The sequence below is a fragment of the Sprattus sprattus genome (genome assembly GCF_963457725.1).
Source record: "Sprattus sprattus genome assembly, chromosome: 2".
In the NCBI taxonomy this organism is placed as follows: domain Eukaryota; kingdom Metazoa; phylum Chordata; class Actinopteri; order Clupeiformes; family Clupeidae; genus Sprattus; species Sprattus sprattus.
Genome location: NC_137921.1, coordinates 45,849,279 through 45,989,743, shown reverse-complemented (window position 1 = coordinate 45,989,743; position 140,465 = coordinate 45,849,279). Strand labels below are relative to the sequence as shown.

General features: G+C 43.7%; 6 protein-coding genes across 10 annotated transcripts; 3 read left to right on the top strand and 3 right to left on the bottom strand.

Annotated features, from left to right (window-relative positions):
- The first annotated feature begins 2,408 nt into the window (after positions 1-2,408).
- btbd8 (BTB domain containing 8) lies at positions 2,409-45,995 on the top strand. Its single transcript, XM_080833160.1, has 19 exons — positions 2,409-2,634; positions 3,719-3,895; positions 5,694-5,870; positions 8,875-8,996; positions 10,696-10,813; positions 17,593-17,682; positions 18,629-18,709; positions 18,997-19,093; positions 21,621-21,709; positions 24,076-24,178; positions 25,752-25,934; positions 30,786-30,992; positions 33,308-33,437; positions 35,391-35,452; positions 36,723-37,368; positions 40,091-40,178; positions 40,562-40,704; positions 41,112-43,004; positions 45,350-45,995. The coding sequence occupies exons 2-19, from the start codon at positions 3,780-3,782 to the stop codon at positions 45,922-45,924; spliced, it is 4,920 nt and encodes a 1,639-aa protein (XP_080689286.1). The 5' UTR covers positions 2,409-2,634; positions 3,719-3,779; the 3' UTR covers positions 45,925-45,995.
- On the top strand, positions 6,431-7,885 carry polr2c (RNA polymerase II subunit C; the record flags this gene model as incomplete). Its single annotated transcript, XM_080832921.1, has 2 exons — positions 6,431-6,461; positions 7,119-7,885. 2 exons carry the CDS (start codon positions 6,431-6,433, stop codon positions 7,883-7,885), a joined length of 798 nt encoding a protein of 265 aa, XP_080689047.1.
- Positions 45,996-47,688: 1,693 nt separating the features above from the next.
- Positions 47,689-49,782, top strand: cUnh1orf146 (chromosome Un C1orf146 homolog; the record flags this gene model as incomplete). Its single annotated transcript, XM_080833588.1, has 5 exons — positions 47,689-47,763; positions 48,142-48,235; positions 48,739-48,910; positions 49,043-49,121; positions 49,630-49,782. 5 exons carry the CDS (start codon positions 47,689-47,691, stop codon positions 49,780-49,782), a joined length of 573 nt encoding a protein of 190 aa, XP_080689714.1.
- Positions 49,783-50,562: 780 nt separating this feature from the next.
- Positions 50,563-58,141, bottom strand: glmnb (glomulin, FKBP associated protein b; the record flags this gene model as incomplete). Its single annotated transcript, XM_080860244.1, has 18 exons — positions 50,563-50,649; positions 50,843-50,937; positions 51,112-51,247; positions 51,498-51,561; positions 52,511-52,620; positions 52,888-52,969; positions 53,259-53,332; positions 53,479-53,520; positions 53,747-53,836; positions 53,986-54,016; positions 54,129-54,182; positions 54,809-54,984; positions 55,424-55,511; positions 55,716-55,980; positions 56,207-56,315; positions 56,408-56,518; positions 57,645-57,770; positions 58,109-58,141. 18 exons carry the CDS (start codon positions 58,139-58,141, stop codon positions 50,563-50,565), a joined length of 1,773 nt encoding a protein of 590 aa, XP_080716370.1.
- A 15,146-nt stretch (positions 58,142-73,287) lies between these two features.
- On the bottom strand, positions 73,288-76,278 carry gfi1ab (growth factor independent 1A transcription repressor b; the record flags this gene model as incomplete). The annotated part of the gene is made up of 6 exons (XM_080832797.1): positions 76,152-76,278; positions 75,330-75,533; positions 74,624-75,018; positions 74,230-74,367; positions 73,954-74,119; positions 73,288-73,466 (listed from the first exon to the last, which is right to left on the bottom strand). The coding sequence occupies exons 1-6, from the start codon at positions 76,261-76,263 to the stop codon at positions 73,288-73,290; spliced, it is 1,194 nt and encodes a 397-aa protein (XP_080688923.1). The 5' UTR covers positions 76,264-76,278.
- A 3,450-nt stretch (positions 76,279-79,728) lies between these two features.
- evi5b (ecotropic viral integration site 5b) lies at positions 79,729-137,246 on the bottom strand. 5 transcript variants are annotated; one of them, XM_080832790.1, is made up of 20 exons: positions 137,053-137,246; positions 120,972-121,228; positions 112,395-112,584; positions 107,282-107,506; positions 105,284-105,358; positions 103,274-103,399; positions 102,653-102,796; positions 102,070-102,159; positions 101,694-101,791; positions 101,245-101,305; positions 100,795-100,848; positions 99,030-99,062; positions 98,224-98,370; positions 96,767-96,898; positions 96,258-96,398; positions 95,747-95,905; positions 95,192-95,338; positions 94,138-94,233; positions 88,572-88,667; positions 79,729-82,156 (listed from the first exon to the last, which is right to left on the bottom strand). In XM_080832790.1, the coding sequence occupies exons 2-20, from the start codon at positions 121,145-121,147 to the stop codon at positions 81,872-81,874; spliced, it is 2,475 nt and encodes an 824-aa protein (XP_080688916.1). In that variant the 5' UTR covers positions 121,148-121,228; positions 137,053-137,246; the 3' UTR covers positions 79,729-81,871. The 5 variants fall into 5 exon arrangements, with proteins under 5 accessions (XP_080688916.1, XP_080688917.1, XP_080688918.1 ...); XM_080832791.1 differs by lacking the exon at positions 137,053-137,246 and adding an exon at positions 136,061-136,068; XM_080832792.1 differs by lacking the exon at positions 137,053-137,246 and adding an exon at positions 123,783-124,465.
- Positions 137,247-140,465: the final 3,219 nt, after the last annotated feature.

Here is a 140,465-nt window from a genome sequence, read left to right as displayed (position 1 = left end):
AAAGCACATTTTTATCACAGTTTTACAGACGTTTTTGCACATAACATTCGCCTTAAGAGTTTGTTGGTGACGACATTTTACAGAGAAAAAATAACCCAAGTGTGTGGCAAAATCTCCTCATGAGTTGTATTGTGTGGTGCCTTTTGACTTGAAATTGTACCATTTCTTGCGGTGTAAAGTTGTGCCATGTCTTTTTGAGGTGGAGCTGTGGCGTTGTCTGCTATCCTGTAAGTGTCACCAGATCGCTACTCTCTTCTGACACATGTCCCTCTGGGATCTCACTGTTCCTCCCCCTCTCTCTATCAGGTAGTGTTGTCTTAAAGAACAAAAAAAATCTATTATTTTGTAATTTTCTGATGATTTTTGGCGCAGATATTTCAGAATGTTGTTATTTTGATCTTCCTGTACGATAGGAGCAACAATCAACTACTATAAACAGTGATGGTTAAATATTGTGCACTTTTTGTATCTCTTCCTACACACTTGCATTTATGAAATTCACTGAGCCAGTTCTGCACACCATTTTGATTTTATAAGCAAATAAATACTAGCTAGAAGACTTCTTGGAGCAATGTTTGTTTGTTCTCATCCATGTCTTGACAAACTGACAGACCAAAGCCCGCATTTTCAAAGGCCCTCTTAGTGTCTTGTCATAATCATGCACAGGCTGGCTCCTCTTTTCAGAATGTCACAGACATGGTAATTCATCCTCTTATCAAAGCAAGACCCGCATGCTAAGTGGCAGGCATACAGGCACTGGAGATTTACATAGAGCGGTATCGGAGATGGTGTCTTTGTCCTGCCCTTCTTAGCCAAACGTGACCCAGTTACAGAAACACATCATGGTCCAGACGTTTGGATTCATGGGAGGGCACAGAGGGCAGTCAGTGTTGTCCTTCAGGCTGGCACTGCTACATCCTCATGTGGTACCAAAGCAAGACGGCTAGAGTGAATAATGCCTACCCCCTTGGGCACATACCCCTCAATCAGTACCATCAATGCCCATTTTTAGCTCTATGAGGAATTTCAATTTTCTTCTTATACTACTTTTGACAATACCTCAGATTCAAGGTCAAAGCCATCATCATTAGTGTTACTGCTCCAGTAGCCCTCCATTTGTCAGAAGATTGAGGAGTGGTTTCACAGGCAGGGAGACCTAGTTCTAGATTTAAGAGGATTTTAGGGCACCAAAGTATGAAGGCCAAAAGGAGGTTTAGTCCTCCTTTAGTCCTGTAAGCTGTGAAGGTTTCCAGCTGAGCCTAGGTTCATTAAGGTGTGTTGCAAATGGTACACTAATGAAAGCCAATGTAAACTGTATTGTGAGGAATACAGTCCTGCACTTAAATCCACTGCAGCTTCATACATGGAAGGCAATGATACAAGCAAGGAAACCACTGGGGCTCTTAAAGGAGAACTCAGTTATTTTTAACCTAGGCCCTATTTTCACATAATTTTTGGTCCAAATGTTAACTAGGCATTAAAACGATAGAAATCAGTCCATTGTTTAGTTACAATGTTATAACCTGCAACCGCAAAACGCATCTGCGTCAAAGTAAACCGCTTGTTTTCGCCACTTACAAGCTCATAATGTTATTGTAAGTCTCTGACAACATGGAAAGGATCCCCAAAGAGATAGGCCTGTGTCTGTTTGTTTCCATAAATGTAAAGAAACTAGTAAATGAAGAAAAGAAAGATAAACTACTAATAATAACATTGTGATAACATTGCACTTTATAATAACATTAGGCCTATAGCCTGTCAGTGGCAAAACACTTGGACACGTATTATTTATTGCCACCATAAGATTACATTGTTTAGCTGTTTAGCAGTGTTCTTACTCAAAACTGGACCGATCAAAAGGATGGGGGAAATGGATTGAAAAATAGCTGGGGCCTACGAATGGGTAGGTGAAAATGGCCTATTGGCCTATCCCTTACCTTTAAGTTGCCGAGGCTACAAATGGGAACCATACGCTATTCGTGCTAGCGGGTAGATATATCAGTGTACGATTGAGAACTGGTTTTACTTGGTTTAAATGATTAAATCCCATGCCAAATGAAAGAGAACGTTTGAGTGAAGAGTAGCCTAATCGATGGCTGACAACAAAATGCTTACTATCCTAGCAATTGAGATTTAAATGGTTTGACGGTTCAAAATAATACACTAAGAATATACACTGATTTTATCATAAAGAAAATGCAAACCATATGCGCAACATTAACACAACACACTACGTCTGGGATACCTTTGGGGCGGGTGGTATCATAGACATATAGAATTATATATCTATGGGTGGTATATACTTCTTAATGACGTCATTGTTGTAGAACAGCGTGGTGCCCTGAAATGACAGGGAAGGACGCTGCCCGTTTGTTGTGGGTTCAGTGGCCACAAAGAAGTGACAGCGATGTACGAGTTTATTTAGAAACAGTAATCGTAAATGTGCCCATCTTTTGTGTTTAATTGCAATAGATGTATGTTGTGCACAGTGCAATGCTTCCTTTTATCACTTGAGTAACGCTGACGTTATCAAGTGTTGCAAACATTTGGCTGCCTAGCTATGTTAGCTAGCAACCTAGGATACACACCTACCATTGAATTGTCATTTTGAAGGAGGCGCATGGAACGAAATGTGTAAGTGTATCTTTTAACAGCTAATAGATTAGCCAACATTTCTTTCATTCACTTTTAATAACGGTACCAATATAACCTGGTTATTCACACTTCGGACACGAACCAGCACGTTAGTGTGATGCAAATACAGAACTTAATTCCTGCTGAAAGTAGCGGCTCTGGTTTGGGTAACCTAACATAGCTGACGGTGCTAGCTAACTAGCTAGCATAGGCGTTAGCTTGAGTTGCTACCTGCATATTCTAAAGACATGCACAGCTTTCCTGAGTCTTTAGAGTAGGTAACCAAGATGTCAAGATAATGTATCCCTCAAGGGCTCAACATGCATTATTTGGGAGACTTTTTTCTTTTTTCGAAATTATGTAATATCGATTGAAGGACTCCCCAGTGCCTATATATATAATTGTTAGCATACTAGAATATGCTGGTTGGAGAGTTTGTTAAAATGTTTGAGTCAGTGTGTGTACTTTGACCCTGTCGTTTGTCCTAAATAAGCGTTAGGCAACATACGTTGGGTTGTATTGTCATGTTCAGAGAATCTCCTATAAGCTATTAAATTACCTATTTCCAGGTTAGTTACATTTGTTTACTAAATCACAGTAATCATCCTGAAATGAACGACGGAAGTAATGGGCCAACTTTGGAACCCTATTGCATAATACCTGCATGAAACCTTGAACAAGGCTTTTATTCTTACTTTTGTTTGTTTCATGTAAACATAAATATAACTGTTAATGAACATGTGTGACCTGGCATCATCATTGCTCTGTCACTTCTATGAGCTCTAAACACTGGAGGGATTTAATCTATGTCTAAGTAAATATTTATTTGACCCTTTAACTTGGTTTTGTTTGAAAAAAAACTGACTTTGATAACTGTCTCCTGAACTGTCTTCTGATTGAATTTCTGGAAGTTTAAGCAATTGCCAAAGCAATAATATGCAGCACTTTTCCTACTTATCCATCTTCATAAGTTGTTTGCATAGGGCAACAACAAAAGAAGACACACCACTTTCATTTCTCTTCAAGGAAAGACTGACCAGTCAGGAGTCTAAGTTAGCATATCTCCCGTTATTCTGCTCACCAGGTTTACAGGCATGTTGTGACCACAACACTGCTGATTTGTGGAGCTCAACATATCCTTATCAATGGGGAACACCATGCACTCATCAGAGGCAATCCGGGAATTCCAAGCAAAAGAGAGAAAATCCAGAGCCAGTCTGAAGAAGTGCCTGTCTCGTGCCTTATCAGACGACTTCACAAGGTAAGAGAAAGGAGTTTAAAAGGGGAAAGAAAACACAGAAAACTGTTTGACCAGATCTTTCCAAAACAATTAAATGCTGGAATAATCATTCTTTTTAGAATGAGAAACTGTTTGATGAGTTATTAATGCAACAAAATATTAATTTCACCAAAAAGTAAGGAAATTACAAATTGCATAATTTGTGAGTTTTACAGGCGAAAGTTAATATCATACCCTACAACATTTTGAATTTATTTATTTATTTTCCTGCATTCCAACTAATTTCAATGTATGTTGTATGTCCCTGTTTCAACATTGTGCAGTAAAGTTTGAATGTAAACCCTTTGACTCTGATGGGAAAGAATGTCCAACCTAATCAAACATTTCCACCTTTAATTTATAGGCTATGTGAAGATACATAGTGGGACACGTATTTCACAATTCCATAACATCTGCATTAGTCAGGTCTTAGGCTACTTCACTTAGACTACCTAAATTGTTGGTTAGTGAAAAGAATATCTTTCTTTCCTGAAGTAGTGGTACAGAGGATCTCATTAGAGAATGATTAAGAATAGAGGATTAAAACAGAGGACAGAGCATACTCATATTGTAAAGCAGGTGAACTCTCTGTCCTGCTGAGCCCCTTAGCACTCAGTGAGTCATGGTGAAGGTCACACAGAGGGTAAGAAGAGAGGAATGGACCACTGGAGGGATGAAGCGGACGTGCCAAGTGTTTTCTCCCTGCACTTCGCAGCTCCCCTCATGACCCACTTGGCTAGCTGTTGCCGTGAGGTGAAGGGAGAAATAACCACGGCGGCCGCATCAGGCCGTGTGTGTGTGTTTGCGTGTGCTAATGTGCACGTGTGTGTGTGTGGAGGCCGTAGGGCTCAGTGATGTTTCTGGGTCACCCAGTTGAGTCACTTAGAAGTAAAAAGTAGTGTTTGTGATAATGATGGTGATGTTGAAGAGCAGAGAAGTGTTCACGTGTCATACCGTAAAAATGACACTGTTCCAGTCCAACTCTACAGTAGCAAAGCTTTTTCTTCCATGTAATTCAGTCAGACAGTTCCACAGCCCAATTTACAGAATCAAGATCTGTATTTAAAGACCTAGCTAAATCTACAGGAGTCATACTGTACATGATGTATGGTAGGTTGCGTCATATACTGTGGTCCACTTAAAAGCCATTGGTCAGCCATAGGCCAGTGAACTTTATTCTATATGAATATGAGCTTAATAGCTATTAGCTATTCATTTTACCTAATTATTTATCATATGTAAACCTGAGAAACATTTCAGCCCTTAAGAAGGCTCAGTGGAACCAGAAGTGTCTGTGCTGTGATCTCTTTTTTTATTGTTATTCCTGTGACCTTGAGCACATTGCCGTAGTAGGAAAGCAGACTGAATCCTTCATGTCCTCAGAGATCTGACACAGATCCCTCCCTTACTGGCCATAAAATTCCATTTATGTATTTCTTTGGTCTGTATGTATTTCTGCTTTATGCTGTGCATTTTATTCTATCTATCCATTGCTATATAATGTATTCTGTATCTCAAGGTACATGGTCAAAGGTATATGGCAGTTTCCAGAGTAGCCACTGGGGTCTGGCCACCGTGACAACTCTCTCTCTCTCTCTCTCTCTCTCTCTCTCTTTCTCTCTTTCTCTCTCTTTCTCTTGCTCTCTTTGACTTCCTCTCCCTCTCTTATCTCTTTTCCTCTCCCTCTCTATCCCTCTTCCTCTCCCTGCCTATCTCTCCTCCTTTCCCTCCCTTTCTCTCTTCCTCTCCCTCCCTATCTCTTTCTGACCATTCCGTTTAGGTTACTGTCAGAGGAGCAGGAAGCAGATGTCACTCTGTGTGTGGGCTCGGCCCGCCTCCCGGTGCACAGGGCGGTGTTGCTGGCCAGGGCTGCTCACCTGCTGAAGGGCGCGGCTCCCGGCCAATCAGAGGTCCTCCTGCAGGAGTGCGATGCTGCTGAACTCAGAGAGTTCATTCGGTATGTGTGTCTTCGTCAGCTTTTTATGTAATTAGGGTTCATGACGCATTAAGAAATTGCATAATTAAGTTACACACATTTACAGTTGGTATCTAACTGTGTAACAAGCATAGTACATAAATGCATACTCACATACGTACATTTGATAGTAAAGCGCCTTAGTATATTTTCTGCTGAAGCATGAATATACAATACCACTGGCATCACTGAGAGAGTGTGGTGTCACCAGATTCATGTGATTTGGACACGCACATAGATTCACCCACGCAAGCCAGTTCTTCTCTCGAAGTGTCTCTGTCAGGGCCTCAATCGATACTTAATTAGTCGGCTGTCTCTCAGTGTGACATTCTGTCTCTGGCCTCAGACATACGCCCGTTCCTCCACACCCATCCAATCTTCACACAGAGCTCTCACTGGCACACCCGTACGCTAGCTTTGCCCACTCACGGACACAGGGCACACACGCTGACTGAACTGGAACAGAAGGATGTAGAATAACAAATTTGTGGGCCGACACCATCTTGGAACAGCGTCTACACCCAGAAAATGTTCAGGACTGGATGGCCAAGTTTGATATAGTGTCAGGAAGTTGTTGGTATTATAATAACATTATTTTTGATTCTATTATATATATATTTTAGATGATGGACTCAGTGGTCGGTTAAAATTATAGGAAATGGATCTACTCTTATCTGCTTTGCAGACACTCCACATACATTTTGACCTCTGTATTATAATGGTGTAATTTATCACATAGTTGCTTTAGCTTTGCTACCACTGAGTTTATGCATGAATTCAGTGATCATCATATAACTCAAAATGGGTTGCATCTTGTGCTCAGATGCAGTACCACTCATTGTCTGACAGATGGCGCCATAGAGCGTTCACATAGAAAAACATCTCAGAGGAACAGCAGTGTTCTGAAGGCACTCAGGGCACTCAGCACTAAAATGGGTTATTACAGCAGTTTTAGTCCATCCACAACATACAAAAGCCTTTTGAAACAGGTTTTATGCACTGCAAACATCAAATGCTTTGATGTGGGTTGGCAAACTATTTGTTGTGTTCATCGTAGTGGTCCTTGAAGCATTTTGATGGTATGAGAAAATGTTGATGTTTAATGTCTGCAGTGATGTGAGTGTGAAAGTTTGGTGAGGCAGTTAAATACCAGAAAAGGGTTTTCTCAGTCCAGTACACTTCAAAAGTAATCATGTCGGAATTTTGCGCCGCTATTGCTCTGTTCCGAAGTGTATGAGCTAATTGTAGTGTTAACTGTGTACTGTCTTTTTACTACATATGTCATAAACCTGAGTGTTCATAAGGCCATATGCCATCAGCCAACTGTGAAAATCACAGAGCTTACTGATGAGAATGTAACATTTGTCATCGAGAATACCGATTTAGCGGTTACGAATTCTATCAGACGCTTTATGTCAGAGGTTCCAACCATAGCAATTGACTGGATCCAAATTGATGCCAACTCCTCTGTTCTCCACGACGAGTTCATAGCCCACAGAGTTGGTCTCATCCCCCTAACAAGTGACGACATCGTGGATAAGATGCAGTACTCCAGAGACTGTACATGTGATGACTTTTGCCCTGAATGCTCTGTTGAGTTGACCCTGGATGTTCACTGCACAGAGGAACAGACACGCCATGTAACCTCCAGAGACCTTTTATCCAACAACCCACGTGTGATTCCTGTGACCTCAAGGAATCGGGACAATGACTACGTAGAACAGGATGACATCTTAATTGTCAAACTTCGTAAGGGTCAAGAATTGCGTCTCAGAGCGTTTGCTAAGAAGGGTTTTGGAAAAGAGCATGCCAAGTGGAACCCCACAGCCGGGGTGGCATTTGAGTATGTCCCTGACAATGCACACTGTCACACTGTCTACCCCCGTCCAGAGGAATGGCCAAAGAGTGAATACTCAGAGATCGAGGAAGATGAAGTGCAAACTCCTTATGACTCAACCGGCAGACCAGATAGGTTCTACTATAATGTGGAGTCATAGGTTCTACTATAACAGTTAAGCCATGAGATCCAGAGTGATGTACTCACCATCATCAACTGAAGAAAATCCACATATTGAGACCACAGCAGTTCTGTATCATGAACGGGAGTTCAGACATTATGTCTTAGCATTCATTCTTTTCCCTCACATGAGGTATTTGCTAGTAGAATCACACATCCTTCATTAAATGTCCTGTCTGTACTTCATGTTCATTTGTTTTCTGTTTGTTTCCGGGAGTAAAAGCAATTAGTATATGACCATGTTTTTTGTACTGAATTCGACAGGTTTTTGTGTATAGTGTACAGGTTACTTGTAGCTAAACAATTGTATTTCACTGGTTAAAGGTATTGCTTTATTAAGTCTCCTGAACTGATGTATTTTCTTTAAAAAAATAAAATACCTTGCCTTTACATTGATTTTTTAGTGGCTTCGACATTAAAAAAAAAAAAAGTAATCATGTCTTTGTCTGTTGTTGTGTATGAGTACTGCCTTGCTTTGTGATTGCTTGTCTTTGTTATGAGAGGCAAGCCTTGCACATACACGTGTATGTGTTGTATAATATCCATTATTATTAGGAATTGGGTGCAATTGCAGTGAGATTTTGTAACCAAGATTTGGTTTAAATGTTGTGGCTGCATAACCAATCATGGCTATGAAATCGAATCCTAACTAAATAATCAGACTAGATAAAAAATTTTATAAGATTATTTTATGTTATGCATAGAAGACCTCCACCCCATTGGTTAGGAGAGAGGGGGAAGAGAGAAGGAACATTTTAATTAGGGCCCCATGCAAATCACTGATGCATGCAGTGAGTGAGTGCGTTGCTCAGTGTGTGTGTGTGTGTGTGTGTGTGTGTGTGTGTGTGTGTGTGTGTGTGTTTGTGTACGCGTGTGTACGCCTGCCTCTGCATTCTCAATGCTGCCTCCATTGACATGTTTCTTTTCCCTGTTGCTGCATTAAGACTGTGTGGAACTCTTAACTCACAGGAAAGTGTACTCAGCTGACCAGTGCCAAGGGAAAATCAAAGGGCTACCAGAGGAGGTGCACGTGAATGGGGTGCATGCCGTCGTGCCTGACTACCCTGACTCAGGCTCCTGCATAGACCCAGGTGAGCCAGAGAGGGGTGTCCTGGGAAGGGTCTCTAATGCCTGTCTTCCCTCCTTAAAAGTGCACTCTAATGAGGAAATCATTGAACTCTTCATCTGTTGTTTGGACACACCGGCCTGAATGTGTTTTCAGATACTCCTGTAAATATTATTACAGACATTTTCTCCCTTCTTTGAGTCTCAGCTTTTTTCATGTCTCATGGTAATGGTGTACGATTTAACGCACCTCATTCATAAGCTCTGCCTGTAACTCACTCTCTCACTGTAAGCTACAATCTCAGATACATGATCCCTTTCTCTTATTATTTTTGTTTACTTCAGACATTAAATATGCACAATACAGTGTGAATGAACTGTATGACAATTGCATAATTTACTTAATGATTGAATAATTGATTTACAAACTAATGAAGGGACAGTTGAGGCAACGTTTATTAACATCAGCTCAATTGCTAAATAACTGCCTCAAATAAGGGCACTGATTAGTATGACTAAAAATGCTGAGTTTGTAATACTCTACTACTATGTGGATATTATGCCAGCTGATTCTTTCCTGGTCTGTTTTTACTATTTCAAAATGGAATTCATAGGGCATTGGTCATTTCTGGATACTTTACATGTAATTCTTTTCAATGCAATGCAACATTTTACAGTCACACACAGGTTTCCAAACTCTATTATCTACAGGACAACGCATAACATACTTAGGTGACTGCCACAGAACAAAGCATCGCTAGTAGTGGAACACCTGCTCTGCTCTTCTCTATTTGTAATGCTTTAAATCGTTAGATCTTTTGTTATACAAGTGAATATTAATCAGAATACTCAGCACAGAACACATCACTGCCTGGAACACATATCTGTTAGCCTGGGATCTTACTGAGTCCAAGACTGCCACACACCCTGCTGAACTCCTCTGATCAGACCCACATTTGACAAAAAAGGTGCAATAAAATGTAAAACCAACTGATATCAGTGTACAACATACAAAACAACTAACCCACACAATGACCAACCAAATTATTGTATTTGATAACCAACTTCAGTTAAAGAAATTAGCGGATGATGAGCGGAAACCACACATGGTCACATGTGTTTATCTCATAGCCAGAGGTGGGGTTGTGTGAGGTTATGCAAACGTGAAGACCATCAGAGGAGCCATAAACACTTTCTCCTTAAGCCACTTAAGCGCTAATCACGTTTAGCCTCTCCTGTGCCACGCATTAGCGGACATCTCTGTGCTCGCTGATAGACTGCGCAGTGGCTTTATAGGGAAACAGCGTGCCAGCTAACTGTATTATTGTCCCACGCAATAGCAGGCCAGAACATTCAGTCGCACATACTCAGGTTAACAGTAATAAGCATTGTCATGCCATTTTTGCTCTTCCATTTCTGCCTTTTCTTGGTAGTGTTTTGGTTATGCAATTTAAATTAATAAATAGGAATAGAATATAATTGCATTCTGCATACTGCATTGCATACTTGAAGCTAAACATCTTTTCAGTTTTGTCGTGATTTCAAATGTTTGCAGTGGACACTACTGTTTAATATTCATCTGATGTCCAACAGTATAATACACTTGACCTTCAGCTGTCGCCTCATGGTTTCTGTATCTTTCTTCACTTATTTTTCACTTTCTCTTTTTCTATCCCACCCTTTTGTTCCCTCTAATATTCTTCCTCCTCCTCTTCCCTTCTGCAGACACAGTGGTCCTGGAGCCAGCCTCTGGGCTCGGGTCTGACCTGCTGGCTCTCTACCAGAGAGGGGAGGCATGTGACATCAGTATCCAGGTCGGGGAGAAGCTCTTTTCCGCCCACAGGTAGCAACACCCAGCAACAACCTAGCTCAAACCTGCATAGGTACCTCACAGACCATTCAAGACTCACACTGCTTAATACAGTCAGTAACGAGTAAGAGACCACCTCACCCCAGACAATTCCCAGTAAGAACCCAGCATTGCTCAGGCCACATCTAGTTAGAGTGCAGGCCTAGTGGTAACAGGAAGTTAGATGTTTTTCTTCAATGATGCAACAGATATTTTAATGGAGCTACTGGAAAGTCCTTGGTTCCAGGTTCCTGCCACATGTGGCAGTGCTTACTTAATTAGACTCAGATGTTCATCACTGGTATAATGGTATAAATAAAAACAGAAGCACAGAGTGCCTGGGTAAAAAGGCATACTTCAGATACCAAGAAAGATATATATGCATACAGCTGTACCATTGCCAAAACAGGGTTTCACTGATGTGTTTTCACCAGCAATTGACTTTTTCATTTGCCCAGTTAATAGGATATAATGTTTTATCAATTTCTGGAGTCCTCCAGCTCCCATACAACCATATACCGGTATCCCTACTCACATAGGGGTCACGGAGGTCATGCTTTACCTCAGTAATGATATTTCCCGAGAGGGAAATTCTCTTTAAGTCTCTGTAGCCTTCTGGGGCATTTGTCCTCCATAATTTCTGGCCTTAATCTACGGGCAGGCCTTTTCAGACTTCTGTCTCAGAAAATGCTAGGAACCACACCATACAAATATCCTGATTTTTTGTGTCCGTGTGAGATTCATGCCACCATGATTGCACAGCGCTCCTGCAGCAAAGGGCAGTTAGCACTCACAGTGGAAGGTTTGGCTGGCTTTGTAACCATGGCAACTGCACCAGGTCTTTAGGGGGCAGTTTTTTTTCTAGGATGGCGGTGAACCAAAGCAAGTGTTGGAATGCAGTCTTCCACTGCAGCTGGATCACAGAGGGTTACCCAGATTTTCCTTCTCCTTTCTCTCTCTCTCTCTCTCTCAATCCCCCCTCTCCCCCCCCCCCCTCCCTCTTTCATTGCCCCCTCCTCAGTGAGCGCTGCAGGAGTAAAGTGGGTTGGTTCTCATAAGGACACTCATCAGTATGGGAGCCCACTGGTGACTGCTGCAGCTCAGCGCTCAGCAGCGCCCACTACACCAGAGGCTGCTAATCTCTGTGATCTGTCATTCACTTTTTTCCCCCTCCTCTCTCTCTCTCTCTCCCTCATTCTATCTCATTCTGTCCCTCTTGCTTTTCTGCAGAATTCCTCCCAATTGCTCTCTCACTCTCTCTCTCTCTCTCTCTCTCTCTCTCAATCACACACACACACACACACACACACACACAGGCACGCACACGAGAGAGCACATGCACACACATGCGAGCAAGTAAGCAAACAAACAAACAAACACTCACACACACACACAAGAGAGCACATGCGCACACACGTGAGCAGGCGAGCAAAAAACAAACAAACAAAAACACACACACACACACACACACACACACACACACACACACACACACACACACACACACACACACAGACTCACACACACACTAACTCCCACTCCCACTCATTCTTGCCTCTTTTCATAATGTCTCCCTCTTCATCAATAGTACTTTGTCTGGATCTGGCTCTGTGATGAGTTATCAGCATCTCCATATCTGTCTGACTCTCTATCCCTCCTCTTCTCCCCTTTTGTGATGGGAATGTATCATATGCTGCAGAGCATATCGGCACACTTTGATGAATTACACATGAATGTGCTGAGCTTCCACCTGCGTTTATTCGCTGAAATATACATTGCTGTGCAGATAAACTACGCCGACAGCGCAGGCTGACCTAGCATAATCTTCACCCATTACTAGATCACCATCGCTAATCCTGCACCATTTCCCAGCCTTATGTTAATCTCTGGTGTCCTTGCTGAGCGCAGGAGTGTGTGGGTGGCTGTGGGATGACAGTGTGTGGGCCTTGATGACCTCTCCTAGGCTTTCCTAAAGCAGCTCTTGTGTGTGTGTGTGTGTGTGTGTGTGTGTGTGAGAGAGAGAGTGTGAGTGTGAGTGTGTGGCAGTTTTTAGGTAACCCATTCATAGAAGCAAAATGTTAACATTCTGCAGCTGAAAATACAGAACTATATGCCTTAAGTGGATCATATACCAGAACTTAATAGATTGTTGTAATTGCTGTTTGAAAACAAATTCAAACTCACCAAAACAATAGATCTCTGTGATACTGTACCATAGACTTTTCATTACAATTAGAGACATCTCTGTGCAAGCTCCTGGGAGTAATTACGTAAGTAATAACGGCCGACGAGCTGTCCAGTTCTACGAAGTTAATGGACGCTGCGGGGCAAAGAACACCACGACGCGGAGCGGAGTTAGAGAAAGTAGTGAGAAAGTAGTGTGTGGAACTGGACCTTTAGTTTCCCCGGGCGTTGCTGCAAAGTGACACTCATGAGCTCACCTCTGTAAAGTAAACGGACACACGGACACAGGTATTGTTCATAAGGTTTTACTATTTACAGTTGAACTCCACGTTTCCGTTGATGGTGAAGTTGGACAGAGCAACAGGGAGGTCAAGTTTAGTAATTTTGGTCGAAGGCTCACAATCGAGCCGGCTAGTTAGCCGTGTGAGCTACCATCTGTTTCAATGTTTTTTTTTTCTAAGCGCTAACAGCCGCCTACAAATAATATTCGAGACTTTCAGTTAAGAATTACAATACTCTGCAACATTTGTGTAGAACATAAACAACTAACCGAGTCAATTTAGACATATAAAAAGTCGTGTAGATAGCTTAATTGACATAAAACATTGCCCATTAACTTGTCCCAACACGCCGCCATCTTGGTTCAAATTATCCTAGCTGTCAAAAAATAAAAGTTACGTTGGTTGTCAATGGTAACCATTCAAGAGCATTGATATGGAACGGCGATTTAACGTTTCTACTGGGACTACGTCCAAGGTGTCCGGTTATACGAACTTAATGTACACCCCATTAGCCAATCAGAAAACAGTATTTCGTTCCAGAGGGAGATAAAGTGCATGAAATGCCCTGTATTGTTATTCCTAGGCTTCTTATTCTTCTTCTTCATCTTATTATTCTTTGTACCGACTTCTGCGATTAATTCAGCTCGAACCGCTTAACGTAGAAACTTCATTCAAACTTTGCTGCGTAGGTCTTGTAAAGGACACTTATGCTATGTATTTTTCACTTTTCATAACTTTATACTTTTTAAGTTATTAAAGAAAAACTAATATAGATTTTTTCCATTGACTTACATTGGGCCATTATGACATCATAATAGGGTCATTAAACTGACTTGCAATTCAATTCAATTCAATTCAATTCAAAAGGTGCTTTATTGGCATGACAAGGTCACTTACATTGCCAAAGCAGTTGTATACAATATACAAGCTTGCACCTGTGCTTCACTGCCACCAGCGCCAAATCCAAGGAACCTCTTCTCTCTGTCCCTCTCAATTTAACTGTAACTAGAAAATGCATTTCCTGAAGGAAATACCAGTGCATGAAATGCAAAAGTTAGGAAAGGAAGAAGAAAAGAAAGAAGAGTGAAAGAAGGAAAGAAGAAAGGAAAGAAGAGTGGAAGAAGGAAAGAAGAGTGAAGAAAGGAGAGAAGAGAGGAAGAAGGAAAGAAGAGTGAAAGAAGGAAAGAAGAAAAGAAAGAAGAGTGAGGAAAGGAAAGAAGAGTGGAAGAAGAAAAGAAAGAAGAGTGAAAGAAGGAAATCATAGTTGAAGAAGGAAAGAAGAAAGGAAAGAAGAGTGAAAGAAGGAAAGAAGAAAGGAGAGTGAAGAAAGGAAAGAAAAGTGAAAGAAGGAAAGAAGAGTGGAAGAAGGAAAGAAGAGTGAACAAGAGTGAAAGAGAAAAAGAGAGTGAAAATATTGAAAAAAGGAGATAAAAATGGAGTGAAGAAGAGAGATTGAGTGTGAGAGAAAGTAGACTGAGAGGGATAGAGAGAAAGATGGAGAGATGGAGAGAGAAAAAAGTAGAGAATGGAAGGTGTCTTAATGTTCCTAGTTACAGTTAAATTGAGAGGGACAGAGAAGAGGTTCCTTGGATTTGGCGCAGGTGTCAGTGAAGCACAGGTGCAAGCCAGTTTAAAGACCCTATTATGATGTCATAATGGCCCAATGTAAGTCAATGGGAACATTTAGATTAGTTTTTATTTAATATCTTAAAAAGTATAAAGTTAAGAAAAGTGAAAAATACATAGCATAAGTGTCCTTTACAAGACCTACGCGACAAAGTTTGAATGAAGTTTCTACGTTTAGCGGTTCGGGCTGAATTAATCGCAGAAAAAGGTAACAAGAATGAGAAGAAGAAGAAGAAGAAGAAGAAGCCTAGGAATAACAATACAGGGCATTTCATGCACTGTAACTAGGAACATTAAGACACCTTCCATTCTATACTTTTTTTCTCTCCATCTCTCCATCTTTCTCTTTATCCCTTTTAGTCTACTTTCTCTCACACTCAATCTCTCTTCTTCACTCCATTTTTATCTCCTTTTTTCAATATTTTCACTCTCTTTATCTCTTCATCCAGAGCCACTCTTGTTCACTCTTCTTTCCTTCTTCCACTCTTCTTTCCTTTCTTCTTTCCTTCTCCCATTTTTCTTTCCTTCTTCCACTCTTCTTGCCTTTCTTTTTTCCTTCATCCACTCTTCTTTCCTTCTTCCACTTTTCTTTCCTTTCTTCACTCTTCTTTCCTTTCTTCTTTCCTTCTTACACTCTTCTTTCCTTCTTTCACTCTTCTTTCCTTTCGTCTTTCAATCTTCTTTGTTTTCTTCTTTTCTTGTTCCACTCTTCTTTCCTTCCTTCACTCTTCTTTCCTTTCTTCTTTCATTATTTCACTCTTCTTTCTTTTCTTCCTTCCTTCTTCCACTCTTCTTTCCTTTTTTCACTCTTCTTTCTTTTCTTCTTTCTTTCTTTCACTCTTCTTTCCTTTTTTTTCTTTCCTTCTTCCACTCTTCTCTCCTTTCTTCACTCCTCTTCCCTTTCGTCTTTCCTTCTTCCACTGTTCTTTCCTTTCTTATTTCATTCTTTCACTCTTATTTCTTTTCTTCTTCCTTTCTTTACTTTTGTATTTCATGCACTGGTATTTCCTTCAGGAAATGCATTTTCTAGTTCATTTTGTTCACAGGCCTGGAAAAGCTATTGCCAAGTCCATGACCTGTGTCGCCTTCCTGCTTGATATCAATTAATTCCATGCCTATCAGATATTAAGATAATGTAACCTGTGTTTCTTCATGAGCATCCCACTGTCCTACACACAAACATGCATGCACAAACACTTACAGACTTACACAAACATGCAGACAAACACACCCACACTTATTAGTTCCTATGTATGCATCTCGGTTTGAGTGCAGTTATTTAGTGGAGGCAATACCAACGTCCTTCTGTTGGTTCTTCCTGTTAGTTTCATAAGATGTAATGGCACTCATAGAGATATACGTATAAGCCTCTTTCCACCAACTCAATCGTGCGCATAGCGAGTATTCATCAGTAGCCTGGTGCTTCGACTAGTTTGTCCTGGAATAACTCTAAACTGTGATCAGCATGATTTCCTTCCAATTGTTGGACAGCTTTGTTTAATGCAGCAGAATAAAAAATGAACACATCCTCCTCTACTATTTTAAACAGTCAGAATGGGAGGTAATAGCTCCAACAATATCTGCATTATTAATACTAACAGGGGACTCTGCTGATGTATTACTTGGTGTCAATGTGGTTTTTTTTAGCTACAGATGTTCTCAATTAAGCAACACAGATGGAATATATGAACAGTATCCATACCTAGAAGTCTGTATGGTTTGACCATGGTTGCCATTTGCCCCGATGGTGGAAAAGAACCCCATCCTTGCTTGCTAGAGGCTTAATCAGCAGCGCTGTGACCGACTCCGACTCCGACTTCCTGTCCCCCTCACTGTGGAGTGGCACCCACTCCTATGTAAGCCCTGCTGTCTCTCTCACCGCCCATCGCTGTGATGGATGCTGTGCTGTCTCCACCAGCTCTGCCGTTAATGATTACATACAGGGAGAGTCGTACCTCACTCCCTCTGCCTGACAGAAACCATGGACAGAGCCCAGAACAAAGAGGACTATTTTTAGTATCATCTTCAGTCTTGTGTGTGTGAGATTGACTGCGTGTGTGTGCATGTGTGTGTGTGCGTGTGTGTGCGTGTGCGTGTGCGTGTGTGTGTGTGTGTGTGTGTGTGTGTTTGTGTGTTTGTGTGTGTGTGTGCGCGCACACGTGTGCACTGGACTTTTGATATGAGACAATTACTGTAAGAGCACCTCTGTGTCTGTTTGTTTGTGCCTCTGAGGATGTGTCTGTGTGAGTATGTATATGTGTGCGAGAGGGTGTGAGATATGTGTGCACTAGTTTGTGAGAGTGGGCAGAAGTGGGAGGACAGCGCGGCTGGGCTTTAGTTTCTCTCCAGATGTTATCTTCTCTCTGATGCTAGTCCCTAGATACTCAAGGATATTCTAAGAAACAGATTAAAAAAACCATGAGGATTAATGCCCTTCTATATCGTATGGCCTGCCTCTCTCTATAGTGCCCAGAGGGCTGGGGGTTAGCAAGACTCCTCCAGGGTCAGAGGTCTGTTGTCCCGTCCCCAGTGCTCTGGCATCTGAGTGGCGACATTGGGCAGACAAACACTTGTCGTATGGGTCAGCGCTGAGGCACAAAAGGTCAGTTACATGGTAAAGACTGACATCTCTGTGTGTGTGTGTGTGTGTGTGTGTGTGTGTGTGTGTGTGTGTTTCTACAGGGCTGTTTTATGTGCACGCTCACAGTACTTCAGAGCCATGCTGTGCGGGAGCTGGATGGAGAGTTCAAGACAGAGCATCACACTCCAAGGGTAGGTTTCAGAGGGCCTGCCTTCAATCAGTAGTCTGTAGGACTTTCATGGACAGCGCACATCTCTTGGAGGTACAGGTGTTCTTCTTGAAACCCCTGTTGCCTATGAATCTCCAGGACCCCCATGTCATCACATCCCACAAATAGTTGCCTAGTAGGATATCTAGCTTCTAATAGCACAAATAACCTTTTTTGTTGTCAACTACTTTCCAATAGTTCCGTGAGAATTTCTGCATGCAATCTAAAAATGGCTGCTGCTAACATCAGCTAACGCAAGCAACAACCTCCTTTCCGGAACTTTCCCCAATTGCCTCGACAAAACGCCAGTGTTTTCCTGTTTGTAGTTTGCGGCGCTGTACAATTAATCTCCTCGGGCTCAGCGGATCCTCAGAGTGTACCTGCAGCTTGTGAATAATGCATGCTTTGTTCATCTGTGTCCGTAAATCACACACCCACACACACACACACACATCCACCCTCACACACACACACACACACACACACACACACACACACACACATACGGAGTGTGACACATATAAGGTTTCATAGAGCCAGTGCAGCCACAGGCCCTTCCCGGCCTGAAGCCCATTCACTCGCTTACCTCCCTGCTAAATGGGCTTTATCCACTGAATAATTGAATGGCTGTGCCCCCAATGCCATGTGGGAGAATAGAAGGGAAGAGAAGAGCAGCTGGCTGGCTGGCCCTCTGTTCTCTCATCGCAGTCTGAGTTTCAGAGCACTCGAGTGTGTACATTGAGAACGGGATGGGCTTCTGAGTGCTGATTCATGCAGCTGAGATTTTGAGTTTAACAGAGCATTACTTGTGGCCTTTGTTTAAATGTGTAGGTGTGTGTATGTGCCCAAAAATATCTTTTAACTGTTGATGTGGTTGGCATTAAACATTTTTGATTGTTTGTGAATGTGTTTGAATCCTCCTCCTTTAGCCTGGGTCCTGATGAAATGGAGGTCTTGCTTCACTTCATGTATGGAGCCATTCTGGACTTGCCGTCGGGTACCAACATCAGGTAGCTAGCTTGCGTATAGCACCCTAAGATGTACACCATTCCTACCAGAAAACACGTAAACAAACTGAAAACACCTTGTGTGATGCTGTTGAACACTACCCTCTGATTCGCAGGGCTTATTGTTCTGTGTAATATGTGTATGTTAGGAGGCTTTGATAATCTGCCTTCTGTGAGCTGGATGCATAGTGTTAGCCTTGACCTTTGGTGAGGGACTAGTTGTGATGGGGCTTGCCTCGACCTCTGACCCTGAGGCTGTTGGTCTGTCTGTGTGTGTATGTGCGTCTCAGTCAGGTGGTAATGGCAGCAGACATGCTGGGGCTGGAGGGGCTGAAGGACATGGCAGAAATGGTGCTGACGCGCAACTACTGCCGCTTCTTCCCCAAGGTGAGTGACCTTACATACTCTCACAATCTCTCTCTCTGTCTCTCTTTTCTGTTTCTCTCTCTCTATCTCTCTCTCTCTCTCTCTCTCTCTCTCTCTCTGTCTGTCTCTCTTTTCTATGTCTTACACACACACACACACACACACACACACACACACACACACACAAACCTTCACACAAACCTTCACTCATTCTTTTCCCCTTTCCAAAAACATCAGGGTCCAAAAGACACCACACTTTTGTAGTTTTTCAGATACTTTTTTCAGGTGGTGCCAATGGTGGTTATTTATCTGTAACTTCACAATGGGCTAGATCAAAGAGTGGCAGTATATAACAATATGTGTCATCAATTCAATTCAATTCAATTTTATTTGTATAGCGCCATAACAATACAATTGCCTCTAGGCGCTTAACAGAGCCAAGAGCCTAAACCCCCTTAGTGCATGCACAATGTCATCAGAATCTTACCATTATGTAAACTGCTGTCTGTTTATTCAGTTACTGCTGTAATGACAGCACATTTCTGTTTCAACATATGTGTCATTTTTGTGTTATATTTGCTGGCTGGTGAATGTGATGGCTGTTTGATAATGAGATACTGTTGTTGCCTCTAAAACTAACTTGAACATGAATATTTGACATCATAAGTAGTAACACAAAAATGCAGTCCATTCTTTGTCACTAACAGAGCTACGGTCATTGCAGAGTTTCTCAAAGGAATGCATCCTCTTTAGTCAGAAGGGTCCCTTTATGAGTCTGGTGTTATAGCTATTGACTGAGCCATATGGTATTTTTTATTTTTCAAAAGCATGGGTAGTAAATAAAAACAATTTTCCTCTTTATTGTCTTTTATCTCCAAGTGATATCGGCAAAAGATGCCCAACCAGGTTGTTGTTTAACTTGTTTGTTATTTGTGCTAAGAAAAAGGGAGGATCGTTTGGATATTTGCGTCAGCAGGGAGAAAAACACATCCCACTTTTTCCTTGTCTGAACATTTCACTTTCATCTCCCTCTCCCCCCCCCCCCTCTCTCTCTCTCGCTCTCTCTCGCTCTCTCTCTCCTCCCCCCCCCCCCCCCCCCTCTCTCTCTCTCTCTCCTTTTCCTTGCATTGCAGTGCCCAAGCCTGACAGATCTCCTCCTGCCCCTCCTGGTTTGACACAGGGAGTTTAGTATGTGCCAGAAAAGCACTGCCGCAATATATCAGTGGCAGAGAACATGAGGCGTGTGTTCAGGGGGCTTTGGTTGCCACCCTTGCTCAAGGCTGCCAGGCTCTCGGTCAATTTGCACAGGATCTGCCCTCTCTGCACTGGCATCACTGCTCTCATGGCTTTCAGTGTGTGTGTGTGTGTGTGTGTGTGTGTGTGTGTGTGTGTGTGTGTGTGTGGGTGTGTGCGTGTGTGCGTGCGTATGTGAGGGAGGGAAGGAGAGACAGAGAGAGTGTGTGGTTTGGAGGGTAGGAGGGCGAGAGCCTTATTCCATCAGCCTCAATTCAGAATTTCAGCACTGCAGAAAAGTCTCAGAGAAAGAGAGAGCTCATCTCATCGTCTGCTTCCTCTGTTGCTGTGGGCATTGGCATGGCAGTACAAAACGGGAAAGGAAATTTCCCCTGGATATGAAACTCAACTGAAAAGAGCATGACTGTAGAACACATGTCTACAACAAAGAAGTAGAGTCTTAACACACTCATTGTGTGTGTTTGAGAGAGAGAGAGAGAGAGAGAGAGAGAGAGAGAGAGAGAGAGAGAGAGAGAGAGAGAGAGAGAGAGAGAGAGAGAGAGAGAGAGAGAGAGAGAGAGAGAGAGAGAGAGAGAAACAAACAAAATGAGAGAGATATGTCAAAGAAACCAAGCACAGGTTCAGTGACTGCAGCCTAGGAATTGAGAGACTGATACAAAAACAAATCATGGATACCAAGAGAACAACGCATTTGTGGTCACAGTATGACTGGTGAGGTCCAGACAGAGCTGCACTTTCTCTTGTGAATAAATAAAGATTTCCATTCAGATGTCCAACATGGAGAAACTGACTATAATACTTGGAAAGTGGAAAACTCTGTTCTGGCTCCTCAGTTTGTCATAGCCTGCCAAGACCTGAGACACAGCGAGTACGGTACTTTCACCATTTATGGTTTAAACTTGCATATGTATAATCTGAATTCCCACTCATGCGTGTTTGTGTTTGTGTGGTCCTTCCCAGTTAGCTTCATCGTTGATTGTTGTTTATTGTTCTCTCTCGTCATTTTAATTTCTTTGTTGTTGTTTTGTTTTTAATACCGCACTATGCTTTGGAAACACTGTATATGAACAGTCATGAGAGCCAAAGAGCAAGAGCAAGCGAGCTTATGTGTTGTTGTTACTTTTGAAAACGCAGTATTGTATGGGTACACTACCATAGACATGTGTCTGTGGTCACTGGTCTCAAGCGCAGTTTTTGATATACTGTGAAGACACAATATTTATATGTGTCTAATTTATGGTTTGGAGTCTCTTGGTGGAAAATCTTGACACATTTCCTGTCTGTCTTCTTGTAGCCCATGGATGGAGTACAGAAGACTGTTCTGGAGTGTCTGTCCATCTGCCAGTCCATCGGTCTGCACAATCTCTACAACTCATGTCTGAAGTAAGTGCTGTGTGTGTGTGTGTGTGTGTGTGTGTGTGTGTGTGTGTGTGTGTGGTGTGTGTGTGTGTGTGTGTCTGCGCACAAACGTGTTTGTGTAATGTCATATTATTGTGTGACACACAGTGATAGTTATTATTTTTAGAAATCTAATCTAGAGCCATAATGCAGGAGGGTTTCCTGTGTACAAATATAATTTGGTCATGACACCATCTCAGTCATAATCCAATTAACCACTATTGGCAATGGGCTGGATGGGCTACGTCAGTCTTTCACTGTCACTGTTGCTTTTCTTGCTGAGTATATTACCCCTGCTGACATATTGGCCATCGCTCCTCTAAGAGGGCTGCCAAGGTGAACCATCCTGCCAGAGAAAGAGAGAGCAAGAGAGAAAGACGGAGAGAGAGATAGAGAGAGAGTGATGTGCTGAGCCCGCTGCTCTCAGCCAGAACAACACCAATAACAACACGAACAGAAGCACCCCCTGACAGCATTCCACCCACTCCACACTCATTAAGTTAACGCCTCACGCGTCCTCACCTCCTTACACAGCCAGACGCAGGCAGCGGCTGACCTGGTTTGGGCTGAAGAACATTCTGTGGTAAACAAGGAGGAGGGCTGCTTTATTTAGTCCAGGACCAAAAATATCACAATAGAGACTTCACATCAAAAAATAGCTAATGGAAAAAAGGGCGTGTGTGTGTGTGTGTGTGTGTGTGTGTGTTCCTCTCCTAAAATGGATGCCTAGGATGAGTGACTCAGGTGGAATGAAGGGGAGGAAACTGTCTGGCCCTGTCATAAACAAGAAAGAGATCAGGCAAAGAGAGGTCTAAGGAGAGGCTACACTAAGGGCTTTATGTGGATCCAACTTCAGTGCTACTTGACATAAAGCTGGCAGCATTGGAGCGTTGTCATGTTTGTCCCATCAGCTCACTACCTGACTGCTTTTCCCAACTTTACAAGAGATTCTGTGCTCCAGTGGTAACAGTGTCTATTTCAATCAGCTGCCTCAACTGCCTCGTATTGAGACTGAAAAATGGAACACAGCAAACTCACATAACTCTGAAGTGTTAAACTGCCCTCTAAAGTGCGTTCAGAATTTCACGTTATGAGTGCAACATCCCCAGACCTCCGGCCTCCATTCTGCACTTGTTTCTGGCTCTGTCCAAGTCTTGCCATGACTGGAGTTTTCCAGGCTTCCGCTCTGGCGGTCACGATTCTCTCCGTAACGTGCCGATGTAAACAATCAGACAGCAAAAGTGTAAAAATGTAGGTCGACGAATGAGGAGTTTGTGTATGTGTGTGTGTCTCCCTGCCAGCGTTTGTGTGCGGCCCATGCCGTGGGCGGTAGTGTGTGGTGAGGATGAATCGGACGCAGTGAGATGAGTTTTTTTCCAGGGTTACAGCTCTGTATACGTCATTCTCTCTTCATCCCTTAGCGCTGTCTACTGCAGTTAACATTTGGACATCAGCACATAGCTCTCCTCCCCTGCCTCTCCATTCTCCTGTTTATCTGTACCATTGGGAGATTGGTGTAGCGCTTCTTCCCTCTGGCTGTCCGTCACAAGTACGGGTCAGAAGGCAAAGATTTTTTACCAGAGACTTGTGAACATTAAAGATTCAAGGGAGATTTCAGGGCTATTTAGCCTCAGTATTTAGGATCTTGAAAGGCACACAGCTCCTCATTAAGGTCAAACATCAATTTTATATTATTTATCATATCTATTACCGTATGAGTTTGCTCGATTCTGGCTAGACACACAAGGAAATGAAAATAAAATGTGGATACAACTACTGGATGTCAAGGCAAATCGCTACGCAAGATAGTTGGTTTGAGATCATTTTCAGTTTTTGTGAATGTCTTTGAGAGTATCTATATGTGTATGCTTGTGTTTGTACCAGTGTGTGTTTGTGTGTATGTGCATTTGTGTTTGTGTGTCTGTATGCGTTTGTGTGTGTGTGTTTGTGTGTGTGTGTGTTTGTGTATATACACTAGCTGGCACGGCTGTATCCAGCGAGGGCGTGGAGTCTCATTCACAGGAGTAGCAGGGGCAGCGGTCCAGAGCTGCGTGGAGAGCAGAGCCAAGGCTGGCACAGTGATTATGAGCCTTTAATGTAGTCCACTGTCCGAACCCACACTGCAGGCGTCAGATAACAGCCACCTCTGCTCTGCTACACACACCCCACAGCTCACACCAACTCACATACATTTATCTGTGTGTGTGTGTGTGTGTGTGTGTGTGTGTGTGTGTGTGTGTGTGTGTGTGTGTGTGTGTGTGTGTGTGTGTGTGTGTGTGTGTGTGTGTGTGTGTGTGTGTGTGTGTGTGTGTGTGTGTGTGTGTGTGTGTGTGTTTGCGCACTCACTATAGGTGGCAGGCAGAGCATTTTGTCAAGTGCTGGTCCGAGAGGAGCTTTGCTTTGCTGCAGCCAGACCTCCAAAGAGACTGCCTCAATGCGGTGATACGATCCATGGTATGTAACGCACACAAACAACACACATACGTCCCTATTCTCTCTGAGTTAAACACGCTTTAGGTATATATGTCTTTGTGAGTACACACCTACCTACACACACACACTTGCAGTCTCCCATTATTTTACTGCATGTAAGCATTCAGATTTATGGATGACAAAGGCATATCCACACATGCATATTCACAACTGCACATCACATAACCTATGCGGTTGAACATCATGTACACATACCATCCTTCCCAGCCCTTTTCTCATGCGGCCTCACACCCAGTTTTCCATTGCCTGTCCCTGTTCCCCACCCACACTCAGAGGAAGTCTTGCATGATGACATGCAGTCTGCCCACGTCAACACATCCTCCAGGCACCAACACAGATGTGTGAGGGGAGCTGCAGCCCTGCTACACAAACACACACACACACATACACACACACACACACACACACACACACACACACACACACACACACACACACATACAGTGTACACACTCACATACGCACTTACATACACACACACTTACTCTCTCTCACAGGCACACACACACACACACACACACACACACACACACACAGAGCCCTAATAAGCTGCTGTAAGTGAGTGTGGGTGCTCTGCTCCTGCTGAAGAGGAAATGGGCTGAACTGCAGGCCAGATGCTGACCTCTGAATCACCCGTTGGCCCCCTCCTGCAAGTGTGTGCTGTATGTGTGTGTGCTTTAATATTTGTCCCCTCGTGAAACAAACAAAATTATCTAATACAAATAGGGAGTTATTCATATGGGAGTAACAACAGGGAATGTTAGTCAGAAAATAACACAGTCACACATATTTACTAGGGTTTCTCCAGGCAGAAATATTTTAAGCAAATAAATGGATGAAGAGCTGAACCGCAGGCAGATTAAGTATCAAGTGAAAAATGGTGTTGGTGTGTATCGCAGTTGTTATTGTCCAGTAGAAATGAGAGAACAAGCCAAAAGCTCTTGTTGTGCAGGGGATTTTGGTCCTTGGTTTGATTGCCAGCTATGATGTAAAACAGCAGTGCAGCCGAGAGGATTAGAAGTGGACATGTGTAAGAACAGCCTTTATCCCTGACACAGGATGTAAGAGCTGACATCATCCTCTGCTAACACAGTGGCGGCCAGTGGCTAATATTACTGCCCTAGTGAAACAACACAGTCATGGGCATAAAACAAACAGGGTCTTTATTCATGCTGTAGTGGCTCAACCACAGTGGCAAAATCTAAGCATGAATGTATTTATTTAGAGGTAGTTTTCATGCAGACTTATTTTAGATAACTATGATGTTGTGTGGAATGAATGTCTGATTAGCTTTCAAATCAAAAAGGGGGGGATAGATAGAAACTAAGTGATAGGGGTGAGAAGAGGATGGAGAGAAATGGGGGAAAACGGAGAAGGGAAAGTGTTTCGTTGTCTGAATGCATGAAACATTAAAAGGAAATGTGCAGTTTGATTAAATATGTTTTGTTTTTCAAGGTCGTCTTACAAACAATGTAGACTGCAGTAACAATGTGTTTGTGTGTGTGTATATGTGTGTGTATATGTGTGAATACAGACAGTGCAGACTGCAGTGACGGTGCTCTGCAAGAGCGAACAATTGATTGGCTGTTTGCCAGAGGTGAAGTGGGCGCGGCAAGTACTGAGCCTGGCCAATGAGCTTCAAGAGCAGAGCCTGTGTCTGACCGTCACATACCTGCCCCAGGTCATGCACACACAGGCCTTCCACAACTTCCGCAGGGTAAGGCACACATACAAACACACACACACACACACACACACACAAAAACACACACACACACACACACACACACATACAATACAGACACCTGTGCATGAACATACAGACTTTAACAGGCAAATGTAAATGTGTCACACTATAAAAGAACATGTCACACTATTACAGCATTTCTCAAGGTGTGGGGCGCGACCCACTGGTGGGGCGTAGAGACGTGACAGGTGGAGTGCGAACGAACGCGATGAACGGAAGATTTTCCCATTGCAGTGCCTTCCTTTATACACAATAACGATCATACACCCCCATCGCACTTAACAACCACACTCAAACAAAGAAATATTGTATCCATTAGCCTATTAAGTATTGTATTGTATTGTATTAATTAGCCTGTTGTTAACCTTTCCTGCTAGTCGTAGTCAGAGATTACAGGGGAGACTTTTGTTTACTGCTCCAGGGCCGAAGTGCTCTATATTCTAAACTCCGGGGTTATCTTCCTTTCCCTTCGGTCTGATCAAGTGAATGGCTTTGGCCCGTGGATATTCTCCACACTGGTTGCACAAATTTCAAAGTTATAGCAACATAACTTTGCTCCGGTAGCTACATCTATCCGTGTGCATCAACGTTCTCTCTCTCTCTCGCTCGCTTGCTCTCTCTCTCTCTCTCTCTCTCTTTCTCTAGCTCTACCACACCCACCCTGTAGCCTCCGTGTTGCTCCATTATACATTATACATAATAGGAGCCGCTCCATTATACAACACTGTTTTTACACTATATGGGGGACCAGGATGAAAATGTGACCTTGAACCATAGTGCGAAGATTTGTATTGACATTGGCGTATTAATTGCAGCACGACAATGAAAAAAAAACTTTCATGGAGCATGAAGGTGTAGTGGGCGATAGGCTCATATTGACGTTATGGATACATTGGTGACACAAAATACAAAGGTTGGCGATTCAGTACCAGTGGCGGAAAAAAAACAGCTGATCCACCAAAAACTCAACCTAAAAGAAAATTGAAAATTTCAATAAATTTGACAATTTTACATTTAGTCATTAAGCAGGCGCTTTTATCCAAAGCGACGTACAAGGGAGATTTTAAGCTTGGCCTACCATTGATAACACAATCACAAAGTAAGCTCCTTTTTCTTTATTTTTGATTGACACCATTGCACTTTTATTTTCTCTATTTCTGAACTGATGTTGTTTGTTATTGATTTTCTCTATCTTTTAACTGTTATTTATTAAAATTTAGAACTTATCGTTATTTCAATACATTTGACAATTTTAAGCTTGCCCTACCATTTTATAAGAGCGATGAGGGACAAGTGGGGCTTAAAAAGACCCCCTTGTCCAAAGTGGGGAATGACAGAAAAAGTTTGAGAACCACTGCACTGTTAGAACTATTATCACACCGTGTTGCTCTCCAGGGATACTGAAATGTATAATAGACAAGCTCACACTCTTCCTTGTTATCCCACACTGATACACACACATGCGCGCGCACACACAGAGTAGGTGAGCATATGTGTGGCAGCAGGCATCCATTCTTACTGGCAGACAGAATGCAGTGATCAGCTGAAAATATAGTGAATGATGGTGACTGTACCTCTACACATTTCTCTACACACACTCGAGCCCATGCAGTACTTGCAGTAACTCTAAAGAAGAAGACGACTTCACAGACAGAAACATTACACACACACACACATACACACACACACACACACACACACAACACTCATGCTTACATGCAAATATCCACATACAGTAATATCTGAGCATAGTTCATCTGTGTAAATGTCTACAGCATCTGCAGTGCCAGGAAATAGACATTACATGGATAGGACATGAGGAGGACAGCTAGGCTACATGCTGCAGACCCACACGTGCACTTATCATCTACATGACTGCTACCAGATAACAAGCCACACTCCTTGCCCAAAGCCATCACTGTCAGTCAGATAGTTTGAGCAGAGAACAGCTGAGTGGAGCGCTGCAGCCTCAGGCTTGCTTCGCCAGATGCTAGCTAGTTAGGCAATTTGCAAAGGCGGAAGCCACTGCATGCAAACGCACATACTCACACGCCACAATGCTGTCTAAAATTCACACCATTTTAAAGCTGATCATGTGGACCAGTATATGTGATGATTTCTATGATGGCGCTGTGAAATTTATTTTAATCATACAAGTTACTTCCAGTACAGTGACGAGGCATGTTTCCCAGCCATACTAATATTCATAATGATATCACAACCTCTAATTCAATATTGCTTACACAAGAACTTTAAAATGTTTATGTCCTCCCTTTGTTTAAAGTTGTGATATACTGAAGACATACAAAATAGTCATTTGTGGCTACTTTAAAAATAGCATTGGTCATCATCTGGTGCTATGTTGTTGACACGTAAGAAGCACAGACACATCAATCCATAGTCACTCAACACAGACACATGCACATGTAAGCAAGCATACACAAACACGTAAGCACACAGACATATGCATATATGCATGCCAGCAAGTTTTCAGAATTCCTCCACACGTTAAACAGGTAGCAATTGTATACATATGTTGAAGTGGTCTGTACTCTTGTACAGTATTTGGTCTCCCTGCTTCTCTCCCTCTGTGTGCTGCTGTCACTGGGACTGAGAATATGCACTGTCCTCTGGCACAGGCTCTGCTGACACTCCTCACGTCCGCACAACAAATAGGCTCTGACGCGCATGGGAGGATGTGTGTCCCTGAGAGACAGCGAGAGGTCTCGGGGTGTTTCATCACATCCAGCCTACAGTCCGTCACCCACAGCAGAGAGAGAAACCGAGGGAGAGAGAGAGGGAGGTAGGGAGGGAGGCAGAGAGAGAGAGAGAGAGAGACAGAGACAGACAGGGAGAGAGGGAGAGAGAAAGAGAGAGAGAGAGAGAGAGAGAGAGAGAGAGAAGCACTCATGTCCTAGTCAGTGGCCTTTAGCAAATGTTCAATCCTCACACAGTTATAGGTAAACACACAGTGAATAGACACCAGTAGATCAGTCTGTATTTGATTGGGGTGGAGTGGGGGATGTAGGCCATTTTTCTGTGTTCAAAAATGGAAATACTTCTGCAGGGGCTCTTAATGTCTTGTAGCAGTTGTGAGCTTTGATGTTAGCCAAGTGGAAGGCCATGCCATCCCACAAAATACTAACTTCTGCAAAAACATGACATTGAAAGAGTAGCTAGTACATTTTTTTTTCACTGTTATAGAAAAGACTGACAGAATACATGGTGCTTTCATTGTGGCATTGCCCCAAGGAAGGTGAGAACCTTTTCTAGTGATGACAAAGGGATGACAGGCTCTGCAGCATAGTCTTGCTTTGATGTCATATCCACTTGGAAAAACTCAGCGTTGTGTCTGCAGATGTGCATAGTTTTACTCCTTAAGTATATGAGAAAGATTGGTCCATATCAGTCACTCTGAGTTTGTTGTTCATTGTGGCTACGTAGCTTAATGTCTACATCTAGTCTTGTTTACAGAGAAAGCATAGTATGTACTGCAGAACCAGAGAAAGCATAGTGTGTACTGCAGAACCAGAGAAAGCATAGTGTGTACTGCAGAACCAGAGAAAGCATAGTGTGTATTGCAGAACCAGAGAAAGCATAGTGTGTATTGCAGAACCAGAGAAAGGATAGAATGTACTGCAGAACCAGAGAAAGCATAGAATGTACTGCAAAACCAGAGAAAGCATAGTATGTACTGCAGAACCAGAAGCAGTTGTCTCCATTTGGACCATCACAGAAACACTCAATCATTCATTTGGCATTCACATCGAGTGTGACGGCACAAGAATCCCATAAAAGGCTTCCGTTCTCTTAATGATGTTCATTCTTCCAGATTATGGGCCACGTGTATAAACGGTGGGAACGCACGGAAATTGTGCTGAGCTCCTTTCTACACATTTTTATGAAAAGGTACTTACCGGGTACATGCTCTGAAAGTGGCATACGCATGATATTAATGATGTAATTTGCAAACTGGCGACACTAAGAGGAACAAACGGTGATGCAAGTAGGCTTAAAGGTCTGTGTGTCACTACGGTCAGGAATTCTCACGCATATGTCGTTCATTTTGTAGGTTTTTCACTGTTATTACTGTACTCATTGAAATACAAGCACCAAAAGATGATGGATCAGTTGGATATTTGAAAAAAAGTTGAATTAGCATATCAATACTAATTTATAATAACACTAGGCAACAATTTGATACTTTTTGAGGTATGGTTTTATAGGCAACCAGTTATGGTACCATCCTCAAATTTATTTTGATAGCATATAGTCATATGAAGGACAGATAAACACCTGTGTCTTTCCCACTAGCCATCCAGGATATGCCCTATGAAGTTCTGTGTACCGGGCTGGAATACCCTGCAAAAATGGAACAAAAGCTTTCACAGCATGACATTGCCAGCTATACTGCCAAAAGACACATGATAAACTATGCTTATCCAATTCAATAATATAAGGATAGTTGTAGGAGGACGTTAAGCTTTAAGATTTATAAAGGGAGAAAATGCGACAAAAAACCTCCGTACACAAATCGTGGGATTGAACGTCTATGGCAAGATGTATGCAAAGATGCATTTGGTCTTATGACCTCACAGAATATATAAACGAATCCTCTAAATTGGTCATTACATACGCTTGTGTGTAGCAAAACAAATTAATGCAATCATTGCAACATTATCATCCTCTTGTGAATGTCTTTGTGTGCGTGTTTGTGTGAGTGTTTGTGTGCTTGTGTGTGTGCGTGTGTGTGTTTGTCTGTGTGTGTGTGTGTGTGTGTGTGCGTGTGTGTGTTTGTCTGTGTGTGTGCGTGTGTTGCAGAGAGAGACATTCACCCAGGACCCGGCGCTACTGAGGAAGCTGTGTGCGGCGGTGAGGGAAGCGGTTGCCGTGGAGAACTGCTGCGAGCTGTTTGTGGCGGTGCAGCAGCTGTGTGGTGACGGCCTCGAGGAGACGGTCACACTGCTGGACGCCTGCGGCTCTGGCTTCGGCCCCGATGACTCTCAGCAGCAGCAGGAAGAAGTGGAGGTGTGTGTGTGTGTGTGTGTGTGTACCCATATTTAAGGCTCATTGGAGAGAGATGACATGGCAAGAATGTGCCCAGGCCTCCAATGTTTATCCAAGCATTCCAAATCGCTTGCTTGCAAATTTACATTCACAGTCATGATCATGTTTGTAATCACATTTATTCTTCTGCATTCATTTCTGAGAATCTGTCATAATTGAATAAACACAGGCTAAATCATCTGGATTAGATTAGGATTTGTAGGTATTTTATATGTTTATTTTACAGAAATATGTTTTACCATGAGTGATTTCTATAGTCATGTTTAATGTTTACACACATACTGTATGTACAGGCAAACATAATTTGAAAACGTCCTAAAGGAACTGTAGGTGTTGCTGTAGGTCATGCTGTTTGTCCCTTTGAAAAGAGTCAGGACACTAGATAGACTCCTTCAGTATCTGAGGTGCTGACTTAGGTGATTTGAATGGCATAAAGAAAAGAGTGTGTATTTCAACCCCTTGAAAACAGCACTGCACCACGTCTGTGCGGTGCTGCTGAAACAAGAATACTGCAGTAAGGCTGTGAAGACAGTAAAGAGATGAAGGCACTAGGAGTACATAGACTCATAGACATAGGGTCATGGGAAATGGAGAGAGAGGAAGTGGAAGAGGTGACTGGGGTCAGCAACTGCAAAATGATTGTGTCACTGACCGTTGGTGAGAGTCAGGTCCTTTCTCAGCCTGAATCCATATGGCAGAGGCCTGTGTGGCTTTACTGGGTTAAAAATAGCACTCTCCTGGCTGGGTTCTGTTGTTCATCAGGGAGGATATCTGGAACTGTCTTTGCTGATTAACCATTACCTTTATTAATACTTGATATGTATCATAGGATCAAAACACTAAAATCCTCAGCGCAAATAAAATGTGATGAATGGAGTAAATGTGATTTAAATAAATTCAACTCTTAGTTTATATTACCATATTTTAAAGATAGTGTGGCAATAAACATGGCTTGATGAGCAAAGACACATGAGGATTATTCAGTGTTCTGAGTTTGATGAGGACATTTAATCCACGTTATCCACATTATCCATGTTCGTTTAGCTGACCTGGCCACATGCGGTTTGGTTCAGAGGGGAGTCTCGTGCAGTGGGGTTAGTGAGTGTAAATACGTGTGTGTGTGTGTGTGTGTGTGTGTGTGTGTGTGTGTGTGTGTGTGTGTGTGTGTGTGTGTGTGTGTGTGTGTGTGTGTGTGTGTGTGTGTGTGTGTGTGTGTGTGTGTGTGTGTGTGTGTGTGTGTGTGTGTGTGAAGAGAGAGAGACACGTGTTGCCGTAGTGACTAAGGACCTCCTCTGATCCCAGGATTTAAGCCCTCCTATAATGTCTGTGTCCTTTGGCATACTGGATTATAAGAGGGTGACACTGACTGTTGGGAACCACACAGCTCACACGGTGGATATTCTCTCTTTCCTCTCTGTCTCTATCAATCTCTATCAATCAATCTACCACACACATGCACACGTTATGATACAGATAAACATACATTGGTTGACATACATTAAATATGTAACAATACACAAGTATATATTCAGTCATCCTGCATCTCGTTAGGTCTTGATGTATGTCTTAACCTGTTTAGTTTAAGAAAGATCAGAATGCCCTCAATTAAAGTTACAAGCAATGCTACAACATTGAAAAAAAAAAAGCCAAAAATCATGTTAAGTAAAGGCAAAACGTGAACAACCCTGGTAGGGTGGAATGGCTCTCAGAGTTTACAGAGTGAAGGGCAGAGATTGGAGGCTAGTGCTGGGGAAAGAGAGGGACGGAGAGGCAGCCTGGATTAGAGGGAGGAGGAGGAGGACCACAAGGAGAGGGTGTGGCCTTCTTTAATCTGCCTTCAGTCCCAGAGAGGCTAGCTGGGCTTGACTTGGGTTTTAGTGTTGTTTATTACATGTGTTTGTTTGTTGATCTTAATTGAATTTTATATTCATTGAGGAGGTGGGAGATGGGTCTTGGCTGGTGACATCATCAGTTTAGCTCAATGGAACTCGAGTGGGATTCTGGCTTCTGCGTAAAGGGGTGGAGTGTTTGTGTGTTTGTATGAGAGACGGAGAGAAAAGAGGAGGAGGAGGAGGTGGGTTGCCATGACGACGGGGTCTCTTAAGCAGCTGCTGATTCGCTCCAGTGTCCCCCCCCCCTCTTCTTGCACCGCCTGATCCCTCCCCTCCTTACTCCCTTCCCTTCTCTCTCTCTCTCTCCCTGTCCCTCCTTCTCTCCATCTCTCGTTCTCTCCCTGCCTCTCTCTCTGTGACTCTGACTCTGTGTTACTCTGGCAGCCGTTCAGGCGAGAGGTGCGGGCTCTGCGCGCAAAGCTCTGGACCTTCCTGCTCCAGTCTTACTTTGCTGTGCGCCACACCAGGGGATGGGAGAGCCTGCCAGCACGCCACCGCGAGCGGATTCAAGCAGGTGAGTCCTTTCTCTTTCGCTTTCACACACACACACACACAAACACACTTGCTGCAGCTCCTTACACACAGCTCATAACTGCAGTGCGTGTGTACGCACGTGTGTGTGCGTGTGTGTGCGTGTGTGTGAGTGCGTGCGTGTGTGTGTGTGCGTTGGTGTGTGTGTGTGTGTGCATGCGCACGCGTGTGTGTGTGTGCGTGTGTGTGTGGTTAAATGGGAGCCAGAGCCCCGCCAAGCAGACGCTGGCTAACGACCTGGCGGGGGCAGCTGTAAAGCCTCTTCAGTGTCCGTCATGCTATTGTTAGAACAGATGGGTCTCTCTCTCCCTCTCTCAGCCTATCTTTTCCTTTTTACCTCTTTATCCCTCTATGTGCATATCATCTGCCTTTGTTTTTATTTTTACTTCCCTCTATCTCAGTTCTATCCCTCTATCTCTATCATCGCTTCCTCTCTGTTTCCCCCTTCTCTCCCTCTCCCTCTCCCACTCTCTCTCTCTCTATTTTTCATTCTCTCATTCAATATTTTTGTCTGCATGTGTCAACAGCCTCGTTACTGAAGCTTGTTGAGCGCTAGCGTGCTGATGGCGCTTGGCTCAGCACGTTTGTACATTCTTCAGGCAGGCGGGGGAGGTGGAGAGGGAAAGGGAGAGAGGAGAAGAGAGTAGAGGAGAGGGAGAGAAGGGCTAGCCGTAGTCCGGCAGCGTGGATCTGATCTGCTCATAATGAGAGCTGAATAAAGCCCTGCTCTGTTTCCCCCCTCTCTCTCTCTGCTCCTCTCTGTCAGTGCATGTGTGCAGACCGGGGCAGAAACAGCATGAATTATGCATCTGTCTGACGGTTTACATCCCTCTGACATTCCTGCTCTGAAGAATTCTCTCTCATTCAAGCCAGCACACACACGCACATATGCACGTGTGAACATATGTACACACACACACACGCTTGCACTTTCAAAGAGATATATGCCCACAAAGGTATGCAAATTAGTGTATTCACACGTCAACACCCCCCCCACACACACACTCACACACTCACACACTCACACACACACACACACACACACACACACACACACACACACACACACACACACACACACACACACACACACAGAGCAAACAATCATGAGAACAGCCGCAGCTCTGGTCCTGATACGGCTTGTGTCTCCGGGGAGTCAGATGTTCTTTGATAGCAGTCCCTTTCAGCCAGCTTTTAGTGACAGATTTAGGTAGCAGGAGGAAGAGATAATGGAAACGAGACACATTATGCTGATTCCTCTTTCTCTCCCTCTCTCTTTCTCTCTCTCTATCCCTCTCTCTCTCCCCTCTGTTTTCTCTCTTTCTCAGAGTGATAATGCTGTGCCTTTAGTGTGCTGAGTGTCTTCAGACTTGAGCAGTCTTACTCGGTTCAACTGAGCCACTCCGTGTAAACACAGACCAGCTCAGGCTTTGGCAAGAGATTTGATGTTTGGCAGAGAGCAGATACATACAGATACGTGATGAGAGCCCAACACGAATCTGAAAAGGTCTTGATAAAAGGCCACTGCAAAAGTAATGGGAGAGTGATTAAAGGATGATGAAAGAATGACAGCAGAGTGATATAGTTTTGGTATCTGTCTGATGTGGTGATGATGTAGCTCTGATGTAGTGGTTCCCAGAAATTATAGTAGTGATGGGTTGTTGATGGGAATCCTTGGCACTCAGAGCGATGTGATTGAGGGATTTATTGGACTTTGAATGGTGCTGAGTGAGACATAAACACCTTACTGAGCCATGGATTCTATGCTGTTCTGTTACTGTCATTGAGATGGTAATGCAGTCTATTTCAAGCAGGTGCAATGAAGGTAATTTGTCTTGATTTAACTGACAGCTTCTCTTCCCTCCCAATCTTTCTCTCTCTCTCTCTCTCTATCTCTCTCTCCTCACCCTTTCTTGCTTGCTTTTCTTTGCCACAGCTGCACTAGATAAGGGAGACGCCAAGAGGCTCTGCAAAAAACCTGTTCTCACCAGCTCTCAGGTATGTTTCAATGAATTAACAAATTCACATCATCCTACTTAATAAATATCGGAGCAACTGCTTCAGAGCAGCTACTGAGTGAGAATGCAAAACCATTGTTCCTTATTGTAACAAGCAGCAGTTCCGTGGTCTCTGTCCGTCAGCCTGTCACACACCTCACTGCACTCACCCCACCTGCTGGCAGCTCGATGGCAGGAATGCTCCGTGCTTGGACTTTAGCGTGGCATCGTCACGCTATATCGCTAAAGTAGCACTTGATTCCAGAGAGGAGAGAGAACACAGTGCCCTGTGTGGGCCTAAGAGAACCCAGAGTGTTAAGCTGTGAAGGGTTTGGTTTTTTGAAGTGTGGAAGTGTAGCAGAAACACTGGAGTAGAAGTGTGTGTGTGTTTTTAATGAGCAGGAGAGAGTAGCTGATGCTGCCATTAGCCTCTTATTGGCAATGGAAATCAACTTCATCGTCTCATTACCAAAACGAACGAAAAACAAGTGAAGCCGGCCAAAGGAGAAGATGGGTACCTGATGGCCGTTGACAGGAAGTCGTTTGATGTAAAGGGTGATGATCTACTGCCTTTCCCCTCCCCTCATTCTCTCCTGGGCTCTAGCTCCGCATGGCTAAGCAGGAAGCACGGCTGGCGTGCTGTAATTCCTCCCAATCGACACAGAAAACCCTCCTTCCTTTCCTCCTTCTCTCTCTCCCAGCGTTCACAGTGATAAAAACAAAGCCCTCTCCTGTCTCCGCCATTGATTAACTCTGCACGGGGAGGTCCCATCGAGATAGAGAGCGAGGGAGAGCAGTGATATGGAAGGGCTGTAATTATAGGTTGGTGGTTGAGCACATTATCCGTGCAGACAACAAGCGCTCCACTGTGGCTTTGCTCATAAAGGTCAACCACATCAGAGTTGTGCCGGACCGGCAGATGAGTCCACTCACAGGGTGACAATAACCTTTTACCAGACTGTTTGGCACTGCTCGTTGAGACGTTTCACTACATGGCCAGTGTTGTCTGAAGATGAAATTGTAAAGTAAGAGGTAATAATAAAAAAGGTCTTGTGCTCTCTGGACAATGTCTCGTAGCTAGGGTTTGATATGACACAGAGGCATGTTAGAACTCTTGTCTTGCAACAGTCATGCAACAGTTTGCTTTGATTACATGGCGACCAGATGGCATTGGCTAGATGTAGAATCCCTTCAGCCGTTTAAAGTCTTACTCTTGTCTCTCTCTCACGATCTCTCTCTTCCACGCTATTTCTCTTTCCCTGCTCCCGTAGCAGAGGCGTGTGAAATGCGCCTCAGGTCCTGCGTCACCGTCTGAAAGCCCCCCCACACATCGGCCCCTCCGGGCCTCCAAACCCCCCCAGCGCCCTTCCTCCTCCTCCTCCTCGTCCTCCTCACCAGCTGCCTGTAGCAACAACATGAAGTCTGACGGCTTGGGCACCCCTGCCCACACCTCCCCTGCAGGGAGGGGCACAGCCGGAAAGCCCAGCAATGGAGACTCCGTGCGGGCCAAGAGTGACAAAGCCCGGGTCCCTGTTGACAGGAGCACCACTGCCAAAGCCAAAGTGGCGTCCACTGCTGCTGCCCCCACCAAGCCAGTTGTCAACGGCACGGCGGCTACCGCGGCGCGAAGGGCAGAAGCCAGCTCCACTGCCAACGGCCCCAAGGGGTCGCCCACGGGGAAAGCAGGGGCCACAAAGGACTCTCAGGACAAGAAGATCACCACCATGGGTGCCAGGTCCAAAGCTGCTCCATCCCCAGGGGGTGCCACGGCGAGTCAGAACAGGACGGCTAAGCCCTCAAAGCCGAGCAAGGACTCGCCCTCGGGCCTCAAGCCCCAACCAACACCCTCCACGTCGGGCAGCGCCTCTCCAGACAACAGCTCCGGGAGCCTCCGCACCAACGGCCAGTCAGCCACAGGTCAGAGCGCACAAAACAACCTCACCCACACAGCACAAAACACCCCGCTTTCCAGCCACACTTTGTGTCTGTCTGCATAACACACACACACACACCCACACACACCCACAAACACACACACTGTTGTATATCCAAAACCACACACAATCTTATAGACCCAGACCACTTCTACCTTCAGCTTTCAAGAACTGTGAAACTGTGAAATGTTTTTTGGAGCTCAGCGTCATCAACAACAAAACACAAAATTAGATTAAACTATACTGAATTAGTGTACCATCACCCCCCCCACACACACACACACACACACGCACACAGTATCACAAGGTAGGAGGCAGGCAGCAGGCAGGCAGACAGACATCATCAGCAAATAAAAGTGTCCGATCCTGTCTGCCTCAGCGCCACACCTCAGTCCAGCAGCTCCATCCTCCTCATCCCTGTGGCTGCTGTCCTGTTCTGTTCTGTTTCTGTTGCTCTGGCAGAGGAGAACAGCTGCTAAAAATAGCTATCACTCACAGACCGACTTGCTGGTTGTTGTGGAGCTACTTGAGTGAGCGTTTAGCAGATTAGCTGGTTCGGTGGACCTCAGGTGGCAGGAAGGGAGGGAGTGCAGGTTCAGTGGACCTCAGGAGGGAGGGAGTGTGCAGGTTCAATGCAGACAGTTTTTGTGTTTCTTTGCTTGTGTGTTGTGAGTGTGGGTGTTTGTTGGTGGTGGGCTTGATTGGATAGTACTCTTTTTTAATATTTTGTAAAGTTTTGAGTCATCATGGTTTGGTCTGTATGTCCATTAGCTACAAAAGGTGTGTGTGTGTGTGTGCGTGCGTGCGTGCGTGCGTGCGTGCGTGCGTGCGTATTTATGTTGTTGCCCACAGATTTTGTGAGCTGTGTGTTTGAGAGTCAGTGAGTGTTTGGGAAGTAGTAGTATCAAGATGAAGTAGTAGTATCAAGGTCTGTCTGTCAGTATATGTTTGTTTGTGGATGTTTCAGTGTCGTTTCTGTGCCTTTTGAGGTCACTGAATGTGTTTTGTTTCAGTAGAACTTGAAGCCATCTTTGACGTCTGTGTGTGTGTGTGACTGTATGTTTTGGTGTGTGACTGTATGTGTGTGTGTTTGTGTGTGACTGTATGTGTTTGTGTGTGACTGTATGTGTGTGTATGTGACTATATGTATCTGTGTGACTGTATGTGTGTGTTTATAGGTGTTTCAGTTGCTCTCCGTCACAGATCTATGAGGTGGGAGGGAATGAGACTCAGTTCACTAGAGTGATCCGCTTCATTGCTTCACAGGAACATGAAGCATTTTTTTTCTCTCTGCTCTGTTTGCCTCTTTCAGTTAATTTTCTCCTCCTCTTCTCTCTCCCTCTCTACTCTTTATCTCTCCGTCTTTGTCTCTGCTCAGCCCTCTCTCTGTTCCCCATTTGAAGCCCTTCCCTGTGCTCGGTCATCTGCCCATCTCTCTCTAATCTCGCTATCTGATTTTCCCTGTGAGGAAGTGACTGACTCTGCCATGACAGAATAGGGGCGACACACAAACACACAGACACACATGTATCACCCACAGCCACAGGCGCTGAAGGTCAACACTCAGCTTTCCCTCTGGAGCGCACACACAAACACACACACACACACACACACACACACACACACACACACACACAAACACTATGACTAACCACTTATCTTGTCTGCAGTGTGTGTGCGCATGTGTATGTGTGTGTTATGTTTGTCAATTTCTCAAATGAATTGTAAGTTCAGGAGTGGGTAATAGTTTAGAATGATAACAGGATCCTCTGGTTATAACAGGGTTTCTGTCACAGCTCTGCCTTAGCCAACAGACAGATACTGAAGATAGATACATAGAGAGAGAGAGTACCATTCATTCCATCCTCCCTTCCCTTCTCTTCCCTTCCCTCTCCTATCTTCTCTGACATTCAGGACAACCTGTACTCCTGCTTAATGCCTGCCTGCCACATTCATTAGGATGAGGAACTGATAGATCTTGCTTGGATTATAATTGGCATTTCTTGTGCTCATAACCTTTCAGTACACAAAGGGCAAGGCAATATGTTGGGATGTGTCTCTCTTACTCGGGCATGCATCAACAACTAGCCTTGTGTGTTTGTGTGTGTGGGATATTGCCAACCAAAAGCTATGTAAATACGTATATAGCATACATACATGCATTTTGTAATTGCATTTAATTTGAGAGTCTTAATATGAATTAGTAAAACCGAGTATTTCCCCTGTGTGTGTGTGTGTGTGTGTGTGTGTGTGTGTGTTTGTGTTTGTTTGTTTGTTTGTTTGTTTGTTTGTTTCCTTCCTTCCTTCCTTCCTTGCTTCCCTCATCCATTCTAGTTACTATGTTCGATATGCAGATCACAGACCATGCATCACCAACTTTGCAAGGTCTACACCCACCTGAGGTTATCCCCCACACTCACAGAATTATGAAGTTGCTGGAGGTTGTCTTTTGAAAGCCTGTCAGTAAACAGTCTTTAACCTAAAAACATTTTTTCCCACATTTTTAATCAAATCCACACACGTACATATCCTCCTGGCTAGAGTGAATCATGACTAATTAGAAGAACTGATGAGTGTCCTCTGTGCTTTGTCCTCAGTCTAATTAATTAACGTCTAGCAGAGATGTAGCTTATACCCAGGGATCTTGCGTCGGCTGGCAAAGGCTGGTCCAGCTTGTAATTCTCTTATCTGCTTTTTCATTCCAGGTCTCAGGCCCAAAACACAAGCCAAGGTCATAGCCAAAACCACACTGAGCAAATCCAGCCCGAAAGCCGAGGCAGACAAGACAAGCAGGTAAGAGAGCAGCTTATGAGCTCAGCCTGAGCAGTGGTGCAAAAATGCATCAGGAACCATACCTCCACCTGCTGGTGGCAGTTGCAATTGCACTTAATAACATCACAGTATACCGTTACATACAGTAACAGTTTGTTTTTTTCACATTATTTTTAATCAGTGCTGATGTCATCCACGTAACTGTATGCTGTATGCATGACTTATCTTAAAATAAATGTATAATAACGTATATAAAAAAAATGTAATAATAACATATCCAAAAATGTTGAATCCTTTTTTAAAATGATACACTCATGGTTGACATTTAGTTATGGGGAGATTCCATTATGAAAGTTCTGAAAGGTTCCCCCATCCCAACGGGTTGCTGTGTTTGTGTGACTCAGCCCTAGTAACAGCTCCACTGTGAGGGAGACCAGCAGAGTCAAGAGCGGAGCAGCCAGCAGGCCAACCACAGCCACCTCTGCACCCAGGACAGAGAGCAAGGGCCGGGCCATCCCAGCCGCCTCTGGCCCTTCTGACAACCCCGGTTAGTCCAGCATGTGCGCCTCCTCACACTCACCTATTTCATGTCATTTAGGTCTTTTATTATTCCGTTGTGTCTATTTGACTCAACCACTGCTGCTATCTGTTTGACTTGCTGGTTTTACTCAAGCATGTTTTTCACCTTTGCTATGAGTCATCACTTGTGAGGTTTTCGCTTCTTTCTTTGTTGTGGACAATTAGAACCCAGTTAACGTCCACGGTTTATGGCTCAATGTACGCCTTTGAGGTTTTTTTTTGTGTGTCTTTGATTTTTTGACACCCACAGTTCTTGCCATACTAACTAACACCATCAGTAATAACACACATTTAGTAATGCATTTAAAATATTTTCTGTGTATCAAACTGTACTGTCATTTTAGTGATTTTTTTGTGTCCCTCTCTTCTCTGTAGGCTCGAGACCAAGCTCAGCCTCCAGCACCAGGAAGCTGGCATCCCCCAAGAAAGAGGAGGAGAAGGATGGCAGCAAGCGACGCGTGGCCAAGCCTGCCCCGGCCACGGCTGCCAGCAGAGCAGCCAAAGCCCCCGCTGCCTCCTCCAAGCCCTCCCCTGTCTCCAGCAGCAAAGCCACACCAAAGCCTAAGGGTTCTGCTGAGGCACCCAAAGCAGCCGGTCAGGCCAAAGGCCCCGCCGCAGCCAAGAAAACAGCCAAGGAGGCTGCCAGCACCAAGAACACAGAGACCAAACCTCAGCCCAGCAACAAAGAGGCCGCAACAGGCCACGGCAAGCCAGGTGCGGCACCCTCTCATGTCGAACAGAGAAACATTTCTGGAAAACATCCATTGTCGTCAGAGCCACAGAGTTCACAAATCAGCACATATGCAGCAGGGTCTCTCAGCACAACAGGAGAAGTGAGTCCAGAGCTCCAGGATGCTGGCAATCAACAAACACTCAGTTCTGTTATCACCCCCAACATTCCTGCCCAGCCAGCCAGCACAGCTGACCAATCCCTGTCTGGTATCCAAACAGCACAGAGCAAACAGTCGTCTCGAGAATCTGCCCCTGTTGGCTCCACCCGACCTTCTGAGGGGAGAACCGCGCCTCAGCAGCGCCTTGTAGACCAGACCAACAACCCTTCCTCCAGAGACTCGGAAGTTCCCCCTCTTGTCCCCGCGGACACCCCCAGCAGTCTGGCCAGCCTGGGCAGCACCCCGCAAGAGGACTCATGGAGTGGCGCCCCCCCGCGGAGACCCCAGCTCCAGGCCAGCCCCGAGTCAGAGTCGGCCAGCGCGGCCAGCACCTCATCAGACGACATGAAGCCTCGTTCGGAGGACTACGATGCCGGCGGCTCACAGGATGATGACTGCTCGCAGGGCCGCGGTGAAGGGGCCTGGCACTGCGGCACCATGCGCTGCCCAGAATTCCTGGGTCGCAGCAGTAGCGACACCAGCACACCTGAGGAGCTGAAGACCTGCGAGGGACCGGCGGGACCGGGAGGGGCACTGCGCGTGGAGGTACGGCTGAGGGGCCGTGAGCCCGACACCACCAGCGAGGAGGAGGTGGCAGCAGCTGCAAGGAGGAGAGCAGGAGGGGGAGCCGCTGGCAGGCCTCGCTCATGGTTGGCCGGTTGTGACGACACCCCCACACAGCAAGAGGCACCAGCGATTGATCTTGCGGAGATAAAAAGCGTGCCTGACCATCAGCTCTTCTCTTCAGAGGAAGAAGAAGAGGAGGAGGAGGAGGAAGAGGAAGAGGAGTCTGAGGAGGAGATGTCTGAGGTGGAGGTGCTGAGAGGGCGGGGAGGAGGAGCGGAAGGAGTGGAGCCCGCTCAGGCTGAACCCTCGCCCCAGTTCCACGGCATCATCAACCTGGCCTTCGAAGACGCCACCGAGCAGGATAACCAGTTCCAACCGCCCCCTTCAACCACCACCACAAACGCATGCTTCCGCCGCTCTGTGCTACTGTCTGTGGATGAGTGTGAGGAGCTGGGCTCGGAGGAGGGAGGCGTAGGGGACGTCTTTGAGACCGTGGCCCCCCCAAACAATGACCGCTGCCCCCAAAAACACTCCACCAACACATCCCAAGACAACCAGGACACTGAGGTCAAGGGGGTGGTGTTCCTGACCGAGGTCCAGGAGCCTACGCTGGGGGAGGCCCGAAACGGGCAGGACCCGCCTCCACAGGAGAGGCCCTGCCACCTGGACCTCAGGCACACTGAGCAGTACTGCAGCAGCGTTCCCAGCTCCAAGCCCCCTGACAGCACGCAGGCTGAGCTCCGGCTGGACTTACACGAGCCGCCACAGCAGGCAGCCAGCTCCCCCTCCCAGGCATCCCACTCCCCAGCAGGTAATGTATAATGTTAGGACCCCGCCCCCCATCCCCAAGTCTGTAGCCTATTCCCAAGCCCCTCCCACAAACGCACTAACTACTCCCCCCACCTTACCACACTCCAGCCCCAGATCCCCACACTTAGTACATTGCAGTGTAGTGACGCCTTGCAAGATACAATCTCCTCAAAGTCAAATGCTGTTGGCACTTGTCCTTTCTTTGAGGATGTTAATCATCTGTCTAAGAGTATTTCTATTCACCGTAGAGTCAACACATTCATAATACTCTATAGATATCCCCATATCTCAAAGCTCATTGAAAATAATCTTCTTGTTAAACTTGAGTCTGTAACATCAGGGTGTCTATCGAAAGATGGCCCATTACAACCTTTTAAGACACTTAAAAGTAGTTTTAAGCAAACAACACTATTCAGTCAACGTTTAAAAAACTTAACCTACCTTGACCCAGAGCCACTGTGCCCTTGACACGTCAGTTTACAGCAGAGCAGGGCAAAGAGCAGTTCCATCAGGACTCCTCATTCTAAAACATTTGGAACCTGCTCAGACACACTTTTGGAGAAGGTGTTGCTTTGTGGCAAGGCCAATCAGCGTTAGTTATATCAATGCACTTTGATGTACATACAGAATTGAAGAAGATGCAAACATTACAACTTCTGTGTTAGTCATACCCAGGTATTATTATTTCAGTTTTGTTTATTTATTATTTTTATTTTATTTTCTTCTGTTTACATAGAAGACATGCAGCCCCTTTTGCGGCTATTTAAATTCACTATATGCACAAGTGGCACAGTTGCTCCTCCTAGTGGATGGATTATTTAAAAGGGAAACAAAAAGAGACATTTAAGATGACTTTGTGACAGCCATTGAGGCAACACACTGTTCCATGAGAAAAATGAGTGCCTCACGTGTATATGAGATGTATACAAGTGAGACCGCCTTTCTCCTGTACCAGCTGTTGCCAGCTGTTCCTCTTGATCCTCACATAAACTCTCTGAGTTTAGACAACCCAACAAGCACTTTCAGCATAAAGACATCTTAGAAAGTCATATTTTAATTTGTTGTCCATTTATTTTTCAATCCCATAAATGTCTGTGAGTGTTATTATTTTAGTTTTTGTGTGTGAGTGTGTTTGTGTGTATTACTGTTGTCTTGTGTCATTGATGTTTTTTTTATTATTATTAATTCATGTGTCATCTCCTGTTTGGATCGCTTCTCCACTAGACCATGGTGTCTGTAGTCTGTAGGTACCCATCTCCTTAATTGTAGATTTCTTATGTTATTTATTATTTTGTTTTTTATGCTGTAGTTTTTTTGGTTTATTTGTATGTAATTTTGTAGTGCCAGTAGAAGTTTCTGTATATGCTATGTTTTTAGAAAACCCCTTCCCGGTTCAACTATGTCTCTTTCTTCACTGGTATAGTACCACCCCCTGCACCTTTCCATAGCTCTCTTCCAATGGAGAAAACCACTCTAGCATTTAACCCTGAAAAGCAATACGTGGTGAAGTATCGTTTAATTGCATGATCCTCATTTGTTTGCAACCAGTGGATTTTCTTTAATGTTAAAAAAGAGCAACAAACTGCAAGCAAACATGTAACAACTGTGTTATGAGAGACCTCATGGTAGAACATATGCACTCTAGTCCATGCAAGTGAAAGCACTATGCTTAGTGGTAGTTCTACAACATTTGTCTTTTATAATAACAGAAGAAAAACTCAGATCTTTACAATACTTTATGCACAGGACTCAGTGATAGTTAACAGCAACAACAGAACAAACATATCTCGTGCCTGCCTAAAACCTGAGTTGCCGTAGTAACTGAGTTTATTTTGGCATTGGCAGAAAGGCTTGTCTCCTGGTAAAGAGACGCAGTGAAGAGAAGCATCCCTTTTCCTCTGTGCATCACCTGTAGGGCAGCTGTTCATCCTCTCTCTTTCCTCCCACACATCCCAAAGTCCAGCCGCATCTCTCTGGAGACTTTGGTGTTTCTCTTAGCTGCTTCTTCAGATCAGCTTATTTGTCAGTGGACCACCATTGCTCATTCCCCAACATTTGCATCCAAGTGAATGACAATGGTGAATTCCAATTCCAGTTCAGCTGTTATGATTTTGACATTTACATTTGTAACCATTTTTAAAGAGGACACAGTTGCATTAGGGGTGAAACTAATATCAACCAATGCTGGAATAGATAATATCACAAAGCTTCTTAAATTAAATGTGTATGTATATGTTTTATATATTTTTGTGTGTTCAGTGTACAAAGTACAAAGAAAGTACAAAAACACAAAATCCAAACGCTGAATCACTTTGGTCATTGTGCAGTATTGTCAATTGCTTTTAGGGGACTTTGATGCTTGTGACAGAGTGGATCAAAGCTGCACTCATAGTCGCCGTCCATCCAAAGCCCTCTCTCCCATCTACGAGATGGACGTGGTTGAGGCCTTTGAGCAGAACTTGGACGCGGAGAGGAATGCTGACGGGGACTCGAGCGTCACAGGACAGCAGGGTACGGAGCGAGAACCAGAAGGGGAGCATGGGGAACAAGAGAACGAGGACGAAAACCAGGAAGTCGAGATGGAAAAGGAGGGTGGGAACAGCAAATTTGCCCAGCGGGACTGGCACCTGCTGCGGCAGCTGCTGACCGAGCAGGACTCCAGTCTGGGTGTGATCAACTCGGTGCCTGAGGACTTGAACCTGGCGCAGTACCTTATCAAGCAGACGCTGTCGCTGTCGCAAGACTGTCTGGCCAATCACGCCTTCCTGCCTCACGAGAAGGAGAGCTTCAAGCGCTGGGCTGAGCTCATCTCTCCACTGGATGAGTCCACGGCCAGCATCACCGTCACTAGCTATTCCCCAGAAGATGCTGCTTCCCCGCAGGGAGAGTGGACCATCCTGGAGCTGGAGACTCATCACTGACCACCCACGCCAGAACTAACAGTAATCCAGGCAGAGACACAGCTCACTCTTGTAGTCTCCTCAAAAGACCTGCCCCATCAATCAAACTTCCTTTTAAGAAACGTTCTCCGAGATCTTTCTCTGGACTGGTACTGACTCTTTCGGCCTGTGGACTCTGGGTTGCTATCCTGGGATGAGAGCTAGGCCTAGTCTTTCTCTGAACTCATGTGTGTTGAGATAGTCCATTAACTTCAGGGTTTAGATCAGGACTAGGCTCAAGTTCTTTGGCCATGACAGTAGCCGATATATCAGTTAAAGTTCATATTTCTTTGTTTGAATGGCTACTCCTTTTTTGGATGAGTGTTCTCTGTTTTTTATTTATTTATGTTAGTTTGTTTCTATGGACTACCAAGCTGCATCTCATGCCACTTTGCCCGGAACCCACCGTGCTTCTCCTCTTGAAAGGTACTCATTTTAAAAAAAATGGACAGATTGTCGCCAAGGCAACTTGTTTTGCATGCAGACATTTTTGTAATTCAAAATTGTTTACTTGGTGTTCGCTTCAGTCTTTGTTAGAAAACCAAAAGAAAAAAACAAAGAGATGTATTTTGTTTCTCATGCATCTCTCATGGAATTGGTTAGATGGCATTTGCTAGAAAATAAAGAACATGTAGATGGCCTGTTGGTTTACATTTCACTGTTGTGATAAAGCCAATAAAAAATGTGGTTCCAACTGTGTCATGTGTCATACAGTTTATAGCACTATTTAATCTGCTGTAAAACATGTAACTATACTAGTTACAGGGTTTGTATTAAATTAAATTATGATTATAATTTAACAAGTCTGGTTAAAAGGTAAAAGAGGATAAAAGACTGGTAAGCTATGTTGTCAAAGACTGATTCTATACACATCTGTTTGGAAAACATCTGTGCCAATCCCATGTTAGGAAAATGTATATCATTGACCAGTGTATAGAGCATCGTCATCTAAGAGAAAGTACGGTTGTGGAAACATCAATGCAATGCGGAAGTAGCATATGGGTAATACAATTATGTCGTTCTACATTCATTTAAAACCAGAGTTTGCCAAACAATGCCGACCATCACAGAGCCTTGATTTACTATATCACCCATTCATCAAGTAAAACAGCGAATAGTGAGATAAGGATACAAAGTAAAGTTTAAGTCAGAAAGACTTTCATTTTGTCCAATACAAGACATCAAATACAATTGAATCATTACATGCTACCTCATACTTGTCAAATCTCACGATTTTGAATATTTCTCACGTACGTGACAATGAATCCAGCGGGTCTCACGGGATATTCACTCTAAATAGCGTAATTGCATTGGAGTGCTGTGCAGTGCGAGGCTGCCGGCTCACTATATGTATGGTAGTTTTAGGCTACTAGTCCACAAAATTTCAATATTCAGCATCACTGAATGCCTCGTAAATGTAACAGTATGCTTGCACGTTTTGTGTGGGCGTTGGGGATGGCTCACCGATTTATTTTCACGGATTTCATGTCATGTATGATACCTGTGGTTGAAATGATAATATGCATTGTATACATTTGTTTTGTGACGTCCGATACCGTAAACCCTAGGGGGACATGCAGCATTATTTTGAAAAGGTAAATGATACGTATTACCAGTTTGAGCTTCTTCATGAAGACGCATATTTCTTTATGCTCCATGCACCAAATACACCGCAGTCTATGTCATGACCTTCCTACCATAGATGAGAGTAACAGGTGACAGTGCCATCTAGAGGTGCATTAGTAAATGACCATGGCAGACCAGCAAAAGGGTATAAGTAATTCATGGCAGACTACAGTTATAGTTAGCACATCACTTCAGGTAACAACTATTGTTAATTTTCTAATAGGCCTACACATGACAGCCTAGTTGGGTGTTATGTGAGGCCAGAGACACGAGTTTTGTCTAAGCTAAGTGACAGTATGGTTAGGTAACGTTAATGAAGAAACATTAGCAGCTTAGCTTGACATTTTTTTTTTTTTTTTTCTGTAAATCTTTAGATAAGGTTATGTTTCACATTATCTAAAAAGAAAATTAGCTAGCAAGATTTTCCCTCTTTTCATTACTTTTTCACTCTTGTAAACACATGGTTTCCTTCCTTGAATAATAGTTTTCCAACTAACTTAACACTAAACTTTTCCAGTGGCTAGTCAGATCCATCTTCTGAGCTAGAATACTAGATGGGTGTTTTCTTTGCAGAATCACGAGTCGGCAAGGCTGTTAAGCGCTCAACAGCACCGGGTTCGGTTTTCAGACGGTGTTGCATCTGGAGCCTTCGTTTTCCCCCTTTCAGGTAACATTACATTTACTGAAGTTGGTAGGTTGCTCGTTCGCTTCTCAAACTCAGACCGTTCCTGCTCGCTTGTCTAGCTACCATAGTTGTGGTTAAATGCTGGCATCTGAGACGATTTTCATGAAGGAATCAAAGACGTTATATCATATTGCCATTAGCATCTCTGCAGCCTACCACCTGCTCTGAGAGGAGACATTACACCGCCACCCCTTAAACAGGCATCAGGTATCTCTATCCTTCCATTATTGCTGCTGAGTGAGGGGTGGCGACTGGCGAAGGTGCTCCCATGGGGCCCGGTCAGTTTTTTGTAGATTAAGCAACTGCCCTTGGCTTAACCCCTCCAAACGTAAACACAAATGTGGTTTCAGTAGTTTTTTTTGTAAAATGGTAAATGACCGCATAGGCCTCCCCTAAAACTATATAACGAATGTATCGTGATTTGGGGGTCCCTAATGGTACTTGGAGCTATGGCAGATGTATGTGACCCCTGGCTTCTATGACAGGTTCAGCCTTCATGTTAGTCGTCTCTCAGGAGATTCCAGAGCCATTGGAGAACGCTGACCTGTATGAGAAGATCCAGAAGTTTGTGCAGGTGCACAGAAACTGCTTCCTCTTGCTCCAGGCTCCAATGTTCGGGAAGAAAGAGTGGGATGTCATGGCAGCTGTACAGACCAGGTGACTGGATAGATTAAGATAATTTTTGTACTACTTTATTAAGAGTATTAGGGAACCCATATCAATGAGCAAGTATGTAATCATAATACTGATGTATTTTTTTTTTAATATATAGCTTCTTGTTTGTGTCAGATTTTTTGGCAGTAACCTTCGTATTCTTCCAGTCCACTGTAATGCAAACATGGTCAAGGGGATGCTGACTCTTGCGAAGGTGAGGTTAAATTAGGGGGAAGGGCATGTTCAGAGGCATACAACAAAGCTTTTTCATTCATAAAGTGAGTCATCCAACCAAAAATAAACCATACATCTTAGACTGCTTTTGTGCCTAGGTCACAGCCATCAAATTAAGGACTAAGGACAATTATCTAATGTTCACTACACCTAATAACACGTATCAAGTTATTGCAAGAGTAAAGCACAGCCTCAGAGACTGTATGGGCTGTCTTGTGAAAAAGCTGCTCCGCAGATTAAGCTAGATTGAAAACAGAATAAGTACACTGTGCCTTAACCTCCCTACCAAGATTTAATTAAGACTTGAAATTCCTCTACTCCTTTTCAGATTTGCAGATTAATACAAATTAATATATTTTGATTTATTTTACCATCACATTGCTTATGCTTCATGCTGAAAGTTTGCGTCTGTGTGTGAATTAGTGCTCACACTAAAATAATTGAATCATTAAGCCACCTATTTTCTATGCATGTGTTTATCTGTTCAGGCCACCAGCAAGCCCCATGTTGACACGGTGAGAGACCGCATGTCCCTGGTCCGTGCTCACCTCATTGAGCGCAGTCCTGTATGGGAGCTGCTGAGGGACATTCAGACTCAGATGCTGGCAGTCCCCACTGGCAGCTGGACTCCTGGAGTCTGATGCTGCTTATTTCAGTGCAACAAGACCAGGTGGATCGATGACTTGGATCGTTCCCGATTATCCGAACACAACTTTTTTTGCGATCAGTTGGCAGCTGGTGTCTGTGCAGCTATTTAATATAGTCGGTAGTTATGTAAACTGTGCTGGAGCTGTATGCACATTTATAAGAATTTTTAGTCAGTAAAGCAGTTATTCAGTTATTGATGACATTTTATTGTCTTTTAAATATTTAATAGTTCTTGGTTAACTCAATAAAGATCAAATTAATTTAACAACACACTTGTTCTATTTTATTCCTGTAAAACTGAGCTGTATAAAACAAAAATGTCCTCACATGGCAAGTAGGCTTTTGTGTGATTAAGCAGGATGAGCACTAGATGGCAGCAAAGGAAACCTATATGGTTAAACTACATTTATATGAAATCAAAACTAAGATTGTATGGACAAAGCATTCATAGAATCCTCATACATATACACATACATCGCCCTAAAGTAATTTGAAAGGCTTATTAAATCTCCTAAACTCATAATCCAAACTTGCACAAGTTAAAGTTAGGAATTTACAGATAACAGTCATGTCATATAACAGTTTTGTCAAATGTACACTTACAATGACACCTTGCTCATTTAGTCTAACTTGTGTTTCAAGGAAATCCCGATTGTTGGACTTGTGTTCTGTTAACTTGCTTTTCAGTAAAAAAAAAAAAAAATGTTTTGACCTGGACATATTGGTGTCTATGAAAAAGCTGTTTCTGGTACAGAAAGCAGAGGTCAGTGTTCTCACGTAGCTCTGTCCTCCGTCAACTCTTCTATTCTCACCACCAGACTGTCCATGAGGTCAAAGGTCACCATTGCACACTGAAGAACCTGCAAATGAACCACAAGGAAAACCTCAACAACTGTCATGGTGATCTCCAGTTCAACTTGTGTGGGTGTAGTCTTTTACACACAGGTAGCACATGGCACCTCCTTTCCATCTGTCCCCAGTATCTGTCAGCCTTTGGGTTTGTATGTCAGGGGTGGTTAAGTGAGATTGAACTGCATCTGTGTTTGACATTACCTGATGTTGTTCCACTGCAGACATATTGGACAACTTTTCGTCTCTCACATTGATTTCACGTACTGGTTTCTTCAATTTCAGAGCTTCTCTTATCTCTGGAAAACGTTTCACACATTACGTATATTATGGTTATTGATCATGAGTGTACATTCTGTGTTTTCTTGACGGTTCTAGGACATAGGCAGATACGATCAACTTTATTCATCCAATCCAAGCAAAATTAAATTATATGATGTATATATGTGTAAGATAAAGCTGGTTCTTCCTACCCTTTGCTTTGTTCTTCTGATTCTCTCTGAGAGTCTTGAGCTCAGAGCTATAGTAGGTCCTGGACATGCTGAGGCAGACACGCAGGACCTTCCGGTAGCTGTCAGACAGCTTACACAACTCTGCCCACATGCTCTTCTGGGGAAGGCACAATCGTCATGTTGTTTCCAGTTAGATTGCAAAGTGGTTTTCGCGTAATAATCTGGTTATGGTAATGTGGTGGTGTGCTTTTGTGTTGCTGATACTGTTCATCTTGATTCTCTTAAAATGTTTTTATAAGCATATTAAACTTCACACCGACCTTCAGTTACTAGAAAGGACGGTGTGTGTTTGTACATTTTTTTCCAGCACCAGTTTATTACTTCAGTAAATCATGACAACTACTTACTGAAGAACTCTGTTCCTTCTCCTTGATGAGCAAAAAACGTAGCAAGTTCAGGGATTCCATTACTCTGTTGAAAAGATGTAAATGACAATTACACTTTGGCAATCAACTCTGGCCTCAAAACATATGCTCCGACGGGAAACCATGGGAAAACAGCCACCACACAGACACACAAAGCCAGAGCCAGTTCTCATGCAAAGAGCCAAGATTAGCCACGCATCTTCCCATTTGGCACTGTGAATGATGGGGATGCTCATATCATTAACGTGAGAGAGCCTCATCAGCTGAGATGGGACTAACGTCCAGGGGCATTTATTGTGTGATATAAGCATGCAAGTGGTCCTGCACATGACACCGGAGTCCCTGGACCTCGAGGCTATGTGTGTGTGTGTGTGTGTGTGTGTGTGTGTGTGTATGTGAGTGTCTCTGTCTGCCATCTGCCTGGTGCTGGATCACTGGCACAGCTCTCCAGGATCTCTCTGTAGCATCACATCCATTAATGATGAAGCAGGACAGGACTGCCTTACATGCCCGCCAAGCCTCTGTTACCACTGAGCTGCGACTAGAGTCTCTATGTGTTACTGGCAGACTGAATACACTGAATGGATGGAGAAAGGGTGTCTATAATCAGTGGTTATCAAGACAGAGTACCTGTGAGGGTTGAGTAACTTGAGAGAGGTAGTCATATACAGAGTAAGATGGTGGTTACGAATAAATATGTTCTGATGAAGAAAAAATAAATATCTTCATATGTTTTTTTGGGAGATCTACCCAACAGTAGTTGGGAATTAACTGTCCATAGTTTATTACTAATTTAGAATGGGCTCACATTTAAACAAGAAAGCAATTCAATAAAAATTACAGATGTGAGTAAACACACAGAGACTTGGTGGTTTGGAACCTTTGAGTATTAGAGGAGTGATGATGATGATGATAGTTCTGTGTTTAACATGGGTAGATAAGGCCAACATCCGTCACTATTGGAAAGTGTTGCCTGCAGAGCGGTCATATCTTACCTGTCCATTCCCTGTAGCAGGTCTGTCTGTGGCCCCTGTGGGAGGCTCAGGATCAGCTGTAGCATGGACAGCAGGTGCTCCCCTGAGAACCAGCAGCTCACCTTCCCACACTGGACACCCACAGGATACAAAAAGCAACGTATTACATTTACAACACATACTGTATACAGATGTGATTTTGTGTACTTTGCACAACATGTGTCTTTTTAAAGCCCTTGTATGATCTGAAGTTTTTATGCATGTTTTTCTTACGGATTGAAAACCTTTAGCATGTTTTCCGGAGCCGGACTCAATGGACTCTACCCTGCGTGGCTAAGTTTGGACACCCCATAATTTATTAGGGGTTTACAGCTACATCATTTAAAGTGGTGCAGTACCTTAGCAGGGTCCACCTGGTTCTTGGTGTTCTTAATGACGATCCCCTCCACCCCAGCATGATGACTGGTTTTCAGCATGCACCTTCAGTTGGACACACCATTTGTTGTTGTTGTTTATTACATAGTATGGTCTTACACATTATGTTAAAGCCTTCATAGTACAACCAAGGAGACAAGAGGCAAATATATTCTAATCCTGAATATAATATTTCATTAATAAACATTACACTGACACACATTTATAATAGATGAGTACAATCTCTTTAATTAATTACAGACGGTCAAAGTTTATTTTGTGAGTAGATATTGCACTAATGTTTAAAAAACATCAGCCTACGGAGCTACATAAACGTACAGTTTTGTTTTCTTACCGGAAGAATCTGTGTTTAGCTTCTCCATTCAGTTTATCTATGAAGAGCTGGAATACATGCAGCCCCCTGGTTTTCTGTGAAGAGATGACATGACCAAGGTTAACTGTTATCTGAGGGCCAAATAACTAACACTTTAGACTGTTTGTAATAAAATATTATATGTTATAAAATATTAGATGTACACAGTTTTGACCGTTTCATTGCAAAACCAAGTGCTCACCAAGTGCTTCATCGGACACACTGTCATGATTTCCACCAAGTTCTGTGAAGAAACCAATCCTTTTTGATTACCTCAAGATGTTATTCTTTTCAGCTTTTTAAAGTAATTTAGTAATGCAGTTTACATCTGAAGGAATAACACTGGATATTTTGTGTAAGGATACCATACTGTACATGTTTGTGTGATTTGTTTTGAGCTGGTATCTGATCTGTGGTTTTCTTTTTACATATTATTTGTCTAGTTGCTTCCTCATTGCTCCTGCATTCACCTGGGGCACCGTGTAGAAGGCCCTGAGCTCCAGAATCTCCACAGGCAGGCTGCTGTCTTCTACTCTCTCCAAACTCTTCTCACACAGATCCTGACAGCACAGCACAAAGGGGGTTACAGAGGTTACAACCACACTCTTTGAGCTACTGGCACAACAACCAGTCTAGTGGCTTTAGTAAAACAAAATCAAACTGCTCCTTATCTAACCGAGATACTGTTTGTGCACTGCAGCATTCTTACCAGGCCTTTTGTAAGCCAGGATTCATCTTTCCTATTAGAGAAAAATTGTTTAAAAAGTTTCAGTTTTATTAAATGCTCCATTTGTTTTGGTGAGTAATTATTGAATGTTAACATAATTTAACTCTCTGTATTTGGCAGCATACCTAGTAAACAAAAGCTTGACGTAATCCATGTTGCACTGCAGAACAAAAACAGGGCTAAGCGGAGAGAGTACAAGTTATATGTTAGTTATTTGATGTGACATTTTCAAGCAAGATTGCAGGTTTAAAATGTAGCCCAGTACACTGACTGAGCCAAATGAATCCTTTCTGCACAGAGATCTGTAAGTGGTTTCAACATTCTCCACACAGTAGGCCACAAGGGAAATGACATGTCAGTTTCACATGAATGTATGTGCGAGATATAATAATGTGGTTGAAAGACAACAGCGAGCTGCAAGTTCTGAGACGTTCCACTGCTATTGCTGTTGCAGGTTAGAGCACAGCCGAGGAAGAACTGTCAGATCAGGGTTAAAAATAACTACGACAAATGTTTTTTTGTCTGTTTTTGCGTCTTCCTTCTAGACAAGAAAGAAAGGCTCAGACAGTTACATGTTCTTGCAGCACCCAAAATGTAGTAGAAAGGAGCTGAATTTTAATTCCTAGGTGCACTGTGACTTCAGCTGTCGTTCAGCTGTGTTCAACTACTATGTGATTTCTTGCCCTTTACTGGTTGATGCAAAAGATTTGAGACCAGCTCTGTGGCTGTGTGTTCTTTTTGTGTATTTTAAACGAGTATACTAAAAAGCTAAGACTCTCCTCCAAATATCTACAACCGCCCCTACCAAAAGATTGCAGGAAATGTCTCCATGGCGATGAGCTGGACAAAAAGGAGGTAGGCGAGACAGGCACGGGACTCTACAGAGTAGCTTGCAGCCTTAGAGATGGGCTCCTCTCCCTTCCCCATGGGCTGGTAGAACAGGAGGACAGGCAGGGGTTTCTCGATGGCTGGCAATATGGCCTGGAATAATTTTAAATGATTTACTAGTAGCTAGTGCTTAGCCACATCATTTGTTATCTCAGTCTTCAAAACACTCAATTAATATAATGTCCACTCATCATATTTATCTATATTCTGGATTTTCTTACCACTGTTTGTACAACCAGTAATTGTTTGTCATACAATCATGGCATTGTTCAGAAGAACCGAAACACAGATTTGCAGAGGCAGACAACATCCTTCCTTGAAAGCTTTAGTGTGTGTGCACCCTTTTTTGGTGTTAGCCTTCCACTGGGTTGTAACTGAAGTCTGACCACACAAGATGACGTAACCCTCAGGTCAACAACTCCTTAAATTAATTCACTTGAGTTCAGGGTTGTAACAGGACCCCGTTCAGACTGAAACTCTCCTGGAACAGTGAGGTCCACCCCAGCAGTATCACATCCAAGCACTGTCTTACCATGATGCCGGTGGCAAAGGTCCAGAAGGAGCTGTTCCGGCCCTGCAGTACTGCCTGCAGCAAAGGCTCTCGCAGGCCCATCATGCAACTGAGGGCAGAGAATGGAAACGTTAGCAAAGAGGCCTTACTCACACTTTCACACACTTTCACTCAAATCAGAATTTGTTGCACACCAACACTCTCTTTGGAGATCAGAATTCTGAAAGGGTTATGTGTACTTCTTTTGAATATGACATACACATGCATTCTATTCATTCTAATGGCAAAGCACTGAGACACGGAGAACACTCACAATTGAACAATATCAGCTCTCAGCTCGTCATTCGCTGGACCCTTTGCAGCCGACGGCCCTCCTTTCTTAGAGTCACCCTTCTTCACCTCCTCCACAAAGGGCTGAATGAAGTCCAGCAGGGCTGTGCAGCAGCGGCTCAGGCCGTGCGCGTCCACCTTCTCCTGCTGCCTGGTGTAGGGCACGGGCAGCCGGGACACTTGCTTCTGCGCAGCCTCCAGCACAGCACCCACACTCTGGCCCTTGCCACCACCCAGCCTCAGCAGCACTGCCGAAAAGAGGCCCGGACTGGTTAACTGCAGTTATGGTTCATCACCAGCAGGGGGACACAGAGGTAATATTTCAGGGGTACAATGACGCGTAGTCTACAGAGACTTCGGTCATTTGTTTACTCTAACTTCAAAGTAAAGGCGTATTTTCGAATGGTACATCTATCCACGCAAGTTATGATTGTGACAAAAGTTAGGGTGGGTAGGGTGTAGACGGTGAATCACCTGTCTTGAGAAGCGGGAGGAGACATATAACTGTTTCACCGATGGCGCCAGGATCACAGTCCTCCAGTTGTCCAAGCAAGTTGTCAAATAGCTCCTTTGGTTTAAGAGTCTGCACAGAGCATTTTGATTCACATTCATATTAGGAGTATGTTACAGATGTATGGGATGTGTTCCATAATGTACACTAGCAAGCGCTCTTACCTGCACTAGGTGAGAGACAGCAGCCTCACAGTGGACAGGGTTTCTCCGCCTTCTCACGATCTCACGGACCAGTGGCTGTAGTAGCCCAAGGCCAAGGGCCTTGACTATACCCTACAGCAAAGAGACAAAAGTAAAGGGAACAACAAGCTAGAGAATTAAAGTAACATATATTTAAAAGCTACACCATAGATATGGGCGTATAGTGCTTAGATGCCTTTGGGCAGAATGAAATGGTGAAAATTAGTGCCACAGCAAGGAGTTAAAAGCAGGAGTTGTAATACAATTCTAGCCACAGTGTGTAGTTAAATCCAAAAACAGTCCTGTCTTTATTCATGTTGCCGCACTCTGGACTGAACGTCCCTGCCACTGAGTGGCCGCCAACAGAGTTGAGAAATCTGACAGACCCTCAAAAACACCAAGGGTTCAGAGGTCAGTGCCTTGGGCATGGGGACGAGGAGAGGTAAAGTGCAGGCAGGGCATCAGTGAAACGGCTCCTGCTCTGTTCCCAGTGGACCAGCACTTTGTCCACTCACTGCTAAAAAGCTGCAATATTTCTCAGAGAAACCAGAGGTGAGGCCCTGCAATATTAACCTTTGAAAAGCCAAGTCCAGCCATTGATTTCTCTCATTTACGCTTAATGCTTAATCATTCCATCTATCGATTCAGCATGCTTTGGGAAGCAAGCTCAGTCATCAAGAGTAATGTTTTAAATATAATTTTTGTGCACATCCTTTTAACATTGTTTAAAAAGTATTTGAGTTCATGATGGTCTTTAGTAAAAGCATACTACCTATACATCTACAGATGTTCAGATTATAAACAAACCATCTGTTGAAACTCTGTTCACTACAATAAATATTTAAGGTTAGGGATTGGGTTTGGTTTAGGTGAACAATTAGAAAGACGGAACTTGAAATTCTCTGTCTCGGTAGGCAAACTACCCAAATAAAGTGTTACCCTGTTCAAGTCATTAACTCATTGTATCAGACATTAAGACATTCCGACATTTTACACGTAAAATCCTCCCTCCATTTTATACTATTTATTTGGCCTCATTTTGCCAATGGAGTTAAAATTCTTAGGGCACTGTTTGCATACTACTGTGAACTTTCTGTCATTTCTGAGCCAGGTTGCCATGGATGCCAAATTTTCTACAGTCACATCCCATCTCACATCAGATTCACAGGTCCCAAAATACTGCAAGGACATAGAAAGGCCTATTTACTGATATACATACCTGGTTCTGCTCCTCTTTGATGAAGTCCAGGACCTTGGCAGTCTCTCCTTGATCAATGCAGGCAGAGCCAATTTGGATACAGAGTTCACGGTCCTTTTGCCTGAATTTGTGTGCTGGCGTATTCCGCTGTGGTCATCACAAAAAAAGAACCACAATTTTAGCCATAACAAACCAAATAGTACTGAATTCAAGCATACCAGTTGTATTACATTACTTGATACTAGTGTTGAGTGATTGAGTCCATTTTACATTTATCTAAAAATTTAATGATTGACATTACATTCACTGATATAAGGGAAACTGGCCGAGCATTGCTTCTGCCACAGGCCATGACGTTGCTTCACAATCAATTAATTTTCTGTTACACTTCACTGTTACAAAAAACTACCAAGACTGTCTGACTGTCAATGGGGTTTTGTCCATCTGATGATTCAGCTTACTGGCTTCACAGATGGTTCACTCACCCATTTCTGCACGACGTCTTGAAATTTTGGCATTGCCTGGGTCTACACCTTGCAGATCCTCTTGTGATGTTGTCTACTTTATTTAGCTACACTCGCAGTTCTGATGTGTAGCACTGCGGAGCAAACAAGGCGATGTTCTATATAAAATGAATCGTCGCCTGTTGCTACCCTCAAGACTAGCTGAAGTAGCCTATACTAAGCCGCCGACACTGGGAGTAATGGTAGGCGCTGCTCTGTAAAGCTCTTATCAAAGCAGTGTGGCTGAGTGCTAATAGGATTAAGACTGAGCGATGTAACATGGACAGAGGGCGGACAGAAATCTCTCGAATGGACTAGCCGAGACGATTCGAATCTATCCTTTCACAGTTCGGCAAGGCGTCCTACTCCTGACTAGAGGGCCTGTGTGGTTCAGCACCTAGAAAGCTCAGGAGCTGGCCTATAGTGTCCCAATTATTAGCCTGCCGCCAAAAGCACAAATATACATATAAAACATATAGCATATAAAACATATCCCATATTCATCATACACCTCCTTTAGCGGGTCTCTTGCCGCTTGTAATACAAACCATGCCACAAGCATATTAAAATCAGGTCTAGGCTCAGAGCTAAAAGAGAAGAAAACCTTCAGCCCTCCATAGTCCCGTTAATGATACCTCTTGACGGATGAACAATTGGTTGTTCAAACAAGTGGCATTGTGTGTAGAATGAATACAGGTCATCATATCCTGGTCTGGGCTCCTCTTCTCTCTCATTTCAATGTAGAGGCTATAGGCCTCGTTCAATGATGTTTCGCTAGACACGCGCGTGTGTAAGGTGATACACCGAGCATCTTTCAAATTTCCTGTAACGGGTCCGATGGGTGTGTGCAGAGGCCCTGGCCAAGGTACTGATTTCATCAAAGTGAAGCCACCGTGTTTGAGCACCAGGATTTCTGTCCACAGCTGCTAGTTTGGTTTGCTCTGTCTATTGCGCTTCGCTGAAAGGCGGATAACAAAAGGGGGGTAAGGTAAATATGGAGGCGGATGGTTAATTGCAAACTGGTGATTTGTTGTTCTCACAGTTGTTGACACTTTTTCAGTTGTAGGTACACAGAGAAAAATAGATTACGAAGAGACGGGGTTTCACATTGTCAGATGTTGACCTTCGGCTTTCGAGTTGATCATATTTCACTGGATGAAAGGCAAACGAGGAAGCGTTGCTCAAGGACAGCAGTGCAGCACCGGGATTTTGAAGTTCAACAGCCGCCCCCTCGGGGGTCGGGGCTGATGTCTCTTTCTTTGAACTTTAGGCCCAACTGTTCTTTGCATCTGTTATTCTAAGGCAAACACAACCACATGCAAACTAGATCCGGTCAGATGTTCAGTAACACCTGTGTAGGAGATCACCTTTTACTATGACGTTAGTTGGCTTTATACAAATCAACAAATTGCGTTGGTTTAGCTAACGTTTGATTTTCTTATTGAGTATTTCAGGAATAGTGCGTTTAATACATTTTGTGCGCAGGTGTGTGAATGTGGCCGGTTAGGGCCACTTGTTTAGGAGCGTGTTGACATTTGTGTTCTCTGAAAGGGATCAACTTAAACTCTTATGAATATTTTACACCCAGGAATTCGTAATGCACACTTGCAGTAATATTTGTTAACCCTGGAGGGCAGTGATTTCTCAGTGTGTTGTGCGTCATGCCTTTAAACTAGTTGTCGGACATGGAGGAAATGACCGTGACCCCATTGATTCCTTCCCTGATCAATTATCATCTTCAAAACAGGGTGATCAGAACTCTATGTAGGGTAGGCTACTCAATTCTGCTCAGCTTCAAATTTCCAATGCAAAGTAAATTGAATAGTTCATCAAAAAGCATCAAGTTATTGCATTGGGTTTTGTTCATTAAATGGCTGTACTCTAATATTCCTAAAATATCTTTCAAACCCTGATCTGTTTTTGTACCTCATCTGATCTGGGATCATTGTTGTGGAGTCAGTGGGCTGAAGGCATTTAGGTAACAGCAGGCCACTGAGAGGCAAGGCTTAGGTCATTGCTATCGCATAGCTATCTACTGTATATTTAATAGGCACCAGCAACCAGAAAACAATTCTGTAACCCGACTACCTGATAGACTCATCGCTGTTCGGGACTGGACGTCTGAAAACTAGGTTGTGAAAAGAGAGAGAGGAGGAGATGTTTTCTTCTTAACAATGGCAAGTTCCAGGAAAACGTTTAGTAAACATGTACAAGTATCTCACTGCAGTGTTTTTGTGACACACTTTCATAGTTTATGCCAACTGAACTGAGTGTACGACGTTTCAACAGAATACCACAAATTATTTTGTTTGTTTCAACCCACAACACACTGTTTAATGTCAGGTTTCGAGCACTGTAACCACCCCCCCCCCCCCCCCCCCATACCTTCCCTTTCAGCCAGTGTCTGTGTAAAAGTACTTATAGTTACCTTTTTTTTTTTTAGCTCAGGCTGTTTCTTAGCCACCTTTGAGTGGAGTGGGCCTCAGAGACCCCTGAGAGACTGTGGCTAGAGCTGCCTAACTGCCCTCCACCTCCCTAGGCCCCAGTCTGCTTGTCAAGAAAAACTGCCGTGTTCAGAGCCACTCCCCTGGGCCTCCCCATTAGTCCAGCAGCCTGCTTTGGCTCCTAGCCATGGATTTCTTCTGATTTCAGAAAGAGAAAATATCCATTCAGCCCAGATTTGAACCACTTTGACAAGCAAGTGTGCTGAGTAGAGTGGAGAGGCCGAGGTATGGAGATTGTGAGGTTAGTGGTAGACTGAAAGCGCCGCCACCATATTTTATTTACCCATGAATCTGTTTTTCCCTCTTTTGAAGATGGGTGCTCAAAGCACACATTGAGATTTCAGTGCCATATAATAGGCATGAATGTATAATTCAGAGTGGGAATTTCCATCGTTTTAATAATCCCAAACACCCCCCACCCCCACCCTCTTTTTTGTTTGATATACATTTATTGGACTGAGTTGAAGTACTACTGCTTTAATGATTGATTTGTGTCTTCATCATTCCTGAGGGAGACCCAGACCTTCAACAGAACAATGGAAACAGAAGAAAAAAACAATGACAAGAGCCATTATTAGAAAACGTATTGATACCTCAAGTCACAACATTACACTAACAACTGCCCATTATCAATTTTGTGAAACTTTTATTGCTTTTCAAATCACATGTCTCAGAGAGAGTGAGATTTAAGCTTGTGCACACATGCCATTCCTTATAGCAGATAAAACATCTTACTTATGTTTTGCATGTGTTGGCCTATGTGTGTTTTCCTTGGGTGGTCTGCTCTGGTAAAGATGTTAAGGTTTAGCGTCTCGTCCACACGTCAACCTTAGGTCAAGGGATTGGAGACACCTCAGATCTTGACTCACACACAGGGTGTCGGAGGGCCGCTGGGAGGAACAGGGTACAACAGATCCATAGTCCTTCACTGTGACAGTCCTTGCAAAGCCTGCTTGCCTGTCTGTAAATCGGCATTTTGATGGCAATTACCAGTGTTACGTTTGCTCACAATCAATACACTGTAGAGGAACCCTTTATCGACACAGATAACAGCCACCTTCAGTAATAGACAACAAACACACCAGTGCGTGAGCATGTCTGGCACTGATCAATAACCAGCTGTGTGTTGCCTAGCAGAGCCACTGAGTCGGAGTCCAGCCTGTCTCCTTTTCACCACCGCCCCACCACACCCCTCTCTGTCTCTCCCTCCCTCCCTCCCTCCCTGTCTTTCTCTCTCTCTCTGTCTGTCCTTGACTCTCTCTCTATCTGTCCTTGACTCTCTCTCTATCTCTGCTGGTGCGTGAGGCTTCGTTACCCCCGGTGATGGAGCCCCATCTCCCATGGCAGCACCCTGCAGTGGCCCAGTCTGGGCCGTTACATGTGAGCTGGGCTGTCAGAGTGATTTAATCATCTGCCGGTCTCCACCACCGTTTGGAGATGCTGACACACTGCGTTTAGGGGGCCACGGGAGAAGGGTGGGGTGTCTTGTTCAATGTGATGGAGGCTTTTAGCCTTTTCTGTTGTTTTTTTTCCGCCCCCTCTCTCTCTCTCTCTCTCTCTCTCTCTCGCTCTCTCTCTCTTTCTCTCTCTCTCTGAACATTCTCTTTATCCATGTGAGTGCTTGCTCATGTGTAAGTGTTTCAGTTGCACATGCTTTTGAAGTCTCCGTGTCACCTCCGGCTCATTCACCCAACTGTCACCCTACACCTTTTGCCTTTTTCATTTCTTTTCTCTTGTTTTATTTCTTCTTTGCTGTTCCTCTTTTCATTGTTAGACCTGGGAGATTTACAATTTCATGAGGAGTTGACTGTTATCGAATATATTTGTGTTCTTGTGTTATGAATTGACTCTTCGGCTTTGACACTTCAGCCTAATCTTAATAGGAAATAGATTTTTCTGAATTCATTTAATATGATTCTCAGAGCTTCTTTTCTTCCATAATGTTGTCAAGGGCACAATTGTTTGTATTCCTTCAGTGTCACGCAATGTATCTATTTTTGCACCTTCAACCAAAAACAGTTGATCCGTCTTACATTCAATCACATTTCAATTATGCACACATACCAATGCACGGCAAAGCAGTGGCAAACATTGTGAGCCCTTACTGTGACTTCCCCGCCTTCACCAGACTCCACTCCCAGATTGGGGAGCAGTGCTGGTTCTGCCCTGCCAGTAGGAAAATTCAGGAGCGTCTGTGGTCGTATCGGGTTCCTCTTGCCATCATGAAAGTTTAACGGCCCGCCAGCGGGGAAACAGGGGCCTGGGCTCCGGTCACAGCTCTGGCACAGATACGTCTCTCAGCCCAATAGTGCATAGGCTCCGTGCCCCCCACGCCCCACCACCACCTCACCCTCTGCTCACTGCTGCACGGATGGTGGAGGATGAAGGTGGTGAGAATGAAGGATTCTGGCTGTATCCTCCTCATCTAAATCATCTGCCCACGTCTTCAAAATCAGGCTGCTTTCAACAACGGATTGGATTTATCATCCAGATTGTTAGATCTCCTTCCTGGAAATCCTGAGGCATAGTTAATCATGCTGTGATTTGTCCATTTTCTACTTAGAGAGAGGGACATTTTGAAAAGAACATGGCGGCATTAATTTACATCTTCTCAAACAGAGACGGTATCATTCTTAAAGTAATTGAGACGTCACATGCATTAGTGTATTTCCTTTTGTTTAAATGATGCTGATGTGACTTGTGTGATACTCTATGGGGAAGGATGTGATGCCATAAACATGTTTATTTCATTTATTTTCCCGCTCACACACTCAAGTGCAGCTGCCTCCTTTAACTCACAGAAACAAAAGGCAGACACAAAAGACAAGCACCTTTACAGTACATGACTCTAGTTCCTCTTTTGTTGCCCCTCTACACTAAAGGCCCACTCTGCAGATACCTCATTGGAAAGTCCTCCTGTGAGGAGGTTGTGATTGGCACAAAATGTTTTCTACTTAATATGCATACCAGAGTATTGTGGGTTTTTTTTCTCAGTTTAAATATTAAGAGGTACAATACGTAACATTGCTTCAGGGTTGAGCTAATCCAGTTTGAATTAAATACTTTTTATTCAGCCTCTATCGAGAGTGCTGAAACCTACAAAACACTAACAGCACCTTCAGCCTTCACACAAAACGTCCTCCAATTGAACGCTTATCAGCACTCAAAAGGCCAGTAAAAATGCACATTTAATTTAATTTAATAACATTTTATTCATAGTGCCAATAACAATTGAAATGTCATCATGTTGAAACATACACATTATGTGAGTAATGGTGTAAGACATACGGTGTTACTGGCAGTCGTGATGCTATTGAAGAGCATGTTGATGTTGGTAAGTGGTAAGTATGCAAAACTGTGGTAACTTTAGTACCGCCAGAGTCTCCCCTTCTTTTCTTCTCTTTTACTACATCTTTCTCACTTTGTCTTACTTCCTCCCTCTCTCTCTCTCTCTCTCTCTCTCTCTCTCTCTCTATCACTCACTCTCTCTCTCTATCACTCACTCTGTGGGTAGGCATTAGTTTAAGCCTCGCCACAGTGCTGCAGCATGCTCCAATCATTCATTAAATCACAACATCAAAAGCAACTTTACTTGAATGCCCCAGCATTAATTTTTGATCAGCACTGAGAATAAATCTTTTGTCATTTTTCTCTCTTCCCTCCTTTCTTCCCATCACCCCCTCTGACATTCGCTCAGGCTCTTCTGGTTCTCTCGCTCTTCCCACTACCTTACTCCTCCACTCCCCTCGTCCTTCCCGTCTCTGACGCTCACCTCCTCTTTTCACCCCTAGACCTGGCTTGCTACTCTTGTGAAATGGATCTTATGAATTTTTCAACGAGATTCATAGCTGCAATCAGACCTGTTAAGTGAGAGAGCGTATCAGAGGGCAACATCATCTCTGGCTTGTGTCTGCTCTCATGCGCTTGCACTCTCCTCCCTCATGAAATCACACACAGTTTGAGCGGAATAGATTTTGGGAGATTTGAGAAGGGTAAGTGTGGAGTTTGACAGCAAACCACTAGTGTTTTTATTTGGGGGGGGGGGGTTCCAAGTCCGTTTTTTGGCCACTGACCCTGTTAATTCCCCACGAAAGACACGTGAGGGGAGATGTTTAACTGTGTTTGTCGGTGCTTGTCCGCTCCTGCACTCGCACACACCCTTCATTTGACAAGGAGGTGTACATCTCAGAACAGAACCATTATCAACGACGAGTATGGTTCTTACATAAAAGATTTTTACAAAGCTCTTATTCATGTCGCATATGTGTTTCCTGGGATGGTGCTGTCACATCGTATTTGGTCCCTGGATTAAAAGCCCTTTGTTATTCAACCCTTTTACCTAACTGAATCCTTTTAGTTCCCAAGTCAAGATTCATCATCTGTCAGACAAACGTTTAAATACTTATGGAAAACAGTCAGTCCAGAGCTATACACAAGAATAGAATATTTCTAATGCACCAGTTTTTAAAACATCTTGTATGACAAAGCAAAACATTTGAGTGTTGGAGTAGGCCTATTTTAGACAAAGACATATTGACACCATCATAAAAAAACATATGGTTGGTAATTGATTTCAGCAATTAAAACCTCAAAGTTAAATTAAAGCCAAAAACAGATATATAAAAAAAAAAACATTTAAAGGGGGAGTGTTTAAGCCCAAACAGAGCAGATTCAGAGACTTCCCCCACAACCTCTTCCCCCACCCACCAGTCATCCCACCCTCACACACACACATCACACACTCACTCCACCAGAGCGACAGCTAGCATCCAAATAGTGTAGTGATATGTAATGCTAAATCAGGCGGATAAACATGTCTTTAAATGAGCAGGCGACCTTGCAAACCTCCCTTTCATCAGGGCCGGGGAAGGGGGGGGGGGTGCTTTTTGCTGGATGCATGCTGTCTGAGGCCCTGGAGACCCCCTCTACACTGGGGGGCTAATGGAAAGCTTTCAAACCCTTAAGCTCCAGAAGCACGTCGGCTCACATTTGGGCCACTGTGGCCAGGCTGAGATGCCACCGGCTTGCGGTCACTGCTGACGGTCCATCCGCTTCTGAAGCCACCTCCCACCCCAGCGCACTCCAAACATGTGCACACACACACATGCATACACACACACAAACTGCCCCCACCCTCTTCCATTTCTCTGTGGACACACGCAAACGCACACACGTACACACACCCACTCAACCGATACCCTCCTCCTCTCCAAACAGACTTTTTAGAGTGCTTTGGGAGTGAGGGGGAGCCCTGGGACCGGCCATGTTAAACAGTCCTGAAAACAACAAGGACTGCAGAACAAAGTGTGGACCATGTGTGCAAGAAGAGAGGGAGAGACAGTGAGAGGGAGGGAAAGGGGGATCCCTGCTTCCAGTGAGGCAGCCAGCCAACCAGCCTGCTCCCAGAGCACCAGAGCAGAGGTGTCACCTCCAGCTGGGCGACTTGGAGGCGGGGGGCCAGGCACGAACCTTTGGCAAGTCGGTTTTAGGATGAGCTGGGGAGGGTAGTGTTGGTCTTAATTCAAACGTCATGGTGTCAACTCATGGAGAAGTAAGTTGTAAGCTGCCCTGTGAAACCATTTTAGGAAATGTGTTCAATTTGCAGGCTTGGCTATTCTCCAAACCCCCCCCCCCCAACCCCTCACCCACCCACCCACCCCCCAAAAAAGTATCTAATGGCTAATAAAATACATTTTAAAAAAGCGCCATGAATTGGCATTGATACAATCACCACAGAATTAAAATCCTGTTCATTATCCTGATATGGATCAAATGTTGCATAAATCCTTGTGCTTCTTCAAACCTCTATATAGTGTGCATCAAAACAGTTAGGAAGTCCATACAACTTGAACTGAATCACAGAACACTTAAGGAAGAAGAAACTTTAATTTGTTCAAAGACTATGCTGTATTTTTTCACCTCTCATTCTCTCCCTCCATTTTTTTGTCTCTCCATCCAGAATCATGAATAATTTGTGCCCTCGCCTTGCTGGTTGGTGACAGCTGTGTGGCTGGCCTGCAGTCTATTTTTCAGCTCTGAGGTGAATAATGGATAAGGCCCTCGTGCAACAAAAGAACCTGTCCTAGGCCGAGTCCCACCTCCCTGATGGCTGTGTAACTCTCCTCTCCATACACCCGAAACACAGAGAGGTGGTGGTGGTGGGGGGGACGGACAGGTGAGGGGGTAAAAGTTAGTCCTCACTGGCTCTGACCATGCACTGCTTCATGAATTAGCCAGGTATAAAACGTATTTGTATCTGTACCTAACAACATACACAAATTAATATTTGACAGGTATTCACACGAATGTGCTGAAACAGTTTAAACTGCAAATGTCTGATTGATTTGAGGTGTTGATAGTGTTGTAGAACCTCCTGACTGTAGAAATATAATGTATAGGGGCGTCTCAGCCTGGGGTACTGATTATGTTTTGCTTTCTCGCTTACTTTAACTGGCCGCTCTTCCCAAAATTATTTAACTAGCTCTTGCAATGATTTGAGGAACATTTGTCTGAATACTTTGTGTTTACTGTTGTGTGACGTTTACACTGATCAATCTCAGACGAAAATCTATTGAGTCATCTTCTTCTCTTTTTACTTGCTTGTTGCTTTCACTGTTGTGGACACAGAAGGGGGCAGTTTTCCATTAAGGAGAGCACTCAAAACAACAGTTATCAGATTGAGATTGAGATTCCTATCTCTAGACCTCTTTAGAATAGACTGAGTTTCACTTTGTTTCCAGTATTGAGCAACACAACATGTATGTGAAGTAAAACACTCTCAAAATGGAGGAGTGTGCTTTAATGTTTAAAGGCCTTCAGGGCTTGTTACCCCCCCACTTACCATCACTGATAACAGATGTGATCCGCTTTATCCATATTGCTCTCCATTCCCCAGATGCTCTGCCCAACCCCTGGCTGGGACTGCATTGTTCATTGCTGAGTCAGGTAGCTGGTAATCAGGTAGTACTCATTACACAGCTCTGAATCAACACGGCAGGCCCTGTGGCCCTGACACGGCTGTTTGTGTACATGGGCTTTGGAGTGACAAGGTGGTGGAGGGAAGCTGCTATATGGGTTGTACCTAGACCTCCTAGATACATAAACTGTGAATCCCTGGAGGAGTGTAGGGCGGTCAGCATCAATCCTGACGAGTCTGGGTAAAATGCTTAGGTGATGGTGATCAGTCTTCTTTTCGGCTTGTAAAGAGAAGACGTTTTATGTTTCAGTCAAGCAGTCTCTAACAAACCAGAGAAATGCAAGTCTACATGTTCTTGGGTTACTTATGACACCAGCTTTGACACTTATTCAGCAGTGTTATTCAGCATTTGTGGCTATTGGACATGCAACGACATAACTATAATTCTTATTCACTTACCAGTAAAATTGTCTAAAAGTGACTTTTAAGTCTTGACTTTTAATTTAAGTATTGACTTTTAAGTCAATGATATCAACTTTAAACAACCTTTACGCCACGTTAGCAAGCACAAGCTTGTGAATCTTTTCAGTCTTGCAAAGATTGGGCATAAAATGAGGAACATCTCTTTTATATTTCATGCTATGTTTCACATCAATTATACATGTTGCCCAAAAGCCGCAAAATGCTGCCTTTTTCATAGCCTAATTGCACAAGCTTGTCACCAGCAGTGAGACATTATTAATCCTGTTTACTCTTAACACCATTCTCTTCAACCCCACTACAGATTTGATGAGTGTTAATGTATGTTTAGACCTCTCTCTCTCTCTCTCTCTCTCTGTCTATCTGTGTGTGTGTGTGTGTGTGTGTGTGTGTGTGTGTGTGTGTGTGTGTGTGTTTCTATGGTTCATTGCATGCCTGCATGCTTGTGTGTCGGTGCATGCATCTATCTGCATGTGAGCACCCATATCAGTGCATACGTATGAACGAGTGTGTCTGCCTGAGTGTGCGTTAGGATTCAGACACAGAGAGAAAAGGCTTGGATTTGTGACCCCAGAATGCCATGCTCTGATTACTCGCCCACTCCAATTGATCGGGCCGTTTCAAGACACCGTCTATTCATATTTCATATGCCTGGGGGCAGTGGTCTAACAGCTCTCAAACCCTGGGCACAGAAATCTGGCCCGCCTAATGGTTCACCTGCTCAGGCTCTTTTGCACTCCTAGCAGTGAGTGAGCTGCACAGACTCCGACTGGCCCACTCCTGGTAAATAAATACGGGTTCTTAAGAGGCCAGGGGTGGAAAAGCAATGATGGTGTGTTTGGACGAGAGTAAGTAGTATGCTTACAAACGTAGCTTTTTATATTGGTAAAAGCTCTTCAGTGAGTATGTTTTCTTAAATAAGTAAAACTAGCTAATTTGCTAAGGCTTAGCATGACACATTCTTCCAATAGGTAAACATACACTGTCATGTATAGTGGAAAAAAGATGCATGCATGTATTATCCACTTGCCAGATTTTCTGGTAAACTGATGCAAATAATACAAATATGTTTTATAATTTATATTTGAACCAGATTTGTTCAAAATATTCTTTGTATAACATTTTTAATAATCCATGTTTTGTCACGTGTGGAGATGCTGTACTTGACAAAGCAGAAAGCCCCTGAGTTATGACATGCAACTCTTCTGGGTACCACACGGTTCAGGACACAACACACATTTCAGTATTTCTTCAGAAATGACTGGACACCTTTTCCAACTTCTGACTTCTCTTCCAGTCAAGTGATCTTTTCCAGTCAAGCATTTCTGTCACAGACATGAGCCTTGATGACAGCGACAATTCCACTGTTTTGACTCAGTCCTTCACGTCACGTTTGTCACATCATGACATCATACACAGCACTCTGTAAAATGTGGTGTGAAGTGAGGTCTCATCTGCCAAAGCATGACAAACTGGTCACTGAAAGGCAATGTGTTGAAATGTGACGCTAATGAGGGTGGCTGCAAGACACCCCCTTTTTTTACATTGATGTTTTTGCTGCTTTAAAGATTTAAAGACCACACTAAAAAGCCCAAGTGTAGAGGGTCCCGTACAGGATATTCTATCTGGGTTTGAATATGTGTTCACTTTCATGGACACATTACATTTAAATAATACATTTGTTTTTTTCCAATGTAATGCTAAAATATATGTATTGTAATGTTTGCAATCATAAGAAACATGAATTCATTTTAAAGGCCTTGCAAATGGAGATGACACTGGTGGCAGGAGTCAAAGTGATTCCAACCCTGATATTTCTCCTAGGCTACTAATCTTTTTCATAATATGGAGAACTACAGCCAGTTCAGTTCTAATTGAATTCACATTCTTAAAAGTTTAAACATGTATTTGCATTAGCAGCATGCCCTCACTCTTTATCAGCCTATTATTATAATTGATAATAATGTATTTATATCAGGGATCATGTACAAGTTACATTAATCTCAAAAAAGAGGAAAGATGCTTTGCACTAGATTTAGCTGCTAGCTAATTCCCATCTTTATTCCAACCATGTTGAGCTTCCAGAGGTGGGCAGTGCTGTTACCTAGGAAACCTCTATAACCCTTTAGGCTACCAGCAGGACAGCTGAATAAAGTACACTGTAGAGGCATCCCGTGGTTCTCTGTCTCGTTCGTTCTCTCTTTCCCCCTCTCTCCCGGCCGCACATTTCCCATGCATTTCCCTGTTCTTCTTATTCTTCGGGGGTTTAAAATATTCAGTATTTTCGCAGGCCGCAAAGTTGTAAGATTTAGGGTAACTCAGGCATTAAAAATCCTTGTGAGTCAGTGATTTCAATCAATGTAGAGGAAGGAAAGCAGCCTGAGTGTGTTTCTTAGTAGGCATATTTGTCCAGAGTATTTAAACTGCCACAGACACACTGACAAAAATGTAAAAACTGCTGATTTAAAAAATAAGCAAATACGCTTTTCTGTATGCTTACATGGGATAGCCTAGGCCTATGCGTTGTGGCTGTCATAGCTTATATCATGGTTTTGCATTTGAAAAAAATAATCGACATTTTGATGTGTCATTTTATTTTAAATTCCTTTTATTGAATCCCGAAATTGAATGGACTCTTACTTAACTGTTAACCCGAGCGAGGTTCATGCCCCGGGGGCGTGTTGTGACGGGTGGGACCTTTAATGTTTTGGCCTCTGTCCAACTGTTCCGCAGGCGTGAAACGAACTCTACCTGTCAAATAGTCGTTCACGTTTTTGGCTGTTAACAGGTACGTTCAGGATTGTTTAAGTATAAACAACAGCAAATAACTGCTGTGATTGTAAAAACAAAGTTTATTCCGTGTGAGACGAATATATGCTCGTGTCCAATAGCCTACTCGTGACGCCGATTCATTGTTCCAGATGTATCCAGTTTTATTTGGGACATTTGTGTTGGCTATTTACGGGTCTTGACATTAATAATAGTTTGCCATTAGGTCTGTTCAGCCATAAAAGTTAAATGGTTGATAGCAAATTTAGAACCTATTTAATGGCAGCCTAAGGATGAGACTAAATCTGACCTAAATAAGGCCTAACAAGTAGCCTATACATTCGACCAAACCTCTGAAAGAATTTAAATACACCTATATGCAACACACAGCATTTCATCAACGCTTAGCAATCTATCGCCAAAAAAAAGCTTAAACATCTCTATGTTGTTGTTGTTGTTTTTTTAGTTGGTCTCATTTTACTTTTGAAAAGACGATGCGGTTTATAAATAATACAGGAACACTAAACCTAACTCTAATCCTTTCCAGGGCTTGACGGCTCCTGAATACAGTCCTTGTGACACTCGACTTATTTCTGTGGTGTGCTCTCAGATTTCCAGTAAAATAGCCAAAGGCAAAAAGCACTTACAGAGCTGTTACATCCCGTTAAAATATACACCAAACCGCCACGCCATCACAGACTGCCGGAGACTCTAAACTAATATCCGTGAGTTTGTTTAAAAAAAATAGTAGGCTATCAGCTTCAACTTGCATTATTATTACTACTAGAATTATTATTGTTATTATTATTAATAATAATAACAATTAGAGTATTATTGTTATTATGATTGTTGTTGTTGATCATTGTTGTTGTTGATCATTGTTGTTGTTATTATTTTGTATAATTATCATCATGATATAATGGTATTTTGCCCCGTATTCTAGTATTTAAAATAAAGTTCCTCAGCGGAGTCTTGTTTCTGGACAAATCTGTACATTTCCTTTTGAAACGTCCTGAGCGCAGAGAGCCTGATTTACTGGGTGCGAGACAACAACCCAATGCTTAACATTTCAGTCATCCCTGAAAATCAAAGGGAATTGTCATTCCTCGCGTAGAGACATTTAAATCTGGAAGTATGACTATCATATAAACACCCATGCAACATATATTTATACTAGGCAACATATGAGCTCTAATAACTGCGACTAGGTTATATTGCAACTGTCAAATTGCATGCGTTTCTTTTTCCGTATTTATGCTGCAACCGACCTGTTGTAGTAAACACAAGCAGCCCACACCTTAAGGTCAGGTTAGAAAAAGCAGAGAGATCTGACTTCGTATTGGTCACTTTAAAACACAATAGCATAGTTTTAAATAGGTTTGTAAATAGTATCTTATTTGAAACTGGATTATGCTGTCAGTGGTGTCTGTTTTCCAACTATTGGCCCCATCTTATAAGTACAACTTCCTAGTTTTTCAAATGCATTACCAACATTCTCATGACACTCCACTATACAGATCAGCCAGGTAAAAAATTGTCTGTAAATGGACTGGTAGCTGGAGGTGTCATTAAATATTAAGTAGCCTATCTGAAACAATAGTGTTCCAGCTATTACTCTTCTACCTCATCACAAGTTCCATGCAATCCACGCATGACCATTCCATGAGGAATAACCTGTCTTTTCTTGAAAGATATATTTCGTAAAATCTGCAAGTGTTTTCCCCGTCATACTAGATATCTTAGTCATAGATACTGAGTAGCCTACCAAATGTAAAACATCATGAATTCACAAAATACACATTTGAACAGTGTATTTATTTTATAGTATCAATAAATAATTTAAGAACAAACACTGTAGTACACATCATTTGAACGTACTGCAATCAAACGAGATACACTGATCTCGTTAATATAAATTACGTTTGTGCAAATTTGATTAAAAGGATAGAACAGTCTTTCACTAAATAATAAAGAGGGGAAAATATAATAAACGATAAATAATAAACTGACTGGTGTCTCTGCGCAGAATACAAGAGGCTATACGAACATTCCCTCACGTTTATGAAATCACACTGGCCCGTTGTAATGCTTTGCTTTGTTTTGCCAGCATGTTTAACTTACAAACAAAGTGACATTCTTTTGAGAGGCGCAGATTTCTCCCACGCAGCTGAGCTGATATTCAGGATGATCTCTGTCTTGCCCTTATTTTGGTCACAATATTTGGGTTTCGTGAGAGGTCCTCAGGGACGAATACAACTTATTTAGATAAACTCAGCCAAACAGGTCAGTGTATCATTCAGAAATGATAAGCGAAATTAAATCAAATTAAATAAAAATTGACTTTACAGCTGATGGCCGTATATAAGCTATATCATTTATGCATGAAGCCGCCATGCATATTTCCTCTTTACTCATTCCCCCTAGTGTTTGTTATGGCGGTATGCTGGATATTTATTTTCTTTTCTGTTCAGATATGGTGACAATAACTTCAATCATTTCAGTCCATGCTGTGTTTCCTTGTGCCTCCTCAAATCGACCTTGCGCTGGAAGCCCTTTCCGCACATGTCGCAACCGAACGGCTTGAAGCCAGTGTGTTTGCGACTGTGGGTGATGAGGTTGGAGCTCTGGCTGAATGCCTTTCCACACACTTGGCATTTGTGTGGCTTTTCACCTGTGGAGAAACAAATAATTAGGCCATTATGGTTTATTTAAAATGAAAATGAAAGGAGACAGTGTTCTGCGTTAATTGTCAAGAACATTCACTCAAGCACTAAACCTTACACATAGACGTAGATATGGATACCTTAAATTCATTATTTATTTTTAAATGTCAACATTTCGGGCAGACCAAGATGAATTAGGCGAGTTGGAAATGAAAGCGTCTTAAACCAAAGATTGCGCAATAGCAACAATCTAGGGTATGTAGACTAAACCTCGGTGTGAAGTGTGTGTATGTGTGTGTGTGTGTGTGTGTGTGTGTGTGTGTGTGTGTGTGTGTGTGTGTGTGTGTGTGTGTGTGTGTGTGTGTGTGTGTGTGTGTGTGTGTGAGAGAGAGAGAGTCTCTTATAGATACCAAATTTGCCATGCAAGTAAAGTACTTTGAATGTATTGAATTGAGAGAGAGAGAGAGCGAGAGAGAGAGAGAGAGAGATCCGTACCTGTGTGAATAAACGTGTGCTTTTTCATGTCGGACTTCTGATGGAACCTTTTCCCACAGTACTGACATGGGTACGGCCGAGTGTCCGAATGAATCAGGAGATGAGTCGACAAAGTTGAAGATCTCTTAAAACTTTTGCCGCATATCTTGCAGTCGAAGCTCCTTTCCTGTTACATAATGTTGATAAAGACGTTGTGAAAAAGTTGCTAGGGGTGTCAACAGCGTAGGCGTTGCAGGACAATTGAACGACCAATAGGTCCCAAATAAGATATTTCACCTGTGAGTGAACAGCTTTGTGTTGCTCTAGGCTCACGGCGTGCCCAAATGTTTTTCCGCAAATGTCACAGCCAAAGGGTCTGGTCCCGCTGTGTGATCTCCTCACGTGGACCTCCAACCCATGAGGCGTGGAGAAGACCTGCAAAAATGTCATAAATTAAGTCAAATATACTGGATTATTATTTTAGGCATATGTGGACCGGGCTCCTTCAAACCTGATTTAATTCATAAGGCGCAAGGCAAGACATGACTTCTGCAGATGCAGAACGTATGTGACAGTTTGACAATATGGACAGGCCCAGTAGCATAAATGTTCAACTGAAGTTTACCAATACGATAAGGGGTTGATTAGAACAATATAACATCAAATATTTGAATTCTTAAAGTGTTCTTACCTTACTACATTTAATGCACTTGAAGGCACCGTTCAGCATCAGACGACTGCAAAGGATGTCAGCCTCAGCTTTGATGTCCGGCACTTTGCCATGAATGCTGTTGTCTGAATATAACCCACTGACAGCGGCCCTGTCAAAAAGTCTGGCAGCCGATCCGTAAGTGCCGTAACCCCCAGCACCAGACCCCCGTTCTGGAAAGAGTGAGGCGTCAATGACTCTGTCCCCATAATAAGGGAGAGATGAACCCCGCTCAAGGTCTAGCGGATGGTGGTACGTCTGTTGGACCAAATGCCGGATTTCGGACCCCGTGTAGTTGTTCCAAGCATAAGGACGGAAGGGCACCTCGAACGGCTGAGACTCGTCTACTGAAGGCGAGAAAGACTTGTCCGAATTTGCTAAACGAAAAGAAAATGATATTAACTTAGTCATCAGCAGTCAATGATTTTCCTTCACCCACCCTGGAAACTGAATAGAACAGTGTTTTTCACTGAAGAATGCAAACCTAAATACCACAGAGTTGATGTCAATGATGTCACCAAACTAGCCCACGCGTGCATTGAAAAATGATTCAGCCTAATGTAAAATAATTGTGGCAAATATCATATGTGTCTACAGCTTCACCTGGCATTGACTGATCAATCGTTTTTAAACAGCAGACAGAAGCATGTTTGGAAATGTATGGACAGGCGATGTCTTGTTGTCATACCGGGTGATACTGAAGGCGACGGAGGTCGCCAGTAGTCCTCGTAGTCTGACGAGCGACCGCATACACTCCCTCCACAGCTCAGTGGGGACTTTGATGAGCGGTCTGCAGTGTTCACCAGGTGCGATTCAGGGGAGAAGTCCCTTGTAGTGTCCCCAGACAGGACCTCAGTGCAGCATTCTGACTCTCCCGGAATTTTGCTCTCTGCTGAACGAGTTGGAAGGAAGATCGATTCGATCATGCAGTTCAGATATCTTTAATGCTACTTTATAAAGAGGCTACTTTTGCGTCTGTTTTCTATTCATAATATAGTGTTCAGTCATCTATGGAAAGAATAGGCTATATTTAAAAAAAATATGTACTATTACTATTTACTATGGTTACTCTTTCTAACCATACAATTGACACAGAAAACGAGCAATATAGTATGACAAAATTGTAAAGTTTTTTGTTAATTTTTAATCCATGACCAAAATGATATGACCGGCAAAACTGATCAAATTGTTAAAATTACGCACCTGTCCAAATTAGCCATCATAATAAAATACTAATTATGCAAAATGAACATTCATTCATTTACCTAGAACGCAGTACAGGTCAATTATTCTTTAACGGTAAAATCTGCACATAAGTAGGGTATTTTAAATGTATTTTATAAACCGCTACATTATTTCAAAGTAGCAGAATTTGTTTGCTGAAATTGTCTGGAATCTAACACAATGAGGGTGTAATCATGTCATATCTGTAGTTCTTTTTATTACAGTTTTTTGCAATCTTGACAATCAATTCCACATAAGCATAGAAAAAAAAACAAATATGCCATACCTGCACATATGTGTGCTAAGATAGTATCCAGTCTACTGTAGTCATCCTCAAACGTTCGCGGCTGATGGTAGCTGTGCGCCTTCTTGCTTTTCACCAGGAACGACCGCGGCATGGCTGTTTGTCTTAGTTCTAGTCCACAAATATCCCAAAAGGCTCCCCAGATTCACCACTGTGCTCTTTTCTTGACTTTGGACGGCGCCTCTGTTGTATCTCTGAAACGATTTGTAGACCATTGGTTGATGAAGGGCGGGCCAGTATAAGTCCTTTTTTGCAACGAATAGGGCATGCGCAAAGGCAAACCCTCGTCTGCCAGGTGTTACGAGGACAGGTGCTTTAAAGACACAGCTTCCCTCAGTTTCCCTATCCGGGGCCCGGCGATTGGTTCACTCAAAGAACAAATGCAAGGCAGACCTCACGGACCAGACATCTCCACAGGGAATTGAAGCCCATGGCAATCAGGATAAGTGATATGCGACTTTATCAATGCGATATTTGATACCTAGCTGCGGGGGGAGAGGAAACACGGAGACGGGCACCGTGATGCCATCGAGAAGTAGATGTGTCACAGCAGTGCGGTCTGTGCCACGTCTCTGAGTACAAATCACGAGGTAATCTCATGCAGATAGGAAAAGTGCGCAGCAACGATAGGCATCCATCTGTCATTTTTCGCTTCCATAAGGGTCTGTCAGATATTGTGAAGTCGTAATATAGTCATTTCCTGATTTGGCCAGTAATGTATACTCTGTAGGGTACTGCAATGTAGTCTATTTTTCCTGGTTTAAGGAAACAATCGATCATCGCAATACAAATGATTAACGTATCCTACTGCTTAACATATCTGAGATTGCTTGTTTTTTTATCAGAGCTAATGCCTTTTGGCTGGATTGGAGGGTAATATATCGGGATAGGGTTTTGATTGATGAGTGGTAGTGTGCAGCCTCTCCGCAATTAAGAAAGGCTTTGTGGTCGGTGGAATTGATTGCAAATGGCATGTAATGAAACAGTCCGTCAGGTCACGATAGATGCTCGCTGCTGGTGTCCACCCGCCAGTGGAACCCGTGTAGCAAGTCTCGGATTTCCTCCCAGCATTACTCACTCGCCGTCAAAACAGAGAGGCCTTGTTCCTCGGCTCACCCCCAGAGCGTCCGCCGGTGGGCTGCTCCGGTCCTAATTACACCTAGAACAACAGAGCGTCTGCATTCAGGCCCACATTGCAGACCCGCACTGGGGCCAGGCAGCAACAGCCGGTAGGTCACGTCAGGCCTACCTGTCGCCGGCTCGTGCCTTCCATTTCAAACAGTTACTGGATTTCAATCAATCCCAGACAATGAACAACACACAATAAAGTTATTGTGACTTCTGGTTAATACAATATTTACAGGTTGCTTAATTAGTCTCATCTGAATTGATTTTATTCTGATTTTATTCGGATCCCCATTAACTGATGCCAAAGACACCAGCTACTCTTCCTGGGGTTCACACAAGAGATCTGAACAGTCTGGCCTCATTGTTCCCCGAGTTGGAATTTGGATTGGCACTCCAACATTACATTATCCAAATTTGGAGTGCACAGGCTACAAGGGGAAAAAAAGATTGATGTAAATAAAATGTAGCCTGTATTTGTATAGGTCAAATTGATGGTAAGAATAAAAAGATTATAGGTTTGACGTTTGGCATAGCCTATTTCATATGCTTCTCAAATACTTAATATTACACTTATATGTGCGTTGTTGGCTACAGGTTATTGAAGAGACTTAAGAAGTCTCACCCAAAGAGTTTACAGAAAGGACTAGGCCTACGTACAACTGTGTTGACGACAATCTCGCATCCCAGCTGTTTTCTGAGGGTGGGAGGGGTAGTAGTGTGTGTGTGTGTGTGTGTGTGTGTGTGTGTGGGGGGGGGGGGGGGGTAGGGTTAGGGGCAGATCCCTAAAAACTCCAGAAACATCGGATCAAGCTGCAGAGCCGCGCAGGAAATCAAAGCGAAATGTGTGCGTCTCCGATTAGCGCGCAACCCGCAGGGCATCCGGACAGGCGCTCAGGTGGCGCGGGTATGATAGGACCCAGTTAAACCGCCAATACATCACGCGGAGGAGCAGCTTTAGTTTGAGGAACTAAACATATCATTTTTGTCGAAACGTTGTTTTCTTGTAATGGCTGTTAGACATGGGTTTCAAACACAATGTTTTCCGTAAAATCTTGAACACACAAAGACTCGAGATTACTACCTATCTCAGCGACATTTTAGGCAGTAATAACAGATGAATAGGTAGACTAAAACTCGCTTTTGAAAAGTGGCACATTAACTGCATCAATTGTGAATAATGATAAGCTACTTTCAGCATTTACTGAAAATACAACCAACTGCGTTGCTTACTGAAAGTTCGTTCTTTTACAGCAGCTAGCATGCGCACAGAGGTTGGCAGGTGCACAACCAAAACGTTTAATCATTTTTGTAAACCTCGACGAAGTTGCATTGTTGACTGTTTCCTTTCTTCACCTTGTATCATGTGTGAACAAGGGGTGTACAAGATGTGATTCAGAAAGCCTTGATTTGAAACTAAGAGGCAAGTGGTCCGGCTTCTAACTTTGCCTGTTACAAATTATAAATGTAACACCTACCTTTCACGTTCCTCAATCGACCTGATCTCAACTAAGACCTCCTTGAACAGCCGTGTGGCCCGAGCCTAGTGCTTGTTGAATCTGGCTGCTTGTTATTAGCGTAAAGCCCAAACTTCCTGAACGTATTTTTTTTGCAAGAGCTTTCATAAGCAGATGAGTGGAGGAAAGGGGTTGTGGTATCATGAGTCTCACTCATGGAGCTGTCCATCTAAATAAGTCTACAATATTAAAATGGTTCTCGCCTTTTCAAAAGAGTGATTTATTTGATGTTGCAAACTACCAAATGACAATACAAGGTGGAATTCAGCGGTTGCATTGCCGACACCTTTCTTGCAAACAAGCCCGCATCACTATATCACAGACTTCGTGATGAAGGAACAGCGGAATTCACCACACTGTTACAACCCCTATTACTAGGCTACTAGCACAGACTACTATTTATAATAGTACCCTACTCATGAAAATATATATATAGGCCTACGAAGAATTTAAATATAATCATAGTAGGCTACAAAAAAATATCGCGCATCGAAATACCAAACGAGTGCAGTTCAATGTCCAGATTAATACATTCATCTGTAGACAATTCAGTCTAAGAATAATTATAATTAAAAAAAAAAAACGGAAAGTAGGCTATCTGAATAGGAGGAAAAATGGGGTGATGACAGAATTCAATAAAAAGAACGGTGTAAACAAGTTATGATTAAAACATTAAGATATTGGATTCTACAAAGAACCTCTAAAACACCTTGACATGTTCGAAAGTCGCCTTATGCAACTCGAATTCTGTACAGAGGGTCTGTATGATCTAAAGACTTTAGACTAATAGCCTGCCATCATACCACATCTGGATATCGTGTAGCAGCCATAACGTGTATCGTATCAACATATGCCTCGGGCATCATGAAACCGCATGAAACAGCACAACACACCAAAAACGTTAAGACTCAGGTGACTTTAAGAGACGAAGCATTTTATTGTCCATTTCATCGTGGTGCCATGTGTAGGTCTACTGTAGATGACCGGGTGATGAAATGAGTGAGCTATTCCCATTGTCGTTTGAACACATTATGAGTAATTACACAAACAAATCTAGTGTTCAATGGCTGCCATGCGTTCCATACTGTCCGTGCTAATTCATGTCGTCCATAGGACAGAAAAATCGATCGACAAACATAAGGTTATCAAAACACCTTGAAAGTCATCAAATATTACATGTTTAAGTCGCTTTGGGATAGTGCAGTGTCTTCCAGGTCCGCAGTCTATCAACGTTGGAGATCAATAGTTCTTAGTGTTTTATTTTTGCTTTACTTGATAATGAGAAACAACCCCACCTCTGGGGATTTAATGTCAGTTTATGTTGATTTTCTTTTTAGAACAGAAAAAATAACATGGAAAACACCATAATCCCCAAATGCCACCCACACTGTCTCATTATGGGCAAGGTCTTGTTAAAGAAGTTAGTTTATCAGTGGGAAGGTTGAGGCCAATTGCACCCCTGAGCATGACAAGACAGCGGTTGGGTGCATAAGCGTGGCCCTTCAGGTAACCTCTTGTTCACTTAGTCAAGCAAAGGCCAGGTGATGGTGTGGGTCTGCTGCGGTTTAGGTATCGCAAAGGAAGAATACAATGCTTACATCTTTCCATCCACCTCTGCATGCAGAGTGCATGCATGCACACCGTTTCCACTGCAGCGACATGTTCCCTTGACTGCGGGGAGGTTTATGTGCAAATATGCCAAGTATTCAACCATTTCATTCCTCCAATACCATGATTGATTGATGTAGTCATTTCAAAGCGTTCGGTCTCATTCCCTTCATTTGCATTGCTGATTTAAAGGTTCTTTTAGAGAATGTCTGCCTCAAACAAACAAACAAACAAAACAACCAAAAAGATAATCAAATCACACATAATACAGAGAAAATAGATAATTTCCCAACAATGTGACACTTGTCTTAAATCTGTAACATGCTCTATCAACACCATCCTTACTGGAACCAGACAAGGAAACAAACATACAGTACGGACAAATCATATGGAAAAATAAACAAGCAAACAAAAAAAACTGAGATGTGCTCTGGCAAAAGCTGATAAACTGGTGGGGGCCTGGAGATGAAGTCTCCAATGAGTGATATGTCCCTTTTTTTGTCAATGAGCTATACAATAAATTGCACGGAAGATCTTCAGCAATCCACAAGATAACACGATTTTCAAGTCGATACGAAGACGCAAACGTTAACCCATAAACATGTACATATATACAAAGATGCTTGCTGGCTGTCCTGTGTACACTGACCAGGTCAACCTGTAGGCTGCATGATCGTGTGTGGTGACCATGAGGGCATCCTGTTTCCTTGAGTCTCGAGCAGCTACTACACTGCTGCGTGTAAATTAATGGACTCTCCTCCTTTAAGGGGAAAACCTCAACAAGAAGATAGTGTGAATGTTTTTTTTTTTTGTTTTTCAAGAATCCTCTTCAAGCTCTGTCGGCCGTATTGTGTTTTCATTTTCTTTTCGTTTTAAAAACCGAAGGCAATAAAAATCAATGATAGGGTGATGTTTTCTTATTAGAGCATAAAACACAATACAATATCAATGGGGATCCATTTAGGCAGTTGGGGACCAAATGGCAGTATGTGTGCCTGAATGAATCCCTGTGAAATCTCTCAGGTTTAAAAGCCCAGAAGGCCTGCTGATAATAGTGCATGCTTCCAATGATCTCATCCAGGGGAGAACATCCACCCATCCAGCCATAGGTAAGTGCTAATTGGTGCCAACTCCCTGATGGTATGGATTTTGGAAAGACGTCCAAACTGCCAAACTGCCAGAACAAATGAACAAACAGTGATATAAGGCAGATGTGTAACAAAGCCGCCACGGGAACCATGTTCCTGCACGCCTTTGAGAACCAGGGGAGAAAAAGAACAGTCTTGCTCTGAGTGGCTCATCCTGGCAGCCCCTTTCCAATCATGTTCTCCCCTCTCTCCCCGGACCGGAATCTGAGCCACAGCCATCTGTCCTGTGGTAGGGATCATGTGAGAGATGGTGGGGAAGGGCTACTGTAAGAAATGGGCGCTGAGCTGAGGCGGGGTATAAAAATCACACTGTGGTGGTCTTATGGCTGCCGTTTGTGGGGACAGTGAGGCGCAACGACTCGTTGTCCTCGTCACTGTCCGTGTCCTCCAGGTCGGCGTGAAGTGTGATACGCCCACCTACACCCCCGGCGTCGCCGCCACCACCACCTTGCTGGGGGTTTGGCAGCTTGGCCAGTGCGTCGTCATCCGAGGAGTGGTAGGACTCGGTGTCGCCGTAGTGATTCACGATGTGGATGCCGTCAAAACTGGGCGGGTTGGACAAGCCCCTCTGGCCTTTCAAACACCGTACCTGCAGGGGGGTGAGAAGACACTGTTAATGTGTTCATGCTAATGCACACGGGGTGCAGTGCCACCTAGCACATTTATACCTCAACTTCAATCCAGCACATGGAGTTTCATGTCAGACATGGGTAAGGGGTATGGTTTGCTTCAATTCAAATGAATGTTGGCACAAAACGAGTCCTGTAGTTATAACAGTCACCAGTGGAGAGGAACTACTTGTGTAGGGTCTCCCCTGGGACCAATAACGGCTTAAGCTAAGAAAAACTCTCGATTTTGAAATGCAAGCAAACATAATCCCAGGTCTGAGGTCTCTTAGAAGATGAGATGAGGGTAGTGAAGGAAAAAGATAAGGGGGTGGGGGGGAGGGGGTTATCACACTTAAAACATTCTAATCGCTGATGGAAGTGGAAACATTGCTCCTCACCCCCACCACTCCTCATCTACGCACATGGACAGCTGAACTCTACCCACTCATTTTCTTCCTTTTCTTTCCCTTTTTCTTTCCCTACTAATCTAGACTATCTCCGCCATGGGACACTGCTGTAGTCTCTCCACCTGGTCTACCTGGAGAAACCCTCGGCCAATTGCACCCACCGCCACTGCAATGCCGTACACTTACTCTACATCATACCCTATGATAGCATTTATATACAATATACATTATTGCCACCACTGAAATGTTTCTCTGTCCCTACATCCCTTACCCCTGTAACAGTAACACTATGAGTACAGTAAACTGGTCTTGCCTGTATCATATATTTACCACCGGATGTCTGTATACATACTATGTCCAGCTGCTGGCTGAGTACAACCCCTGTTGTATTCCTTCCCCTTCTGCCACACAACCATCCCCCTTCCCCCCTTCCCACCTTCCTATCTCCACCCGGCCGACCTCAAGCAGATGGGTCCCCCCTTATGTGCCGTGGTTCTGCTTAAGGTTTCTTCCTGCCTAACAGGGAGTTTTTTCTTGCCCCTGTTGCCATTGTGCATGCACTAAGGGGGTTTAGGCTCTGGGCTCTGTTAAGCACCTAGAGGCAATTGTATTGTTATGGCGCAATATAAATAAAAATGGAATTTAATTGATGGCAGGAGGATTGGTCATTATGAAGGACACACCAATATCTTCCATGCTTTGGTAGAACATTGGGGGGGGGGGGGGGGGGGGGGGTCAGGGGGTGGCACATCAGCAATGATTACCACACACATGCTTACCTGGAACTGGCTTCTCCGAAACAGACATGTAGGAAGAGAGGTGTTAGCACAGCTATTTTAGCAAGCGAAACTGCAGGTATGCTCATATGCATGCACACACACCCAAACACAAACGAGAAAAGAAGGGAAAAAAAGGAAGATGTGCAGCCAACTTAGTCAAGGAGTTTTCCCCGTTTTGCCCTTGACCTGTAGCTGTCTACGGTTGAGAGAGATAGAAAGTGCGTGTGTGTGTGTGTGTGTGAAGGCGAGAGGGAGATGGAGTACAGTGAGACACCAAGAGAGAGAGAGAATAGAGGGTGAAAGCAAGTGAGAGCTACAAAGCGAGATGGAGGAGAACATAAGAGAGAGAGAGAGAGAGAGAGCTGGCCGGAAACCAGCTGCACAGTGGCTCTAAAGGGGGCCGGGGTGACAAGATGTGACCGCTTTATCTTTGCGAGATCAAGCACTAGGGTTCGCTCAAAATACACCTCAGCGCCTCTGTCTGTCAGTTTTGAGGGCCAATGTGATTTAAAATAGCAACCTTGCTCAGCAACGAACAGTCAAATTCTGGTGTAGGCATACACTCGTTTTTTTTTCAGCTTTCCTTTTTCTATCACCCGATCTCCTTTTTCTTTTCTCTGCCTCAACCTCAGACCTCAATCTCTTTGCTTGCTTTTGTCGACACCTGTGTGAGAAACTTTGATAGCACTTGACAGACAGTGAAACCAACTACATGCCGTCTGTACACACTAAGGCCCATCTGCACGCAGAGCACCCCCCCACCTCTCCTGTGTGTCAAAGTGCAAAGTATCATATTTGCAAAATACTTGGCATTTGAAAAATACGAGATTGAGATTTCACAACATTACACATTCACACATAAGCAGGCTCAAATCACGTGTCGATGTCTAGGTCCTATGTGAGAATTGCAGTCGTGGCCATGGCAACTCAAGCAATAGTTTGTACTGAAGATTCTTCAAAACAAGGTCACATCCGTTGTCTGGACTGTCTCTATGCAAAAACAGGCCTTAAGAATATGTTTGACGGAACACAATGAATACATTACTATAAGGATTATAATAAGGACTGCTAATTATGCACATGCTTCCCTATCTGATTGTCTACTGGAAATGATGTCTCGGTTGTCCTTTATCAACTTTATCAAACTTAATGGGGATAAAACTGAGCTTCCCCTCATAGGTACTAAAACTACTTTGGCCAAACTTAGCAGTTTTTCTCAATATCTGACGATTCCATAGTAACTACTTCCCAATGGGTTAAGAGTCTGGGTGTAATCCTTGACACTACTTTAAACTTCGACGCGCACATCAATAACATCACTTGTCTGCTTATTTCCATTTACGCAATATCAACCGCCTATGCCCATCTCTTACATCGTACAGTACTGCTATTCTTGTACATGCTCTGATCACATCACATATTGACTACCGTCTCTGGTCTTCCTCACAAACTCCTCCAAAAACTTCAACTGGTTCAGAATTCAGGTACCTGAATCTTTAAGAGAACCCCTTCCATAGTACATACTACTCCTGTCCTTCAACAACTTCATTGGCTCCCTGTCAAATACCGTATTGATTTAAAGGCTCTCCTACTTACTTTTAAGACCTCGCTGATCACTCAGATTCTCCTTCACATCTCCACACCCCCCTCCTGTACCCTCAGATCCTCCATATATATATATTATTTGTAAATTTTTACCTGACTGTTGCTGACTTTTATTGTGTTTTGTAAGGTGTACTTGAAAGGTACTCATTAATATATTTTTTATTTTTACGTCAGAAATGACCCAGTGCACACTGCTCTGTTTGTGATTGTAATGCCCACAGGAAGCTAAAGCAGACAGGCTAATGAGTAGAACCCTACCTACAGTGGCCCACTCCCCGTCTCCGCCCCACTAATTTCCTGTCTGATCTCCAATGTCCTTTCAATAAAGGCTAGAAAAGCTCTAAAATACCCAGGGTGATGCCAATGTAGCGACTGCTAAAATGCTAAAATAACCTCCGCAGAGTTTTATCCACGTGATACCTGAACAACAGCAGTGTTCATTGTGCACTGCAGTAAACAGCCAGAAGTGGTTGCACTTAGAAAGGTATAACGGTGACTGCGAGTCATGCAGAACATGCTAAGAATATGTTGCGGGCTGCAGACTGCAACGCTACCAGTGGCTGTGAGTGCGGTGAGTGGACAGGAAAATCTGCATGTCTCAAAAGCAGCAGAGGCCCAGCTTTACTACAGCGATAGGGAGCAAAGAGGAACACACAAAGCATGATTTAGTGCATCACAGTTCAACCACAAGCCACTACCCTTTTGTTGGCTTCTTTGTCGCCTCGCCCCCCCCCCCCCCCAACCCCTCTCCTCTTTCTTTTTCAGGGTACAAATCTGACTTAATCTTGCCCTTGTAAATCATTGAACGGGTTTCTGTTTTCAGTTCTCTGTCATTTGCATCCACAGCTGAGCCCTCACTATATAATCTTGATTTGATTTATTTTAAGTGCCAATCATGTACCATTTCCCGCCTTTCAGTGCTTATTTGGAAAACATGTTAAACTAAAGCTTAATAGTTAGGAATTAATACTCAAATAATACAAATGCGATTTAGTGCACAGAATCCAGATTCTGCTTCTAGAAAGGTTCATTACTGCACCTCCACCCCAACTAATACCTTTAAGGGTTAGGTATAAATATGACTTTTATACACGATAAGCTTTTAGAGCAAAGTGAGTTTCTAAACATCTGGACTTAACGGCTATAATGAAGTAAAGAAACCTGTAACTGATCATAGATATTTGAGAAATCTGTGGGAAACTTCCCAAAAGACCCAACATCCCACTCTGAGATGCTGCAGATAACATGCTTTCACAAGATCAGTCCAACAGAAACATGAGTACACTTTTGAAGTAATACAGTATTATTTGATTTCACAAATGGATTACGTCCAACAGTAGATTACTTTGCATGTTCAGAAAGTTCCACTGATGCAACATGACCATGACAGCTTCACAAAATGATGACAGCTGACCTCCAACTGTGTAGTTCAATCCTCAAGGTTCTGAATGAACTTCCTTTTACACTAGCCTAGCAGGACTTCCAGAGTGATACCCAGATAAACACTGCAAACCCCATCATCAGAGACACGGCAAGTTACATATTAAAATAAATTATGGACTTGAGAAGCCACGCTGCCTGCACTGTCGAGGTGAAAGAATTTGCCGACTGCTATGTTGGGTGAGCTCTCACTCAAGCACTCAAATCAGACCTCTTCAAGTATGCCCTTTTAAATCTACGCTGGGATTATCCCAAGCATATATCTAAGTGGCAGATGTCTCTCTGCAAAGCGAACATCATGGCGATCGAGCCAGATACACTTCCATATGAACATAAGGTACATGTGCCACAAGGAATACATATACGCGTACAAGCACAATGAAACACAAAGACACAATCAAAATGGAGGCCATCAGTTAGTTGTATTCACAAAGGGATTACCCCAAAAATCCTGGTGGCACAGGAGGGGCTTTACCACAGGCTTTGTGTGCTTTTGACTTTAATCTGATCAAAGGAGACCTGTGGTCATGAGCATGAGTCAAGTCTTGATCCATCTGTATGATGGAGAGAGATTCTTTGTGTGTTTTCTAAAAACGCAACATGGGCATTTTTCATTTTCATCACACCCAATTTTTTTATCACACCAATGCTGGCCATCACAGATTTGTTAAGGAGGAAAACCAATAGTTGTTGTCAACTTTTATCCATATTATGATATGGAAACCTAAAAAAAATGTTGCCATCTTGGGCCTGCTAGGTAATAGCACTGTGATGGGAAGGTGGTAGGGACACCGACGGCAGTAATTCCAAGCTGGAGGAAGATACCACAAAACATACAAACATGAGAGAAGCAGCAGCTTAAAATAATAAATGGCTCCCTACTACTTGAAGTTTCTATTTGTGCTGGATTTGTGCAATTTCAGTCAATACCTTTAGTTTTTGACCCCTTATGTTGATCTGGTTTCATTTCAGTTGCTACGTTATTGATGTATTTAAAAAATGTGTTTTATGTTACTGCATTGTTGCCAACTATATGTCTGTATCTATATGTCCTGTTTTCTGCTCTCCTGTTTTTACATGCCATAAAACTATACTATAAATCTAATAATGTCCATGTGGCTCTTCAGATGAGAGGTTACAAAAGGGTTAAGGACAGAGATTGGCCAATAGGTGTTTTTCTCAACTCACGGGAGCCATTTCATCATGACTAGCACCAACAGTTAACAATAGGAAGACACAAGCTAGTCATGCTAAACTCTGCAACTAGTCATGACTGGCTGTTTACTCTTCACTTTAAGTGAACGACAAAAAGTTAACCTAAGGGCGTAGCCATACTTTTTTGGGAGAGTAATACTGGGAGAGACGTGTCAACCTTAACCTTAACAGCTTTCCGCTATTACTGCAAAAATCAACATGGTTAAAACCTGATCTGAGTGGATCTGCCAGCAAAAAGCATACGAATGAACACAGCCCCTTCACACCAGAGTAAACTGTTAATCTTGCATTCTGCGAACCAGAGTGGCTTGAGTGGCATCAACTGTTTAATTCTGTTAGGCATGTTGCCAAGCCTAGTGGGTAGAGGCATTTCAAATCTCGTTCAGTTCTATTAAGACATGAAAGGTGATGTGGATGATGAGGGTGTGTTTGCTCTCTTCACAACCATGGCACAGGAAGCCTGTTTTTTAAGAGGGCGTAGTTAACACTTCTACAACCGTTGCCAATTCTGTGCAAAATGGTTCAAAGTCATGTCTAGGGTTAGACAAAAATAAAGGCGAACCACAAAAACCTGGTTCAAAAACAACCTGGGCTGAAAAAGGAAAACAAAGCGCACGTACGTACTCCAAAGTTTAACACATGTGTTTATGTCTGTTTCGAGATATTTAATACTGGAAAGTATAGCATGGAATTTGATGGCGTTTTCATTCACTGAGCTTTTCAATCACAGTAATGTTCTGCAAAATTTGGCCTTACTACAGCAAGTTTGCACACATGCATACGTGTACGCACAAAGAGAGCGAGAGAGAGACAGAGAGAGAGAGAGAGAGAGAGAGAGAGAAAGGTGAAAAAGATACAGAGCGAGAGACTGAGTGATAGATAGAGAGAGTGGGAGAAAGAGAGAAAAAGAGGACACATCTATGAAAGTTCATGTTCTTTGGTGCCCCCACCTCATGTTTCAGCTCTTTGATCTGGTCCTTCAGGTCACGGAGGTACTGGCTTGCGTCTGTGTTGTTCAGCTGTCCCTGGACCTTCCCCTCCTCTTTCTGTGGACAGATTTAACCAGGAACAGAACGCAGGTTCAGTACATTTTATAGTTTCACTAGGTCTTCAGACTCAAACAGAAGTACTCACAGCACTGAAACGCAAAAGAGGCCTGGATAAGGCCTGCTGGAGGTCACTGCACAAAATATAGCGTCTAGTGGTTCTGAATCTATCGGTGGCTTCCTTTTGCCACAAACCTGAAACTTGGGTGGCAGATTATGGGACTTTATTTTAAGATTAAAGCCAAAACTGAAAGTTCTGTGTGCACTTAGCATAGGGTTTCATAGCTCCATTAAGATATACACACATAAGTTGCCATAAAGATTCTCCAGTCCCATTTCAGCCAGTTGAGACCGTTCACTACCTGTTGCCTCCTGAAAGTCTTGATAGCACTGAGTTGCACTGTTTGTTTTGTTTGTTTTGTATTGTGTTGTAATATGTGTCTATATGTTATGGCAGGTGCTTAGATTATGAGGTGTATAGGTGGATTAAATGTATAGGATGAAGGGTTAGGGTCAGAATATGATTCCTCAATTCAACCAGTTCAGAATTAAAAACAGGTTGCCAGATATTTGACAGTTGATTTACAGACTGCAGAGTGTCAAAACAAATGTCATAGACTCTCCAGCAGAAACAGAAACACCTGCCACAGAAACTGTTGAGTGTTAGCCGTTTTTAAGCCAGACGTGCCCACCGAGCTGTCAGGGGAAAAACATCACATAGCCTCTTCTTGCTGACTGACTCAGGACTGCTGCTGCTCTGCACTTTGCTATGATGCCTTGAGGAACTGACACTCAGAAGCCGCAAACAGCACCACGACAAAAACAAGTCAGAACGCATGTTTACTCTAGTGATCGCCAGACACCTGGATCCAGATATGAACACTAAGGACGTACATTTACTCACACACACACACGTGAGAACAGAAACATGTGGGCAAATACACGCACACACACACACGCACACACACTCACACACACGCACAAATACCATTAGCCTAGGGGGTGGGAGGGAAAGACAGTGGGAAGGTGAAAAACCAAAAACAGCACAAATCTGTTTGAAAAAGGGAAGAGGTGAGGTTTGATTGCCATCTCTCTACCTCTCACACACTCACAGTCCCCCCCCCCACACACACACACACATTTATCCACTCCCCAAAAGGATCGGGTGGTTTCTCGGTTCCTGTGGTGTAGTGTGTGGGGCCCAGATAGGGCTGCACATGGTTACAGAGGTGCAGCGTTTTCATCCAAGAATCTGTGTTTCTGACTTGAGGTTTGTGGCCCCCGCCCTTTCCCCCTTCCCTAAGGTGAGGACGATAAGGAAAGAGGCAGTTAGCTGACTTCCTTGCGTTAGGGCTGCCCTCAGAGGTCAGGTGCCAGGCTATCCCGGGGTGGGGAGGGGAGGGGTGTCAAACGTCTTTAAATAATGGCTTCCTCAACATTCAGCTGCCTTCTGACTTGAGAGTTTCCCCTAACTCCCACACACACACAACTTAATTCAGGTTGGTTAAGCACATACGTGTAAAAATGGGTTTCTTTAATTCAGCTTACTTTCTTTTCAAAACCGGTGATTGTCCTGGAAAAATACAACGTGTTTAAGGCACTTGGGTGTGTATTACCTTTAAAGATAAGGAGTTGAACCAAATCCACCAATGTTATGTATATAGCTATATATGTAGCTATATAATACCATTTAAAGCTTTATTCAATAAGGGCCATCTTGAAATCAGTGAGGGCCTCTGTTGAAAGGGAGTTCCCGGAGGCCCCAGGAGAAGTGTTTGATGGCAACATTCTCAGAAAAGATTAGCATTTTGAAAAATGTCATCCTCCGCAGAATGACAGCAGGACAAAGAAAAGCTCAGGGGCGGGAAACACAACCTCTTGAGATTTCCTCAGATGGTAGCGCAACATCTCAACTGTGAAGAATTCTCATAACCTCCACAAAACGAGAAACAGATTACATAGCACTAAATACGAAGTAAAACTAACAATTCAATGGAATATTTCTGACAGGGTCCGATTCATTCTAAGAAGAAGCTATTTTAAATCCTCTCCCTGCGAGAGTATAATGTCAACATGCTGGCCTCAGCACATTACATAATTAACTACATAATAAACTACATAATTAGGACAAGAATAAGTCCCATTGTCACCCCACTGACAAATATACAGCTGGATACCTTAAAGATTAGCATGACAATGCCATAAACGCTCACATTGACTTCATAACAGGAATAAGAAGCATCACACATCTGGCTAATGACGCCAGCAAAGTGAAACATTCTATGGGGTCCAACCCATTGCAGGGACAGACCAGTTCCTAAATCAACATCGAAACACTATTTTACAAAAAGAGAGTCATTGTAAGAGTCATTCAAGTCTTTTTTAAAGGGCATAGGCTACAGCCGGCCATAGTTTGCTATATATATATATATATATAGTTTGCGGGCTGTATGGACTCACATGTTGAATAGCATAAAGGGTAATGGTTTTTGTGGCAATTTAAACTGTATCTTTTGTATACTTTATACCAGTACACAAGTTATTGAAAGTACACACAAGGGATATTGGAAGCCCTTCATGCATTTTGTGAAAACCTTCTGACATGAATTAATCTCCTTCTTTGCAAAAATCTTAAGAGTTTCATCTCCCATACAAGGATGCTAGCTTTGATTCTAAACAGCAAGTGCATCTTAGCCTGAAAGGATGTGGTTTTTTATTTGGTTGAGATGACTGCTAAACTGTGGTCTTGAAAAAGCTTTTGCATGTAGCAACCTTGTGTTAACGCAGGACTGTTTGTACCAGATAAACGACTGAGGGCATTAATATCTGACGTTGTTCCTTGGACATATTATACCTCAACTCACTCTACAGGCATCTCTTAGTACATTATGCATATTCAGCATACCAAGCCATTAAAAAATATGCGTTTTTAACAGCTAATTCAAAGCATGATAACATTTTTCAACACTCACTCTCTCATTTTCCAGTCTGTGTGGTAAAATGTGGCCAGGTGGGATGGAGCCAGACAAATCTGTGGGCAATGATTTCTTTTTTTGTCAATGAAACTGTGATGACTCATTGCTAATCTAATTTAGTTCTTCAGAGTAAAAATACAAAGCTCTACTTTCTCACTCCTAATTTGGCCTCTGGTGAGCTACAAGCTAGCAGGACAGTCCCACTGTTGAAAACTTGAGCACTTAAATAACACTAGACCTCGAGGATGAAAAGAGACTACCTTGAACACAGAGAATAAAAGGCCCCCTCCCACATAGACAGACAGACAGACAGACAGGCAGACACATACCCACACACACACGTACAGATACATCCACGCGTATTATACCACACATGAACACATGCCCACACACATACGCATGAACACATACATACGCACACATACACCTATTACACTAGAGGTTTTAAGGTGGTGGCAATGGGGGGGGGGGGGGGGGGGGGGGGGATTTGTATGCCTCTGCTCTGCTACAGTGTTAGGTTAACCAGAATACAAGCAACAATGCCAGGACCAACCCACAGCGTGTTCAACCTCAACGAGGTAACCACACCACACCACACCACAGATCGAGCACTCACCACAGCCAGTGAGAGAGAGAGAGAGCTCCCAGTTTCAGAAGGCTGGGCACTAAACTAAACCTGTGCAAGAACCAGCAACAGTTTAACAAAGAACAACACAGCCTGTCTGGGCAATGGGCACATCCATCCACACTGACTTCATGTTTGTTTGGCACAGCAACAGCACAGTCCAAGTACATACTCACAGGACTTCAAGTACATACTCACAGGACTTCAAGTACATACTCACAGGACTTGACTGGTTTGGTATAACACCGCAGGTTGAGATTGAATGGTACTGATATGCAACAATCTGAACGTTTCGTTTATCTGCTCTTCACGATACCTGACATGCTCAGTGTCTCCACAGGTCCACCTCATCTGTGTTACTATCCTGCAGAGTTGAGGTACTACGTCAATAACAAAATACTAAATGCAACTGTCTACATGCACACACAGTCAAAGTGTGCCATTAAAGACATCATTACCACAACCAAGATTAACCTAGTCACTCCTTGTCAGTTTTAAGGGCTGGTTGCTCCCCCACGGCTAGTTTACATATGCAATTCTTTGGGGCAAATCAGATCCAACACTTGATAACATCTCTGGTGACTTGTGTCTCAGATGTCTGTGTCTCAAAATGTCTATACATGAGGTGTTTAGGATGTGCAGAGTGTCTCTGTGTGGAGTGAGTCAAATGGAAAACTGTATTTAGAGAAAAAAAAAACTGTTAAGACGAGTTAAAGAAGTCAAGATGCACACTAGATACAGCTACCTGAGTCACTTCACACCTCTAAGATACACACACACACACCACACACACACACACACACACACACACACACACACACACACACACACACACACACACACACCACACACACACACACACACACACACACATATATATATGCAGCCACATACAAAAATACAAACATATTCACCCACACGCACACTAACGGTTCACCATCTTCTTGACAGACATAAAACTAAAATAGACTCTGCAAGCTAAGACAATGTGGTTGCATGCATCACTACTGATATAAGCTCAACTTATACAATCAGACACGAAGAGATGAAGATCACAAACTGTGCAGATTTGAGTGCTCACTATAAAAGTACTATGCCACTTTGATTTGCATAAAAAAGTCCCCATTTTCTGCGGTTATGAGCTCGGAGAGAGTGGAGCAAAGTTGACCTGTTTTTGTTGTTTGTTGCTTAGTTACAATGTAGTGTATGTTTTCCTGGTGAGGGTTGGTCATACCCAAAGTGATACAACTGAAAGTACCAATACTTAACACAGCAATGTCCATGTACACATGCAAAGTATGCATGCATGCATGCAAGAAAATAAAAAAAATATTATTATTTCTTAAAATAAAATAAAAAAACAAAGCAGTATAAGAATGTTACGACACCTTGCATACTTCCAAACTCATTTCAACATCTGTTTTACCACCATTTCTGATAGGGGGCCTCTTTTTCTGAGAGGAGCTGTTTCTGTTACAGTCGGGAATTGGACTATATTGGACTGAACTGAAAAGACTGTACACTGCAACAGTGACAGGAATTGGTACTATACATTGATAGACTTCAATATCAGCAGCAGAGGCTGAAGGACTTTTAAACAGTGGTACAGCAAAGACTGTAAGACTTCTGACTGCGAGGACTGTGAAAAGTGTGACGTGTGAGACTTGTGATTGCGGTGGTCTGTGTGAACCGAAAGGCCTGTAGCGATGTGAAGAGTGCGTGATTGCGTGTGTGTGTGTGTATGTGTGTGTGTATGCGTGTGCGTGTGTGTGTGTGTGCGCGTGTGTGTGTGTGTGTATGTGTGTGTACGTGTGTGCGTGTGTGTGTGTTTGCAGGGCTGAAGGGGAAAGAGAGAATGAGGGAGCAGTACCTGAATCTCCAGCTCAGAGATGTGTTGCTGGAGCTCAGCCATGGCTGCGATGTTGTCCGCTTCTCGCAACCTCACCGCCATCACCTCCTCTTTGTTCTACCGAAGTGGTGGTGGGGGGGTGGAGCAATGAGGGGGGGGAGGAAAGGAGGGAGGGAGGGAAGGGAAAAACAGCGTGGGAAACAGAATGAGAAAATGAGAAAGCATAAAACACCCATCTCCGTATTTCTACAAATGTGCTGCTGGGATATGCACAGATATTATCAGTAGTCATAAAGTTGCTGCTGAAAGAGCAACAAAGTGTTTTGACCACGCCATGGAGACGTGCAGTGGGACATGATGGATGTGCAAAAAAAAAAAATGGAAAGAGAAAAAGCTAAGAAAATAAAGTTAAAAGCAGAACCTAGACACTTCCTTTTTTTCTTTCTTCCCGGCTGGCCCTGATTCTCATCTGGTGCAGAGGCAGGGCATCAGATAACAGAGCCGTGGGTTATCTTTCTACAGACTCACTGAGAGGAAGTATGGGGAAATATCTGCTTGCAATCACAGAAGCCAGCAGCACAGAAAGAAAGCAGTGTGGACACTGAAGGCTCTGCACAGAGGGCTACGGATGCCACGGCTGCTGATGCTGCTGCTGTTGACTTGCATCAGCAATGGGTCACAAGGTCAATTTCAAAACCAACACTTAACACAGTTACATACGGTTGACGAAAATCAGTGATGTCCATGTTCGAAGTTTTTGTTGTGCTTTAAGAGAGCAAAACTAGATTGAAGCCGTCCATGTTCGAAAGCATCAGAACAGGCCTTCAACAGACTTCAATGGAGCCAAGTATTTGACAATAGCCTACTGCTTCCTCTGGTGCGGTACAAAAGAATTTGATGCAATCACAAAGTCTTGCACTAGACCAGGCTTCTCAGGAAATCTGTTTGCATGTCTGCTTGCTGTCTTGCAAAGAGGGACGTTTTGACAGAGGTGAGAGCTGAAATGGGCTGCCAGGTGCTAGCCAGTTGTCATGAGGGCAGCTTGAGGGTTGTGTGGTGGGTGGCGGCTCCTCACCTTGCACTCGATCTCAGCCAGCTTGCGCTTGACCTCCTGTTGCTTGGAGAGCAGCTCTTTGTTCTGACTGGTCAGGCCCTGAAGACGCTCCTGAAGGTTTCGGGACTCAAGCTCAGCTCGCCGCAGGTGGTTCCCATGGATCTGGTTCTGTTTCCCAGGGCAATATGGCAGGGCAGGGAAAGAACATTTTGACTCAATTATAGTGAATTCTGTGTTTTACAGTAAAAGTACAGTAACAGGAGTATTAAAAAAACATATAGGAGCTTTAAGCAGGAGCTGCTGAGATCAACTGATGTTAGATATCTGCTGCCCTCTATTGGTCATGGCTTGACATCACAAATTAAGTCATGCTGCAAAAGCAAATCCCACTGCGAGTACAATGTGTTTGCATGAGAGCATGACTTGTATGCAGACGTACAGTATTGTGAGAATTTGCAAATCTAAGTGAATTAAATGAATGTGCATACCCACATACGAGTTTACATTTCGCTTTGCTTTTCCATTTATGAGCATGTGAGTGTGTGAGTAGGGGTCCGGCGTGTGTGAGGGTTCTACCTGTGTCTCCAGCTCCAGCATCCTCTGGCGTGTCTCTCGGAGCTCTGCTTGGGCCTCCGCCTCCCTCAGCCGCACACTCATCAGCTCGTCCTGGAGCTCGCTCACCGTGTTCTTCCGTGGGCTGTCCTTCCAGCGGCCTGCCGTCCGCGCCAAGTGCCTCTGCAGACGTATACACCCATGCAGGGCCAGGTGATCAGACTCATGTTATACTCTCATAGTTTAAGAAACAGAATAAGATGTTTGTAACAGTTGCAAGAAATAGTTGTATACTATCTTGACTCATGTTTGTATGTGCAAAATATTTGATAAAGTGTGTGTGTGTGTGTGTGAGAGAAAAGTGTGTGTGTGTGTGAGAGAGAAAGTGTGTGTGTGTGAGAGAGAAAGTGTGTGTGTGTGTGTGTGTGTGTGTGTGTGTGTGTGTGTGTGTGTGTGTGTGTGTGTGTGTGTGTGTGTGTGTGTGTGTGTGTGTGTGTGTGTGTGTGTGTGTGTGTGTGTGTGTGTGTGTGCTAACCTGCCAGTGCTCCTCCAGGTCTCGGACCTGCTGTCTAAGCTCCTTGAGTCCGGTCAGAGCCTCAGCCTCCCTCAGCTTCACCCCGATCAGCTCCTCCTGCAGCTGCACCACATTGTTCTCCTCCGGCAATGAGGAGTTCCTCTGAAACACGCACACACGCACGCACACACGCACACAGAGCATAGTGTCAACTGGGTCTTGTGCCACTGGAGTTAGGTTGTTCAGAATTTGGTGATTTAGTGATTTAGTCCCTATGGAATTTAAAATGATATATTAGGAGGTTAATATAATTGCACAAGTTTGGCTTTTCCACCACATAATAGTTTTCAGTGGATATGGGATGTCTCTCTCTAAGGAGGGCCTTATATATTGCCATGGCAATAATGATGTTAATCTACACATCACTCACTACACTTCACATCTCAGTCGTTTCCCATCATCAATTTGTCAATGTACTCATAGACATAAGCTACAACAGAGCAGTTGCTTGACTTGAAAAAGGAACACACTCTCTCCATGTCCAGCATCTTGTCCTGCATCTCCTTGAGGGCACACTGCGACTCCGCCTCCTTGAGCCGAGCCTGAACCAGCTCAGTCTCCAGCTGCAGGATGAAGTCCTCCGAGTAACGGAAGTTCCCCTTCTGACAGAGAGAGAGAGAGAGAGTGGGAGAGAGAGAGAGAGAGAGAGAAAGACAGAGACAGAGAGGGGGGGGGGAGACAGGAGAGTAGACGACAGGGAGAGGGAGAGAGATGAGTAGCAAAAGAGACAGACACAGTGGGCGGAAGGAGATGGAAAAAAAGAGAGAAATATATAATACATATTAGAGTGAGACAGACAGAGAGGGGGGGAGCGATAGAGAGAACGAGACAGAAAGAGAGAGAGTGAGAGAGAGAAGACTAAAATTGTTATAATCATTTTTATACCACTTAGGAGCCCAATGTAGAGCTAATAATAAAGCAAACTCACCTGCACGTGGCAGTTCTGAGGGCATTGCTTTTCTCTCACCCACAGACCAGCCTTTTCTACAGCTGCATGTACCCCTCATTTCATTCATATTTAATGCGCAGGGAGCTGCATACAAAGCCTTCAACAACGCACTCAGCACCCCTTCCACAGGCTGTTTGCATATGTGTAATGGAGGGTCTGGCGACACAAGTCAGCAGCAAGCTACATTATGTTAAACAGCTGCTTAAACACCCTTTTATGACATACAACACATTATGCTGCGAACGCCCTGGCAGCCAGCGTATCAATACTTAATCAGGCTTTTTATTCCACCCCGTGGCCCGCTTGATACCATCCAAACGAGCGCCAGAAGTGGCTAAGCGCGTCTCATTGCATATTCATGAGGCCTTATGCATTGTAACAAGCCAAAACAAGTTCATGTCGGTGCAATGCCGCCACTCACGTTCTGATCTGAAGTCTGCCGTTCAAGCAGGCAGCGGTACCAAGTGTGAGCTGCCAGAAACAATAACACAACACTGACGCACTCATGCAAAAACATGAGAATATTGAAGTGAGTGTGTTTTCTGTTGCTGAGCAACATGCACCCCCCCTCCTCAGAAGCAGGTTTGAATGTATTTACAAACATGTCCAATGTGAAATGGCTACATTCATAAAATAAAAACATTACACACGTGAAACTTCATAAATCCCCTGCCTGAAGCAGAGAGAAAGGAACTTTCAACTGCAGTTTGCAAGCCGCATTTGAATCGAAAAACTCTGACTAAAATGCAACTCATCCTCTTAGACATTAACCACAAAACTCTGCAGAAAGAGCAACAAGAGCAGAAGCCCACACAACAATACTCTCAAAAAGTGACAAGAGCATCATGGAGGAACAACGGCAAATCACTTTCACCAGTGACTTCCCATTTTGCACTTGACTCATAAAGAACCGTCATTTCGAGTTGAGCTCTCCGTGAGTCTTCTAGATGGGCGCTGTGACACTGCGGAGGTGCTTACCCCTTGGTGCTGCTGCTGGAGCAATCGGATGGTGTTGTGGGCCTGCTCCAGCTGAGCACAGGCCTCCTCGCTGTGCTGTTTGACCGTAGCCAGCTCCCGCTTGACCAGGTAGTTCTCCTCCGCCTCCTGGGCTCGAGTCACCTGCCCCTTTTAGGCCACGGGAAGGAAGGAGGGGGGGATGGATGAAGGGGGATGGGCAACCAAGGTGTGGGAGAGGAAAGTCATCAAGTGTGTGTGTGTAGGTTTGTTGATGGGTGCATGTATGTTTGTGAAAAAGGGAGTCGGGCGAGTGATGGAGAGATGAGGAACGGACGGATGGCCGAGGGAGAAAACAAACATGTAAAAATAAATCATAATAATAAATAATAAAAAAAACAAGCAGAACTTGGGAGTTTAAGTGTGAAATGGCCATTCTTCTCTTGCTTGCTTTTAAGCCTTTTCTTGCCTCCCGGCAGTAAAAAGGGGTCTTTGGCTGTTGCCGATTTGGATCGGGTTAGATTTCATGCGTCCAAAATTTTGGGCATGCAGTTATTAGGCTTGGCATGGTGAGCCGGTGGTTTGGTGCATAAAACAGTTGGCCCTCAACTCCCGAGTGTGTGGAGCCACAGGGCAACACTCCTAATGAGTTGTACAACAGCAAGCCAGGGTCCTCTGTGATTTCTCTTTTACGGGGTGATTGACTGTGGGCATGCAGATTTGAGGCAAGCAACAGAACACAGATAATACCAGGGGAAAAAAAGATAGGGGAAGGTTAGATGAGAAGAGGTTGAGAGAGTGAAGTGAGAAAGAAAAAAAGAGATTTATACCTGGATCAATCTATCTGCCAAGGAAGCGCTTTCCTAAAAAAAAACAGAGGAAGAAGAAATACACAAGACGTTGCACAAAAGAGAGAGAGAGAAAGCATAGAGACACTTCTTTAAATAGGAAAAGATAAAAACAAAGACAACATACAACATATTTAAATTTATATGACAGAAAAAACTGCAGTACGTTCCTTTATCTACCCCTCTTCTCTTTGCCTTTTGATTATAGAGTCGAACCAAATTCAAACACAATTCTCAAAAAAGAAAAAACGGATATTTCAAACTGTCCAGCGGAAGAGGGTTAGATAAGGGAACCGGTCCTGAAGACAGTGACTGTGCATGTGTATGTGAAAGAGGGTGCAGCAGTGACTTGGCGGAAAAAAGAGCAAAAAAAATGTGTGAAAAAGCGTGCTTGTGAGAAGTTGCAAAGCACAGGAAAATAGAAACAGAGGAATGAGATACAAAGAGCAGGGGCAGGGGTGAAAGGTCACCGATTAGAATTAAGGGTTACAGAGAAGTACGAAATGCCTCCAGAGGCAGAGGTTTCTGGTGCCGTGCTTGTTGTTCATGTATCGAGGGTTACATACTCCAGTGTCCGTGGTTATCGATTGCCTTTGCTCAGATAGCTTCCCCATGCAGTTTGGTTAGAGCACGAGCCATTAAGACATCAGGATGATTTACAGAATGAAATAGTGTTGGTGTTAGGGAGGGGGGTTGGTAGGGGGGGCCAGGAGGCTGACGTCCCCGGTCCCTGGCTGGAGCCGAAGCATCATGAGAGGATGAGAGGATGGCACAGGAGTAAAAGCTGGTGTGTCATACCAGGGAGCGCCCGTTCCTTTGGGTAACGGAAGCGGTGGTGGTGAGAACGGCCATGCACGCACAAGCAAACAGGACAGCTTGACAGCATGCAGCGCAGTGATCATATGATTACAGCACAACTTCCTCCTGCTGGAGAGGCCTGCCATTAGTCCAAGCTCAACAGATTAACCCAGCTTTCAAAAGCCAGCTAGTTAGCAGTCTCACCATTTGAAGAAAACTTACACTCAGACCTTGATTAAGTAGTTACACTTTAGATGCTGAATGAGCTACTGCTCAGGAACCAGGAATTTGAGTTGGTTCTCAGCACTTTAGCCCTGCAGTCAGACTCGTCTTCCATAAGTCGTCAGAGCCACAGTTAACTAGTGAGCATGTGTCTGTGAACATACCCCAGCGGGGATGAACAACACTAAACAATCAGGATCTGATGAAACCCACAGGAGCACTCTACAGCTGCCTGTCAAACTGCACATCCAAGTCATCTGAGCCCAAACACAGAAAGCTCAAGCACTTTCAGCGCTTCATCAAATAAAAAATGTGTCTGAAACACCTTTTTTATTCTCCATCCCACACGGTCATTCACACACACAGACACACACACACAATTGAAGAATGAACAGCTTAGTACCCATGGCATATGCAGGTTTTATACATTCAGAGCCTGTGAACAGTGAGCCAGGTGTGAGTGTGATAAACAGGTGATGTCCGGGCAAGCGTTGACGTCGGTTAGGATGAAGACGACGTAAATGAGGTATAGTGTGCTGCCATGCAGTGGATGGATGGACCCTGATTTTGAATTGACCCCCAAACATGATAGAAAAGAAAACTCAAGTGTTCCAGGAACATAATGGATCCAACAGAGGTGGATTTAAAAGACTGACCAATTTGTCCAAGTGAACTGAAGCATGGCTCTGTCTTTTGCTCTGTCTTTTACTCCCTTTTCCTTCCTCACCTTCTCCAGTGTGTCAATCCTCTGCTTCAGGAGCCGGTTCTCTGTTCGCAATCTCTGTGGTGGAGGAAGGGAAAAACACCCATACATTAAGGGGATCCGTTACACAAATACACACAGGGGGAACACACAAAACACAAACACACACAGAAAAGATTTCCATACCATGGACATCAGATTAAAGCAGGTTCAGAGGGGACAAATTGAGGCAAACTATCGGTCACCTATGCACCATGCGTATGGCTCTAACAGGAACATGCTGTTTTTTCATATTTAGTCATACAAATGATGAGGAAGTCATTGTTCTGGGAACATCTACTAGTGATTCTACTCACTGTACTGCGAATAAACACCCAAATTGTACGTGTTTTAAGAAAAATTACTTGGTTTTGTAATATGAGTATGGTTTCTAGTAGCTTCATTTTGAAACTTCACTTTCTTGCTCAGACTAACCTTGATCTCCACCTGCTCCTCCATCTCCTTGGTTTTGATGGTAGTGTACTCCTTCTCCAGTCTGCAGTCACAACACATGGCATATGAGCTCACAGAAGACAAGCAAAGCAACATGAACCACTGCTCATCAAGTCAAGCGATGGGAGGCAACATTAGCGACACACACATCCTGTACTTGCCTGTAATGGGACACTTTGACTGATAAAACACACAAACACAATGCAGCTATTTGTTTATCGTAAGTGTGTCTACACAATGGATGAGTACAACAGTACTGCGAGTGGACATGGCCATTTACTCCCGTTTGTTTTCCTTTTCTTCTCCTTGCCTCTCCTAAACCACTCTTAACTTCAGCTTTAATTAAAGCCCGGTGTGAGCCAAGGCAGGCTGCTAGATGACAGAGAAGCGTGCCAAGAGAGAAAGAGCTGGAGAGAGATGGAGAAACTCACTTCTTCATTTTCTTGGCGTTATATTTGACTTGGTAAGCAGCATGGATGACTTTGTCAGGGCCGCTTTCTAGCTGAGCGGGAATGACCTTCTGAAAGTGCTGCAAAACATGGACGTATACACAAACACGTTAAGAAATGAATTAAGGACATGTCTAGCTGGAAAGACTTATTTTGTTGATGTCATACAAGTAATAATGACCATGTGCAATGCGCCTATTTGGGGATCTCAAATTTAAAGCACATTGTACAACAAAACAAGAAAAAAAAAGAATAATAGTAACTCATTGTTGGTAACAGTGCAAAACCAAAAAATAAAAGTTCAACTTCAGGGCAGCACACACATTAAAAACAAATGGAACAAATCTGCTGCCAGTACCTGTAACATTCCCTCCATATCCAGCTGGATGAGCTCAACCTGGTTCATCTGCAGGATAGCCAGACCCACACGGAACACAATCTCCAGACCCTGCAGACACAGACACACGTCAAAGGCCTGGCACAGACACAGGTCAAAGGCCTGGCACAGGACCAAATCTGCCGCTGTAGCATCAACTCTCCAGCAGAGGGCAGAAGTCTCTCACATCACATTTCAGCCAAACAGCTGAGGTGCCGGAAGAGTTGATGACAGACAAATACCAGTCCTAAGAGTTTGCAAATAGCATGCGGATTGAGGATGCTGGTGGTAGCAAATAGATTTTATGTGATTATTAGGCACACAGCGTAGGAGTATATCAAATGTATCTGTGGAGGCTGTATATATACACATGAGTGTGTGAGCATCTGTGTATCAGGGAACACAGATAACATAGATAAGACAACATGGATAATTTGTGGATATTAGACAAGGAACACTTGTTTAGATATATTTCCATTACGCTGGCACCAAAAGCTAGTTGCAGAGACTATTTGTGCAAACGAGCATTGTGTGTATGTGTGGGTGTATTGCATGTCAATCGCACCTCACACATGAAGATGTCGAATATCCTGGTTGCGACGGGCAGGGGGTAGGAGGTGAGGAAGATGGTGAGGAACCAGGAGGAGGCGTACATGGAGGTGTGGAAGCTCTGAGCCTGGAAGTGCAGATGGAGCTCCGGGAGATGCTCCTGAGGGGGCCACAGACCACAGAAGTGAGACAGAGAAGAAGGGGGGGGGGCAAAGAAACAGAGATGAAGAGAGAGACAAATGGAAAGAGAGGGATTGAGATTAAGAGAAAGAAAAAGAAAGGACAAATGTATACAGAGGGAGAAAAAGGAGAGAAGAAAGGAGGGGTAGTGGGTGGAGGGGACAGGAAAAGGAGTAAGACAGAGAATACAGGATTCAAGTGAATTGAAAACAGACAAATTGCAGCGGGGAAGAGGAAGGAGATACACATTTCTGCTTCATTGCTTACTGAGTGTGTGTTTGCATACAGTAGAGGCGTATGAGATATTCTTGGGCATAATTTGCATGGCATCTCTGTTTCACTTAAACAAGCTGTTTCAGAGGCACAGTGCCAAACAGGATCTCTGCAGCGCTGCGTTTATTAACAGTGTTCACACGGAGAGTAACATGAGAAGGGAACGCCTCCAGGAAGCTCTTACCTGGATCATGCACTCAAACTGGTACATGCAGAGACCCAGCTCTGCCATGCTGGGTTTGAAGAGCTCCCTCAGCCTGTAGTCCTGCATCAGCTTCACAAACACACAAAAGGCCTCCTCCTCTGGCATCTGTGCACACACACACACGCACACAGGAAAAACCCAGATGTCCGTACACACACACACACACACACACACACACACACACACACACACACACACACACACACACACACACACACACACACACACACACACACACACACACACACCCTTTAGCAGAGTACATGCAAACATATAACAGCATAAACCACCACACCCTGTGTAAAAATGGCACAATAAAACGAATGGCAAAAAACACTGGCCATCTCTCATTGTCTGTCTGAAATAAAAATATGTGCACTCTCAGTCAAAATCTGTGTCACAGAAAGTAGCTATCACTTTAACTAATAATAACCACCACAACTGCATCAGACTGGCTGAATGACACACTCAAACACTCTCACACAATTCCCTTCCCTCAGTCACACAGTAAAAGCTCTCAGAATCTCCACAAACACAATAAACTCAGCCTTAGTAACAAAAGCCCATCTGAACAATATGACGTCAAAGCTACATCAACTGTTTTCTCCCTCTGCCAGCGCCACCAACTGCCCTCCCAGACACACACACACACACACACACACACACACACACACACACACACACACACACACACACACACACACACACACACGCACGCACACACACACACACACAGACACCAAAACCATAGATGCTTAAATTAAAGTCAATAGCACTCTAACACTGTAAAAAACTAAACAAATAAAAAGGGCTCAATACTCTCTCACTTGTCTGCCCAGGATTGCCTGCCTGTGCACATTTCAGTATTTGCCTTCGAATTACTGTTTGATCAGCTGTCAGAGGGTAATTGTTTATTTGTTTGTTTGCTTGCTTGTGTTTTAGTGTTTGTGTTCTGGGAGGTATTCCAGAAAACAGGTTTTGATAAAATGCTGAGTTTGTTCACCCAGATGAGAGCAACTCAGGGTGGTCCATTCCAGAAAGAGAAGTAACTCAAACTCTGGGTCGGTTACCATGTGAACCTAACCTGCCCGCTGGCAGGGGCTCTTTAACATTTCTTTCTTTAATTTCCTCCCTACAGCTGAGCAGCTATTGAATATGGGGTGCCCTTTCCTCGATATTGTAGCCACATTCATTTATTTGCATTTATTAGCATAGCCTTATACGTAGGGATAGGATTTCGAGACCCCAAGAAGATGTGCAATATTAACATTATAAGTACCTAGTTGAACGTTACCATTTTGGAAATTAAAATATTTTTTTTTCTTCAATAATAAAACACTTTTTAACCTGTAGCCTTTTAAAAGAAAGTTTGGTTAAATGTTACATGAATAGACCACATTCAAACTCATGCAGAAAATTTAAATTGTGCTGTTAGGGTTTGGAGACATTTGTAAGTCACTGGCCAGAAAAATGTAAGTATTAAATTAAAACCCTTAACGGCACAAACAATGATTTTTACGGCACAAGCGGACAGCAATACTTTAATTTATTTCTTGAAGACATGGGGAACCAGCTTCACAGAGGTCTGCAGCTGTGTTGCTTTTTTCCCCACTAGGAAATGTGCTCATATGCCAGCACATATCATATAGCACGTATCAGAACTTCTAACACCAATGGGGTGAAACAGTACGACCTGGCTTACTCGCTGGTTGCCAGGGTGACTCGTAGTATTGGAGCTCCATTGATGATGGCTTTTTATAGCTGTTGAGGACACGCTTAACTCACAGTAAATAACTCAGATCAGCTGTTCTGGAACCGTTTCCATCTTTGGGTTCATCAACTCTCGGTTCAGGGTTAGAGGTTGTTAAACCTGCTTTCCGGAATACCCCCCTGATGTATGTGTCTTGTCTATGTGTGTTTACAGGAGAGTATGTATGTGAGTGTGTGTCTACATGAGAGTGTGTATGTGAGTGTGAGTAACTGCATTACCTGCATGAGTAGCAGACCCACGATGAAAGCGCTGCCTTGGCAGTAGCCCACCTCTCGGTCCACCAGAGAGTACGCCTGCAGACAGGAAGTGACCGAATGAGTGAGTGAGTGGCCAGCCATGAATCATTCAGCGCAAAGCGAGAGGATCATGCACTCACACACACACACACACACATTCTTCCATAAGCATGCAAAAACACACAAAAACTGCATTGTTGGGGAATAATTCAGGTCGAGGTGTAACCGCAGTCAACATTATTCCAATGGGCCTTAGAAACCCTCAGAGAGGCACACAACAACCTCTTCTTTCTCCGCTGCTCCTCCCTAGCTCTGGGCTGGTGGTGGGAGGTGGGAGGAGTGAGAAGATACTGCTCAGTGGTTCCCTGAAGTACTTTTTAAATTTCCTTTTGTGGCACCGAAATACAGCACGAGCGCTTGAGTTGCGGTTATAGAATGGCAGAGGGCAAATGTACACCGACATGAAAGCACACAAGGCTTTAAAAATTGGGGAAGCTGACAACCAAAGGTAGATGACTCGTACCCAAAAGACAACAAGTGGCACTGTGGTATTTTCTTTCTTCACACGTTCCAAAAAAGCAACCGTCCTTGAACCTGCGGCTCTCACCCAGAGAAAGCTGTGAACCCTGCGCTGCGGCTTTTTCTTTCTCAAAGTCTAGAGTTGTGCCTGCAATCTAAAATCAAACTAAACCACAGCGGGTGTTTGGGTGAGGGGGAGTCAAGAAAACACTTTCATTGCAAACAACACAGAACACCTTTTTTTGCAAGTCATAGCGAGTGGGCGTGTATGGTGTTATGAGACTTCAGATGAATTTCCTGACTCACGTACAGATGTCAAGCGATTCACAAATGTAAACACGGTTACATTTATTTACAGACCAATGAACATGCAGTGACAAACCGCTCATCGTTTGTGAACACCCCTGCATTTATTTGTGGATTTTTGACACTTTCCTGACACGGCTTGATCTGTAAATGCTCTACTTCTAGGGGGTAGTAGTCTACATAACTTTGACACTGCGCAGATGTAACACAATTTGGTCACATTCAGGCATACCCTTTACGTTCATGTGATTGCTTGAAATTGTAAGAGACATCTGATAGGCTGCATAGAATGTCCTTTTGAAGAAAAAAAAATGCATTTGTGAATAAAGCCGTGTCAGGAAAGTTTAAAATAAATGCAGGGATGTTCACAAATGGTGAGTGGTTTGTAAATGCACATTCGTTAGTCTGTGAATAAATGTAACAGCTAAATGGGTTGACATTTATATGTAAAACAGGAAATGCATGTGTGAATCATGTGTCATTTGTTTGTGAGTTCTGAAACTTTTCTAACTCCATAGACACAAACATTTGAGTGAAGCAAACCCACAATCATATCTCACAGCACTAAATAATCTGGTAGAACCAACAGGGTCAAAACTGCAGAACCTAAACCAGGCATATTATCCAGCCCTGATGATTTAAACACCTCTTAGGCAGCAAGGGCTAAATCCCTTGTTTGCACAAAAGCCCTGCTAATACCCTTTTGATTTCAGATTCTGTGAGATGCCTTGCCTTTTGTTTGGTGCGCTAAAAACAAGAGAAATCGGTCTGGTCAAATGCTGTAATAGGTTGTTGGTTATTAAGTACTCTCGGTTTTGATGAAGACCGAAAGTGTTTTGATAGACACTTTTCTGCCATCTCATTCTAATCCACTTCTAACTGCTTTGTTTTTCTCATTTGCTTCCCCCTAGGGTATTACAACTTCCATTTCATGTAGGCCTAACCCCTGCTTCTGGGTGATCTAGCCTCCTGAGCAGGTGTCACACACCCCTCAACCCATTAAATGTGCTTGACAGTTACCTAGTGCTTTCAGCCTTCAACAGCTGGATAGCGGTGTTCAGAGTTTGTGAACTACCTTGGGGCCGGGGGACAGGATTTAGCCCCCCTCAGTGTGAACCTCTGTCACACCCAATGCACCCTCTTAGCCCGTCTCACCTTCATGACGTTGAACAGCACCTCCTGGCCCAGACTGTCCTTCTCCTTAAAGAACTGGTGCTCGGGGTAGGTGCGGGCAATGTCGCGGCGGATCAGCTTCTCGCAGGGCGACGACATCTTCAGCAGCTCCGAGTACTGGTCCTTGATGGGCATGTTCTGGGCACTGCACAGCAGCTGCCATACGATGGCCCGGAAGTGGTGAGGGATGCCCTGTCGCACCAGCTCCTGCAAAACAACACAGACACAGGCACCGACACACAGACTTAGTCCAGATACACTGTAAGTTTGTCAGAAATGTACAAACAAGATTGCATAGTAGGCAGCTGGTTGTATTTCCACAATAAGAACATGGAAGAGACACCATGTAATGTGGAATCCAATTTTCCAAACAAAGACAAAAATGTTGCAGCACGGTATGTGTAAATCTTAAACTGTGTGCCGGCACAAACACTTTTCATAGGTAAGTAGGGGTGTTGAGACACCTTTAAATTAATTAATCATGGCAAACTAAAATTTAAAATGCAACATCAATATAGCGTCTCCATTTGAACTAATTGACATTGTGAATATGAGCATAGATGTCAAATCTACTGCGTAATGTAAACACCCAAACTCATCATAAGCAGATTGAGAGTCCTGGGCTGACCTGCCTACATGAACACCACACACATTCAGGCAACCAGTCTGTCATCCTCTCAGCTGAATATCACTGTGGGGATTCAAGTCTGTCTGACTGCGGTGTTTTTACAGTGGGGCACCTTGGGAATGATAATGTAATTTTTACACCGCTGGAGTCTAATCTCAGCAGAGATGTCTTCCACGGAGCCAAATGTTTTCCTTTGTGGTGTATGTCTGTCGTGACTGCATTAAGCCCTTTCCTGAGCCCAGATCAAGAGCGGCTGAGAGAGAGAAAGAGTGTGTGTGGGAACAGGGGGGGATGTAAGGAAGGAGAAGAGACAGAGAGAGAGAGTTAGAAAGAGGGAGAATAAGAAACAAGCACGCTGGACCCACATCACAAAACAAGATGCATTGGGGGTAAAAGAGATGGAAGAATTAAAATTAAGAAGGCATGAAGACAGTGTGATATGGATAGTGAGCTCGCAGAGGGGAGCCTGAGTGAGAGTCAGTGCAAGAGTGAGGGTGTAATCCTTCCTCTCTGTGGAGCTTTGTGTATCTGGACATATGCTCTTTCGCCGGGGCTGAGCAGAGGTACTCTCACCTCTGAGTTCTGAGGGTCAGTAGATCCGAGAAACAGAGCTCACCGCTAGAAAAACAGCCTTTTTCTTATGTGATCATAGCTCCTCTCAAAGCTCTTTCTAACTCTAACTCTCTCTTTCACACACGCACGCAGTGGTAGGCCCTGGATCAGTTGGCATCATTCTGAAGCACGTCAATGGAGATGATTGCTAACGGGGCCCAAAGAAGCCCTGGAGGGTAGGCTCATCTCGCACACTCTGAAGACGGAGAGAAAGATTCGAGTGCTGACGCGACAGAAACACTTTGCAGTCAGTGCACTTTCCCCCCATCTGCCTCAAGTCAGGGGAGACAAGAGTTTAACAACTTGCCGTATATGTTCTTGTGTGCTCAGCAAGAACAATGTAGCAAAACAGTCACTCCTCCCTATTCTTCTGGTATTGCTGACAGTCTTCATCTAGCTGATGTGATTTAGTCACAGAGACACACAGAGCCTACACTGACCATGATTTTTACAAAGAATATAATGTGTGATGCACTCAGACACAGCTGGTTAACCAGTACACAAGAGGCATGTGCTCTTACTTCAAGACGTTGACCGGGGGTAACCTGCTGCTAAGAAATCATAACAATGAAGATCGCTGTCCACAGACCAAGTCAGCATTTTATAAGATCATAAGATCAACATAACAACCAATTCTCCACCTAAGAGCCATCAAATGAATACAAAACAATCTAGTGTTTCCCACACATATAGGGCCACATGTATTAATGGTGTGTACGCACTTAAATCATCCTGAGCACTTTTCTACGCTTAACGTATTTATGAAAAGATACTTGCCAGGAAAACATGCATACCTCTGCACATGGTCAATTAATTTATTCATCCTTTTTCACATTAAGCAGATTAGTCAGGTCTGTGTTCAAAGTTAAATTCGCACTAACATGGCAGCTGATTGCAAAAAATTTAATAATTAAATATATACACGCTAATATGACCAGTTTAAGGTGTGTCTCGACCCATAACAAGACAAAAGAACGTTAAGTGGGTTTGAGTGATTTTAAGGCTGATTTTACTCGCTTTCAGATTTGTGAAGAGAATGGGTGTACGATGTGTGTATGTTTTGTTTGATAACGGACGAAAAACCTCTGTACACAAATGGTGGGATTGTATGTACAGTGCCCTCCACAAATATTGGCACCCCTAGTGAATATGAGCTAAACAGGCTATAAAAAAATATGTCTTTGCTTTTAATCCTCTTGGTTTTTCACTCAAAATATTCACAAAAATCTTACCTTTTCATTGAAGTAAAAGTATTGAATTAAAAAAAAAACTGTTGACATTAAATAAATATTTTTCCCCAAAACATGTGTGCCACAATTATTGGCACCTCTAGAAAAATCTTTAATTAAAATCTAGCTGAAGTATATTTCCAGTCATATTTTACATTTTTAAGTTCACCTGTTTGATAAGGAACTCTTATGAGGTCAACCATGACTTCCAGTTCCACTGGCGTACAAATATGAGGTGACACAGGCCAAATTCCATTAGTCATTCATCACTATGGGAAAGACCCAAATAACACAGTGACGATGTGCGACGAAAAGTTGTTGAGCTGCACAAATCAAGAAATGGACACAAGAAAATCTCTAAACAGTTGAAAATACCCATTTCCACTATCATGGAAATAACTAAGACGTTTAAAGCGACAGGAGATGTTAAGAATCAACAACAAACTAAAGCGCCTACAGTTTGCCAAATGTAAGTCAGACTTTCAATGGGACCGAGTTATATAGTCAGATGAGACCAAAATAAAGCTTTTTGGCAACAAACATCAAAGGTGGGTTTGGCTTAGACAGAAAGATAGCCAAATAGAAAAGCACCCCATACCCAATGTGAAGTATGGTGGCGGATCTTTGATGTTGTGGGGCTGTTTTTCTTCCAAAGGCCCTGGACATCTTGTTAGGATACATGGTATCATGGACTCTATCAAATACCAGCAGATATTAAATGAAAACCTAACAGCCCCCTCCAGTAAGCCTGAAAATAGGCCGTGGTTGGACCTTCCAGCAGGACAATGATCCTAGGCACACCTCAAAAAATACACAAAAATGGTTCACCGACCACAGAATAAAGGTTTTGCCATGGCCATCACAGTCCCCTGACCTAAACCCCATAGAAATTCTGTGGGATGAGCTGAAGCCAAGTCTACAAACGTTGACCTCAGATTCTGAAGGATCTGAAGAGATACTGCATGTAATAATGGTCTCAGATCCCGTGCCATGTGTTCACTAACCTCATCACGCATTATAGGAGAAGACTCAGAGCTATTATCTTGGCAAATGGAGGCTGCACAAAAAATTACATTAAGGGGTGCCAATAATTGTGGCATACATGTTTTGGGGGAAAATATTTATTTAATGTCAGTGTTTTTTTTTCTATAAATAATTATACTTTTGTGTATATTTCGAGTGAAAGACTGAGAGGATAAACAGCAAAGACATATTTTTTTATAGCCTGTTTAGCTCATATTCACTAGGGGTGCCAATATTTGTGGAGGGCACTGTATATATGGCTCCACAGAAAGTTGTACAACTTGCTACATTTGACCCATAAACTTTACCTAGTGGGCAGCCCATGTACCTGTTTGTTCTGCTATCGAGAGAAGGCTCTACTGACAATCGCTCATGCAGAGAAAGACAGGGAGAGAGAGAAAGAGAGAGAGGCGTTCTCTGGTAAGATGTGGACAAGGTGGATATTTTACAGGTACAGACCAGATAACACTTTTTTAGTGTAATCATTCTCTGACTTTGGTAGTAGCTTTAAATTCTATAAAAGAAATCGGCAACTTTGCTGTGTTGTTAGCTACAAGACTCAAGAGTGTATTCAGCACACGTAACTTGACTATTGTGCAAAATGTAGCAAAATTGTCCTGATTAAATTCAAGAAAGATTATAATTTGTTTTATCTTTGGGCTATGGCAGTTAGAAAGATACAGACTAACTTTAGCTAGTTAGGTAAGGCCCTTTCCGCAAGCTACATCCACAAGAGACCTGTTGCAAACACTGCAATCCAGTCCTTCAATCCAGACCAGTCCTTTATTTTTAAGAATTAAATATTAAACTCATGATGGTACAATACAGTAGAAATCTGCAGTGAGGTGTAGCAATGTATACCATGGAAGCTAGTTCTTCATTTGATGTTGTTTGTGTATACATAAAATAACATTACAATACAAACAAAGAAACTGAAATCCTTGCTAATCCTTGTGTGTCATATTGTGGCTACCATTATCTGGAGCAGCTCAATTCTAGAATGTGTGATGAAACATAGCAGACTCTTCAGCTCAACAAGACACTCCCTCCAGACTGCAAGCTCCTAAATCTTCAGTCCTGGCATCAGCGAGGCTTGCGTAGTATCAAAGCTACGGCTTCAGACACTTACAGTGCCACAGCTAAATATAAACACACTCTCACTAGCAGTTCAAGGACAGCGATGAGGGGGTCGGTGAGGGTAACAGCTGCTGTGCTATCTTTGCCATAAGTTTCTCTTCAATGACAAAAAACACGGGAGCGTTTCCCGGGTTTCACCGGATGCCCACGAGTAAGGCTTCCCAGACAGGGATTAAGCCCTGAGAGAGTCTGGTTGGATTTCAGTGGTGGCTGGCTTTTCAAAATGCAATTAAGCCTACGTTCTTCTACCTCTACAGATACTTACAGTCCCTTTTTAATCCAGTCATTATGAATCCAATGCGATTTAACAAGTCAACCCTCTCAAGAGTCAGTATACTGTTATAGTTCTATATGCTCACCCCAAACTTTATGGTGAAGTTGAGCACCTCATTGCTTTGTGCTCATGTATTTCTTTACAATGTAACCATTTTGGCTAGCCAGCTCTTCCCACTGGTGCAGCGCTTACTTTCAGCTGTTTCTCCTTTTTCTTGCGAACCTCCTCCCAGTCGTTGACGATGCGTCCCCACAGGATCCATGAGTCCTCCTCCAGATGGGACAGGTTCGACGAGGCCGAGGAACTGGACACCAGCGAGGAGCCGCTGTTCCTCCGTGAGCCATTCACAGAGCGCAGGGACTTGGTGTCCGTCTCCAGCAACCTGTCAGAGGACACCAATAAACATCCTCATTCAGATTAATTCAATCAAATCAGACGACATACAATTGTGTTGTTTTAAGACCAATACAATCAATCTAAACCATTTTTTTTTATTCACTTTAACTTAATGCCAATCCTGTTCATTCATTTAAATTCAACTGAACTCTCAACAGCCATGTTTAATTTCATTACTCTCTTAAATACAACAAACTGTTGTTGTCAAACAGCGACATGGAAACAAAGAGATACAAAGAGGATCATGGTATGAGAACAACTTCCAGAAACAGAGCTGTAGATCTGTGACCACTGTCCTGGATTAGAGCATGAGAGTCATGAACATGCTCAGCAGTAGTAAACTCATGCTAGTAAAAACTAAGCTTATCAGAGTTTCCATCCATGCGTTCAAACAAACAATATGAGCTATGCTTCAAAACAGAGCAAACCATACGCACGCACACACGCACGCACTCACACAAATGTGTTCCTCAACATAAGGGTTTTTCCACCAACTAAAATGCCAACTCATTGTGCTGGATAGGCCTCAGCGGCCCTGGCTCTCCATCAGCAGGGCTGCAGCTGACCAGAGCACAGAGGGCTGAGCAGGACAGGGCAGAGGGCGCCTGAGCTCTGCAGAATAAGACAGCTTCCTTCCCAACAAACAACCCCCCATAATGTCATTGCTGGCATTTACTTGGCAGCGTTCACGCTCCACAACCCCCTCTGCACCTCCCTCTCCCCAACCCCTCCAACCCATGTTGAAACAGGCTCCTGGATTAATTTGATGCGGATCCAAAGCACACATGGCGAGCCAGGGCAGCGCCAACCTCCAGTGCCAACCTCCAGCAAAGGTGATAACACTGGAAGACTGGGGCTTTTAAAGCTAATGGCAGCTGGTGAGGAGTGACAGCGTCTTAATTGCTCTACCTCCACGTCCCTGTCTCCCTGGGCTACAATGGATGGATGAATTTGTGGGTGTAGAGGACGGCATAGGGAAATGATGTGTGGAAACTCGCCACAGTGTGGAGAGAAAGCCTAATCCCTCAGAGATGGCAGATAGTAGATGATGGCAGATGCACCCAGTTTCAGACAGGAAAATACTTGAAAATAGTTAGGAGACAAACAGAGCTTGAGTGCATTTCTACATTCAAATATCATTGAAGTACCATCATTATTAAATCAGCCACACATCTAGAGTAGCATATGGGAATGCAGTTTCTGGAATATATGTCCATGGATCTGTTTTTGATCATTTAAGGACATTTAAATGAGCTGGTGAGTCATTATTTTGCAGAAAACTTGGTTTACAACACGGGTTTAAAATAACCTAGAGCTGAGTGGATCCCCATTCCTTTGGAAGCAAGTCAAGGGAAATGCCTGGCAACCGCTGATCTCTCCAGGGACATACCCTCTCTTTCTACTCACACGAGAATGACTACTTTTCTAGGTCTGGGTTTAAATAGGCTTTTTAACATCATTCAAATTCCTGCTCTACACCTCATCGAGTTTGTCTGGCTGCAGACTTTAAAAAGACCAAATGCTGAATTTGTTAACCCTCAAATGAAATACTGTCTATCTCAGGGCTTCTGGCTCTCTAGGTACAGGAACATGGGCGCAGGGCAGGCAAAGAGACTTCTGACAGCCTTAAACCAGATGATGCCTGTTGTGCTTAATGTGAACACAGAATAACAATTAAAAACTCATACAGACACTTCTAAAGCTCTAAGTTATTTTGTGGTAGAAATAAAAGTCTTCATTTGCAAAAAAAAAAAAAATACTCTTTACTTGAAAGTGCTTGTCAGATGTTGAGGGTTAGGATACTGAGATGTCTTCACTGAGAGGGTAAGTCAGTCTAAACTGAACTTGGGTCAGTGCTGTGACTGGGCTTCATTGCTCGGGTAAGTCTCTCAGAGATCAGGCAGCTGGGACACAAAGGGCCATGGAAACTCTATCTCGGAAAAAACAGAGCCGTGGCCTCTCAGAGGAGCTGGGAGGGGGAAGAGTGTGTGTGTAGGGTGACATCATCGAGGGTGATCCCTGATTGGGTGGGGTTATGGCTGAATTTGGGTCAGGATGGTGGAGGAGGAGGAGAAAGAGGAGGAGAAGGAGGAGGAGAAAGGGGGAGACGGGGCGAAGGCTGAGAGTGTAATGCATGTGGGAACAAGGAGGAAAGTAAAAGAAGGGAAAAGCAGTGGGGGGAGGGAGATGGGACGAATAGAGTGGAGCAGTTATGGGACAGCTCTGGTGTGCCGGTGGTTAGAGGATGGAATGAAAGCTTCACAAAACACTGCAAGGAAAACTTTTTACAAATTCAAAAAAAAAGCCTGTCTGGCAGACAAGTAACATTTACTGGAACATTTTCACCCAGAACAAAAATGGCTAGCCCATGGGACTACATAAGGAAAGATGAACAGTCTGTAGTATCAGTGTTTCATTCCATCCACAATCATATGTTAAAAACTAGCTGAGGCATAAACCAGCCAAGGCTCTGAGGCATTATGGATTTCCTGCCTGTCCGATATTGACCTGCGTTCCTCTACTCAGGCTCATGTTTGCTTTGCTCCAGTGACACACTCACCTTGGCCCAGAGAGCGCAGATGGTGAACACACATGGAGCTCAGGAGCTGCCGTCATGGCTTAACAGGCAACAGAAATGGAGACTAGTTTCCCTAAACTAAAGAAATGACAGTTGACATGTCCTGTACAGCTATTTGTCACCTTCAAAACCAAACAAACCAAATTCTCAATATTCCTTCTAGCTTGCCTATAAAATCACTTGATCATCTTGTTAAATTCTTTTACAACACAAAAGGTAACACTCAGGCAAACAAGTATTCTTTAAAGAAGCTAAGCGGTTGGATGTGGTGTAAATGAGATAATGTTCTACTGCATCAGGACAAATGGAAAGTACAAAAGTTAGAACAGAGTGGCGTATGGCTGCATTTCACTAACCCTAACCTTTGTACTTCATAAGAGCAACGTGAATATTCCCCATGGGAACTCTGATCAGTTTTAATCTACAGGAAAGCTGAGGAGAGGAGGTAATTCACCACCTCATAAACTTGAACCAATAGAGTGACAGGATCCAAAGTTACATTGTACACAACTCCTACAGCTACTGAAAGGTCCAGAATTGGAATGTGCGTACAACATCAGCGCATTTCAGACACACTTATAACAGAAGACAACCTCAAAATGATCACTGCACTGGGTGAAACTGGGTTTTTTTTTCGGGAGTTGAGATCAAAATAAAATATCTTTCCAATACACACACACGCACACACACACACACTCGCACACGCACACACATACAAAACACACGCATATACACAACCTGCTTTCACTCTCAGCTGTCCTCTCCTCTGTCAATTATTTACCCATGGTTAAACAAAAAGCAACGTGTCACCTCACCAGCTCAAAAATCCTACCTCGTCACATATGGTAATTTATCAGTAATTAGCCCCACAAAAAACAACAACAATCCTCTGGCTTAGACATTTACATTGCCAACCGCACACATTAGGCCTACAGCTAACACATTTGCAGCAAAACCTCGGCTTCAGAGAAACAACTTCACTTCGTCAAGACATAATAAACACAATGAGTGTTGAGATCTAGTATATGTGTGTACGTATGTGAAGGCCTTGCTGAGATGTCACAGGAAGTGTGTGTGTTTGTGTGTGTCTTAAAGGGCTTACCAAGAGAAGCTCATGGCGGAGTGCTGCTCATGTCTGTATACCAGTGACCAGTGTGTGGAGCATCCAGATAACACCACAGGCTAACTGCCTGCCTGCCTGCCAGCCCCAACTGTGAGGAGAGAGGCACCCTGGCTTTCTGCCACGTACAGACAGCCCCTTTCTCTCTCTCTCTCTCTTTCTCTCACTCACTCACTCACTCAGTCAGTGTCTCACTCAGTCAGTCTCTCTATCTCTTTGCCACAGAAAAGCCCTTATCTGCTGAGTGCAAAGGCCAACAACCAATACACATATTGGGCTAAATCAGTATGTTTCAGATGTGTGTAAGAGAATGTGTTCATAGTTGTTTCACTACATAAAACAAATCAAATCATAATGCTGAAGAAATACAATGTGAATCACCAGAGTCAGAAAAAGAGTTTGTGGGGCGCTAACAATGTGCAGAGTTGAGCTGTGGCTATCTGTGAGGAACACGGGAAACTCATGGACCCTGACACAGTTTCAATGAAGCAATGCACAGTTTCGCTTGCCTATCTGCAGTCTGGAACTGCTCTGTCGCTAGGCTGCTAGGAGCTGAGCAGCTACCAACACAACTACTACTTTTGCTGCTGCTGCTGTTGCGACTCCAGCTCTGCCCTACTTTCATCCACACTCGAGTCAGCACAGAGAAATTTGCGTGGGTGAGCGACTGGAGGGGAGAAAAATGAAAATGAGAAACAGAGCGGAGATTCAGAGGAGCTGCAAATTCAAAGTTCCCTTTTCTCCACCTGATGAGAAGGCTGCCTGTAAACTGCAGCAGGGAGAGCTTGGCAACAACAGCCTCAGGTCCACAGAGTTAACTCACTGTGTGGTGTTTTAGATTAGAGTATCAAGTGAATACGTAAACAAATGAAGATGGAACAATTAACTTCATGTACTACAGCACAGCGGAAGGGAAACTCTTTGAAGTAACTGCATTTAAGTCTCACCAGAGTCATTATCCAGACCAATCAGAGGGCAAGCAATCTCCACCACTGCTTCCTAAACTCTGTATGCACTAACTTAGTATTGACAAGGGATGAAACACTGCTTAATAAATTATTTGGCTAAGAGGACTTTTTTCGACATAGCTTATAGTCGCCTGTTTTACACCGTATGAGTGTATGAATGCCATTAACAGAGGCACACTTCTATCAAGGAAACTCCTGCCTTTCACGTGCTCTATGCTACACGATGGAAGGGGGTAATACTACATTGTTGGAAAAGTGTACTTCCTGAGCTCTTTTGTGAGGTTGTGTTCCCATCGGTCTGCGGCCCACAGAAAACGAGAGAGAGAAAGGCCATGAGTTTTCGCTTCCTCGCCTCCTTGTTCCTGGTCGCTTAGCAGCAGCGGCAGTGACTAATTCAGGGGCTCTGTGGCTGTGGTGTAGTGGGGAAAACAGCCAACAACAGTGAGTAATCAGTGAGAGAGGAGAGGAGAGAGGAGAGTGAGAAAGGGATAGGGGGTCTGTGCTGGCCTCCTCTGATGGAGGAGCTGGTCTCCTTTTTGGGCCCAGAAGAACTAGATGGAACCAGGACACAGTCACTTTACACAGATGCCAGGTGGATGGAAAAGCTGACCGAGAACTGGCAGTGGTGTGGAGGTTTTGTCGTCCTCACAGAGCCAAAATGGAGTCTGTATGATGACTGGTTCCGTAAAACTTGATTCCTTCTAAGCCAACTAAAGGCGTTGATGAAGAGGATGTCCTTTGGCAATTCATTGGAATGGTTACCATGCCATCTGTCTTACAAAAACTATGTGTTCTCTGTCAAGCATTTCCAACTTAAGCAGCAGTCTTTCAAGTGTGGCTGCACAAGAAGCAACCAATGGAGGCGCCCCAGCTGGGCAAAACCCCTCCCACCTGGAACTGTGGACAGACTCAATGAAACGATCACAACTTCTCAAAGGCAAACAGACAGCATCTGAGGCCAGCTTTAGTTTGTTGTGAAAGGGCTTTTGACACGAATGGGAAGGCTCTCTTTCTATTTGACTGATAGGTGGGGTTTATGAGGGAGACAGATGAAGCTTTATTGTCAGTCACTGGGGGCGGGGGGTAGATACATGTGCCGGGGTGAAAAGGGCCCAGCTGTGCTCCTGTCAGTATTGGCGGAGGCCGGGGTCAAAGGTTAAAGTGAGCAGTGTGCCTGCAGGCCCTGTTAACATGTCTGGGTGCTGTGGAGGTCAGGGAAGCTCTCAGGATGAGAGAAGGGCTGAGGAAGAGTGAGGGTGAGACAGAGAAAGAGAGGGAGAAGTAAAGGTGTTATTGTGTTCAGTGTATGCATTTTCAGTTTTTCAACAGAATGCCCCTCATCTAGTGAAAATGCTGAGTGCACACATAAAAAAACAAACAGATAACAAACAAACACACACCCTACATACAGAAACAGCCAAAACACACAAGTTATGCTCCTCTTCAGCATCCACCTGTAAAAACTAGTGAGCAGTCTCTCTCTTGCTCATGTCATCGAGGTGGAGAAGGGGAATTCATGCTCTAAAACCAGTGGTTGTGTGGAGGTATCTGGTACAGTTTTATTGCAAATAAGATTTCTTTAGACATACCACTTCTCTGAAAAAGAACAAATTTGGTTATTCCGAATGGGGGATAGGTGGCATAATAGCCTATAAGTTGAGAATGCTCACTCTGATGGTCATCATATTTGGAGAGAGAAAGACCAGATGGCTGTACTACATTCCCAAACAGTCAGAAATATGAACACTTACACACCAGAGAGGGCCATCATGATGCTCATCTAGCCCTGGAACTGGACCAATGTGGTGACATCATTCCTTCACAAACTGAATAAAACCTGTTTCTTCTTTTGTTCTTAAGGTTTGGGTGATCTCTTTCTCTCTCCCTCTCCCTCCTCTGTAAAAAAAAGGCATGTGAACTGCACTGAACTGCCTAAATTCCATAGCTCTGCCCCCCCTCCTCTCCCTGCAGTTCCTTTCCCCTTCCACCATCAATCCCATTCACTGCAGCTCATCTGAAAGACAAAGCCTCCACATTCCCCCAGGATGCCATTAACAACTGCAGGCAGGTCCCTGTAGTTCACAGCCGAATGCAGAGACGGAGAGGGAGAGGCAGGGACACTGAGGGTAAAAGATAGAGTTTGTGTGTGTGTGTGTGTGTGTGTGTGTGTGTGTGTGTGTCTGCTAGCGTGTGTTTATGTGCATATGTGAGAGAGCAAGTGAGAGAGACACGGGGGGGTAATTGCCCCCCTGGTGTGTTGGCTCCGGCAGAAGTCCCACAGTCTGTCATGTTAAGAGTCTCACACTCACCCCACACATCCAAAACTAGCTTCAGTGATCCATGCCACTGCTCACACCTCCATGTTTCCTATCCTCACACACACACATACATACACACACACACACACACACACACACACACAAACACACACTCCTTAAATATTGCAAAGCTCTCACACACTCACACACATATCCTGCTGCAGATCCCATACCCGTTTCCATGTCAACACATGGTGGGACTGCAGGTTAAACAGGGAATGGAACAAAATGGGGACAGTGAAAGCACAGGAGGGTGCATATGTTACAAAGCTTCTTTGTGTGTGCGTGTATGTATAAGGACTCCCTCTCTCTCTCTTTTCTCTCACACTCTCCATCTGTCACTTCAGACACTCATGAAAGCACTGCAGACACTGTGCTCCTCTCAGAGCCAGTGATAACGCCACACAGCAGCACTTCTAGGGTCTGTCCTGTCAGCCCTCTTAACATAGTGCTGTAAAAAGCTACAGCACGGTGCTAACACAGACACGTGTAATCTACTGACAGATAACTACTGCCAAATATACACGTATGGTGACCCTCTGCCAATCACAAACTATTGTGGAACAGCCAACTGTCCTCTGCTGTCTTAGATGATAAAGCATCAATTTTGCAAATCTCAAGATGACCATGATAATGAAGCCCCACCAAGCCAGGAAAAGATATTTCTCGTTCAATATGGTTGGCTATCTGCTACCATGTTAATGCTCTTAGATGGCTTTACTGCCACTCCAACCTACCCAGCCAGCTTCCAAGGAATGAAATGTTTTGCAATATTGGTGATAACCACAATGAAATCACCTTGGTTTCAGAGTTCCTCTCTTGACAACCCGTGCTGATGTAGGACTTTTGTTTGAAAATAATGGATGCTTTCAGTTCATCTTCACATTTATATTCTGCTTGAGCAGCATGGCACTGCTGGCGTAAGAAGGAACGGAAGCTGGCTACCTCTAATGACACCCAGAGGGGAGTGCTTGGAAGAGCAGCAGAAGTGGCAGCAGCAGCGGTGGCAGCAGCAAATCCAATCCTCGAGAGCTGCCTTGTGAGCCTGTGTCAGCTCTTCTCCCTCCGCTGACTGCCAATTACAGACTGAAAACCCAGGTGACGGCACCCTCAGGCTAGCACAGGCTTGTAATTAAGTCCGTTCCCAGACGAGACCCCAGACACATTGAGCCTCCACAGGAGTGGGTGGCTAACCCTGTGCGTGTGTGTGAGTGTGAGTGTGTGTGTGAGGATTGTGCATGTTACATTTTATCACTAATATGTGAGTGTGTTCATGTCTCTATGTATGTGATAGTTTGTGTGTTCTACAACATGTTTGAAAGTGAGTGTTTTGTATGCTTAAGCCTACGTTGGCCATTGTATCCATGTTTTTTTCTGTGTGTTTCTCACCTGTTCTGCTCCTCGAGCTTGGCTAGCAGCTCCAGCTCGTCAGGAGTGAGGGGCGTAGAAGCGGGTGTCAGGGCCGGCGATGACAGCGGCGTGGATGAGGAGGAGGACCCGAGGGGCGGGGCTGTGGTGGCTGAGGGGGCGGGCAGAGACGAGGGCGTGGCCACCTGGCTAGCCATCTGACTGACCGTGTGAGACACTGAGTTCCGCACCCATGAGAGAGTAGAACTCAGCTTTCCTGCAACCTTGTCTGTCGCCACCTGTAGAGAGTAAAAAGGATGAATGAATGGGGTGTGAAGAGATGAAGATGAGAAAGCACTGAAGGGAAAGATTTAGGCCTGTTTCACACAGCTGCGATGCGGTACTGGTGCATTTGGGTTACGCGGAAACTCCCATGACTCCACGACGGCTTGGGCCGTGCCTGAGAGGCGCGTCTTACGCAGGCAGTGTGCATGCTCTAACCTGTTAACCCAGGGCCCTGAAATGAATACCAACAGGTGACACAGCTGCAACGCAATACAGTCAGTGTCAAACAGGCCTTACATAACTATGAATGTTTTTGAGGAGGTGTACTTTCACTAGAGGTGGGAACAGGAATTACTAGGTAAAAGAGACAAAGCACAAAGGGGAACAGTAGGAGACAGAGAAACAGTCCCTTCTACAGGGGAGAGAAATCACTGCAAAGAAACAAATTAAAACTTGAACTCGTTCTATAAAAAAGCTTATTATGGGTTACAGTTTCTAATCAAAGCCTCAGAAACGTAAATCCTATTTCAATCCAATATCAACATCTTCTTTTTTTAATGAATATTCTCAACCACAAATCAAATCCTGACACAGCAGTCAGTAGGGCACTACACCTGTAAACTCCCCCTCATGTTGATCCCATGACAGTCACATATCAGAGCTACCTGACAGGGCAAAAGCTCAAACATTGACACCAACACGGCCTACAACACACAGCTACCACTCGCTACAACACAACCCACATCTCTACATTCACATGCAGTGCTTACAGTGAGTTTCTCAAGCTGTTTGTCAGCACACCCAAAAGTCCCGAGGTGAGAGTGCAGAAGAGAAGACGAATGACGTTAGATTTCACACTAATCGTGGTCGAGACTGATTTACATGAGCCTTGAGCGAAGTGGGGCTGCCCAGGTTCCACTTCCCTTCAGAGGTATTGGCGTTCCTGTGGTGTGATACAGCCCCCACACCATTTAATCACTACTTTAGAACGCAAATGTGAAGAGTTGTAAACAATATGTTGTATTCACATAAACTCAGACCATTGTCAATATAGAGTGAGTAGACACTAAATATATGCTGAGAAGCTCCAGGACATAATTTCCTGATTGATAAGAGTTGCTGCCCAACAGAAATAAAGGAGTATGTATGGATAGAGAGAGGATTAAGAAAATACTTTTTAAAGTCAGGAACGGCTGAGCTTGCAGATATAACAGCAAATGAAATGGCGTTTTGGGAAGATTGCTATAGCGTTTTAGAGAAGTCCATCCTAAAAGATCAGCTGACAGGACAGGATCCTTACATTTTGAAGAACAAGCAGTTTATCTCTGGTTGAGTGACTGTGTGTGATATGTACTAAGCCAGATAATTTGGCGGTGATGCAAAAGGGTCTCAAAAGACCAACTTCAAAAGATACAGACTTCCGACACATCTGCTGAAAGCTGAACGCTAAACAGCTTCATTGCATGACTTAAAACACAGACAACTTCAGTACACTCAAGACTGATAGTTATTGAAAGTGTAGCTTTGCTTGTGGCTGCACAAATGACTTTGAAGCAAGCCTTTCAGCCCCCACAACACACACATCTCCAGGTGGAATCGATGTAGTTTATTTTTAAGGCATTTGGTAATTTAAATAATGTGCCTGAACACTAGCCTCACTGTTGGATGACACAGAACAATCAGCTGTGTGGGCGGACACCGAGCTGCAGACACAAAGATGGAAGTTGTTCCACAGATTAGCTCTGTTCTTATATGCTAAACATGCTTCTCCTCCCAGTCAACCTACAGGGCTTTACATGCAGAGAACAAAGCTTCCAATGTCTAGGTCAGAAGTTAAAATAGCCTTAAGGCATAGCTGAAAAAACTACACCAGCTGTTCTGCTTTATAGTACTGAACATAAAAACTGTAGCCTACATCTCTCAAGCTATATCCACTGATTTTGATCATATAGAAAGACAAATACAGGAAAAGTACTGTCCATGAGTTTCTGTGTAGTTAATTAGCATAAAACGACGCTTGATGCAGTACCTACAAAATGGCCATGGCTATGTCTACTTCATTCTCAAGAAACAAAAACAGCATAGAGTAACGTAGGCCAGGGAGATGAAGTGAGCCATCCTCAATCAGTGATTGAAGACCTAGACCTACACCTAGAACTGGCAATGAGACGGCACTTTGAAAAGTTCGGGTGATTCAGCAGTCTCAAGGACCGCCTGTAACATCAACACTGGCTGATAAAGCCCAAGAGCCAGTGCAGCACAACTTCAAACGCAGCACAACTAGACGGCAGAGAAATAAAAGTGTTGTTTGATCGCTCGTTGTGGCTGAATCAGTACTTTCCAAAGCTAGAGTGACTAACACAGATCCCTCTGATAACAGGTCAGGAAAAACCAGGCACCGCGTAGAGGCTAGAACCTCGGCTTGACACAGCAGGCTCTCAAATTAAAACCTGGAGGGAAGTCCTCAACCCACCATACACAGTGATTTACAAAAGTGCCTCCATTTACTTGAAATGATAAAAACTGAACCACATAACATATTTTTTTGTATCACTCAGGCACACTTACCTGAGAAATGCACGTTCCCTCACAGCACAATCCTCATAAACCATGTAACAATTGCATAAGCCCAGAGACAGACAGAACGAATGGAAAGCAATGTTGCTGGTAAGGTTAAAGATGGGTGTGTTTCAGTTCGCTGGACTAGTTGAGGGCTCTGCAGCAGCTTGTTGCTGTCCGAGGAAGAATTTTCCTGCCCCTGCGATCAGGGTGTGTTTCCTCACGCCGACCCCCTTCAGGCACTCTGCCGAGTCATGAGTCTGTCACGGTGACACCCCAGTGGTCAAAGTGCACCTGCGGCAGCACAGACACTAAACCATGTGCAGGCACACGAACAGGAAGAGGATGGAGTCCTCTGCTTCTTTTGTCTTTCGCCTCTCTATATACATCAGCTACATCCTTCTTCCCTCTTTGTAGGTTCATCTATTTACCTCAGTAGATCTCTCTCTCTACAACTACTAGAATCTCTCTCCTCTCAGTCTCTGTGTGCTGAGACACGGTTCTGGAATCCACCTGACCAGCTTCAGCTTCTGAAAATTCCTGTTCTTTCGTAGCAACCGACGTCAGTTAATGAACATTTCCCCTCAGCACACCAAGCAACTTCAAACACTGCAGCAACCACTGCTGCTGCTGCTCTGAAAGGGGAACTCCTCAGTTCCTGGACAGCACTTGTAGCACTGTCGTTTCTGCAGAATCTGTCGAAAGACACAAAAACAAAACCCTGTCCACAAACTCTTGAGGGTATTTTCTCACACTAACAGCTTAGAAACAAGGTTCCACTCACTGTCTTTGAAGGATTTAAAATGCCTCAAAGGGAGATAAACCAGATATTGTTTTCCTTGTTCACCAAATACACCTGACCTTTCTTTCTCTTGATACACACCGTTTGACATTAAAGCAAAATGAAGGGATACACAGGGAAGTAAGAGAGGGAGAGAAGAAGGTAAGAGGCAGACAGAAAGAAAAAGGAAGCAAAAAAGTAAGACGTGGGGCCTGGTAGGGAAACCCAAGATATGAAGGACAAAGTGCACAAGCGTGACTGATTCGAAACAGGCAGCTGCCAGACAGCAGCAGGGGCCTTGACAGCACCTTCGTACACTATGACGTGGGGCTTTCCACTGGACTCCTCCTTGAGCTGGGGTTGGAGCTGGACCGACAACAGATCAATTTTCACTGTGAAAAGACAGGCAGCACCAAAGCATTGTCCTCTCAAGTGTTTTCCTCAGCCGCCCACTCATGTAGACGAAAACACAGGGTAGAAGAAAAAAAAACAGCCTGAGAGCCGTCCCTGCTTTCAGTCAGGCACTCAGTAACAATCAGGCCATGTAAAGGTACTCTTTTGTTAAACAGGATGATTTACAGAGAAGGGTGATACCAGCAGTGGACGACTTTAGTCCCAGACTCTTTTCTCCGTCCAGCGCCAAGGAGAAGAGCTCATAGGCCTTTCAAGGATGACTGCTCCTTAAGTACAGTCCTCTTTTTTCCATTTAATTCTTCTCTTCTCCAGGACTGGAAATATTGACTTGAGTTTGACTTGCAACACCCCCCCCCCCCAACCCAACACACAAACTCCCACCAGCCACAGCCTCTGTAGGACCAGCTGTTCCTGGGGCCCCCCCAGTGTAAATATAGCCAGCTGCATTTTGTGGGGGGAGAACCGACCTCCACAAACCACACACACACCTACTGTGAAGAACACACACACACGGTCAAAAGAACCACAGAACTCTGAGACTTCTGTCAAACCTTGCAACATTTAGATAAGACATTAGACTTTTCCATGTGCCCAAACATTATCCAAAAATGCAACTGCTGTTTAGAAACTCATTTATACAGCTCATTGTCTGCAAGGTGTAGCCTACATACCCCTCGCACTACAGCCCATTAGGAAGGTGTTACTGTTTGCTAACTGTCGATTCTGTCACCTCATTAGGGCACAAATGCCAGCCTTACCTACACACGCTGGCAGACTCAAAGTCAAGGTCACTTACTAGCAAACACCTGTGAGAATTTAATACCCTCCGCCAGCCTCAGGGGAGTGTGTGTTTGCAGCCTGCCTGGTAAAGGGCTTGTTCAGGAAAATGTAGTGGCATCAATTCTCAACACCGGCCCTCTCAATTATTCATGTGGAAGAGATCCACTGCATAATAAGAAGGTTGCATCGAGGAAGGAAAGAGTGGTTGGAGGGAGACAAATGTGTGCAGAGAGCACAAGCTCGAAAGAGAAGGGTAAATAATAACAATGTAGAATGTGTATTTGTGTACTAGAAAGGGAGAGAGAGGAGAAAGGATTGAGAGAATGACACAGAAAGCGTCAGAAATAACACTACACAGGCCAGACTCTCATGCATTTCCATAGCATGCAATGAAGATGGAGAGTTCTCCCTCTTCTCTCTCGTTTTCTCTCTGTAACAATGGTGTTTGATTTCTCCTCTCCTCCATCTGGGCACTGTTCATAAAAAAACTTAAAAACGGGTTGGTTTACGTGTCCTGGGAGACAGATGATCTTGTACCTGTTTTAAAAGTAAAAAATAAATATATAAAATAAAAAGGTCTTGCTCTTTAAAGACCACCCATGAGAACTGTCAGATGTTCAGCAGTAAGACCCCCCTGTTCTAACATCTCAATGGTATAATCCCCAACAGGCGCTTGCGTCACAGCACCCTTAAAGGAAGCACTTTGCCTTATTTGCAAAAGTAAACATCAAGGCAATGGAGAGCCCTAAACACTGGTGGTTGAAAATGCCATGTGACCAGCAGAAGTGGTACACTAGCTTTTCCACTGCACGATCTTGAAGGCCATTTTAGGGGTCCGGCACCTTTAAGCGGTTTTCAACTGCAGGAACAGCCCCTGTAGGACCTCTTCCAAGGACAATTTCGGGGATTAAATAGGAACCTACTCCAGTATTGGTACTTCTGTGCCGCCCTGACTCTGTTGGGTGGTGCTTACAGTGATGGAAGATGCTTGTCGGTAAAACACAACGTGAGTGGAAGAGGACAACAACAAGCACCATTTTTGAAGCCAGCAAGATTTACCAGAAGTTACGCAGTGAACACTGCAGCATAAATTATAGCTGACATAGTTAGCTTGTTGAGGTTACAGTCACTGAATAATCACAAGCAAAAAATCTGCTGAAATATAGGCCTTAATTAATCATAGTGGTGCTGGTATAAATTGTTTATCAAGTAATTAGAGCTGCCATAAAGTCATTTAGTTGAGTGTTAGAAATTCTTTGGCAAAATCCAACTATTGACTCAACCTTGAGGCCGTCTTAACGTTATCTAGAAAATCCCTAGTTTAACAGTTGTGTTTAATGGTATTAAACCAGGGGTCTTCAACGTTTTTCAGGCCAGGGACCCCCAAACTGATGGCGAGATGAGCAGGGACCCCCTACTATATAAATTGCCTAAAATTTTGTTTATAATATACTGGGCCTAGTGCCAAATAAACATAGCTACCCTGTTATTGTGTATTCAATTCTAAGCTATTCAAATAATACAAAGGTTAATATATTCATTAACATTTTTATTTTTTAACATTGAATTTAACCTAACATTTTTGAACAACGAATTTAACTAAATGTTTTAACATTGAATTACATTTAACAACATGAAAGGTATAGGGTGGCCGTGCCACTGCCATGTATAAACATACATCTTGCAAACAACTCTAAACTAACAATATATAACAACTTATTTTTCAGTTACAATTAACGTTTTTTGACCTTGTACAGTGTCTATTTCTCTTTATTTATTTTTTTAAATCTAAGCAAAAAAATGTCAAACTAACAATTTATAGGTACAAACTAGACCAGCTATGGAGTTTGGTCCGCCATCTTTTATTTTTGATCTTCGCGCTATTAAGACTTGAGCAGAAACGCGATCTGATTGGCTAGTGCCTGTGCTGTCGTATTTGCATGAAAGGTGCTGTGAGTGAACCGGTTTGTGGGAAAAATGTGGGAATTTTTTTAGAAACAAATTGTCTTATCAACCAAAGATTTCGCGACCCCCCGCAGTACCTCCGCGGACCCCCTGTTGAAGACCCCTGTATTAAACGGTTAATGTTGGTGCTGCAATCTGCAATATTTTCTGTCTGTCTATTTGACTTTCTCTTGGGTTCTAGAAATTCCTTCCTTTCTGGCACTGTTGACCTTTCTGGTCACCTCTGGATTGCGCCTCCTTCTCTTGGGCTCCAGCACCATGAGGCCTTTCCCTGGTCTGGCTATTCCTCTTGGTCTCGCACCTTGTGTTGAGGTGAGGGTACTCTAGCCCTACAACACCACGTCTTTGGTGCAGGAACAGAAGAAGGAACAGGGTTGCATTTCAACACCATCTTCCTCTTTCTGTCGTCTGGCTTAAAGCTGATCTGATATAATTTTTTGCTGACACATGTGAGTGATCTTAGCTGTGGGCTCAGTGGTGACTACTTCTACATACAAAACACACCCTCACCCAAAGTGCCCTGCAGGGAGCAGAAAAACAGGAAACAGACTCCCAGTGTTTTAGTGCATGAAGCCCTGACCCGGTCTCTGACCCCCTCTCCAAACCTGTGTGCAAGCTAGTACCGGTTGGAAAAACCCAGGAAATCAAGGGCCAAACTTTTTACTGAAAGTTTCAGAGAAATAAAGAGGCAGAACAGTCAGTGAATGGATGAGAAATGTAGGGATGGGAATCAGAGAGAAAGGGAGAGAGAACGGCAAAGTCAGAAAAGAAATCTGTCTTGACAGGTCGGGTTAGACATCTACACACAGAGTGACTGCGATAAAAGTTATTAGAGAGACAATAGCTGGTATTGACTCTGGGCATATAGCAAGCAACGAAGGGGCTCGAAAAAGTTTGGAGCACCAATACAGAGGGCTTGACTACTGTTTGAAAGTTCCGTAATACAACAGAGTCAAGACAGATATCAAGATGTCCAACCAGTGACAGCAGTGATGATAAACTTGATTCACCTTGGCTTGAGGTTACACATCAGCTTAGTAAATTGACATGCCAGAGGATTTACCGACAAGGCTGGCTATGGATGTAAACAGTCTGAGACACGGATTTAGTCTGGTCTGCAAGCCACATTGAATACTGAATCAGGCTGCTGGAGTACAAATTAATTAGGCTAGTTCTTGGAAATCATTATAACTGTAACAAAGATCTCACCAGTCACCACATTGCAAAATGAACTTGGTGTAAATGTACAATAGTGTCAAGTCCCACAAAGGGCCAATCTGGCATCTAGTACCCCAGGAAACACCTGATACCTTTAACCACTGAGTTTACATGTGTATAACCAAGATAAATTAGAGGAGTGTTCATGGATCGAATCAGGTATACCTGATATACAGGAACACAGTGGTAAGAATCAGTATCAGTAGTGTGTGTGTGTGTGTGTGTTTTGTAGGCTACACTATAGCAGATGTGTACGTTTTGGATCTCCTCTATTCATGTCGAATGCTCACCCTTCATATCCAAATGCCCTACCAAGGATGACATCCTAAGAACACCACTGGGCTTATTAGTATGCTGTAGTAACGCGATCATATAAGGTATTACCAGTGCTTATCCCCCCACGCCACAGCCCCCTCCTTTGCCACTGACTGAACTTACATCCCTACTTTATCCTACGGATTTATGATGTATGTTGTGTGTAGGCCTACAATTGTATTATGTAAATATATTTATTTCTAATCCAGAATTTTGTTTCATGTTGGAAGTCTTTGATAGCACTTAAGGTATGCTGTGTGAAACTAGTTTTAACTTTTTATTTCAATTGAACACAACTATTTAGATAAAGGATATAATATGTTAACATCCTTGATATCACAAATAAACACTGATACTTAAACATGTCACTCTGTTAAGTTCGTATCATATCATATTGCATCTCATCCTTCCTCCTCAGCATTTCAAGATATGAGGGTTTTTTTCAGACGTATAGCTCAGTCCTAGTTCCTAGCTCAAAGCAGTTGGTGTATGAACACATCTCAAGCTGCTTGCTTGTGATTCAGCTGTACAAATAGCCAGCAAGACAGGTACAGTAAACTGCCTTTATCCCTTTAAGAATTTAAACCTCCATCTCAGGAAAGAGAAGTGATCCACAGGATGTGTGAGAAAGAAGAGAAATGAAAAACAAGAGTTCTGAAAACATACCAGAGACTGTAAGAACCAACCCTGTAGGACCCTTTCAGGTCCGTTTTCTGGGAAGAAATACCTACTCTGGGGTAAGTACGTCTGTGCGGGCCTGAAACTGCTGGGTTGGGCCTTACAGTGATGGTCGACGCTAGTTGGTTAAATGCAACGTGAGTGGAAGACACTGAACAGCATTTTTACAGTTTATGGTGTAAACATATTGAGGTTACTGTCACTTAATGAACACACGCAAAATGTGAGGGGCTGGCATCTTCATTTATCAAGAAATTACAGTTGCCATTAAGCCATTTAATGTGTTAACTTTACAGCAACTCAACTCGACGTAGAAATTCTCTAGTTTAAAGTCTAATGTTGGTTCTGCTGCTGAAAAAAATAAGTTGTTACTTTATCGTGTTCACAATTGACGTCGCTATCAAAGGGCAAAATAACTTGGCTATGTCACTAGGTCTGGCCGTTCCTGTACCGCAATGGAAAAGGAAAAGACAAAAATGATGGAGCACAGGGCTGTTCCTGTAAATGTTGGAGTCTAAAAAAGCCAAACTGATCAAATTATCAGCTTTTTATTTAGCCCCTGTATTCCATACCAAACAGACGCATGTCCCAAATATCTAAATTTATGTCTCCACACAATAAGCGTAAGGTTATGAATTTTTAAACAACATTTGCAGGCATTTGACACTTGCTTTAAATGATTTAATGACATTCGCAACGTCTGTCTTATATTACAACAAATTAACAAATGGAAAAAAAGTTCCTACCACCTGTTGGATGAGCAATAAATATAATCTAACAAGGCACACGGCAGCGATTCTCTAACACCAATGACCCATCGACATTTTGCCCCACAGACAGAAAATACACTCTGTTATTAAAATATGAATCGGTCAATGTTCAAAATGAGTTAATGGCCTCTATTAATTGTGTCCAATGCGCCGTATCAAAATCTAAAAGCTCAAGTGTTTGTTCCTCAGAAGAAGGTCGTCTTTGCCTTCACGGCACAGCAACAGATGGCAATCAAGACTCTTTTCATTAGTAGTACCTCGGTGGTGGAATGACCTACCTAATGCTATCTGATCAATTGATGAAAGCCTACATTAAAGGAGTATCACAACGTGTTTAAACACTCACCTCTTTAGAACCTGTTATTCTGTCAGGCTACGCACTATGTAGTTCCACATATGTTTACCTATGTTTTGTTCAGAACACCCTGCGAAAATGTAAGAAAAGTCTTCACAGCACAACATCGCCAACAACATTGCAAAAAGACTCCAGTTATCATTTTAGCAAGCGTTCATCATTGCCAACTGGGCTGCTGGGGATGTTTACAAGGTTTTTTGCAGTGGCTCACTAGTTTTAGACCAAAACTCCATAATGTTTCTTTAAACAGAGTTAGTAGTAAGCAAAACACAAAGCCACTTGCCTTCGCTTTCTTAATGTTTCTTTCATAGTGATGATCATAACCATAGCCTATTATATTCTAAGATCAGCCGTCACAAGCTTTTGTGTTTACAGGAGACACAGCCCCACAAAACTTATTCAGTTTGTCAGTGCAATTGAATACCTCTATTTCCCTGAAATAGACATAGCACCAAGCTAACTTTGCTAGATTTGGCTGTAATTCTCGCTACACTAGACAGAATTTAGTATTTTGTTTGATGCCATCATGCTGATTTATGGTGAACACTCACTAAAAAATGTCAACTAAGTACTGAGATGGGGCAAAGTATGCAAAGAATGGCTGAGGTGAATATGTCTGTGGCTGAGGTAAAGGTTCCAGGTCAGGATAGGATAGGAGCGGCTTCAACAAGGTAGGATGAGATCTCACAGCCTTCTGGCCTGGTTGCCAAACTTGAAGCTTCTTTCTACACCAATCCCTAACCAGTTACTAAAATCGCACAAAAATGGAGCTGTAACTGCACCCAGCAGACAGGATGAGAAAAGAAAAAAGAAAAGTGCCTAGGCATGTTCCACATTCTCTCCAAACACTTGCACACTTCATGCTGGGCCCAGATGGTCCAGGCGCTAGTTATGCAAGAACTATAAATTTACTTCCGCGCTCTTTTAGGCCCGTGTCATGCCAGAGGAGAGGAAACTTAAAAGAGACAGACGACAGACGAAAGAAATGTGTGTCAGAGGCTGGTTGCTGTGTTTAAAATATGCTTCCTGAAGGCACAAGATGACAACCCTGTCTCATATTTTCTGTGTCTAATGAATTGATGCTGTTTATGGATATGTTAGTGGAAGGGTCTTTAGTAGGATATAAGAGTAGACTATGAGTGGACAGTAAAGAGAACAGAACAGCATAACAGATGAAGGGGAGAAGCTGGCTGAGCAGTGGAGTCAATAGCCACCTTAACATGTGTGTTTTTTGTAACCCGCTCTGACGGAATCGGCTTCGCGAGTAGGTGTGAAAAATTCTAAGGGAATCGGCTCTTGTTGTTAAGCTGTTCCATGAACCGAACTTAAGTTCGCTTACCTTGCTTTGGGCATGCTAAAAGGGCGCAAAGGGGGTTTCTCCCACTTTCTACCGCAAGAGCGCGAGACGACGATTGTCTTGTGTTGCACTTGCTTGATATTTGACTGTTAGGAAAGTTGTTGGCAAGCTAGCAAACATAGCTATGACAATAACATTACAAATAGGCATCAATGTCCAAGCGTGTTATAACAAGCTTGCTAACATCGCTGACTAGATGTCTTCCTAGTGGCTAAACTTAGCGAAACCTGTTGAAATTGCTTACTTTGTTTACGACAAAGTAGCGAGTAACACTCCCGCAAAGTGGCTTACCCGTCACCACTCGCTACATGTTACTTCGGACTTGCTCAAGCAGACTACCGACCGGCGTAGTCACCCTCTCTTGATCGGAGCAGACATCCGCCTAAATAAAAGCAGCCTACATTTTTTCGTTAGTTACATGACACAATTATAGGCGGCTTTCGAGCCATAAGTGGGTTAAACGCCTCAAGAGCGGCTTATATTGACACATGTAAACGCGGCTAAGGTGAAGCAATGTGGGTCCCCTGTGAATCACTGTGGGTGTACCACCCAAACACAGGAGTCAACAGAGCGAAACCAGCCATGGTATTTCCTCCTCCACCTCGTCTGCTCTGCATCTGTGTGTGTGTGTGTGTGTGTGTGTGTGTGAGTGAGTACGCAAGTGAGACAGAAAGAAGAGTGAAAGAGAGAGTGAAAGAGAGAGAGAGCGCGAGATGAGAACTGCCTCTGAGGGCCAACTAAACACACAAACAGGTGGACACAAACACACAAAAAGCGGAATTGCAACCATAAAAAAGGTAAAAGTATCAAGTGATGATTGTTTTCCATACAGATGTTTTTTCTCAGACGGGTCGCATAGTTTTCTGAGGGACAATTATACCAGGAGGTGATTGATGATGATTTGGAACTTTTCCCAGTGCTCAGCATCCTCTAGTGTATTATACAGATTCAGTCCATGGTATCCCATTCATCCTGTCTGACATATACTAGCCCTCAGCTCTCTCTCTCTTTGCTCTGCCCTTTTCAAATGTATGGTGGAGTGAAAAGAAAAACTGAGAATTTCAATGAGCCATTCATGTCCAACCCACATTCACACTGGCCTGGGGGAGTGAATATGTGTGCGCGAGCGAGCATGGAGGGAGTGTCGGTAGAGAAGAAAGGGCTCCCAGTTCACACACACATTCACACACACCATCAGATCTGTGCAGCAGAGAGTTCATCAGTCAGTGCGGGCACATGATGGCAGCACTCCGGTCCCATCCAATTCTCTCCATGGGGTCTCCATGGGGGGTTAACTGCTCTATCTCAAAGCACATGGCAGTGACCAATCTAGCTCTTGGCCGCGTCAGTTAAAATCAAATGCGGAATGTTTACATCTGCTACCGTTGATTATACAGTAAATACGTTGTGAAATGAAACAAAAACACACCACAGTTAAAGTTGTATTAGTATTGATTGATTCACATCGATATGAATGGATTACATGACTAACAACTGGTGGAAAGTAATATGAAAATATTTGTTCACTGAATTAGCGTTCTGTCCCAAACAGTTGCGTTCCAGTTTCAAAGTTTCACTTTCGCTTTCAGTATTTCAACGTGAATGAGAGGGAGCACAAGAACTGAGCGTCTAGCAGCGTTTATCATATCATATACATTATATATGATGCATGTATATGTCTGTGGGCACGATCTCAAGCACGTGCAAAAGTTGTTGTTGTCCAATTTGAATCAGATACGAGAGACACATGCGCGCCCAGTCCAATTACCAGCGGAATCGAATCGTGTGTCCAGGGGTTTACATCGGAGTCCAGTCGGACTCAAGTCGGACACAATTAATCTAGTTCTGGGGAGACACATGTGTCCAATATCCAATTTAAATCGGACTGAAATCGGAAATTGGACACATGTGTCCACACTGAGTGGTGCTCCCAGAAGGGTTTACATCACTCTGGGTATTAGGGAGAGAGCTGGACCAGGGAGCTGGAGACGGAACCGCACAGACACGAGGGTCGTCAATCCACATGGCACATTTCATCTTTGTGGTTAAAACACCATGCATGACTGGAATACAGTAATGTTACCAGTAGGCCTGAGGAATGAGGACAAAGATGGTGGTGTCATGATGATCATGGCCAAAGCCAGGTATTTTACCAAGAAGCAGAATTAAAATGAGGATAGAACAGCCTCTGGTGCAAAGGTCATCTTTCAGAAACAACCCGTGAGGTGTCTGCTGCTTTGGACGAGTTCAGACAAGCTGGATCTCCGTCTACACTTCCCTGTCAGTGTCTTTCACTCATCAGTGCATTTTTCCAACTCTTCATTGTCTCCAAAACACACCATGCATTGTTGGTGTCTTGTTTCTGTCTTTTTTTGCACATCATTGTCTTTCTCTTCCCTGTCTTCAATTGCTTTTCATTTGGGTCTGACTGCCATCTTCCTCTTTTGCCATCCCATCTGTTTGCACACTGCCCATGCCTCCCTGTCTCTGTCTTCAGTGCTGTGATTAAAATCTTTGTCCTTAACAGTGAGCCGACAGCAACAAAGGATGGGGTGGAGTGGGTAAGATTGAGGTGGGGTGGGGGTGGGTGGTGTCTCTGGCATGGAGGTTCTGCCTAAGACCCAAGGGCGACAGAGCAGCATGTGATTTAATTTAAGTGTAGCCTGTACTTCAGATTCATAATTAACCGACAATAACAAGAAAGCTAATATGACTGGGAACACCTTGCTTTGAACTCTGTGCTCACTGTTTGTGCACATGAGTTTGACTGTGTGAACGAGACAAAAACAGAGACTGGGTGGGGGGAGAGGTGGGGAGTAAAGGTTGTAGTGTTTACATTTGCTACCGCTATCAAGCATTAAGCAGCATACTTTGGCAGTACTTCACCAGCTGGCAGGGTTGCAGTGCAACACACTCATTGCAATGAGATACCCCACTCCCCCATGCCCCTTCAAACCACAGCAAGTGTGCTAAAACAGACACACACACATCAGTGCCTCCTAAGGAAAGTGCCTTCTGCCTCCTGACGCTGACTGAGAGCAGGCTCAAGGCTAAAGTGGATCAGCACAGATCAAAGTGGATCCACTGTAATCACGGCAAAGCCGGGAAGCAGGATGCAGTGCAGCACGTGCCTGACGCAACTTCTGGTTCTCTTCAGATAGGGTTAGGTGAGGGAGAAGAGTGGAATAATTTCCTGCAACTCAAAGCAGGTTCATGCCTGTCATTTGGGATGAACATGCCCAGCCAGACTGTTATAGTTTTCCTGAAAGTTCATGCACCAAAAAACCCTCTTGAGGCAAAACCCTGTAAGCCATAAAGTCCAGTCTGTAGATTTACAGCTGAAGATACATGGAGTTCCTGTTAAGTGAAGAATGAATAACAGCTAACCTGTGAATCTGTGCGCATTAAAAGTAGAATTCTTGACTTGCCTTTGTGTTCAGTTCTATTCAATAGCATCTTAACTTGAACTTAAGACACTACAACCCTCACACACATGTAAACAAAAACACAAGGTATTAAGCCATCAGATGGTGCTTGAAAGGACTATTGAAAAACATGCGTAAGCATACATTTTTCATTCAACTATTACACAGATATTCATCTACTACACTCTTCCAAAAATCAATGTCATGTAAACTAGAATGTAGTAGTTACAGTGCACTTTTTTGGTACATATTGTTGTGTGTTTGACTTCAAGTCAGTAGTGCTCCTATTCTGGTTGATTTTGTCCGCTTCATTTAGCCTTCCTTGATCAACAAAAAACGCCACCTCCTACCAGCATTTAACTGCGACCAACCAAAACGTTATAATCCAGCTGAAATGAAAGAAAAGGAAAACTTAAAAGAGAGAGATTTGCGGTGTTTGGCGCCAATCATCAAACCACTATGGTACAACTTACATTTAATGACAACCCTTTAACCGGTAAAAACAAGACTCTGCACACAAGAACATTCTGTTTGGATTACATTCAGAATATGTAAAAATTACTTGACGATTGGACGATTGGACGATTAACTAGTACCCTACCCGTCACTGTGAAACCTGTTTACAACTCATCAGTTGGATATAATAAAGATGTATTTAAACTGACAGCAGTGGTTAACATCACCAAGCCATAATAGCTAGCTGATTTGATAAAACATTAACGTCAGTGAATGTTTGGAGCTGCCCTTAAAGCGTGACTTTACGACTACCCAGGCGCATTGTATCAACAGTTCCTTTTGGCGTAAATTGTTTAGTTCACCAAGTAAGCCGAAATGAATATTAACTTAGACGACACGTAAACTAACGTTATTCAACAAATGTTCCCAGAGGTATCCTGCTATCATCAGTTCGCTGGCTAGGATAATGTTAGTGAGTGATATCTGACCAGCTAGCCAGCCAACTGCAACAGTATATTTTCGGGCTAGTTGGTTAGCTACCTAGCAAACGTTACCCTACAATAAAAGGGCAAATTTGCTATCTACATTACACTGGCATGTTTATTATTGCAGAAAATACTTCAAGTCTGCTGTTTTAAAAACGTCAAGTTAACAAGAGAGCGTGAAAATATATTCTAGTAACAAGCAACAGTCAGACAAATTGTAAGCTAGCTGGCGCCCTCCTGCAGCCAGAACTGCGGGGAAAAAAACTGTAAACGTTATTACCTTGGAAGTCTTTTCAGTCCCAGAAATTAAACATTAACTTTCCATAGAGAGAAGCACAACACCATTATCTTCTTGCAGATGATTTTAGGTGGATACAAAGTTCAACTTCCAAGTCGCTGGTAATTTTCACGTTGTCAGGATTTCCACCCAAGAAGGCATTAGCCCTATCCGGCAAATTGTACGTCCATAACAGAGCAAAGCTGCCACCAACTGAAGTCAAGCTGCTCGTACTGCCAACAGACTATGGAAAGTAATTTCATATTTGCGTCGTTCATGTTTTGCCTACCAACAATGCAGAACATCACATCATCAGTATCATTTTAGTTCAAATTCACTGAGAATTTGCTGATAAAAGGTAAAGAAGTTCAAGGCATTGTTAGATTACCCCGCCGTCTGCAAAGCCAAAATAGCCAGGATTGCAGACAGGTCCAGTGTGTTCTGATCGACAACAAGTGTAAATACTATAAAAAAAATAAAAAAAAATAGGCCTACCGCTACGTCTTTTAACAGATTAAAAGAGGGCAATTATTAGCAAAAATAAATATCACCTCTGACTCACAAGTTATTTACGATATCTAATAATACTGAATATTAGTCTTAAAAGTAAAAAGGCTTGCCATAGGTAACTGCCCCTGCAAGCCCAGAGAAGTAAATACACACTGCCATCTGCTGCATAATATGTGTCACAGATGCGACGTTCGTAAAGAACACAATTTTCTTCATATTTCTTCCTGGCTTCGAAAAAACGAAACAGAGTCGACGAAATAATTATAGATCAAATTTATATAGCGCTTTTCACAGTTCTCAAATACGGTTAATAATGATTTCTAAACAAGCCAATGTTGTGCTACAGCTGGGCAGCTGAAATAGGCCTAATATATTTCGTGTCGTAAGAGGTTATTATTACTGGTTATTCAAATGTATCCAAATAAGCCTCTAACTAATACCAAATGTACATTTAAGCAAATGCCTCAGCTGTAGAGACAGGCTTTATTCAGACTTCATTTAAGGAAGTTAAGTAGCCTATGTTTAGGTGTCTCAGGGTAATCGAAGTTTGACAAATCAGATGACAAGACATTCTCTTCTTACCATGTAGATTATCTACACTCACAAAATAGCATTTGATAATTATATCCATTATTTCCAATGAACCTTACCATCAGTTGGCCCTCACAGTTGGATGTTTACTGCTATTCCAAGAGGAGTTTTGAGACAGACACACAGTTATGGTTCACTACTGAAAAGCCGGCCCATGCCACTCACTTTTCAGGTTTTGCACGTAATTGTGGTGCATGCGGATCATATTTCTCAAGTTCGACACGCCCTCATAAACTGCTGAAGTGCATAAATGACGCAGTAGCCTTGCTTTTGTTAAAGTCTATTCACTAGTCTGGAGCTTTTTAAAGAGGACAAAGGCCTACATGACATTTAAGTGTCTTTGTTCAAAGATGAGAAATACAAAATCTATATACAAATTAGTTGAGTTGCATGCTTAAATAAACAGAACTAAAATATAGTATGATTAGTTCTTCACATGCAGCATTAAACCCAAACAGTTTTCAACAAAACACCATCTTCATTCAAAATGATGTCATCATTCCTCATTTCCAGACCACAACCAAAAAACATTACAGGATGTAGTGCAGCATTTTATGAACAAAGATAAAAGGTTTGCCATGCCCTTAAGGCTGCACTCAGGCTGGACTCACACGTTGGAATGCGTTGAGCCGTCAGGGTTGACGGATCCCCATTCGCTTTGAATGGGATGTCGTCATCCATTGCCGAACTGAATTGTTGCTCCATTCAGTTCGGCAAAGGAATGGGGATCCGGTGTTGGGCTGGTCCGCAGCAAACGGCGGCTCAGGAACCAATGGCAGGTTCAGGCCGGGCTGGTCAAGGGTTTTTTCGCCAGCAAAGGCCTCCCAAGTCGGGAAGGGGCCACCAAGGTGGTCACCGGTCCCGTCCATGGCGGTGCGCACCCTCCGATCTCCCATTTCACACCTCAGCACCTTGCTTGCTGGCGCCAGTGTACTCGCTGCCCATGGGTGTTGGGCACGCTGGAGTCAGGGTACAAGCTACAGTTCAGAACCAAGCTCCCACGGTTTCGGAGGGTTGTTCCCACCCTGTTGAAAGACGACTCAGAGCACAAGTCTCTCGCAAACGAGGTTTCAGTGCTACTAGGAAAAGGTGCGGTAACACTCGTGCCCTCAGATCATATAGGACAGGGGTTTTACTCAACCTATTTCCTTATTCCGAAGAAGGATGGGGGTATACGCCCCATCCTCAATCTAAGAGAGTTCAACCAGTACCTGCGGCGCCTTCCATTCAGGATGCTACGCCTGTCCACCGTGCTCACCTTTGTCAATCAGGGGGATTGGTTCACCACAATCGATCTTTGGGATGCATATTTTCACATCCCAATCCACAAAAGTCACAGGAAATACCTTTGCTTTTATTTTCATGTGCTGAGAGAGAGTTTGGGCCATCTCTTGGGCCAAACTCAGATATCTGTGAGACATGGTTGGAGGCTGCTTGGCCTGGGCTTGCTCCAAATGAGGCCGCTGCAGCATTGGTTTTGGAGGAACAAGGTGACTCCTTACGAGAGTGGCCGACGCCTGTTACAACGGGATGCAGAGTGCATCCCCAGCGTAAGCTGTTGGATATCGGCGATATCCAGGCAGGAAGGGGTGTCCCTTGGTCAGCACAGCACAAGGGAAACCATAACAACAGATGCTTCAATGACGGGCTGGGGAGCCTTGTGGCAGGGCCGTCCAGTCCGGGGCATTTGGGAGCAGGAATGGCAGGGGGCTCACGTAAACGTGCTGGAGCTAGAGGCTGTACACCGAGCCTTAGTCTACTCCATGCCAAGCCTGCGGAGCAGAAATATTATGATACGATCAGACAGCTCCACAGTGGTATCCTACCTCAATCACGAGGGCAGGACACGCTCTATGTCCTTGCACAAGAGAACCCACGAGCTTCTTCAGTGGGTTCATGCAAAGGGTTTCTCTGCAGTATATCTGCCAGGGGAAGATAATGTGGCAGCCGATCCTCTGTCCAGGAGGGGTCCGAAGCCCGGTGAATGGCGACTGCACCAGCACATAGTGCAAGCCATCTGGGAGGCCTACGGACGGGCCCAAGTAGACCTGTTTGCCTCCAGGGACACCACTCACTGCGAGCTGTGGTACTCGATCCAGGGTCCCAGGGGAACGCTGGGGGTGGATGCTCTGGCAGGCGAATGGCCTCAGGGCCTTCTCTATGCCTTCCCTCCCTTTCCTCTACTTCCAGCAGTACTGGCCAAAGTACAGAGACTTCGGGCCAGGGTGCTGCTGGTAGCCCCGGATTGGCCACACCAGCCGTGGATGCCGAATCTGGTGTCGGTGCTTGCGGGGTCCCCGTGGAGGCTTCCACTC

Excerpts from the sequence above, each read along its gene's own strand:
- btbd8 (XM_080833160.1), top strand. The coding sequence starts at position 3,780 with ATGGGGAACACCATGCACTCATCAGAGGCAATCCGGGAATTCCAAGCA. Across the intron at positions 17,683-18,628 it reads CAGAGCATCACACTCCAAGG|CCTGGGTCCTGATGAAATGG; the intron begins GTAGGTTTCAGA and ends CTCCTCCTTTAG. Across the intron at positions 40,179-40,561 it reads GAGGCAGACAAGACAAGCAG|CCCTAGTAACAGCTCCACTG; the intron begins GTAAGAGAGCAG and ends TGTGTGACTCAG.
- evi5b (XM_080832790.1), bottom strand. The coding sequence starts at position 121,147 with ATGGCTAGCCAGGTGGCCACGCCCTCGTCTCTGCCCGCCCCCTCAGCC. Across the intron at positions 103,400-105,283 it reads TGGGTCTGCTACTCATGCAG|ATGCCAGAGGAGGAGGCCTT; the intron begins GTAATGCAGTTA and ends GTGTGTGCACAG. Across the intron at positions 88,668-94,137 it reads TCTCTGAGCTGGAGATTCAG|AAAGAGGAGGGGAAGGTCCA; the intron begins GTACTGCTCCCT and ends ATCTGTCCACAG.